The sequence below is a fragment of the Lissotriton helveticus genome, chromosome 11 (genome assembly GCF_964261635.1).
Source record: "Lissotriton helveticus chromosome 11, aLisHel1.1, whole genome shotgun sequence".
In the NCBI taxonomy this organism is placed as follows: domain Eukaryota; kingdom Metazoa; phylum Chordata; class Amphibia; order Caudata; family Salamandridae; genus Lissotriton; species Lissotriton helveticus.
In genome coordinates this window covers 1103617540-1103761718 of record NC_136072.1, presented here as the reverse complement: position 1 = coordinate 1103761718, position 144179 = coordinate 1103617540, and the positions used below count along the sequence as shown (strand labels likewise).

The 144179-nt window shown below is 47.0% G+C and overlaps 1 protein-coding gene across 1 annotated transcript; it reads right to left on the bottom strand.

The window, feature by feature from the left end:
• Positions 1-25832: 25832 nt before the first annotated feature.
• On the bottom strand, positions 25833-82648 carry CRKL (CRK like proto-oncogene, adaptor protein). Its single transcript, XM_078667786.1, has 3 exons — positions 81720-82648; positions 75887-76343; positions 25833-28426 (listed from the first exon to the last, which is right to left on the bottom strand). Exons 1-3 carry the CDS (start codon positions 82031-82033, stop codon positions 28292-28294), a joined length of 906 nt encoding a protein of 301 aa, XP_078523912.1. The 5' UTR covers positions 82034-82648; the 3' UTR covers positions 25833-28291.
• Positions 82649-144179: the final 61531 nt, after the last annotated feature.

Sequence of the window (144179 nt, the reverse complement as noted above, 5' to 3'; positions counted from 1 at the left end):
CGTTGTCAGTGTGCCCACTCAGGAGAAGGAGGAGTTCTGTCTTGGTGTATACAGCTATGGGGACCCGCCTTGACTTGAAATGCATTACCTGGAATGTGCGAGGGCTGAACTCCATGAGGAAACGGTATAAGGTGCATGCATACTTGGTGCGCAGGGGGGATACAGATAGCTTTTTTACAGGAGACCCACATTGTTCAATCTGAAGGTCAAGCGCTGTAGCGTAGATGGAGAGGACAGTTATTTTATACCACGTATTCTGCTTATGCGCGAGGTGCTCTGATTTGGGTGCGGGCAGGAGTTCCCTTTCAGCCTCTGAACACAGTGATTGACCCGGAAGGGAGGTTTGTGGCAGTGCAGGGTCGAATGGATGGGCGGGAGGTGGCCTTGTGTAGTGTGTATGCTCCGAATGTGGAACAACCGGCCTTTTTCTCGCGTCTGTCTGGGAAGCTGGCGGCCCTCTTGACTGGTCCGGTGTTTCTGGGAGGTGATTTCAACTCGGTCGCCGAGGTCGATCTAGATCGTTCTCACCCTCCGTTGGCCCAGTCGCCAGTGCATAGGATAGCGAAGGTGAGGAGGGACTGGCAGAGCACTTGGGGCCTAGTTGATGCGTGGCGGACACACCATCCAATGGACAGGGACTATTCGTTCTATTCCGTACCACATGATTTACATGTGCGAATTGATGGTTTCCTGTGCTCTCCGGAGGCCCAGGGGATGACCTATCACAGCGAATATCTGGCGAGGACGCTTTCGGATCACAACCCCTGCCTAATAGCAGTGCGGTGGACGATACAGCGTCAGGCGATCCCCATGTGGCGCCTGAACCCCCTGGCCTTGGAGGATCCTGTTTTTAGTGCTGAGGTCCGCACCGGTATTGAGCACTATTTTACTGAAAACGCGGATACGGCGTCTAGTAGGGCCCATGAATGGGACGCATTTAAAGTTGTGATGAGAGGGGTGTGCATCTCGGCTACGACGGGAGCCCGCAAGACGTTATTGCGGGATATCGAGAAGGAGGAAGACCGGCTGCGTCGAGCGGAGAGAGCGAGCCACACAGATGCGGCGGGCCAGGAGGCAGTCCGGGAGGCGCGTGAAGCGGTAGCCACCCAGGTGGAGCGGCTGCGTTGCCTTGACTATAGGGAGTACCTGGTTCGTGCCCACGCGGAAAGGGACAAAGTGGGCTCCTTGCTGGCTTGGTTGGCGAACCCGGCGGCCTGGGGCACCCCGATATTGTCTTTGAGCACGCCCACTGGGGACCTGGTGTATTCTCAGAAGGAGATAAATGACCAGTTCCTTTGTTACTACACTTCGCTCTATCGGAGTGCGATGCCAGACCTACCAGAGGAGATTCATGATTTCCTTTTGGCGGCGCGGCTCCCACGGTTGGAACCAGCACAAGGCGACAAGCTGGGGGAGGCTATCACCTTGGGTGAGATTCGGACTGCAATTAAACACATGGCGCGGCCTAAGACTCCGGGGGCCGACGGTCTTCCGGTAGAGTTTTATGCGAAATATGTCGAACTCTTGGCGCCAAGGTGACACGTGGTGTACAGGGAGGCGATCGTAATACCGCTGCTGAAGGATGGAGATGCCAGCCTACGCTCGGCGTACCGTCCGCTCTCTATGCTCACGGTAGATTATAAGATTCTCAGTAGGATCCTTGCGACGCGGCTCTTGGAACACATGACGGCACCGGTTCCCCAGATCAGGGGGGATTCATCCCCACTAGGAACACGGCGACATGCATACGCCGGCTGATCAGAGTTATGGAAGGAGGCTGTCAAGATGTCCCGAAAGCAGCTGTGCTTTCGGTTGATATTGAGAAGGCCTTTGATAGTGTGGAATGGCCTTATATGTTCCAGGTGTTAGGAGGGTTTGGTCTGGGTGAACGGTTTGTACAGTGGACCACGCTACTGTACAACTCAGCCACAGCTAGGGTCAGGACAGGACCAACTATATCAGCGGGGTACCAGGTGGGGCGGGGCACCCGACAAGGATGCTCTTTATCCCCACTATTGTTTGCGCTCGCGATCGAGCCGCTGGCTGCGCACGCCAGGTTGGGGAGATCGTATGAAGGTCTGGCGTTACGAGGAGAGGCCCATTACATTTCCCTGTATGCAGATGACCTGCTGATGTTCTTATCGGGAGGCAACGAGTCGCTACTAGGGGCTAGAGCGCTGCTTCAGCAATTTGGTCATTTGTCGGGCCTGCGAGTGAACTGGAATAAGACCTGCCTATTCCCATTGACCCCGGAGGGGCGGCAGCCCCTGGCGGGGGATGATTTGAGGTGGGAGCCCTGCTGCTTGCCCTATCTGGGCACCCGTATTTATCATACACAATCAGATCTCTTGGAGGGTAATGTGCACAAGGCGATAAGGGGCCTTAAGGGTAGTATGGAATTTTGGAGTACCCTCCCTCTGTCGGTTGCTGGCCGAGTGGCACTGCTGAAGATGGTGGCGCTGCCGCTAGCTTTACTTCTTCCGCACGTTGCCGGTGTGGATCCCGACTTCAGTTTTCCGAACGCTCAGGGCCCCGACCACGGGCTTTATTTGGGGTTCGGGCAGGCGAAGAGTCGCGCTAACCACTCTGATGCGTCCACGGGCCGAAGGGGGGTTGGCGGTGCCTGACTTCGAATGGTATTATTTGGCGGCACAACTTCAGTGGCTTACGCTGGCGGCGGCCAGGGAGTTCCGAGGCCCTGAGGGACCCTGTGGCAGAGTGATTCCTCGGTACGTTCTATCTTTCATAGTCCTTCAACAGAAGATCGACCTTACCCAGCTCACTCTCTGTGCTGGAATCGGAGTCAGAAACGGGTGGGTTGCCCCTGCCCGTATGCCCCGGAGATACCACTGGGCATGGGCACGGCCCTCCCTCACGGGGAAAGCTGGTCTGCACTGGCGGTCTGGGAGGAGCTCGGCCTACACATGGTGGGTGATCTGTATAGAGACGGTGTGTTGTTGTCTTATCAGGAATTGCGAGACGCGTTTGACTTACCTAGGGGCGACTATTTATTACACGCTGCGTTGGTGGTGGGGCTGCAGCGCCGCTGGAAGACGGGGCTGCAAGAACCCCCGACGTCGCTGGGATGTCAATATGTTACCATGGCGGCGGGTACGTTTAAGGCTGTTACTTGCCTCTATCAGCGCTTGTCGCGCGAACGGCTCCCGCCCCTGGATGCCCTGAAAGGTAAATGGGAGTCGCACATCGGCAGGGCCATACCGGAGACGACATGGCCCCAATTGTTAAGGCGGGCATGGAAAGGCACGCGTAATGCCAGGTTTCAGCTGGTACAGTTTAATACGCTGCATAGGGCATACTTAACTCCAGCCAAGATTCTACGGTACTTTGGTGTTTCTTGCTCTGCATGTCCGAGATGTAACGCAGACGGTGCTGATTTCCTGCACATGTTCTGGTCCTGTGTGAGTTGGGATCCTACTGGGAAGAGGTGGTGACGTGCCTAAACAATGTAACGGGGCGGATGTTAGAGACTGAGATGGCAACTTGCCTCCTGCTTTGGTTTCCACACACCCCCAACACGAAAGTCACCAGTAAGTTCTGTGACTTGGGGCTGATCATGGCGGAAAGGGAACTTACCATGCATTGGAAAGCTCGAACGGGACCTAGCTACCAGAGGTGGCGAGCGAGTTTCTTGACTTGGGCGGGCAGCGAGGGGACGCTTCGCCTGCAGATGGCTAGGCGCTCAGCTAATGACAAGGCGTTAGAAACAGCGAGAGCATGGGAGGCGCTGGTGGCCGAGTTGCTCGCTCCGCCAGATGACACCGAAGAGGAGGATGGAGAGGCGGATGCTGAGTCCGCTCGAGGGGTTCACATTACGGCACCAGACGGATAGCGAATGAGTCGAGTATGGATGTGGTGTATGGGTGACGGGGAGGAAAGCCTAGCTGAGGTCAATGGCTGGCAATGTTAGTAGATTTGATTGTGGGCGAAGGGCCCTGTCTGTTCTCGCGAAGGCGCTTTAATTTGATACAGCAACTGTTTTCTCTTGCTCCAATAGCTAAGCTACTGGATAGTCGGTTGAATTCTGTGGGATTAACTGACATGAGGCACACTGACGGGGGAGGGAGGCATAGGGGAGGGGAGTTTGGGGTTTAGAGGGGACGGAGGACTATTTGATAATTGTTTCTTATCCTACAGCAGCATGAGCCATCTGCGCAATGGCGGCCTCTGTAATGCAGCGCTCCATGGTTTGCTCTGCAAAAACTAATAAAAATCTTAAAAAAAAAAAAAAAAAGCTGAAATATAGATGGTGCTGCTGCGCTATCCTCTATTAATTCCCCTGTCAACAGCAGGCGAATTCTTTGCAAAAAACAAACATAATAATATAAAGTAAAATCAGGAATAGCACGACCCCCTCTCTCAACAGGAAGTGTCATCAATCGCATCGCCCGCCGTGGCTTCCCCGGGGTCCAGAGAAATTTTGAACATAAAGACTGTAATTGCTGCAAATGAGTAAGAGGAATCTCAAGAGGGATAGACCTAAATAAATATAATACTTTTGACAAAATACTCATTTTAATAATATTCCCTCTACCGATTATTGTTAATTGAAGACGCCCCCACCTATCCAATGACTGTTTAATATGTTGCAGTGTATCCAGCCAATTAACATCTACTATTTCTTTCATAGTTGTCTTAATTTTAATGCCTAAATACATAACTTCTGATACTGCTCTAGAATCCGACATTTGTATATTATCAGTGCATAAAACTGGAGTCTTTAAAACATTTAGCTTGTACCCTGTAATCGGGCCAAACTCTGAAGCTAACCGCTCAATCTCTTCCAGGGTCATCACTGGATCAACGGTGGTGACCGCGATGTCGTCTGCATATGCAAACAGTGAATGTGAGAAGTTTTGCACAACAAATGGTTTTATTTGTGGATTATTAGATAGCCTTTCAATGAAAGGATTTATATACATAGCAAACAACAGCGGAGAGCAGGGACACCCCTGTCTGGTGCCTCTTGTGATTTTTATATAATCCGATTTCCTCCCCATAGTAACTACTCTGGCTGTTGGTGAAGTATAGAATACCTGAATTGCCTTCAGAAAATTTTCACCAAATCCTGCTCGCCTCATGATCTCCCATAAATAATGCCACTCGACACGGTCAAACGCCTTCTCAGCGTCTAATAATATCAGTCCTAATTTCCTTTGTTCTGCTTGGGCAATATCAAATAAAGTTACAACTTTATTATTATGTGTGACCGTTCCTCTATTGGGTATAAATCCATGTTGGTTTGTCGAACCTAGTGGGGTGATGACCTTTGATATGCGGTTGGCTAAAATTTTGGAGTAGATTTTGCTGTCACAATTGAGCAAAGAGATGGGACGATAAGAGCCTGGTAACTTGGGGGGTTTGCCCTTCTTGTTAAAAACCACTATAACTAAGGGGCACGAGACAAGGCTGCCCGCTCTCGCCACTATTGTTCTCCTTAGTACTGGAGCCGTTGGCCACGGTCATTAGAACCACTCGGCTACTGCGAGGAATAGACTGGGGGGGCGACTGGGAGGACAAAGTGTCACTATACGCTGACGATATGTTAATATACCTAACTGACCCGGCAGAAGGAATTCCAGTATTGTTGGCACTATGTGAGCGACATGGTGTAGCTTCAGGCTATAAAATCAACTGGACGAAATCTGTGCTCTACATGCTGCATGGGACTCCACCGCACTTGAGCGGGGACTGTCCTCTGCTACTAGAGGCCGTCTCCTTCAGATACTTAGGAATCCAAATTACACGAGACCACGGGGCCTTTCAGGACATGAATCTGAAGCCGCTGCTCGACAGACTAAAAGCGGATGTCCGGCACTGGAAGACCCTTCCGCTAACATTGTTGGGCAGGGCGGCGCTTTTCAAGATGATGGCGCTGCCCCGTTTCCTCTACGTCTTGGAAAATACACCGGCAATGGTCCCACTTTCCTTTTTTAGACAGATATCAGGACAGCTGTCAGGCCTCTTGTGGGGGAACCGGCCGGCTAGGGTCGCACAGGCGAAATTGGTTAGAGACTGGTACAGTGGAGGAATTGCGCTCCCAAACTTAGAATTATACTATTGGGCGGCGCACCTCAAGGTGATTAACCAATGGATACATGCACCACAGAACGACCCGGCATATCTAGCGGACAGGCGGCAGCTAGGCACTAACACCCTTTTGGCCCCGCTCTACAACAAAGGATTAACAGCGAAATTGGTCGGCCCAACTAAGCACACTGTAACACTATGGCACAAAGCTCAAAGACGACTAAACTGGGAGGGTGTGATCACACGGCTTACACCCCTGTGGGACTCCAAATCCCTGGGCAATCTACGAAGCAGCAAGGGCTTTACCCAATGGGACAACATCGGGATCTCCACGGTGGGTGACATGTGGATGAGAGATGGGGTGATTCCGTTCGCGACCCTGAGGGAGCAGTACGAGCTGGGCATTACTGAAACGTACCGGTACATACAGATTAGACACACATTAATGGCTGCAATTACCCCGGGCACTAAGGTCCCAGAATCAGCTCCTTTAGAAGACCGAATCCTTACAGACTACATGGAGGCTAGCGCCACCTCCCTCACATATCGCAAACTGGTAAACAACCTGCCTGACCCATTACAGAAACTGAGAGGCAAATGGGAGGATGAGCTCGGGGAATTAGATGAGGCAAACTGGAATGCGGCAATGGCGTCGCCTAGAGAAGCTGGAATCTCGGCGAGATTCCGACTAATACAATTTAAAATACTACACTGGGTATATTACACACGTACCACCCTACATAAAATTCAGAGGGCAGATCACCCTTACTGTTTGAGAAATTGCGGGGAAGAAGGCACGCTGTTTCATACCCTATGGTCCTGTCCCAGCATGGTAGAGTACTGGAGGCGAGTAACACGCACTATCGCCCAAACTCTGCAGCTCCCCATCACACCTGACCCTAGAATCTGTCTACTGAATGTCTGGGGCCCGAACAACCTGACTCCACAGGGGCGGCAATGGGTAGTTATCGGAATGATGTTAGCAAAGCGGGACATAGCGCAGAAATGGGGGGCTTCGGAGGCACCGACCTTGGCGCAATGGTGCAGAAATATGGACATGCTCATGGTGATGGAGCATGCGGTGTACCAGCAAAGAGCCAACCCACGTAAATGGAACAAAATATGGCTGCCATGGAACACATATAGGGGGGAAATTTGTGATCCGCTACCTGAGGAGGAGGATATAGATAGTTCAGACGAGGAGGAGGATATAGAGTAGGTGTGGGAAGCGGGAGGGGGCTACACAAATAGCAGAAAGGTTCAGAGACTTCCGTGCCCTCCTGACGTGAATGATAAGTATGCAACCTGTGGGATACAAGGCCTTACTCGCTATGCTGCTACCATGGGGTATAGTAATTCATGTCTTGAGTGCTACTAAGTTACCAATCTATGAACCTAAAGTTGAATGTTATGTAATAAAAGGAAAAGTTGCAATAACGGTCGGATGTGGCTGAATGTTGACGCGGCACCGACAATGATATGATACTGTAAAATACCTTATCTTGATGCATCAATAAAAACAAATTAAAAAAAAAAAACACTATAACTGCTTCATCCCATGATTTGGGTGCCACCCTTCGCTGCGCAGTTCTGAAATTTTTCAACATTACCTCTTTTAACGGAGTAAAAAACACCTTATAAACTTCTCCCGGAATAAAATCAGGACCAGCAGCCTTCCCATTCGCTAAATTGTTTATCGCATTCTCCAACTCTTCCATTGTAATTGGGCTATCTAACCATTCCTGATCACTAGCCCCTAGTTGTATAACATTCTCTTGCCTTGGTATTAAAACACCTCCAACATCCCTTGTCTGCCCTGTATATAATTCAGTGTAGTATTGATGAAGAATAGCTAATATCTGCTCTGGAGCATGACAACTTCCCATTGTTATCTTTTAGTCCCAGTATGAACCTTGAGGTTTCCTGCATCCGTAGCCGTAAAGCAAGACATCTCCCTGTAGCCTCACCATATTCATGGCATTGACTCATATACCAAATATTTCCTAGCTATTTCAGAATTCCAAACCCCTGATATTTTGGCCCGGCATCGAGCGACCGTATCCTCAAAATCTAGGATATTCCCATGATTTGTTGTTTTTGAATTTCTTTCATTAAATTCTCCTCTGCACTAGTTAATGCGATATAAAGATTTCGCATTTCTGCCCTTAATTGTTTTGGGTGAAAATTGACAAAACTCAGGACTTCCCCTCTGAAGCAGACTCTGAATGACTCCCAAACATTATCAAGTGAAGAAGAATGTAGATTGAATATAAAAAATTCCGATATCCAGTTTATCATATGACTTTTAAATTGATCATCTAAAAATAATTTTCGATCAAAAGTAAAACCTCTCCTTGTATGTTCCATCTCTATATTAGTTATTTCGGTCAATATTGGAGCATGGTCCGATGAGATTCTGGGGAGAAGCTGCATATTTGCTCCGCTTAATAAGGAGAGGGGAATGAAAAAGTAATCTAGCCGGGCCATTTTTTATGGGGAAAAGAATAGAAAGTATAGCCAGGGCTAGTAGGATAAAGATTGCTCCACACATCAACCAGGGCGTGATCAGTTAAAAGATTATGAAGAGCTTTGAAAACCCTGGGTTTGCGTCCTTTATAATTCCATGGTCCTTCTATTATCTCTTGTGGTGTCAAATTAATATTAATATCACCACATATCACCAAGGGTGATGACCAGGATGCTAGTTCTAGGTTCAGCCCATCAAAGATCTCCGCCTCATCCAAATTGGATCCGTAAATTGAACACAGAGTAAATTGAAAGCTACCTATCTTTAGTTCAGTTATAACCCATCGTCCCCATTTATCACTTAAACATCGACAAGCTATACAATTGTGAGATTTAGTCAGTATCATAACCCCCCGGGTCATTGAAGTTTGCTGTGATGCAGAAATAAGTGTATATCCTAAATCCGATACTAAATGCCGGTTACCCCAAGCTAAGTGTGTCTCTTGGAGGTTGAATGTATCGAATTTCCGATGCTACCCTCTTTCTTTTATTTACATTATTCAGGTCGGATACATTGAAAGAACAAATTTTAAGTCCACGGGCCAACATGAAAAATTAACACTGAACAACAAATTAAAGAAAAGGAACCATAAGACCTTTTACCAAAGACCTTTAAGTTTTTACATTCTTTGCGCACTGTTTCCATTTTTATATTGTTTCCTGTAGCCCTGACCGTGAATTTTGTACCCCTGTTAACCCCACCACCAAACCCATCTCCACCCACCCATACCCCAAAAGAAACCATCCCCTTACCCTACCCCCACCCCTTACCAAGGCATTAGGACTTATGGTCCTGTAGATGTAAAGCTTCCCTAAGCCCCCTGCCACCTCTCATAGGGATATTACTTTCATAGAATCTCCCCAAAAAAAACAAGAAATATCAAAGCCATAATCATGCGATATTACAAATGGAAAAACAAACTAGAATATAGGGATTAACAAAAGAAGAGAACCAGTCCCGTACCAATTAACAGAGAATTTGCTAAATTGGTTATACCACCACTTCTAAATATCATGCTAAGCAACCATAGATTGCAGAAAATCTTTAGCAGCACCTTCATTTGTGAAAAAACGAGTGCGCTCTTTGTAAATAATTTTTAACTTAGCAGGATTCATTAAGTACGCTTGTGCACCCTTGTTCTGAAATTGGGTGACCAGCTGTCGGAGTTGCCAGCGACTTTCCATTGTGTATTTACAGAAGTCAGGGACACCATAAAATACAAAACCATCCCCAGCTCTTTTTCTTATTGGGCCTAGTGTTCAAATAAACATCCTCTCTAGCCAAGAAACGGTTAAAAGATATGAGAAACGGTCTGGGCTTGGGTTCCGCTTGACCTGGACGAAGTCGTATATTAAATGGGAACCTATGCGCCCTTTCAATTTCTCTATCCCAATCTCATTTAATCAAATCAGGAAAAGCGGTTTTAAGTAGCTCTACAATGAATTTTCGGGGATCTTGCCCCTCTTTCCCCTCAGGTATCTGCAGAAGTCTCAGGTTATTGCACCTGGATCGATTCTCATAATCTGCCATCTTTCACTGCATATCAGCCTTATTACTAGTCAACGCCTCTGTGACCACTTTCTGTTGAACAAGTTCATCTTCAATAGTCGATATTCTTGATTCAACTTCTGTAACTCTGGCAGTAAAGTCTGAGTGAGAATTCACTAATCGCCGTATCGAGTTGTGCAATTTCCTGCAAGAGTTCTGCATTTTTTGGCTCTCCTGCTGCGTTTTATCCATATGAGATAAAATTGTTTGATAAATGGTTGTCAAAGTTATATCCTCTTCAGCTATTTCGTTTACCCCATATCAAGAGGGTAAAACTGGCCCAGTCCTGTAGCATCTCTCTCCGTTGCTGATTCACCCATACCAAGCACTGTTGCTGGGCTATCTTCTGCAAAGTCAGCAGGATCCTCCATATCTATTTCTAAATCAGTTCCGCTATGTAAACTTTCATCTGCCATGCACATGTTTGGAGTATTGTTGTGCCAAATCCCCACTAGATGAGGCAGAGCCTTCAGAGAGGGAGTAAAAATCACCAGATTCCCCCTCATTCCCCAGCAATTGAGCCTGTGAGTGCCCAGACACCTGAGTTGGTTCTTTTTGAAGACTAGCCTCCTGTGCGCCGTGCAGAGTTACAAGGTTGCTCTTGTTAACAGACTCGTTACTTGGGCCGATAAAAGACTCTGCCCCTAAGGTGAGAGCAGACCCAGAAGCAGTTTCAAGTGTTGCTGTGGGTGAATTAATATGTTGCAACTCCTCAATACCGTCCATCCTATCCGCACCCTCAATTGTAGCAACTGTGTCAATCGTACCTGCCTTAGTTTGGTGAGTCAGCAAAACCACCAGAGTCTTTTTCCCTTTACGCTTTTCTTCCGCAGCGGAGAAAATCGCCGGTATCGTCCTGTAATCACCAGTGGAAGTGGCAGTTTTACTGTTCAAATTGTGATTGTCATGTTTTTTTTGTCCCCTGTCGAGCTTTTTACAGCTTGCTCCATTCTCTCCGAATCAGCCTCCGCAATCACTAACTCCGCATTCTTCGTTTTCCCGCGGGTTCCCTTTGGAGGCATCGTGAAGCCGTTACAGCCTTCCCGGTTAGACAGCCATGCGGAGCTCCCTAATCTCCACGAGTTGCTGGTAGGCGTGAAAGCGCCCACCCACCAAGTGCGACGGCACCTGAGGACTCTAGACACAAACGCCGAGAAAATTTCCAGCATCGGATGCCGTCCTTCTTCTTTGCTGCAGCGATAATCGTAGGTGAGGCTCAGGAGACAAATGTACACGACCCGGAGGAAGTTTAGTACTGTTAATGCAGGGAGTCAAAATCCGAGTGGATTCTAGAGCTTTAGCAGCGTCAGAGCACTTTCATGGCTTTTCCGATATTCTCCCTTAGAGAACTGGCAGGAGAGGTGAGCTTACGTGTCCAGCCGCGTGGACACCATCTTGCCTCTGATACTTTTGTCATCATAAAAACTTCCTTCAATCCACCCAGTATATTTTCCCTGCTGCTCACTTTACTCTTATACTCTTTTTTTTTTTTTTACTTTTCCCCTCTGGTACTTTCACATTCTATGTTCTTTTCCTCTCTATTGACTTCGCATTAAATAGCCAGAGCACTCTTGATGCCCTAGATTACGCATCCAAGATAATAGGCATGTTGTAACCCAATATAAAGATGGATACAAATATATTATATCTTTATTTATTATTGTTCATGCTGTCTGCTTATGTTTGTATATATGTGTTGCAAACTTGACTAGACAACATCAATTGGAAAAAGAAGAAAACATGAGAGAGAGAGAGAGAGAGAGAGAGAGAGAGAGAGAGAGAGAGAGAGAGAGAGAGAGAGAGAGAGTGTGTGTGTGTGTGTGTGTGTGTGTGTGTGTGTGTGTGTGTGTGTGTGTGTGTGGTGTTGTGTGTGTTGTGTGTGTGGTGTGTGTGGTGTGTGGTGTGTGGTGTGTGGTGTGTGGTGTGTGGTGTGTGGTGTGTGGTGTGTGGTGTGTGTGTGTGTGTGTGTGTGTGTGTGTGTGTGTGTGTGTGTGTGTGTGTGTGTGTGTGTGTGTGTGTGTGTGTGTGTGTGTGTGTGTGTGTGTGTGTGTGTGTGTGTGTGTGTGTGTGTGTGTGTGTGTGTGTGTGTGTGTGTGTGTGTGTGTGTGTGTGTGTGTGTGTGTGTGTGTGTGTGTGTGTGTGTGTGTGTGTGTGTGTGTGTGTGTGTGTGTGTGTGTGTGTGTGTGTGTGTGTGTGTGTGTGTGTGTGTGTGTGTGTGTGTGTGTGTGTGTGTGTGTGTGTGTGTGTGTGTGTGTGTGTGTGTGTGTGTGTGTGTGTGTGTGTGTGTGTGTGTGTGTGTGTGTGTGTGTGTGTGTGTGTGTGTGTGTGTGTGTGTGTGTGTGTGTGTGTGTGTGTGTGTGTGTGTGTGTGTGTGTGTGTGTGTGTGTGTGTGTGTGTGTGTGTGTGTGTGTGTGTGTGTGTTTTTTTTTTTTCTTTTCTTTGTGGGGGTTTTGTTTGTACATGTGTCTTATATATGTTAGTTTATATGCGTGTATTTACCAGCCCTGAAGAAGTCCCTCTTTGGGACGAAACGCGTCGGCTGTATGGTGCTTCACACTTTCTTTGAAATAAAGAAATCAAATCAAGAAACTTCAATCTATGTGACTTATTGGAATTGTAGATCAAACATTGATTTACCTCATGCTAAATGTTGTGGTGCACCTGTGCTGTTATGATTAATTGACTCAGTTCCTTAGGGAACAAGCATTGTTACAGTGGGTGCTATTCAGTGTGCACATGAACCCCCCATGAAATTAGTAGGGGCACCTATCATTACCTGGGGCTACTTGTTGTTAGGTGCTGTTCTTGAGAAGGTTCCACTGTTAGGTCTCCTTACCTGTATATTTAAAACAGATATTTCCTTTGTGCTTGGCTGGATGCACAAACACAGATGATTTCAAAGCGAGAGGTAACATTACTTAGCGCTTGGCAGAAATTGCTCGAATATCATAAACAATACATTCTTCTCCACGCTAGAATGCACACCAACTGATTAATGTAATTGAAAGTTCACAATGCACACCAATCTCAGGAAATAGATTCAAGCTGAACAAAGTAGTGTCACAAAAAAACATGATCGAAGAAAAAATTATCCAGGGGTCACTTGCAGTCTCAGCACTACTCATAAGTAAAATGATAAGCGCAACTGTAAATGTCCTCCTTGCAAGTTTAGATGTAAATAAGTTTAGATGTAAATATTGAACAGATGTGTCCTCCTTCAGGTTGTAGATATCCAACTGTAAAATTCTTCTTCAATAATAGATATCCAACTTTTAAATAGGGCATCCCACGCTCATCGCCAGTTTTGAAGAGGCAGGACTCAGGTAATTCAAAGAAGGTATTTATTAGGTATACAGGAACAGACCCCTGGGACACAGCAGCTCCTCTCTTCAACTGCCCAGCTCTCTCACCAGATAACTCCAGTAACAGAACAGACAGGTTGCGTGGAAGCCTGAGTGTCCAAGGCAATACATAAGTAAACATTAGTAAATGAAACACAAGGAAGAATATAACACCCCACTGGAAATGGTGGAAAGAGGTGGAGGAAACTCATCAATTGTCACCAGTGTTGGGTTTAGTGGCATGGGAAGGTCAGGGCTGACCTCCTTTGCCTCATGACTGATACCTCAGCTGCAACTGTTGCACCATTACGACCAGTGAGGAGCTTGAATCTTCTGATGGATGGCCTATAGCAGCGTTTCCCAAACTGTGGTCCGCTGGCCCCCAGTGGTCCGCGAGACATTCCCAAGGGGTTCACAGCACTCGAGTGCCTGTCGTAGTGAAAAATGAAACGCCCATGCGTCCTCACAGCACACAAGAGCTGTGAATGTTAGCGCAGGGGCAGCAAGACCACAACAATACAATCGGGAGGAGGGGGCAGAGAATGGGCAGTGGGCAGTCAGGGGGACAGGGCCACAGAGGGCACAGCGGCTGGGGAAATGAGCGGAACAGAAGGCAAAAGGGGCACACAAAAAAGGAAAAAACGAGTGGCGCAGAAGGGCACAAAAACTGGGGAAAACAAAGTGAAACAGAGGGCAGAAAGGCACCAAAAACGAGTAGAACAGATGGCAGATGAGCACAAAAAACAAATGATACAGAGGGAAGATGGCAGAAAGGCACAAAAAACGAGTGGAACAGAGGGCAGAAGGGCACAAAAAACGAGGGGAAAACAAAGTGGAACAGAGAGCAGAAAGGCACAGAAACCAAGGGGAAAACGAGTGGAAAAGAGGGCAGAAAGGCACAAAAAACTAGTGGAACAGGGCAGAAAGGCACATAAGTGGCACAGAGGGCAGAAAGGCACAAAAAACGAGTAGAACAGAGGGCAGAAAGGAACAAAACACGAGTGGAATGGAGGGCAGAAGGGCACAAAAAACAAGGGGAACAGAGGTCAGAAAGGCACAAAAAAACGAGGGAAAACGAGTGGAACAGAGGGCAGAAAGGCACAAAAAAACGAGTGGAACAGAGGGCAGGCAGAAAGGCACAAAAAACTAGGGAAAATCGAGTGGAACAGGGCAGAAAGGCACAAAAAACAAGGGGAAAAACGAGTGGAACAGAAGGCAAAAGGGGCACAAAAACAAGGGAAAAACGACTACCACAGAGGGCAGACGGGCACAAAAAAACAAATGGCAGAGGCAAAATACAAAAAATTAGGGGCAGCTAAGAACATAAGGCAGAACCAGCAGAGAGGCACGGTGGAAGCGAGGGGAACAGAAGGGAAAACCAGGCAGAGACACGGGGCAGCGAGGGGTACAGAAGGAAAGACCGGGCAGAGAGAGCACGGGGACAGCGAAGGGAACAGAGGGAAGAAAAAGGGGCTTAGACCATGTACAGGCAGCGGGGGAAGACAGATCACAGCAGTCAGACACAACAATGAAAATAAAGGCAATACAATAAAAGCATTAAAACGTTGAAAGGCACATGTGTATGGGTTACCGTTACTTGGCAGGCAGGTAAAAATAGATGCAGCCAGGATCAGCAGTAGGATTTTCTTGCTGCTGTACGATTGCTCACTTTCCGCAAGCCTTTGGGTACCACTAAATACACTGCTGTATGCATACATGTCCATGCCAATAGACCCAATTCAGGCTGTCTCCCTCTTGACATTGCCTCTGCTTCAAAAGGCGTTTTTAAAAAGAAATTTAAATTGTACAAATTGCTTGGGGGTCCCCGGCTTCCAGTAGTGATTCAGTGGGGGTCCTCGGGAGTCAAAAGTTTGGGAACCACTGGCCTATAGGACTGTCTACTATATTCCTTCTTATTCTACAGCCCTACCATCTGGAAAGTGTCCAGTTCTAATGTAATCGGCATGAAAGCTGAACAATGTGTTCCTTGAAAACTGGAGGTTCAAGATCCCTTGTTGAGCTTCAGACCTGCGAGTGCGAGCGGAATAAATTTAAACTGACAAGATCTGTGAGCTAGGATTGATGTATCCGATGCATCGCTATCTGGTTGGACTCCATCAAGCCCCCATGAAGAGTTCTGGTTAGGTCTTCTATGAACTGTTGAATAGAGTTCCAGAGTGACCTTTATATCTTCTAGAAGGGAAGATATGTTTCCAGCTTTCATAGTACCAGCAGAAGTGCCACACACTTTTCTGCCCACAGAATCTATGCAAATGAATGGAGTAAACCAGACAATAAATGTACACACTGATTAATGTCATGCTTACTCTGTATGTAACTCAGAGTTCCTCCTACCGTTTCAAGATGGCCACCTCCTCTATGTGCAATTCAGAGTTCCTCCTACCGTTTCAAGATAGCCACCTCCTCTAAGTGCAATTCAGCCTTTTAGCTACCAATTGGTCAATGCAGCTCCGATCACTCGAAGATGGCCGCCATTGCCTTGTCCATTTTTTTTCTAGCCTACCTATTTTCCTTTCCACACTCACTATTCTACCCTTCCAATATGGCCACCATTACTGAGTATCCCGCTTTCTCCCGACCTTGTGGGCAGTCACATGACCGTCCCAGAACTCTTTGAATAATCAGACTCCCAGCTCACGCATTCACTGAGTTCAGTCACCCAGAAGGATTCTCAGGTAAGCCCTGTAGCTGGCCAGTTAGTCATTGTGGAGACTATAATACTATGCTTGTGACATGGTTTATCTCTCCTCTGCGCACAGGTGATTGCACCGGTTTGTGAGTAATCGCACTATTGTTGTGCTACTCGTAATTCTTTTTGGGTAATTTCTTTTGGATCGCTTCTGAAATTTCATTTATCTAGTTAAGCCCCTCAGTGGCTGGCTAACTTACTTTACCTCACTTGCCTGCCCCTGCAGTAATTACACTGTTTTTGCGCTCTCATTTCCCACGGTTATCGCGCCTTCGTCATACCGGCATCCCTCCATGGGACTTGGTCCATTTTAAATTCAAATTTGTTTTGACATATGATAAGATGTACCCCCTCATGCTAGGATTGATACCAAATCGCTATTGGCAATTTAGTTCACTTTCTCACCAAGACACTCATGTGACAACTCTGTTTTGCACACGTACAAACGTATTATTTCTTCCTGGCACTACCTCGGTTGCCTGACTGCTTGCCTCATGCTATTATACTTGGTAAGCTACACTTTTTCTCACTAGAAATAGTTAGCCGCCTACCACTAACACTACTACAGTACCGGTTGACACTTACCGTGATCACACATAGCATCCACGCCGTCACACTTATAGGTCTTGTTCCATTTTGCACACTGAGATCCACTATTAACGTTTTTTTTCACCCAGCATGTGTATCTTGTTAACACCTAGCACACGACATCTGGATGGAAATTTTTTACCACCTACTCCTTCACTGGCACTATGTTTTAGAGACTGTTCAACCATCCCTATGATCTACTTACTATTTTCTTCTTGTCTTTTCTACCTCTTACTACTGTTTGACAGGCTTAATTTCGCTCAGGCATGTAAACTTTATGTCCTGATGAGGATCCCAGTATTGGTTTTACAGGATCGAAACATTGACCTTATATACACCGTAAATACAATTGAAATTATTGATGTTGCTACTTGTTGCATTGCTATATATAATTTACAAGCACATTTTTGTCCTGCCTGTGAATTTCTGTTCATTTGTTTTTTGTTGTACTGCTTTGCACGCAGGATTGTGTCCCACTTTATTCTTGTTTTTTTGTAATTTGAAACATTATTAAAACTGTACGGCTGGACAGCCCTAACACAGCACTGATTTCAGGCCTATATTTATAGTTCTTTTTGTGTATCTCCCTTGTCAAGGACTACTTTGTAATTATAACAAACCACTACTCAAGGGCCCTTACCATTACAATGGGGTTCTCCTACTTTAAACACACTTTCATAGTAACAGCAGAAGTGCCACACACTTTCATGCCCACAGAATTTAACGTATTACCTTTCCTTTTTAGGTCTCGCAGAGAGACCTAATGCCACCCATCCACAAAGCTGACTTTTACGCTGAGGATTTCCAACAGTTCACGTGAATCACGTGACCACAAGCTCCTCGTGCACGAGCTTGCATTCGATCATCAAAGGCAGCTCAGTCTCCCTCACACAAGCTTCTCCCAGCAGGCAGCCCACCCCCTCCCTACATCTGCCTACGTCCTGCAGAACTTGTTTTTAAATCCGTGCTTTTCAGCCACCCCTCTCCCCCCGCCACAACAATGCTGAGAGCTTGTTTCTCCCGCACTTGGCAACCACGCAAACATTCACAATTTTTGTTTCGCCTTGATTAATTAAGCAATATAATTATCAGGGACTGTGATGCAGCCTTTCGTCAACAAAGCTCCAGAGGGGCGAAACAATAAGAAGTCTGTCAGTATGAATGCATTCCACGCGCCACAGATGCACGAGGATATCCGAAACAATGAGAGAAGATGCTGCCTGCAACTGAGCACAAAGCATGCAGCTCTCAGCACACACATATTGCCAGAGACATACCGCCGGCTCCCTGGGACACAGATACCTCGTTAGATACCGGCCGGTCCGATAAGATTCATTTGCAGTCATGTGGTGCTACGTTTTGCCCGTTGCATTAATTTAGAGCCTGACTGACGTTTTTTGGATTGAAGAGGCGGCTGTAAATTCATCTACTTTCACCTCGCTTCTCACCCCATCCCCAGTACCCTTTTTTCTTTCTCTTCCGTTTTCTCTTCTCACCACACCTCATCAAGCATTCTTCCTATTTGTCTCTTTCACGTATTGCCTCTTCTCTTTAATTCCTTTCTTTAGTGTATCTGCGTTCCTTTTGATTCCCCTCTTCTCTGTTCCTCTCTGTTTTATTTCCATGACCTTTTCTCTAGTCACCCTCGTTTTGCCCTAGTCACCCTCGTTTTGCTTCATTTCCTTAAATTTTTTTTCTCTTTCCATCCACACGTCCCTAAACCTAACTCCCAGTCTCATTTCATTCCAGGAGGCGTTATCATATCTTCTCTCCTTTCATCTTTCTTCTGTCCACCCTCTTTTCATTCTTTCTTCCTCCCCAGCCCCCTTCTACACAACTCTTGCCTCGCAAACTCCTTCTACAACCTCAAGTGATTTCCTTGTGCACACAAGTGATCTGGTCTTTCCTGTGCTAGAGGGGTTTTCGTGTAGAAATCGACTGAAAGCCCAGTGTTGTTCACAATCACGTGTTGGACTCCAGTGCCCGAGGGCGTTTCATATGTAGACGCTATAGAAATCTATGAAGACGGTGTGCCGAGCTTTTGACAGCCCCATGTCACCGGGGCACCTCCAGCCATGTCTGCTATATTTTTCACCAACGCGAAGCAATTCTGGGACTTGGATTTCTCCTCACCCTCCCCAGCCAGCTTCCCCCAGGCCGTGTTCCCTCCCACCTTTCCTCCTCTGTCCCCCTCTCTCCCTACATCCAGCGCAGAATCCACGACTGTCACGTCAGTGCCTGCAACATTAGGCACTGGTAGTGTTTCTTACCCATTTGATGCACTTTAGTTATTGTTTGGAAACACTCAGGAAATCTTGGAGCGATGCCGACCTCTTACAGAAATGTTTGCAGGGAATGTTAGAAGACTACTGTAGTGCTATTCGCACATGCTGGGTAAACAAATGTAATGCACGTAGAGACTTGAGGCTTTGCCAGCCACAGGTATCCGTCCCCGTTAATAGTATTCCTCTCCTTATTTAACCGTCCTATCTAAGGTTCTACTCTAAGCTGTGTTGAGATGCGATCTCTAGGCAAGCCGGAAGGTCAAAGCGTGTTTACAGACATGGCACCACATGTACGGCAAAAAATTACACCTAACTGTCCTGCCGAGCACTTAGAAATACATCGCATTGTAGATAAAATAAGTGCGAGTTACCTCTTTAGTCTCCTTCACTATCGAGCGCATTGCCTACCATCTTCCAGAGGCTTCCTTTCATGTCGGAATATCCCAGGGTCTAGTAAATAGTTCCCAGTGCTGCCTTTGTGTTGTGTTGTTTCATTGCAAACAGCTGATGTGAATAACTCTCACCACCTTCTCACCTTATTACCGCAGTGATTAGCCTTTTGCATTCTTACAGAATAGCTCGTGCACCTCTGTGTCGTGGCTGGTGTGAAGGTGGTACATTCAGCTCAGAATCAGAGCTAGCACTGCAGTCTCTTATAGGGAGCGATGGGATGACGTAGTAACTCTGTTTATCATTATTTCACAAGGCTGCACTAGTCCCCTTGTGCACCTCTGTGTCACAGATGGTGTGAAGGTGGTACATTCAGCTCAGAATCAGAGCTCACACTGCAGTCTCTTGTGGGGAGCGATGTTTTTTTCTCTAAAAACCCCGGACTCAAAACAGCTCTCTGGCATCCCTCCCCTTCCCATCCACTGCCTCTCGCTCCTTTCTACCTTCTGTCTCTGCACCTCTTCTGTTATTTCTTAACCTACGCTTCCTCCCTCATTTCTTCTCCGCCCTCCACTCTCTCAATGCGTTTGCCTTCATCTGCCTCCGATGATGAGTGAGTCCTGTTATTCGTTCTCTCCCACTCACCGGCGTCACCCCAACAACTGGTTCAAATATGTTCTCTCAATGTTTCAAGCTTTATTACAAATGTCACAAAAAGATGTTTATATTGCACTTCTGTTCTTGTATTTTCGTCACAATAAAATACACTGAACATAATCTTCACAAAAGTTATTTACAAAAGTTTAAGCTATTGCCATTATAAATTACAATAACTTGTAAATAATTATTTGAAAAAAATAAAAGCCATTGTTATTTGTAATATCAATACATCTTAGTCACGTAAATACAATAAATATTGCATTTCAAATGTTATAGGTGTCACATTTGCGAAAGTTAAAACTATTGGCATTGTAAATGACAACTATTAATTTCGCTATTTTCAAAACCAACACAAATAAAAAAATTGTCATTTACAATACCAATAGCTCAAACTTTCCTAATGCGAGACCTATTGCATTGCAAAAGCTTGTTTATTTTGGGGGGAGGGGGTACGGGAGACAGAGTAAGGGGCTGTGGCATCTTGTTGCTAGGCAACAGAAATAGTCTAGTGTGGGATCCGTATTGAAAATTAAGAAATATTGCCCGATTTGGCAGCCTGTATGCCTTTTTTTTTGTAGACTTAATGGTGAAGCCTTGACATAGGTCCAGTCATGAATAAAACCACGAGTTTTGTTAAGCGCAAGCTACTCACCCGGGAACAGGTATCGAGGCGCTTGGGGGGCACACAGCAGACCCTGGAGGGTCACTGAGTTCCGTCAAATAGCTAGGTCTTGAGGTCCTTCAGGAGCGATTTAGTCTGTCAGCAGAGGGGAGTTCCATGCCTTGGCCGCGAGGAGGGAGAAGACTCGTCCTCCTGCTGTGGTTTTATTGATCTGAGGTACCATCAAGAGGGAGAGCTGGGTCGAGCAGAGAGAATGCTGGGGGCATGGCATGTGAGGCAGTCATTCAGGTTGGCGTGTCCAGTGTTACGGAGGGCCTTGTGTGGGTGGGTGAGAAGCTTGAAGGTGATTCTCTTCTCAACAGGGAGCCAGTGTAGGGCCTATAGGTCTTAGCGGATGTGGCAGTGGTGCCCTAGGTTAAGGACTAGTCTGGCGGCGTTCCGGATTTCATGGGTGAGGTTCTTGTTGATCCCAGCATAGAGTGCATTGCCATAGTCCAGTCTGCTATTGATGAGGACGTGTGATGGTTTTCGGGGGGGGGGGATCCAGTCGATGGTCTTTCGTAGAAGGCAGTGTGTGGTAGGTGGAGAGTGTAGGAGGAGGTGATGACGTGGACCTAGCAGTCCATTATAAGTTCGGAGTCCAGGATGAGTCTGAGGCTGTGTGTGTTGTCAGGGTGGGCAAGGGGGTCCCCGAGGGAAGGGGGCTACCATGTGTCGTTCCAGGCATCGGGGTGTGGGCCAATGAGTACATCGGTTTTGTCTGTGTTGAGTTATAGGCAGCTGTTCTTCATCCATCTGTCGACAGCTTTCATTCAGTCTTGAAAGGTGCATTTGGTGATGTTGAGTTTATTGAATAGGGAGAGGATGAGTTGGGTGTCGTCTGCGTACGATGTGATGTTGAGTCAGTGTGCTCGGACTACGGATGCGAGCGGGACATGTAGATGTTTAACAGGGTCGGGCTGATTGAGGATACTTGTGGAACTCTGCAGGTGGTTGGAGTGGGTTCTGAGAGAAATGGAGGGAGTCTGACTCGTTGCGCTCTGCAGGAGAGGATCCAGTCGAGGGCCTTTGTGCAGATTCCCGCATTGTGGTGTCTAAACTAGGGTTGAGTTGAGAAACATCGAAGGCCACTGAGAGGTTTAAGAGGATGAGGGCCAGTTTCTCCTTTGTCAAGGAGGGAGCGGATGTAGTCTGTTGCCGCAAGAAGTGTGGTTTAGGTGCGGTGGTTCTTCCTAACGCCTGTTTGGGAGGAGTCGAGGGTGTTTTCTTCTATGAAGGTGAGGTGTGTGTTGACTGCTTTTTTCATGAGTTTTGCTGGATAAGGGAGTACGGAGATCGGTCTCAAATAATTGAGGTCGGTGGGGTCCGCTGAGGGTGTTTTCAGGAGAGGGTTGAGCTCGCCATATTTCCAGTTGTCGGGGAAGGAGGCGGTCTCGAAGGAGAGGTTGATGATACGTTGGAGCTCAGGGGCGATATCAAGGCTCTGTGGTAGACGTGGTGGGGCAGGGGCCTGTGGGAGCCCCCAGAGTGGGTGGTCTTCATCAACTTCAGAGTGTTTTTGATGCTGAGGGCGGTCCATCTGTCGGGTGTAGGCTGCGTGGAGCTGGGTTCTCTCGTGGGGGCAGTTGACGCCAAAGTGGTCATAGTTGGTCTTGACTGTGATGGAACGCCTTGAGTCAGTCCTTGAGGTCCTGGGAGGGTGTGATGTCTTCAGACTCGTCATTCGGAGAACTCTTTGATGATGCTGAAGTTCATTGCTGTTGTGTGCGTTGGTGGAGATTCTGTCCTGGAGTGCTTTCTTCCTGGAGAGTCTGATGAGTGTGGTGGACAGCAGTAGCCGTTTTGAAGTTGTCAAGGTCTGTCAGGGTTTTGGAGTTCCTCCATAGTTTTTCGAGTCGTGTGCAGGTCCTACTGGAGTCTCGGAGTTCAGAGGAGAACCAGCAGGTTTTCTTGGTGTGAGGTTAGGAGGCATTCTGTGGGGGAGGGGAGGGGAGGCGCGATGGTGTTAGCACAGTCAGTGATCCAGTTGTGTAGGGTGCGGGCGGTGGTGGGGTCTGTGGGAGCAGAGCTGCTGAGGGCAGCATCAAGCTGGTCAGAGATTTTGTTCCAATACCCGCGGTGGAGCGGGCGTCTGCAGGGGATGTTGGATTTGAAGGTGAAGTGAACACCGCGGTGGTCCGTTCATAGGAGTTTGGAGGTGTGACTGAAGGCGTTGGACTTCCCAGCTGTGAAAACAGGGTTGAGGATGTGCCCAGCTGAGTGCGTTGGTTCTGGTACGATCTGCTCGAGTCCTAGGATGTGGAGGTTGTGCAGGAGGGAGGCGGAGTTTGGGTCCTGGCAGTTGTCAAGGTGAAAGTGGATGTCTCCCAGCAGCATGAAGTCGGTGGAAGTGATGGCATGCGGCATGAGGTCAGGGATTGAGTCGGCGAACGGAGAGCAGGGTCCGGGGGGGGGGGGGGGGGGGGGGGGGGGGGGGGGGTCTGTACATGATGGTGCCTCAGAGGGTGGAGGACAGGTTGGTCTGTATCTTGAATTGGAGGTATTCCATCAAGTCCGTGGGCCCGTCTGAGTAGGTGCTCAGATGAAGATTAACCTTGTAGGCGATGGCTCCCCTGGTGCCTTGGGGGTGAACCTTACAGGTGAACTTGTATCCTTTGGGGACAGCAATCGCAATGTCTGGTCCGGAGGCGGCGTTCGTCCAGGTTTAGGTGAGGAAGGCGATGTCCAGGGAGGTGCTGTCGAGGTCCCACATTTCCATGGTGGGTCTGTGGAGAGAGCGGACGCGAGGATGCAGAATCGCAGGGTTTGGTGTGCAATTGATTGTTGCTGGAGGAGCGGCGGGACCTGGGTCTCAGCAAAGGTGAAGGAATGGTGGCAGTGACAGCAGGTGAAGGGCCCTTGTGTGTTGTGAGGCGAGGCAAGCTTGCAGTTGCTCTTCTTGCAGACGTTTAGTTCGTAGAGAGCCGAGGGGTTGTATCTTTGAGACCTGGAAGCATAGGTAGCAATGGTTGGTGCAGTGTCTCAAAGACTACTTACGTGGTGGCTCTGGCAGTCTGAAAGTAGTCATTTAATTTGTTGGCAGCCTTGATGGGAACCACCTGAGAATGTAATGTTCTCAACAGGAGAGCTCCTCGCTGGTGATGTAGAGGTAAGTAACAACAGAAGTAGTTGTGCGATATGATCGACCATCCTGATAGGGATGGAGAATCCAATCATAATCATTACTGATCAAGATCTCCTAGACAATCATACTGAAGACTGAGATCTGGCAACATGTATATATGAAGGTGAAGGTCTAGTATGACAATCGAGATCTAGAGTACATCGGCAAAGGTGCAACTGGTACAGATGACCAGTTGCTACAAAAGGCAAATCTGGTGGGTTTAGTGGTGGAATTACTGGTAATCAAGCAGTAGAGGCTGCAGGAAAAAGGGGGGTGGTCCTGAAGGTGTGAGAGGAGGAGGAGGAGAAGGAGAACCTGCTATGAGAAGCCAGTATGGATGGAGAGTAGGCTCTGGAGTACTTTGAACTCGGATGGAAGCCTGAGAGATTTCATCCAAGAAAGCCACCCTGTCGTAATCGTCCGTGAAGTAGACAGTCTATAGGTCAATGTTGCACTCAATGTCGACAGTCTACTCCTCCACTGTGTGCCCTCTATGTCGAACCAATGCTAGACAACAAGTATGTGCTGCACCCCTTTGACATAGAACCGGAACACAGGGTCTCCTTTTGAATTTATTTGAGGGAGCCCTCAGAGGTGAGACGGGGCACTAGGAGAGGGAGCAGTATCTCCAACCACGGAATCCTGCTTTTTTCACTGCAGGCAAATTTTCCCTCTTAATGCATGCCTGGAGAGGGTCCTGCAATGAAAATAAGTCTTGGAATCATGTGAATCAAGCAAACAAAAGACATCCTATGCACATCTGTTTTAGTAATTTTCCTGCCACATTTTGGGCATTGCACAAAAAGGGCTGTCCTTCTGCGATAAAATAGAAACATTTCCTGACAGGAAAATATCAGAAAATACTCAGCCCTATAAGAAGTCGAGTGAACCACTTTAAAAACAGTTTGTGAAAATTCGAAGTGGAAAAGATTTTAAAATGCATTACTTCACTTAAAGATCCTGTTAGAAGCCAGAAAAAGAACTGGGCAAACAATCACCTGCAGGGCATGATGGGCCAATGGAGGTCAGGGTGGGCTTAAAAGCACAGTGTTCCATTCTCATTGTTTTAAAGATGCAGCCTATACAATTACATAGCCATATAATTAGTGGCCATTCACTTTAAAAAATAGCATAAAAAATAATTAAAGATATTTTGATCACTTTTGTAAGGTGTTTTATTAAATATTGATCTTTTAAGTAAATGAACAGAATTTGCAATATAGCCTTGTCTTTGGGCTGCAAAATTATTCATTTCAGTGACATGTACCTGCTGGCATTCCCCAAATAAGGCAAACAAAAAATATGCCTTTCAAAGAAGTGCTCCGGGGTCCTTGCACGTGGGCAGGACTATTTCATGCTTATGATTATCAGTCGCGATCCACTGACAGAAAAAGAGCTCCACAGCCAGTCTGGCCCGCACAGGCATACTCATGAGGTGAGTAGTCAATGGGAACAGTATCACTCAAAAGTGCACTTTTTTAAAGGAAACAAACTGAATGCCATATTCAGTTCGAGATAAACCACCTGCTTCTCAAGATACCAGATGCAGAACCTCCAGACTTGCAAATATGTTCAATGGAAGCACATGCTTTTCTTTCTAGATGTTTGGTCATGCAGGCTTCTGGAAGATTTATACGCCTATACTGCAGGTACTCCAAAGCCAAGGAGTTGAGCCAAAATATTGAAGACTGGTGTGCAGGATCTGACAGCCTGATTTGAGAGAACAAACCTGTACAGAGCCACCGACGATCATGAAAGTGGTTGTGAGGTGCAGGTCCTATTATCACTTTTCATTGAAAGATAGTGTAGCTGAATCTCCCAGATAAGGGCAAAGTTTGCTCTAGCCACACAACTGGTGCTACCTGAATTATGCGTTTTAAGATGGGATTGGATGTTTTCAGTGGCAAATATCAATCTTGAAGAGGAGAGTATGAAAGAGAAATTGACACATTTTATCCAAGAATATAAGTCATTTAATACTGTTAATTTCATAACAGAAAAATAAAAACGCAGAGCTATGATTTCCTCCATTCACCCACAATGTTAAAACGCTTACAGTTTTACGGTTGATTTGGCTATAGGATCAAAACAGTTTATGTGCGGCGATAACTGTGTAATGTATTGCCTTTGGTGTGATTCAGGCGTGACCTAAATCAGCTCACAATAAGCACAGACATTACCATTCACAATAGGAACAACTATCAAAATATTTTGATTAGTTGCCCAATGTACATTTAAGATTAAAATCGTGTTCAAATCCATGATTCAACAGTATAAGAGTTTAAAGCAAACAAATGGCACAGAAATCCCCTTCAGAAAATTAAACCTACGAACATCCCAAAACATTTTCCCTTTATTTCCACTACATGCATTGGCCACAAATTTAAACATTTGCAGCGCTCACTGTTTCATGTAAAGGCACTCAACAAAATGGCAGAATTAGGTGGGCAGAGTAAAACCGCATTGAATGAAAGGGCAGAATCTCAACAGTAAGAAGGGGAGTGTGGGGTCTCTCCCAATGCATGTTGGTGAACGGCATAAAATACTCAGAAAAGGACTAACATCCTTCAGTGGTAGCTTACAAACTGAACAGTGGAAATACAGAGAATCGTTCAGAAGTGTGTCAGGAGAACTAATGGAGGAGCATGATCTGCTAACTTGCCCAGACATCAACGGAGGACAAGAGGAGGAAGAGCAGGCAAAATAGCTAAACGTGGATGGTCTGAAAGATCACTACTTGCCCTTACCATGTGCAAAGACTGACTGCTCAAATCTGTGGTTTATGGCAATAATGCATTAATAGGACTTAAAACCATTAACAAAAAAAACTGCATAACTGTTCTTTTCAACAAAATCAAAGCCTTGAAAAGGGAAACATAACATGATCTATGTGGTTAAAATAGAGTGAAGGGACATATAAGTTAATGTCCAAAACCTGATATTATACAGATATTCAATTACAACAGTATTTTTACGTACTAAAGCCCAAAACCACCACACGTTTTTTTGGGCAGTCCTCAATTAGGCAGAATTAGATCACACTTTGCCAAATGTACACCATTTGCATAGATCTTTTTTGGAAGGTTGCTTACAACTGAAGAATCAAATTCTATGATCACAGAGCGAAGAACTTTTCGTACAAAATAAGTTCTTCCCAAGGCCAGTATCTGGAGTTTCTCAAAATAATACTTCAAAAAGGTAACAAAACTAACATGATTAGCAAGCTTTCAGTGGTGTGTAAAGCCAGGGGAGCTTTAACATCTTGGTTAGGGGGAATTAACAGCTTTCCAACATATTTGGTTTTGCATTAAAAAAAATCTATAGGTAAGAATTGTGTGCAATGAACCTGTACTTTGCAGGCTGTAGTCTTACTGGTACATCTAGGCGGAATCTGTACCATCTCAGCTAAATGGCATCATTTAGTGCAGTTTAATTGTTCACAATGGTTTCAGTAGTACTCAAACTCATTACTAAATGTTAATTGCAGCCTGATGAATTCAGCAGTCTTTCAAGGCATGCTTTGTACATGCAGCTACCACCTAAATTGTTACCAAGTACAGCACATTAACACATTGAGTAGCATACCTAAAGTAAAGCTATCTAGAATAATCACAGCCATACGGCGTGTCAGCACAAAAGACTTCGATTTAACAGTTAATAAGGCAAGCAGAAAATAGGCTAGTTTTCCCACAAGTTCATAATATGAACATAACTAAATCTAGTGATCAGTGTCCCTTTATAGCTGATTTTCTACAGTTACAGTGCTTGTAAGAGGTCAGATTTCATTCGAGTTCTCAGCATACAGAGCTGCAATTTTAGAAATACAGCACAACAGGCAATAAAGTACAATGGATCATTTAATAGACTTCTGTATAAATAAGCCTAATTGTAAAGGCGCTCTTTAAATACAGTCATTTATTCTCACAAACATTCTTCGAAGCTCCGATAAAAGCAGAACCCCTGTGTATAATAAGCAGTCACACGGAGCAGCTGATGATACACAAAGAGCCAATTGTCTTCCAAAACAATCATAACTGATAATCTTTATGTCCAACAACCCTTTAGACTGTTCACAATTGTCTATCCAAAGATGGACTTGAATTTGTTCGAGATGAGTTGCTTCGGGCTTGAATAGTTGATCAGAAGAGAGGGAGTTGGGGAGATTCTAGCTTCTTGCGCCTTCCACACAAACTTCAATCCAACAGTTCCATGGCAAGGGCGTGTTCTAAGAAGCAAATGCAGTTTGGGAGCCCTCAGCTAGTCAACTGAGCCCTGCAGACATGTTAATTTCGGACTGCCAAATTGCAAACAGCTGAAAAAATATGCAACACTAAAGATCAGTCAGGCAGTTACTGTGATCATATCTCTGGGATGCCATTAGAAAAGTTAAGCAGCTGGAAAGTCTCAAATCAATCAATATCCTCTGGATTTTGAGGGTCAGTTATTTTGACATGCGTAAAGGGGAAGAGCCCCTTTCGACCATTAACTTCTCCTTCCCACTGACCATTTATATTCATCCTTGTTACTTTTACTGTGTCGCCAACCTGTAAATAAAAAAACATTGCGTGAGAAAACACAACCTTAACAAATATTACAATACATTTGCAGTGGCCTAAATTTCTTTACAGGCAATTGAGCAATAACACTTGATATAAAATATGCACAACCAGGTCAAACTAGTTCACATGTTTATGTATGCAAAATCCAAGTATAGCAAGGGGCTTACAAGCGTTTGAATGTGTCCATAGTAGAAAATCCGATTTCTTTCAACGCAATATTACATTTCTAGTGAATCATTAAACTCATTTCCATGACACCCCGGAGGACACATGGGCATGGATGGAAACGTACAGGCTCCTGAGGGGCTGCCCCAGCGCCAATCACAGCGCCTTCGACGCAGGCGACAAAAGGTGCGGAAACCGTCGCAGTCCCAAACTGAGTTGGGAAGACAGGACGCACTGGAGGCAGTGTCTGCGTTGTCTAGCAGCCAGACTATGCAGTCGCCGGGGAGTACGGACACGGAGAAGGACAAAACAGAGTCGGACACTGAGACGTCGGGAGTGTTCGGATGCCTCAGGTCACCCCGGCCACAGCAGATGGACTCATGGATGAGTGATAGATCGAACTTCCAGGAGCTGGAGGGCAGCTGGGAGGGCTGTACACGGGCCATGTACTACACTGTAGTAGAGCGCTGTTCGTGTGTGGTGGATAGAGCGGGTATTTTGGGTAGCGGCCCCGGGGCGGGGAAACGCCTCATGCACAGTGCTTTGTTACATTATTGACTGGTGCACGGGTGGGGAAGTTAACTATGTTTTATTGGGGATCACAGCGGAGTAATGTGAGCGGTCACCCGTTGGCACTAGGCCCCGCCGTTGCCCTTAAGGCATGCCTGCAGTGGCTACTGCTGGGCTTATGAGGTGTGCATTGGAATGGTTTGGATGGGGACTAACTGTTTTATTTTAGGACCTGTTCTTGGTAGGGTGGGGGAGTTGGGGGCTGGGTTGGGTACTGGGGTTCACCGGTGTGTTCAATATTGTACATGGAGGGGAGTCGTGGTTGAATTGTGATGATGGGGGCAGTACCCGATTTGCGATGCATTACTTGGAATGTATGGGGGCTACATACGATGACAAGGCGCCACAAGGTTCATGCATATCTGGTCAGGAGGGGGGTGCACATAGCATTGCTCCAGGAAACGCACCGTACTAAGTCGGAGGGCCTAGCACTGCAGCGTAGATGGAGGGGACAGGTTTTTAGCACATCTTATTCGGCGTTTGCAAGGGGGCATTGATTTGGATCAGGGCCGGGGTCCCCTTTCAGATGCTTAAACATACAATAGATGGTCAGGGCAGATTTGCTGCGGTTGAAGGGCGCTTGTATGGCAGGGAGGTAACCTTATGTAGTATTTATGCCCCAAATGTGGATCAGGCGCGATTTCTGGACCGGATGTCCAGCATTCTGGCACATTTCCTGGCGGGCCCGATAATATTGGGAGGAGATTTTAACTCAATATCGGATACGGTCATAGACTGGATTCACCCCCCCCCTTGCCAGATTCCCCAGTTCATAAACTGTCCAAGTATAGGCTTGATTGGCAAGATAGGTGGCATTTGGTTGATGTGTGGAGGTCGCATCACCCGCAGGTTAGGGATTATTCCCATTTCTCAGCTCTACACGAGCTTCATGTTCGGCTAGATGCCATACTGTGCTCCCCATTGGTAGTGCCTTCCGTGACCCACTCTGAATATCTCACAAGGACCCTGTCCGACCACAGCCCATTGCTGAATACCTTGCATTGGACGAAAGAAAAAGCTGTAATTCCCACATGGCGATTGCGCCCCGAGACATTAGATGACCCAGTGTTCCGTAGGGAGGTGGAAGAGGGGATAACGCACTACTTTAATGAGAACGCAGGAACTGCTACTACTAGGGCGGTGGAATGGGACGCCTTTAAGGTGGAAGTGAGAGGGATATGCATAACCAAGTATGCTGGAGTAAGGAAAACCCTGCTGCAGGACTTTGAGAAAGAGGACCGACGAATGAGGTTAGCGGAACAGGCAAGGCCAGAGCACCCGGAGTACCAGAAGCACAAGTTGCTACTTGTGTAACGATATATCTGTAAGAGACATTAGTTAGTGATAGATTCCTTACCTTAGAATATCCCCAGGCGTCAGACTGGATCCGGAAAATTTTGCACAGCAATACCCCTGCGCACCGGCAGGCGTCGTCCGCGGCTCCGCGTCAGTCGTCGGCGTCGTTAGCGCCGGAATGACGGAGTACTTAGACGCCGCCCATGCGCACTGACGTCAGTTCTGATACACAGCTTTTCCGCGCCAGATACGCAGAGCCATGATAGAACCAACACTGGTGCCATGAAACTAGGGCCCTGAAAGGGGATGACCTTAACCCTAGATATCGTTTAGCAGAACGGGGAGGATGGATGGGTCGGTAAGGAATCTATCACTAACTAATGTCTCTTACAGATATATCGTTACACAAGTAGTAACTTGTGCATCTGAAAGACACGTTAGTGAAAGATTCCTTACCTTAGAATAGATACCCCAGCAATACCAACCCCGGTGGTGGGTCTGCAAACCAATAATCACACCAGAAAGTCCTGGAGGACGGAACGGCCAAAGAAGCCTTCCCTCCAGACTTGGCTGTCCAGGTAGTAGTGTCGTGCAAAAGTGTGCAGCGTGGCCCACGTGGCTGCCTGGCAAATGTCCTGCAAGGGCACTCCTCGGCCCAGGGCAGTGGTAGTCGCCGTGGCCCGAGTGGAATGAGCCCGCAATCCAACAGAGGGTTCCTTCTTAGCCAAGCAGTAGCATGCCTGGATACACAAGATGATCCACTGAGAGATGGTCCGCTTGTGCACTGCTTTTCGCTTCTTAGCGCCCACGTAACCAACAAAGAGTTGGTCATCCACCCAGAACTGAGGTGTGCGATCCAGATAGTAAGAGAGCGCCTGTTTTGGGTCCAGACGGTGGAGCCTCTCTTCCTCTTTCGAGGGATGCGGAGGCGGAAAGAAGGTGGGCAAGGTAATGGACTGCCCGATGTGGAAGGCCGTGACAACCTTGGGCAGGAAAGAGGGTCTCGTCCGCAACACAACCTTGTCCGGATGGACAGAGAGGAAAGGAGGTGTAGAAGAAAGAGCCTGGAGCTCACTCACACTCCTGGCAGAGGTGATGGCAACCAGGAAAGCAGTCTTCAAAGTAAGAAGACGGAGAGGAAAGTTATGGAGCGGCTTAAAGGGAGCACACATTGGGTAAGTAAGTACAAGATTCAAGTCCCACTGGGGCATCACCAAAAAAAGGAACAGGAGGGAACATGTGTGTGATGCCCTTCAAAAACCTATTTACAATGGGGGATTTGAACAAGGAAGGCTGATCAGGTAGCCTTAAGAAGGCGGAAAGGGCAGAAAGGTACCCCTTGATAGTGCCCAGAGCAGAGCCCTGCTGGGCAAGAGAAAGAAGAAAGAGGAGAACCTCAGAAAGGGGTGCAGAGAGTGGGTCCACAGCCTTTGCTGTGCACCATGCCACAAATCTGTTCCACCTGCAGGCATATACAGACTTCGTGGATCGACGCCTGGCTGCCAGAATGACATTACAGACTTCGGGAGGAAAGTCAAATGGCCTCAACTGTCGCCGCTCAATCTCCAAGCTTGTAGGTGGAGGCTGGACAGGTTCGGGTGGAGAACCGTCCCCTGCTGCTGCGACAGAAGGTCCTCCCGAAGAGGCAGACGAATCGGGGGATCGACTGACATGCTGAGTAGCTCGGGATACCAGTATCTTCGTGCCAAGTCCGGAGCCACAAGGATGACTTGGGCCCGGTCGCGCCGGATCTTCTTCAGCACTCTGGGCAGAAGTGGTATAGGCGGAAAGGCGTACAATAGACCGCAACTCCACTCGTGATGAAAAGCGTCTCCGAGCGAGTGCCGCCTTGGAAATTCCAACGCGCAGAACTGATGACATTGCGCGTTCTCTTCTGTGGCGAATAGATCTAACCAAGGCTCTCCCCACTGCTGAAAGAGGCCTTGCGCCACGTCAGAATGCAGACGCCATGCGGCCCTGGTGCGTGCAATTCAGAAGCATTGGAAGGGGGGGGGGGTTGATAGAGCCTAAATTAACGATGTCGTGTCATGGAACATTGGACATTAACATTAATTAGCAGAAGTGAAATGTAATTGAACCCACTGATACCTGATTAATGGGGGGAAGAATGTTTGTTAAATGTGATGATGAATATTTGATTACCGCAATGAAAATCAATAAAATGTTTACAATTTTTTTTTTTTAAATCAATGCGTAGTCTGCAATGGTTTACCCATAAAGTGTAGGGTGGTTAAAAAGACTTTTGGTATGCATATACAGAAGCCACTTCAGCTGTGTTGTGTGCACCGTGGTGCATAAAATTCCACTTGCAATCATGCAAGCTATTGTGCCTGTGATGCCTTTGCCTAATTGACTGCATGGTTAGGTCGAGGACTGTTGCACTGCGTAGCAGTGGGCGGAGCCCAAGATTTAATGTTTCTTAGAGGGGGCTTGGAACCCTCCCCTCTTCTCCATTGCCTGGCCTAGTAAATGCTGGCCAGCCATTGAAGGAGAGGGGCATCACTCGGTCCAAGCCCAGTCTTTTTCGGATTCGGGTGCGTTTTTTTTAAGCTTTTCTATCCTCTTCCCATTGGCTGGAATTTTACCTTCCAGCCAATGGGAAGAGGAGAGAACGAAAACACACCCCCCAATCACGAAAATGGCAGTGGTTTCTCCGAGGCATTTCTGCCTCCCCTCGGAGAAACGTGGTCGTGTGGAGCGCTCCTCTCTCGTCGCAGTTTCCTCAGCTGATACGAACGGCTGCCGCTTCCTCTGCTCTCCTCCAGCTGGTGCCGCCTGCCGAGAAAAATGAACTGCGCCACGGGCTTCCGACTCACAAGCACCACCGCCTGCAACGTCACGTTGCGTTTTGTGATGGACAAATACTCCTTTGTATGGCTGCTCTGCTCGGGCAGCAGTCCCAAGTTAATATTTCGGTGTTTTTTCGGTTTCTGTTCCCCAGGCTCTTACGCTGCCCGTTTGACGTCAGGCGGTAGCGTCAGGAAACCTTTAGTAATCGGCCACCGACAGAGAAGACCGCACCCAGGCGTCCGCGTTCACTTCCTGGTGTGCGCGAGCCCATTCCTCTGCGGCAATCATGGAAGGTGCACGGTGTAATCCAGGCCGCGGCACCTTCTCTTCAGTCATCCGGTCGCCGCAGCATATCCTGAGTGCCGCTCAACAGCAGCTGGAGGATCGAGCTGACGAGGAGCAGGCGGGATCCCTCAGCCGTGCAGCGAGGACTCCCAACAGAAAGCGGCGCCGGAGTTGTTTGGTGGAGAGCGCGGCGACAAGGAGCAGCTGCAGCACTTGCGGGGCGCTATCCCCAAAACCAGCCGCGCCTGCCCCCTCACACGCTTCCATAACTGCTAGGTACTGCTTTGTGTTTGTGATGCGACACAAACTTCCAGAAGTAAAGTGCAATTTCTCTTCGACGAATTCCAGGTATTTCAAGCAGGGCCAAGAGTATCTGAGATGGTACGGTACAGCTGCCTGTTTGCCCATGAGTGGGTTTTTTCTCCTGAACTTTTTCCTAGTTATTTAATTCTATCCAGGATATTAATCAATGTATTTTCTACAAGGCGTACCTCCAGTTCCCCACCACTCAATCATTAACTCAGACCTGCACTTTATCTCCTCATCCACACTCCTCTCTGCCCCCCCACCATCGCCTCCACCCCCACCACCATCGCCTCCACCCCCACCACCCTCACCTCCACCCATCATATCTCATCACAGCACCCGCTCTTTCATCCTCTTTCAGATTTCTCCTTTCGCCTCCACGTACTCCCTCGGCCCTCTCTCCTTAAAGTGCACGCATCCCTCCTCACCCCCGGTTTCTGGAGTTCCCCCGCTCTCTACTTGTCCCCAGTCTTCCTTCTCTCTGATCTCACTTCTCCGCACTCTTATCCTCTCCCTGCTCCCCTGGATGTAATCCTCTCTCCTGGTGTCGCTGCTGTTTCTTCTCCCTCTCACCCCTCTGTTCTTTCCCTCTCTCCAGTCCTATCTCCGTTCTTTCTCCTAAACTCGCCTCCACCCCTTTTATATATTCTGCTCTGTCTGTACCCTCGCCCCTTCCATCTCCCCTTCGCTTTCTCATGTCCCTCCGTTTGCCCTGTACCCATCCCTTAAGCCTTCCCTTCCCCCTCCCCTCTTCGCTGCTGCCCTCTGCTCCCCCTCTTCTGTCTGCCCTCTCTTTTCTGGTCTGACCTGTCCTGCTCCCCCTCTGCTCACTGCCCCCACCCCCCGCTTTTGCAGTTTCCCTGCTCCCTCTTTCGCCTACTTTTTCTTCTCCTGCACGCTCTCTCTCTATCTGTTCTTGTTCTACACACCTCTGTTATCTTTCCATTCCTGGACCTAGAACCCATTTCCGGCTCTCTACCCCAGCAGTTCTCGGCTCTTGCTTGCTCCCGCTGATCTACTGTTTATCAAAATGATAGTTTATCGGTTTATGAAACACTATAAACATAAAAAGCATATATTTTCAGTTTATCTTAAAAATCGACATTTACAATTTTGCATAATAATTAGCGACGCTTCTAAAATGAATGGCAATTTTACAGATAAGCCATCCAACTATTCTTTCTCCGACTGGTCTGGTCGCCTCTGCTCGTCTTAGTCACGTCTCAGTTCTTTCCCATCCCTCTGTCGCCTCTCGAATCACCCTCCTCCCGCCTGTCTGTTCCCTCTCCTCCGTCACTTGTCTGACCTTCCTAGACATGAACTGCCTCCCCTCCTTCTCGCTGTGCTCTTACCCTTCGCTGGTGCTGCTTTCCTCCACCTCTGCTTGCTCTCCCTCTTCGATCCGGCTTTCCTCCTGGGTTCTCTTCTACCCGCCACCCTACAGAGCCCCCCCGTGTGTGTGGTGGGTGTGTGTGTGGGGGGCTCTCTGTGTGTGTGTGGGGGGGTGGGGGGGGCTCTGTGTGTGTGTGTGTGTGTGTGTGTGTGGGGGGCTCTTTGTGTGTGGGGGGCTCTTTGTGTTTGGGGGGCTCTGTGTGTGTGTGGGGGGCTCTGTGCGTGGGGGCTCTGGGTGTGTGGGGAGGGCTCTGGGTGTGTGGAGAGGGCTCTGGGTGTGTGGGGAGGGCTCTGGGTGTGTGGGGAGGGCTCTGTGTGGCTCTGTGCGTGGCTCTGTGTGGCTCTGTGCGTGGCTCTGTGCGTGGCTCTGTGCGTGGCTCTGTGCGTGGCTCTGTGTGTGGCTCTGTGCGTGGCTCTGTGTGTGGCTCTGTGTGTGGCTCTGTGTGTGGCTCTGTGTGTGGCTCTGTGTGTGGCTCTGTGTGTGGCTCTGTGTGTGGCTCTGTGTGTGGCTCTGTGTGTGTGTGGCTCTGTGTGACTAGCTTTTTTTGTAGGTGGCTCTGTGTGGGTGGGTGGCTCTGTGAATGACTGGGTGGCTGTGTGGGTGGCTCTGTAAATGACTGTGGGTGGCTCTGTATGTGTGTGGCTCTGTGTGGGTGTAAATGCAATAGGTCCTGCATATGCGAGCGATTAAGCTAATGGCATTGTAAATGACAATGCCATTTATTTAACGATTAAGCTATTGGCAATGTAAATTGCAATGCTATTTATTAATGATTAAAAAAAAAAAAAAATTCATGAGCAAAGCCAATAGCTCTACCTTTAATAATGCCGAGACCATTGCATTGTAAATGCTTGTTTTTATTTAATTGTATGTTTGTAACTTTTATGGTTCTCCTCTGTGAAACTGAATAAAGTTTACTTGACTGCACAACTAGTTATGGTATCCTTGGTAACAGAAGACAGCCTGGTGCAATGTGATATGGCTCCATCAGTCTGTGGTAATTAGATGTGAAATTCACCGTGCGTTCCACAGCAACAGGCCAATGGCAAAGCAGTTATTGTCAATGAGAAGTGGAGCACATGTGTTCCATATAGCCTCGGACAGAACAGTACGATCCATAATCCCTTCCACTTGTGAATTTACCAAACATAGCTGCAACCATGAGCAACACTGCTACTAGAATGTTTGAGTGCTTCTCTCCATTGTCTTAGGTACTAGTTGTCTCAAAAGTCACCTGTAAACTGCATGGGTTTCAAGCAGCTGACTGCTCCACTCATCACCAGAAGAAAAATCTAATGTTCTACCACAAAGTAAAAGGTTGGGACTAGTCGCTGTAACTTCAACTTCTACTGCTGATTAAATGCAGCAAGCTACCAACACCACCAACCAGACACAGTGGTATGATATAAATAATGGTCTCAAGCCTAAGGCGCTCGACCTCGGACCTGGGGATCTGGGTTCGAGTCTCGGTAACGACACCAAAACCTCCTGTGATTCTGGGCAAATCACTTAATCTCCCCGTGCCTAAAAATGAATGTGTGTTCGTCCTCATGTAACGTAACTGGTGCTATGTAAAGCGCTCGGTTCGGGTCTAGTTCGCGCTATATAAAACTCTGCAAAAAAAATAAAAAATTTGAATTACCATTTTGAATCCATGATCTAACATTCTAAATGCAGCATGGAACACCAACTAAATAGACACCATTTGCATTTTGTTTGGCCCATTCCAGTTTTAGATATTCCTGCCACTTTGGCTTTGCAGTGAAAGCTATAGCCAGTCTAAAGAATATTACATACTACAACAGCATCAGCATTGCGAGTGGATGCTTATGTGCTACTTCAGCAGTTTACCCCCTAGGTCTTCGGCAGAACATCGATCGAGAATGGCAGTACCTTGAAAATGTAGTACTGTCAGGTTTTCAATGTAATGACAATTCTCCTGATTGAGCATTGGAATGGCTTGTTCTACCTCTTTCTCCACAATGGTACCTTCAATAATAGTCACAAACACTGAAAAGAGAAAGCTCATATCGTCCCAGGATAAAAAAAACGAACAGACTTTGTCAGCGCCTTTCAAGAAGGGTCTCAGGGTTTTTTTTTTTTTTTTTAAATGATGGAAAAAGAAGCCACATTTTACCAAGGCATGGAGCACAGTATCGTCCTGACAAAGGTGAATCTGTTATAGAGGACAGATAATTTATAATGTCTTGCCATTCCAACAGATGGTTCATCCATCTGGACTGCCAATCCGTGCGGACAGATATTTCTTAGGATAGCAGAATTTTGTCCTGGAGCGGCCTCAAACCAAACTCCCTACTGACTATGCGACAGCCAGCTACCATTCACATTTCCTAATTTGCCACAATTTTCGTCAGATGGCTCAACAATATGCAATTCCACTGACTGCATCACGTATTACTGTTTCAACCACATAGCATGCTCAGTAGGCCAGTGAGTGCACCAAAACATAAATACACCCATGTTGTTGAGTAGCCAGTGAATATATAGGAAGCCTCAGTAAAATGCATATCTATAGATGCGACACATGTTTATTACCAGTACCTATGGTAGTAATAAACTGAAAAGATGAGCAGTTACTATTGTGAAGGCCTTTCACTGTGCATGAAGACGTTGCAATGTTTTTAGTAACTTTTGATCTGACCTCAAACATTTTTGGGTTAAAATTTGCAGTTAGTGGAGTATGTAGTAAATTCATAATTCATAATTATGCACAAATAAAAAAAAGCGGCAGCATCGCACAATTCCAGTGCCTTGCCTATGGTGAGAAAAAGGCTAACTGCTGCTATTGTAAAATCCACTCAATCCTCCATATCGGAGATGCTTCACTGCCTAAGTGGGTAAGTAGTGGACTGCGTCGTATACAACATGCTGTTGCTTATGTGTGGCGAGCATGGATACCCGACGCAAGAACTTTCATCTGGAATGCAGGACGAAATGGTGATTCCCCCTTAAAAACAAGCATTGCAATGCAATAGGTCTGCATTTGTTAAAGTTAGAGCTGTTGGCGTAGAAAATCACAATGTTTTTTACTTTCGTTTTGCAGCAGAGTAATTATATTTGCATAGTGCTATTGCTATACAACAAAAGCGAAAGTAAAAAAACAGTCATTTTCAACACTAACAGCTCTAACTTTAACAAATGCGAGACCTATTGCACTGCAAATGCTTGTTAATCCTGCCCCTGGCAGACAAAATAAAGTTGGAGGGTCTGACCAGGCGATAGTTTTTTGTTATATTAAGACTGCACTCTTTCCACTCTGCTTGGAGGAGCACATGATGAAGCACGCCACCCCAGGGAGGGCTAGGGTTCCCGTCCTAAAGAAAGTTCTCCTTTTTTTCCTGTCATTAGCATTGATTGGCGGGGAGCTCTCCTACATCCAAAATATATTCATGGTGTCCGACACAGGCACATTGTTGTGTTTACCTAGATTCTTATTATGCATGGAACAATATTTGATTTCATTAAATCAAACACAAGAGCGTTTGGTACATTGCACATCCTCAACTCACATATTTGAAGGTGCTCGCATGTGTGTTAACCGCATGCGTGCGGCGGCTTTTTTCACGCTGTGCGGCTTGTTTTAAAAAGCCGCGTTACATGGCGAGCTGAGCTCGTCATGAGCATGCGAGCGGCGCAACTCATGACGAGCTCAGCTCGTCATGAGCGTGGAAGGGGTTAATGAAGGGAAAGGAGGCTCAGTGAAATAAAGTATTTGCATGAGATCACACAATGTAATCAAGTGGGAAAGCCAGGATGAATTTCAGGTTTTTTGTCACATTAAGCAGTTCAGCCACTAGGTGGCTATCTTGTTCTCTCCTTTTTAACATACAAATGTTTATGCTTTCTGTGAAATTCTTAGTGCAGGAGGCTAGAGCATTGGTTGCAGGCAGGAGCCACATGAAAGCTCGGCTTGTTTTGGGCTTGAGAGTCCATGGGGGCCTCGAGCTGAGGCAGAGTCGGGCCGCTGGCTCTAGTCCGGTTCGAGCCTTCAAGGGCTCGCCCACCACTAAGCTGCACGTTGGGTACTGAGCAGTATTTTAAGCAACTCCCCACTGACTTCATACGCTTTCCGATAATTGCCAAGAATCACACATGGGAAAGAGCTTGGTCCCTGGGGTCAGCTAAGAAAGCCGCAGGTGGTCTCAGAATCACTGGAGCTGAACCATCTCCCGAACAGATGGGGCAGACTGCTTGCCTGGCAGTGCCCTCCCACGTGTTTGTGTGCGAGTTGGCCGAGCTGTGCCAAACCAGTAGCTAAAGATTTCCCTTTTCATCATTCGTTTATTTTGTAAAGTGTGAACCAGCACCCAGGTGGCGCCAGAGGGTTTTACAGATGCGAGAGGTTCTGCCTCTTACACACAGTACTGTATACATAACATATGCACAAAGGGAATTATATAAAGGGGTGGAGACGACATCTTAAGTTCAGAACAGAAAAACAATATTTAGGGTTTATGACAAAGTGCAGCAGGAGGAGCAGGGTACAAATGAGCTTACATCTTATTAAAGTCAGAACCTTGTGCACAGATGTCTCGCGCGTGGACTCGCTTTGGGTGTCCTGTCACCGCAAATGGGCATCTCGCTTAGATTCGGGGCCAGTGGTGTCACGAGATGGGAGCCAGACTGTGGATATACGGCTCACGAGCTACAACAGGAGTGTCCAACCTTGACACACTGAGGAAGCTGTGGAAGAGGAGAGGGTGTGGGAGTGAAGTCTCACGTCCGGCATTGCACGCCTCGCCACTTGTCCTATAGGTAGGGAATTACGGAGGGTTACATTTATGGGCGGTCCTAGCTGAAGCCGGATCTCTTTCATGGGGTGCACACCCGCTTTGAGGCCCCGGCTCTTTCAGTCTTGCACCAGTCTCTTGAGGCATGTCCGAGCTGTCATATGGGAGACAGAGCGACCCCACTGGAGGATGGGGTCAGGAGGATGCTTCCAAGGCATGGCTAGACAGTGCAACCAAGAGCAGCCTTGAAAAACAAACCGGGTGAAAGTGGCGCCGAACAAACCCCTGCTGCTTTCATTTACTCACTTCCCCGTGAAATGGAAAAAAAATAAGCCCGCGAGAGGTGTGCGCGCGCCACAGCGAGCCCTGGTTTTGGTTTCAATTATAGCGCCAGTGTCTGGGCACGATAACTGAAACCACATGACGGCCTATTTGTGTCTTTTACGCGCACCAAGCGAGTAATAGACACCAATAGGCCGTGGGTGGAGCAATGTGCACACCTTTGGCCAATAGCGCGCAGTCTTTCATTAAAAGACGCATTCGAAGGCCAAAGGGGTAGCTGAAAAGGAAACGCACGAGCATAGATTCCCCGTTTTTCAATGACTAAAGGTCTCGTGCTGCACCAGCACTGCTGCGCAGTGCACCGTTAGGCACGAGACCTAAAAAAAGCCTTTCGCTTTCCTGTGCATGCAGCAGATCTCGACCCTGCACCTCACTACAACCTCATTGGTTTCATCTATCATTTCTGGATGCAATATACACTTCACCCATAGCCCTATCAAAACACAAAGCTAATCAATAACAGTGCTGCTACTTGGCAGTTAAGCCTTATGATATACTAGACAATATTAACTCAATGTTTAGGGGTGAGATTCAAAGAATTTACAGGCGTGGGACCTTATACAGGGTTACTTCAACACTATTACAATATAATTTGAGTGCAGAATATTTTCTAAAGAATTCACGCTGTCTATTGAAAATGAAACCATGTTTTCAAATGCTACTGGCATTTATCAAATAAACAAACTGATTAGTTCATTATACATTATATTTTTGTATTCTACGATTACATTATCTTGATGCATTTCAATAAACTAGTTCCCTACACCTGGAGGAGGAAATCAAATTTACACTGTTATTCTACCTTTCGATCACATACTGAACAGGTTTATGGCATAAACGTATATAGAAAGGAGAGCAACTGCAACTGGTAACTCGCCACTTATCCATCCTTATCGATCGAAGGGGGGGTGATAACGCGTAAAAATGAGACATTAGACACAGCATATCTTCTATTGTATTTGTTGTATTCTTATTTTTTTGTGTTCTGATGTCCTAATAAAAACTTATTTTTTTTTTTAAAGGAAAATCAGTGTAAACAGTTTCAATAAGATTATGGGAAACACAAATAAACATGTATTGGCTAAGCCACTTTCCCTCCAACCACTTTTCCCCCCCCCAACTCTGGAAGAAGGTTTACGTCTGCCATCAGGTGTAAATTTCCAACACTTCTCAGTACGGGAAAAGATTAAAGAGATCAACTGTAAATTTGTCAAGTCATGATTTTTATGTTGAAGGGGAAAAAAAGTGTTTCAGGAGCACACCGAAAACCTTGAATAGTGGAATGTCATATCAGCGTAATGAAATAAAAATAAATTGATAATTTATTGAAAATATGATACTATCATTATAAACAAGCGAAAGCATTCATAATGTAGTTTGACACATTCAGAGAAATTCTGAAATCAAATTAGTAACCAGTAGATGCATGGAGAAAGGCAGAACCTCACAGGGTATCTTATTTATGTGCCACTCAATTTACATTCTGTGATTCTTCCCCGTTTTCCCAGATATGTAATCTGCCAAAGATTATTTCTAAAGCGAAGGCCCTTTTAAAGTTATGGTGCTCAAAAAAAACTGTACTCCCCATTTTCTCCTTTTGAGTCATAAGACGTACGTTTCTGGACAGACTGACAATACTAAGAAATCTGACACCATAGGAGACTCGGGGCTGTCTGGACAAATCCTAAAACCACCACTTTTCTCACTCTTGCTGCTGAAGACTTGACATAGCATTCAGATATTCAAAACGAAACATTTGAGACACCAAGACTGCTTGTGCAAGGATTTCAAATGGGAGTTAAATTATAGCCTGCCAGTAAGACCCTTACAGGGTTAGCTTCCTATGAGGGCGGCTTGTGGTAAACTCGTTTGGTGGGGCTGATCCAGTAACCCCGCAACATCCAGCAAAATGTAATGAAAAGGCTCCTGTCAAATGAAAAATTAGTAAAAATCCATGACACCACATTATCCCGTTTTCTTCCTCAGTGCAAAAGACTTGCCAACTGTAATTACAACTGTGGTCAGGCATCATTCCTGAAGCAAGAGCAGTACTGGAAAAGCCCTGGTTACATTTAAACGTGCACTCCCTAGCCACAAAAAGTTCTGCACAGAAAAACTACAACAGACATCAGATCAAATAGCAAGCTTAAATTATAACACCCAAGTTGGAAATTTAGGGTTAACCTTGCAGAAATAGCCTAACATACAAAACTACAAATACTTTTAGAATAAGCTTTCTTTACTGCCACAATAACTTATTATGCACCACTAAACATTTTGTAGCCTAAGGTATATAACCAAACACTAACACTTTTTAGGTCGAACATTCGACACCTTGTATATACTTTAGTATATACTTATATACACTTCTATGTGTAGGTACTTTGTGAGCTCTGGAGACCAGCCCTAGGACTTGTCTGCTTCCCAATCAGTATGATGCTTGTCTAGTTACGAGTCACATTTAACACATACATTCTACTCGTTTGGTTGTACAATCACCTTCAACATCACGAGTGCTTAAAGTTGATTATGCTATTTTAGATATCCTAAAGATATGCAGTATGAGTATATATCTTTAAATGAAGTTTTAGTTCGTCAGAATATGGGACCATGGTTCATATTCTACTGCGCAATTTATTATTTCATAGTGGTTGATACAACTCAAGATTTTTTTTGCTTTGTCTGTTTTTGTTCATAATTGTGCATGTTTTTCAACATATCGGTACCTCATTTTTATATTCCATCCTTATAAAATGGCCGACACTTGACAAGACAAGTTTGATCGTAATTCTAAATCGGACAGTCGCTTCCATTAACATCTTTACAGTTTAGACTTTATAATATGGCTTTGAATTGATTATAAATATACAAAGAGTATTTGTCCGACTCTGCGGTGCATGTCCGCTTTTTGTCTTTACCTTCCCATTTCATCTATTCGTCAAGACTATAGCCTTCGACGGAGTCTGTCCGTTTTTTGTTTTTAACACCGCATGTTGATAATTTGCCAGACTAGACTTTCATGTACTTTACCTTCACAAAATGGCCGGCATTTTTAAAGACTCCAGCGATGTCAGTCTTTCTAATGCTAATCTTGCAGGTGTTTAAACTCAGGCGATCAAGGTATAAAAATGGGCGCTATTACCGGTTCTGGTTTGCACCTTCTCTCTGATACGAGCTCAGATGTTTATTGCTGGCTACGCTGCCGCTCATGGTTATGTGCGGCTCGATTTTTTAATCTTATTTGTGAGTTTATTTTTACTGGTTTTCTGGTTTTCTGGCAAATCAAAGTAATTCAAAGATTTTTTTCTGTTCTTTATTTGCAGATGATGTTACCTTAATCATCGTCTTAAGATAGTCTTATTTCTGTATACTTTTCATGGAATAGATATCGTAGCATAAATATAGTCTTTGAACCCACTATGTAGCCAATATTATTCAAAGATGGCGCTCGTGCACCGGCTCTTGGTTTCTAAACCTCAAAGTAGTGCATGCGGAACGGTTATTGAAAAACTGAGGGTGGGAATAGATATGTTTATTTTCTGCTGTTTAGCTGTTTATTGTTCTTTATGCTGCATTTTTTACATAAAAGCAGAGCTCATTAACGATAACACTTATTTTTTCCTATCAGAATGTTTGACGTTTAACAGTGGTAATCTACATTTGGGCTATCGAAATTACAATTTAAAGATGGCGCCTTCGCTTTACATTTTTTGCGTAGCACTCATTTTGTGCACATTTTTGTGTGTTTCTACATGCATCTTACTGATGCACCAGTTTTATGAAGCTTTTTTGCATAAAAGCAGAGCTTATCATCGGTTACACGTATTCTACTATTATCAGAATGTTTGTGATGCTCAACAGTTTTAATTTATATTTTTGGCCGTCCACTTGACAATTTAAAGTTGGCGCCTTCGCATTTTACCTTCTTGCCTAGTACTCATTGAGTTCACTTTTTTTATGTCTTTAAATGCATCTGACTGATGCATCTGTTTTAATATTCAATACTAAAGATGCTTCACTGAAGCAATATATTAGTTACTTTACTTCAATTATCTTTTGTAATGCTGTCACTGATACAGTTCTACCTCGCATAAACGCGACTCATTTTATTTACGTGTTTGGGTGAATAATGAATATTGCAGTTTGAGAGTACTCTGCCGATACAAGCATCTGTTCTAGTGACCTGGTTTTCCTTCACAACAATGGTTTCTCTTAAATTTATAAGCTAGACAGTAAATATTGGAGCTTCTAAGCTAGACAGTAAAATATTGCATTAGTTTCATACAAGGGATTTTTTTGGATCACCTTCATATAAGGGATATTTTTTTAATATATTTTTTTTCTCCGCTATAGATTTACTCTTCTAGACGCAAACGACCATTTAAGTTTTTAAAATCCTTGAACTATTGGACTTTCGAATATAACACAGAATTATCTAGAGGTATGTTAAAAATAAAATCTGTTGCGTTATTTATAATAGGCAATTTGTTTACAACAATAGGCCTTCAAGGCTCGCACACATTTTATAATGGTGCTGAAGGTGTAGCATGTGGCCAAATTCTTAATAGGCTATTGATTTATAGCAATATGGTTCCATGGTCCGCGTTTATTTTACAATGGTGCCTTTATATGCACATGCTTGAAATGCTTATACTTGCAGCATACATGTTACATTAAGTAATCTTTGCTAATGATTTGGTACCTAATGATCTATGATGTTATTAGGAGCTAGATATGATGGTTATTTTGATCAGGCCTAGATATAGACACTATGGTAATAAATGTTCTGTTAGCAGCTTGTCCGTTTTTTGAATTTCGTAAATATACAGATACAAGTATCACAAATTGAACATTGTTCTTTCCCAGACTCCCTGTATTGCTTTGAATAAAATTGATACAATTACTGTACTGTTTTTAATAAAATTGATATAACTTCATTGGTATATATTGCCACATGTTTAGAACAAATAGTTTGGTAATAGAAAGGTAATTTGTTGTGGCCAGCTCTTGAAAACGTAACTCTATATGATTGTAATTATCATATAATGTCTGTGATTTATCTATACGGAATTTTGCTGTATTTAATTATATTTAAGTAGGTTTTTCTTTAGCCCTGAAGAAGTCTCTTCGGAGGCGAAATGCGTTGGCTAAATGGCATAATGGATTTTGCGAATATTGGATTTTAACGATTGCACCCATTTTTCAATAAAGAAAATTCTAATTACAAAGAACAATTTGGAACTGACACTTCTTCAAATCATTATGGACAATTTGATCTCATCTGAACTAAGAAAGATATTTCAACTCTGTGTGCTGATTCCATTCTTTTTTTCCTTCTGTTTTTGGGATTTTTCCCAATAGGAAGTGTAGAGGGGGGCACTTTCTGGTTTCTAATCACCATCACCAAACTCTTTAGTCATTTGTGTTAGGTGCGGGGCTTTTGCTCAACCCTTTGTGTGTTTTCTCAAACTTAAAAAAGTGGGCAGCTCCAGAACTTTTAAAATTAAAAGTAAAGCGTGGGTGCGGCGATTATAGCAAAATTAAAGAAATAGATGTTTTTTTCTATTTCTTTACTTTTGCAGCAATCGCGGCACTGGCGCTTTACTCATGGTTAAAGGTAAAGCGCCGGTGCCGCAATTGCTGAAAAAGTAAAGAAACAGAAAAAAAATCTATTTCTTTACTTTTACAACAATCGCGGCACTCACACTTTACTTTTAAAATGAAAAGTAAAGCGCGGGTGCTGCGATTATGCCAAAGTGAAACAAAACATGCACACAAAGGGGAAAAAAAGTGCAGCGGCCGCGAAAGTGAAACAAAACAAGCATTCGAAAGGTGCGAAAGCTGGTGGCTGCTTGCGTACACGTGAGCGTAACCGGAAGCGCTGGGCCAGCAAAAGCGGGGGTAACACTTAAAATCTTACTACTAAATGTCTCTCAGAGCAACACATGCGCTGGCTCAGGCGAGACCCAAAAAGAACTGTCTGGATAACATCTGCCTTTCTGCCAAATTTGGTGTAAGTCTGTCCAGCGGTTCGGGCTGTAGGTGCGACTACACATCCTACAGGAATAAACAATGGGAAAACATTTAGCCCCCTTTTTCTGGACCCCTGCTTGACGGATCACCCCGAAACTTGCCATGCACAAGACGAACACTTTGTGAACATCTGTCATCCGGCACCAAAGATATAGACAAGTCAAAAAACACCTTTCTTATGGAAACTAGGTCCTAAGTATAACTACCTACTGACAACCGCCAGTAGGATATGCAATGTCTGTATATGTATTTTTAATAATATCGCAAGATCCTGCCACTCCTTCTGAAGAGATTCTGGCAGGAGTTATTGCATTGCAAATCTACCCCTGGGGTTTGTCAATCGGGATAACCATCACCTAAATTCTTCCTTACAAAAGTAATCCATGACATTTCTTCAAAAAAAAAAAAAATATATATAATAATAATAAGACTGCTTTAACACAATGCAAAAACCGACCCCCTCTCTCCCCCCCCCCCCCCCCGGTGCTGAGCCCTAATTAAAACGGGCGTGGTCATGACAGAACGGTTCCGTCATAAGCACAGCTCGACCGATGCTCATGACGGAACCGTTCCGTCATGAGCATGGAAGGGGTTAAATGTCTTGTTCATAGTTGTGGTGAGCATGGCCAGAGTTTGTCTTGCCCTCAAGATGTTCAGGACTAATGACCTAATTACTGAAAAGTGGCAATGGAGTGGCGGTGATGTATCGATATGGGGTTGTCGCTACTTGATAAGCTCTTGTTGTGTATCCATTGTTCTCCCCCTCTTTTGTCTCCTTTCCTGTTACTTCTTCCTATTCCTCTTCTGCGTTCCACCCCCTCACCCCAAAAAACACTTGCTTACAAAAAGTGCTTTCATGCAAATCAAATTTCATTTCTGAATTTACCAATACAGTGGTGTCGGCCGTGCTTTATCAGTAAATTTAACAAAATGCCACCAACGGATGCACATCTGTCATCACGCATATGTGTGCTTAGGAAGCTACACAGGCACATTTTTATTTTGGAGGACTGTGCACAACATTAGCACCCTTTTATAGCAAAGCCAATTAATTCCAAAGGAATGACCTATTGGATTTACCAATGCTCGTTATGAGCCGTTTTAAAACAAACGCTAGGTGAATCACTTTTGAAAACTGAGGGTTTTGTTTTTTCCGCTCTCTTTAATTAACTTACGTTTCGACAGCCCTACTGACAAAATGAAGCGTCTGCCATCAGGTTTCCACTCCAGGCACACAAAGTATAATTATACCATTCTCGAGGCTGGGCTCAGGGCACTGGGCATTTCCTAAATAATGGCAAACAATGAAGGTTTGCCACAACCGAGGCACACCCGCTCACTTCAGTCTAAGCCCCACCCGAGGGATAATCTCGAGCTATCTTTGCACAGTGAAGCTGCAGAAAGTCTAGTTCCAACACGAATCCAAGGCCTGAGGGAGGAGCAGAATGAGGCGCATTCCAAGGATGACTAACGCCAGAAAAATTAAAATACCTGCAGCCGCTTCACTTTTCTTTGAGCAATGCTTGTAAATGTATCACTTCATGTTGTACAGTTACAGCACTTACCCATGCACTGAAATAGGCTTACTGAATTAAAGTGGTAATTCCCCATACAGTAAAGCTGCATGAATGGTGAAACTCGCTCAGAACCATCTCCTCCAAGGCAACAGCTGCGCAGGCAACGATTAACTAAAGTTTGCCACGGATGGACCCAACCAGGATCTGGACACTTCAGACATCAGAACAGCTCCTTCCTTTAGCAAATCACGCAGAAACCGATAAGCCCATTCAGAGAACACTACTGGATAACATGACGGAAACCAAACACCCCACAAATAGTCCATTGGACTGTAATGCATCCAACTGTATCTCAGTGCCCACTCCACCACTTTAGCGCTATGATGCCCCCAGCTACGTTCCTGCTACGGAAGCGTTGTTACAAACATTTAGGGCCAGGTAAGGACCAGTTTGGGCTTGCAAGCAGGGGTACAGATTATCCTGAACAAAGCCCAGTTGTTTGTAAACGTCCTTGTTGCTGTTGCCATTAAAAACGATAAGACTTCACACCAAAAAATGGGGCGACTCCCTCAAAAAAAAAAGGGAATCGGTTGATAAAACTATTAGTAATCATTCTGGAGCACAAGGCAGGGAATAATTAGCAACAAAACAAAGGGCTGAAGAAACGTCACTAGGTGTAGGTACACTGTGCAGGAGGCCGACAGAGCAAGGGGTACTTGTAAAGGTGAGGATACCTCCTGCGGGGACCTCCCTACCATGTAGGCAACGCAAGGCATAGCTATCAGAGGGGCTGGACAGTACCAACTACACTCCAAAATAAAAACGAAACTTTAAAATTATCTATGATTAAGAACCGATTAAAACACCAACAGACTCAGGAGCCTGTAGACTTAGCAACAATGATCTGATATCAGAAAGACCATGGCAGTGCAAACAGTGTCCTTGCTTTGCTGTTTGACAGGGCATAGAAAACAGAGCAGCTCAGCAAAAGAAAAAACATGGAAAAAGAGTGCTACAGCCTGATCTTTCATTCACAACTATCCTCCATAACACTCACAACCCAATCTGCCGCCATTGCCTGCCTCACCTGCCCTTCTCTCTCTCAGATGATACCCTTTCCCATCATTACATTAAACATATCCTGATCTCTGATGGGCATGGATCCTCTTCTCCATGCTCCCTCGATCACCAAACCAACCTCTGAGCTTAATCCTGTAACAACTCTTGTTGCATCACCTAGAACATGTTACTGCTGATTACTAGCGTGTGAACAGCCACGTTTTTATTGACTTCCGAAAAGCCAGGAAGTCGGGGCATTTACTTATTGCCATTGGTAGGCTGTTCCATAGTGTAGCTGCTATCAATAGAAATCTTCTGCCTCCCAAAGCAGTATGCTTTGCTCTTGGAAGGAATTACCTTGCGTCTGTGGATCTGAGCTTTCTGCCTGGGGAATACCAAGCAAATTGTGCCCTAAAATAGCTTGGTCCCGAGATATGCAGTGCTTTAAAGCTTATGCATAAGGTCTTAAACTCCAGGCGTATTGCTATGGGTAGCCAATGCAACTTAACTAGTGCTTGAGCTACAGATTTATATTTGGGAATTCAAGAGAAGTCGAGCTGCAGCATTTTGCAGTGTTTGAAGTTTTTGTAGCGATTTTTCCCGGGTCCCGATAAAGCGGGCATTTCCATAATCTAATTTGGTCAGTATCAGAAAGGTGACAACTGTTTTTTTAAGTTCATTTGGTATATATGGACAGATCTTTAATAATTTTAATGTATAGAATACAGATAAAAGTGCTTTTACTTGTTGGTCAAAATGTTGTTTGTCTGCAAAGATAACTCCCAAGTTCCTTCCTTATGTACTGCAACCTCAGAATGAGGCTCTAATGCCTCTCTAGTCTTCCATAAACATCAGATTGCAAACACTGCTTTTGAGGCACCTCACTCTTTACCTTGGCCCTTTTCGCATGCCCATCAGCCAAAAACAGCAACATGTACATACTGTACCAAAGCACCCCAGACCTGCAACAGTAACCAACCACACCTCAAACTCACCAAACCCAGAAAACCCAAATAAATATCAGTCTTCTTGAACATGTAAAAGAGTATAGTGCAAACACCGCTGACTGCTCCATAACCCAAACGTGCCACCTATGTTACATTGCCACCTTCCCAACACATAGAACCTCCACCCTGAACGAAGACAGCTACAACTAATACTTGTACTTCTAATTCAAACAATCCCACTTGATCTGCAAAGAATTCAATCAAATCTGCATGATGATCAAGAAGCGGAAAAAATCTTCGATCTACCAACAAGTTCAAACAAGCATTTACAATGCAATGGGCCTTTGGAAAAGTTTGAGCTATTGGCATTGTAAATGTTAAATTTTTTATTTATTATTTGGTTTTGAATACAGATAAATAAATGTCATTGTCATTTACATTGTCATTAGCTTAATCTTTCGCAACTGTGAGACCTATTGTACCCTACGGACGAGCTCAGCAGACAGCAATTACTACTACACACACACACACACACACACACACACACAGAGAGCCACACACACACAGGGACGTCCTGGATCTTTTGTATCCCCATGATAGTGAGACATCTGGCAGCCTGGGCATGACCCCGCAAGCCTGATATTCCTCTCAGTTCAGGTGTCACGGTAACTAAATTCCTGACCCGGGAAACGTGGTGGGGGTGGTATTTCTAATCCCAGCATTGCCACTGCACTACAAAATGTGTGTTCTGGGCAAATTCATTTAGTACAATATGGCTGAAATTGAAAATATGTAGGTTTATGTAGCTCGGTCCCCAATACTCCATTGCATCATAAGCCACATCAAATAAACCGTTTTGTGTCAGCGCTATTTAAATATGTCACTTGTGCTAGCCAAATAATAGAAACAGATTTGCGTTTGTAGTATGTGTGTTGTTTGTGGCAATGTATGTTGGCGGCAGTGGTGTAGCAAGGACTTTGTGGGCCCTATTGCTAGCAAAGAAAATGCCCCCCTTTTCTTTGGTTGGGCAATAAAAGACAGCGTAAATGGGATGCCGTTGATTCATAAACTTTTTGAGCCCCGGTGCCACTTAACCTGCTGCACTACTGATAGCTTAGCTCCTGGTTTGCGGTATTTACATTTTTCAGTAGTATATTTCTCTGTGCTTAATGCTGGCATCTCGTTGCACCATGTGTTGTGTTTTGCTGAAGGAAGGCTTAAATACATACAATTTAACAACAACGTCAAATACCGCTGCCATCTTTACTACGTTCAAATACTGCTGACACACACACGTGCCTAAATGGGCAGCTCAATACCCCCAACAACTTGACATACCACCAAAACAAACCTGCTTCTAACGTTGAGAATAAATACAGGTTTGCTGTAAAGTGCTTTGACGCGTCTTAGAAATAGGCCCACGTTTTATTAAATATCATAAAAGAGATTGTGCAGAAGAAAAGGCTGTGTGAATTTTCAAATGGCCAGATAATGCAAATCTGTATGCATTGATTTGTTTGCTCCTTCGCTGGTTTGCGAGTATTCGAGAAATCGCGCGCGCAGCCAGTGCTGGGAAAGCCGGATAATGTAAACATAGCTGGGATTTATTAAGCCCCGCTGGGAATTAGCTGGGATAGAGGGCACGGTTGCACTTCCTCGGAACATGCTCCTGCTGTAGAAAATGCTCCAACCTGGCATCCGTACAGGCATCTGTCGTTTGCTCTAATGCCAGTTCATGGTATACATACACACATCTGCTTCCGTGCACAAAGGGATACAGAGCGCTTGACAAGTCAGTGTTAGCAGGGTTCGCCATGCCAGTTCTTTATGCAAAAACCCCTAATGCAAGCCATTAGAAGTGATACAATCAGCCCAGGCCCCATTAACCCATCAGTGTCCACCTGTGATAAAGATGGCCATTTGTTTTCTTAAAGCCCACTTAATGTCTGCTTAACTTAATTTGTCAGGAAATGTAGAACAAATTCCTCACAGCCTGAAATTTGGTAGTGGTTCAAAGTCAAAAGGCCAGGTCTGGTCTTATTCAGATGCTGTAATAAACAACCTTCACGTCGAATTCTCCCCCAAAGTAGATTCTGTTTGCCCGATAATGTCATTACCTGAAGTAGAACAAAACCATGTTTATTTGCTGTTTTATTATCTCAGGAACTTTTGCATATTAGGAGCTTGTGTGGCTTGCTTATGTGATTACAATGATACAGTCTGGAATCCAGCCAGGCTCTTTGCTTTGGGTAATAACAACCCAGAAAAGCGAGATTATGCCGATTATTATTTTCCAGAATCGTTGTGAAAATATAAAATTTAAAGTGTGCATTACCTGTATAACTTTACAAACCGCTTTTGTTTCCAGAGGCACATGCCCAGGTAATAGATAGAATCATAGATAGATAGATAATAGATAGATAGATATAGATAGATAGCAAGTGTCCTACTAAGCAGCAGAAGAACTGCATGCTAGGAGTTAATACTCCTAGATAACCTTTAAAGCAGATTTGATAACACATGGAAATATTTTTAAGATGCAAAGAAATATCATCGATGGAAAGGGGTTTGATTTCAGACAAAGGCATTTTGTTCTGCTTGGCACCGTAAGAAAAATGTATGCGTTATGCTAACGCAAATACAAATATCATCTATTCAGCGATAACCAGAACTGGTGTATTATATTGCTTCGCCGTATTTTCAGATTGGTTTATGGCTTTCCTAGTTCCCTGCTCATTTTGAAAATGACACGTTTTTCATTCCTTTTAGAGATGCTCTTTTCACAGAACGACCCTTTTATGAGATGCATTACATTTCACATTTTATTATTCCAAGGGAATATATCCAGGTAAAGCTTACAATGGAAGTGGCGCCTGTATGCAAATGACGTGCAGCATATTTCAGTAGGTTTCGATGGAATTGTGTCAAAAAAATTAATGTCAGCTCCGCGCAGCCTATGCCAGGCCTGCTGTGCCCATTAAAGGATGCTGCGGAGAAATGAAGACCTCAAACCCGGAGTCCCTGGGGGAATCCTGAGACAGGACAAGGGCGGGAAGGCAGTCTGTGACAGGAAGGATGCATGCTAACATATTTATGATTATTTATTTAAGTGCTGCACAGACTCAATGTTGTGTGACTGACATGCCAAGCACCGGCGGGTTATGATGCAGATCATATTTCAGCAGCACAGTCATCCTTTGCGTGAAGAAGAGTTTCCTGAAGGTAGGTGTGTCTAGGGGCTGGAGGGGGGCGGGGCGGATGGGAGAGAGGGGGCCACTGGGGTCGAAGAGTAAGCTTATCAATCCGCCTGTTCCTTTGGGGCTGGTGTTGTCTAAAGACACCAAACAGTTTAGGTTGCCAAATCAAAAGCACATTGGAAGAGACATGATCGAAATATGACTTTGTAAGGTGTGCCAAGGTACAATATTCAAGAAAAGAAGAGACGTCTTCAAGTACGTTCCAATAAATATTTATTCTGGCACATCAACTTATCACGGGACTGCATCTGTCTTCAGTGAAGCATAACTAGTTCAACTGTTAGTGCTTCAGCAAAGAACAGTACCACACGCGATTCACCTTCAAACATAAACATGTTTGGAGGTACGCATGCCGGTGGCATAGAACACAAAGAGAAGCGATCCAGAATGCAGAATGTGAACAGGACAATAAACAAGGAGGAAAGACTAACGTTACAATAAAGAGAGCCCTCTAGAGACTTGAAGTAGTGTGGAGCCTCTAGGCAGAAATCGCCTAGGCGTTCTCTTGTGATGCCTTAGTGTAGATTTTCAAGTACAACTCCTTTTGTTTAATATTCACATTTTGTGTTGGCTATGATCTAAAACACGTTTAGCTTGTGAAGGTACTTGGAAGTTAAACCCACAAACTGCCAGGGTTAGTGGGATGCTGCAAGGGCTAGTGTGCCGGTGCAGGGAACTCCCCGGACAGGGCTCCGCCTCTCACCCTACCTGCTTCTCGCCAGCCGGGAGCACCGCGACGTCCGCCGGTGAGGCCCGTGTGCCGTGCCCCGCCTCCTGCTCGGCTTTCAGGCTACGTTGCAGATGCAGGATCCGGTAGCAGAGCTTCTCGTTCTCGGCGTCCCGGGCTGCTGGCCGCTTCTTCCTGCCGTGTCAGGCGGCTGATCTCCCCGGTCAGCAGGCAGATCGCCTCCTCCTGCGCGGCCATGTGGGCTGCCATGTCCAGGGAGGCCTCCAGAGCAGCAGCCGGGAGCCCTGTCGGAGACGAGGGAGGCGGGGATCTACTGTGGGAGGGGAGAGGGAGGCGGGGATCTGCTGTGGGAGGGGAGAGGGAGGCGGGGAGAGCGGAGGCAGTGTTACATCGGCATCGGGACCGGCTGCGGCTCGGGAGGCGGGAAACATGTTTCAAATAAACAAATCTCAGCAAGTGACAGAGCATTCACTGTTTCAGGCAAAATAAACAAGCACAAGCACCTACGAGCACACGGACAGCGGGAGGGGGGGCGGGGGGCCATTGGCACATAATGTAGATCAAAGGGGCGGCTGATGAAAGAAGGGGGCGGGACTTAAAAAAAGGCACAGGAACGCCCCCGATTCGCGTCCGGACGGGCAAAGAGTGACGGACAGCAATGTCTGCCAATGGCTAGCCTCCATTTATGGAGCTAGCCAATAGTAGACTAAGGCGGGACATTGGCATATAATGTAGATCAACAGATTTCGCCTGCGCGAACGCTGCTGCGCAGCGGACGCCAGGCAAAACCTAAAAACAGAATCTGGTCATTACAAAACACCATATCAAATCTAGACACTGGAAACCAAAGTCATCTTGTCTCTTGGGTTATTACACACAGCAAGCTATACCTAAAACAATTTCCTGCAAGTCTGGAATCATGATCAAAGAAAACAAACGCAGGTCCTGTAGAGATCACCATCTAATCTTTTATTATCAAAACGTAATGCAACCACAATGGTCTTCTACAACACACAGATGCAAAACTCAACCTTAAAGCGCTCAACTTCCGATTCAACATCAAGCACATGGGCCAACCTCAAATGTTCCATATACCCAAAATAATAACAAATGCTAAAACAGCGCACGCTTCAACACTAAGACAATCACTTAAGATCAACCTCTAGGGGGCGGAGCTTGCCGGCGGCAATGGCGGACGCGTAATTACTCAGCTCCGCGTAGTGCCCCTTAAAAATCCTAAAATATCCTGCATCGGCCTACACCTGGACCCCGAAGCGTTGTTACCGCTGCCTGCTGCACCCCTGCCGCTAACGGTGACCTGCACAGCACTCGTACGCGCTGACTCGGAGCCAGGTGACGGAGAGGAACCCCGCGGCAGAGAAGGCCGCAGGCTGCGGCCTCGGGTGCTTTGCCCGCCAGACAGCGTGCGGCCTTGGGGGAGCGCCGGGGGTCGGTGAGGGCTGCGCCCCAGGCGCAAGGAGCGAAGAGTCCTGGACATTAGGAGGGGGAGGCTTACACCATCCGACCCCCCCTCCTCACACGCTACTTCATCTGGCTGTCTGCCGAGTGCGGTGGGCTCTGCCCCCCCCAGGCTCTGTTTAACAGCCGGTAGAGACATAAGACGCCTTGGTCCCGGCAGCTGGACTACGCGGAGGGGACCCACAGGAAGGAGACCTGGGGCAGGGGGGCCCTCGCATGACAACGGGGGCACAGTTAGGATACCTGCGGTGCTCGCCCCGGGGCGCCCCCACCCCCGGTGAGCTCAGGGGAAATATTAACACAGCGCGATGCTGGAGGCTGCGTTCCGATGGTCTAAAGACTGACCGGGCGTACCGTAAATAGCACCAAGACCAACGAAGACTGTAGCAGTACAACCTGAGTGCAGACAAGCTAAAGTTCCTGGATCACCGGAGAGGAAACGACGCCCCCCCCCCCCCCCGCAGGCCTGGTGGCACAACACGCCTAAGCAAAACAGACTCGACGCCTACGCAGCCAGACCACCCCTAGGACCCCTCTGCGGCTTTGTGAGTGAGTGGCAGCGCGCCGGATGCCCGTGGTACGGGGTAAAGCTCTAGGGACGACCTTGTGCTGAGTTTCTTGGGGGGCACGTTTCCCTTCTGGAGTGGATCCGATTTGACGCCATCTTGCTCTCTGGCCGCGGAGAGTGCACAACAAGACGCTGGCATGGGGAAAGGCGACAAGACCCAAAGTAAACTTCCATTTGAGCAGTGGCGTACCAAACCCACGGACCCCCAGGAGGCAGACCAAGCTGGCCTGGCGAGCGGAATGGGGACTACCGACTACTCGGACATCAAAAGCATGCTACTGGCCATGGAAAAAGGCCTACAAGACAGCATGGCGTCGGTCGGCTCCAAAATAGACTCACTCACCCACCGCATGGCGGTGGGTGTAGTCAAGCACGCGGCGCGCCTGGACATGTCCGAACGTCGCCTCACTGAAGTCGAGGAGGCGCAAACTGAAAACTGGACTCAGACCACAAGAAAATTGGGAAACTCATGCAAAGACGGAAGATTTGGAAGCGCGCTCGAGACAGTCTAACATGCGCATCACGGGAGTGCCTGAGACGACACAAACTGGTGTCACGGAAAAATTTGTGGAAAAGCTCCTCGTCACATTGTTGGGTGAGAACATATTTTTGCCTATGTTAATAGTGGAACGCACGCACCGCTCCCTTGGCCCACGACCCCGTCCTGGAGCGCCGCCGCGTCCGATTATCGCCAAACTCTTGAATTACAGGGACAGAGACGCTGCGCTCTGGCGGCCAGAGACAAGAAGACATTGCAGTTCGAGGGCTCGGAAATCTCCCTATATCCTGATTTCACCGGGAGGGTACAGGAGGCACGCAAACACTTCGCCCCATACAAGAAACAACTTCGGGAACTTGGGCTGGATTACGCCATGCTATACCCGGCATAGCTGCGAGTTAACCGGCAGGGGCATTCCCATTTCTTCACAGACCCTAAAGCACTTCAGCAGGCGCTAAAAGGATGGTCCAGGGCACAACGCACAGACTCCAACAGCCAGGTGGACTGCGAGGACCGACGAAGCCAGCTAGATGAACAAGAATAGGACACCCTTACACCCGGAGTGCGGAGATATCGGTCTCGGCGAGACCACACGACAGCAGGGTCTGGGCCTACCCAGATGGGGACATTGAACCTGACTGCTGCCCCTTCCTGGAGGCGCAGAGCCTGCAGGACACCGACGGAGCCTTGACACCTTGAAGGTCTTGTCTATTGGTGAGATCCAACTGAACCGTGAGTCTGGCAGCAAAGTGCCCAGTGGGGCTGACACTTGTTAGTTTGCCCAGACAGACGCTGGTGGTGCGCAGTGGGCGAGAGACAGCGGCTGAGTGGCATCCCATGGATGCAAATTAGATACGTTACAATTAATGTTGATAATTGCGTGTAAGCTGATGCAATGACATGGCGCAGCGGCGACTTAGAGTGAGGTTGTTGGCAGGCACCGACACCAACGCAATAGATAACTGCCTGGCAACCTTGGCCCCCGCGCGTAATGCACCTTGAATGCTCGAAAGGGGATTCTACAGTTGAGAACCTAGTTGGGGACAGGAGGGGAGGGGGACATTCATGCGAGGCCTTGTTGGGGTTGGTCTGCTGTGGGAGGGGGGATGTGGGGTTCTTGGGCAGGGGTAGTTCAGGGTATGAAGGGGGGACACGGTTTCTAACTCTGGACAAGCCAAAGACTTTGGGCACAGGAAAGACAATCACTCTTAACATGTACTTATCTAACCTTAATGACTGACACGGCTAACTCGAGCAACGATGTGCACGCAACCAAGCTCAGAACCCTAACTTGGAATGTGCGAGGTCTGAATGACCACCCTAAGGTCAGGCAGGTCCTTAGCTATCTGCAGCACCAACACAGATCTTGCTCTACTACAGGAGACCCACCTCCCCATGGCCAGCAAAATGCTACACTGCAGAGGGTTGAAAGATAATATAACGGCGTCTGGTTTTACATTGCATGCCAGGGGAGTGCTCATCTGGGTAAACCTGAAGTCTGGTCTCACCTTACACTTGCTGAGAGCAGGACCCAACATAGACGTAGTGGTCATCAACTCCTACGGCCCCAACTATGATTCCCCCGACTTTTTCCAAACACTAGCTGCCATCGCCAAACAATATGACACTGACCGTGTTCTGTGGGGTGGACTTTAACCTGGTCCATGACCCCGCGCTTGACAGATCGGCGGGCCCTCCCCGCCGTCCCTCGATGGGTGCCTAGCCCTGAGAAGCATCAACACAAGTCTGGGCCTTGAGGACGTGTGGCGGCGTAGACACCCAGAGCGAGGAGGGTATACCCACTACTCCGCATATTACGACATTCACACCAGAATAGATTACTGGCTGATATCAGCCTTCATGTTGGAGCGGGTTAGGGACTGCAGGATTCTTCCAAGAACCCTGTCAGATCACCTACCAGTGCTTTTGGTGCTGGACACTCCAGGTAAAGCCATCCCGCCCTTCACATGGAGATTCCCTCCTTACTCTCTCCTGGACCCGGTATTTAGGGGGGAACTGGCGGAGGCTATAGACGTGTTCTTGGAGACCAACGTGGGTTCTGTAGGCAGCTTCCAGGTAGTCTGGGAAACGTTCAAAGTATATATCAGAGGCATAGCAATGTCCAAGCACTCAGGAGTGCTTAGGTCCATTAGGCAGAGATTGACTGACCTTCAGCAACAGCTGGTCGCCCTAGAGGATAGACAGAGCAGACAGACTCACAGTACGGTAGGGGAAGAGATCAAGACACTCCTCTCAGAGTACCATGAGGAAGCAGACCGAGAAGTGAAGCATATGGGAAAGTACGCAACAGCGAGAACGTATGGGGAGGGCGAGAGACCCTGTTCAGTCCTAGCCAGGATTATTGGTGGGAAAAGTGGGCGGCAACAAATCTGAGATTAAATTGGAAACTGGGGAGGTGCTGACGGAGGAAGCAGACCTAGCACGAGTCTTTAAGGCCTTTTATGCAGAACTATACAGGTCCAAAAGTGAAGACCTTGAGGAAGACATCACTGACTACCTTGACCACATTAATATACCCTCGTTGACTAACACACACAGGGAATTCCTGATGCTCCCGATAGAGAAGGACGAAATCACGGAAGCACTGGCGGGTATGCGATCTGGTAGTGCACCGGGGACTGATGGCCTCACGGTGGGGTTCTACAAGGCCTTTCAAGACAAACTACTCCTGCACCTCTCTACGCTCTTCGATGATATCTGTGTAGAGGGCAGCATGCCACAATCTATGAGGGAGGCGCTACTGGTCGCGATACCTAAGCCAGGCAAGCCACGCGACGAGTGCAGCTCGTACAGGCCTCTTTCCCTGCTGAATGTAGACACTAAACTGTTTGCTAAAGTGCTGGCTAATCATTTGGCGCTTCTGGCGCCTCAACTGGTCGCCCAGGAGCAGGCCGGTTTCATCCCCAGCAGGAACCTGATCTATAACATCCGCACAGTCCTAGGCACGATGCAACACGTGCGGCAAGATAGGAAGGCACTAGCTGTGTTCCTAGATATGGAAAAGGCATTCGACTCAGTGGAATGGCCATTTATGCGTCTAGTGCTGCAGCGGATGGGCCTGGGGTTACCATTCCTCCAGACGATGGGGCACTGTTTAACAGCCCGCGAGCTAGGCTTCGACTGGGCAACTTGGTGACTGATGACTTTCCAGTCTGCAGAGGCACCAGACAGGGGTGCCCGCTCTCGCCCGTGCTATACGCCCTGGTCGCCGAACCATTGGCCTGCGCACTCCGTGAATACCATGGCAATGAAGGCATAGGCTTCCCTACATACAACATAGTGGTGTCCATGTACGCCGACGACACTATGCTGTACGTCAGAGACCCTGAAAACAATCTGACTTCCGTGTTGAGAGAGGTGGTTCGCTATGGCGCCTTATCAGGCCTGAAGGTAAACTGGTCGAAATCGCTAGCATTCCCTTTAACCCCCATCACGCAGAACATCGAAATGGAATATCCACTGCAATGGACTACCGACACAGTCAGGTACTTAGGAATACAACTCCATACTGATGCCGAGTTATTATTTAGAGCAAACTATGGCACGGCCTTCAGCAGGCTAGAGGACGACGTTGAAGCTTGGTGTAGGCTCCCACTCTCCCTACTAGGACGAATATCCATAATGAAGATGGTCGTATTGCCCAGATTCCTGTTCCTATTTATGACCCTCCCGATAGTACTCACCAAATCTTTTTTCAAGCAACTTACTCAACTCATGATAAAGCTAGCTTGGGCAGGGAAGCAACCCCGAGCCAAGTGGACTCTACTCACGTTACCCTACAGCATGGGGGGGCTTAGTGCCCCGGACTTAGAGCTTAACTATAGAGTGGCGCAGGCCTCGCACCTACATACCTGGCTTCACGGCGAGGGCAGTATTCCACACGTCCGAATGGAAAGGCTCTGTGCTAGCCCTCTCTCGCGCCCGTCCACGATTTTTCTGCCGGTTGACCGTAGAACCGGCATACTGGACTCAATAGCGCAACTAACCATGCATGGCATAACCTTCTACAACTACAGGATGGCGCCCTGCTATACATCCCAATATTGCCGATAGATTGGACCCGGTGGCTGTCTCCCATCAAAGAAAAAGGAGTTGTCCTTGCATTACACAAGATTGACATTAAAGTAGCAGGAGACCTGTTCCAGGATGGGGTAGCCAAAATTTGGGAACAAGTGGCATCTAACGGAGCGGACGCGTCACTGCTGACCCGCTTCCAATTCCACAGGGTGCGCCGCGCCCATACAGACTTGTTGGATGAGGATATGGCTGAGCCGCCTGAGGTGCCGGAACTCGCGTATGTCATCAAGGCTGAGACACCTCAGAAATTGCTGTCCAACCTATATAAGATTGCGCAGGCGCACAGGGAAAACACAAACACGAAGGCACGCCTGGCGTGGCAAAATGATCTACAGATAGTTATAGATGAGATGTGGCGATACTGCTGCACTAACACGAGGAAGTTATCCCTTAACGGCAGGCACCGACTAGTTCACTTCAAGTTCCTTAACAGGGTGTATCACACGTTGGCGCGGCTGCGCAGATACGGCCTGCGTGACACTGCGAACTGTGAGATGTGCCATGCTCCTGACACAGATTTCCTACACCTGGCATGGCACTGCCCGGACATATGGGAATTCTGGGACAAGGTCTTTAATGAGATAAGTGGAATAGTAGAAACAGAACTTACGCCTGACCTGGCGATGGCACTACTGGGATACACCAAGAAACTCCCCAGAGCCGTACGGCGATTAGTGGACATGGGACTGCTTATGGCTAAGAGGGTGGTGGCAAGTTGCTGGATGAGAGGCCCGACACCCACCCCCAGGTGCTGGGCACAGGACATTTTATACTGCTGCACGCAGTCTGAGAATTACAGTGAGCTGCTTCCGCCTACTGGCCGACCGAAAAACTTCTGGGGGCTTTACCAGGCTTACCTCACCAACAGGAGTGATACTCCTACCACAGGGAACGATCAGGGGCTCTAAACCATAACTGTGCAAGAGATTGATGCACTGGCGCACAGGGCTGCGACTGCGATACTCTGGGGGGGGGGGGCTTCCTCCTGGGGAAGAGGGGTTGCGTCTACCACTGGCATGTATACTTGCGGATGCGATATGATCGGCGCCTGCCCATCTAAGGGTTGTTGGCTAAATGGCTGTGTATTCACTTGAAAGGGGATTGTCGCACTGTTGCTCGTACAGCATATGTAATTCTTGTCAGACCGGGGGGGTGGGAGGGATCGTTGAGTTGCACTGATTTAATTGCTGTAAACCCAATAAACATTAAAAATAATACGATCAACCTCTAGATGCAGAAGATGCACACATCTACCATTAAGCAATAAGTTCGCTGCTCAAACAGGGAGGAGGCCAGGGGCATGCCAGATTCCCTTTAAAGAACTCACACATCTCAGAATTCTGCAACCCAGCATATTGCTCTGCAACAACCCTTTAATCATAACATTCCTTCAAATCCACGGCAAACACTTCAATGTCGAAACCTGGAGGCCAGAACTCAGACACAACAGTACACTGGGATCTCATTCAGAGTCCAAGGTAAGATGAACACCATCAAAGAACGATGACAATCTACAATTGCATAAGCATCAGTGACTTTCAGAAATCTGCCTCATAATGACAGTCCATGGATATGCGGGCTCAGACCCTTGCCTGTGAAACCTTCAAAATATCTTGCTGTGCACAAACATCTCTATATCTGCATTAAACATAATCAATGTCTTAAGAGGCAAGTTCCCAGCAGAGCTGAAGATGTGATACATACGACAAATAAGTGCAGTCCGCAACCCAACAGTTAAAAAGAACTAAAGGCCAATATCAAAAGGACAGCACTCAGGAAAGCCGATAGTAAGACCAACCTTCACTGATATCTTCAACTTTCATCAATAAAGTGAGTTGCCAACAGATCAAACAGGCTTCAACCCAGGGAAAAGTGCAGATTCTATTCCGACTTACATCAGGGATTATTTGAAAAGCGTCGGATAGAGCAGAGACACAGCATAACTTTTAATGGAACTAGTTGCATTTGTTTTAAAAACTATGCATCATCACTCCCTCCTGGAGACTGAAAAACAGCATAATAGGGAAACATCTTTTGACTTGCTCTCTTCCTACCTTACTGACAGATCAATCTATTGCTGTGTTTCCATCCGCTTACCAGTCTAACAAAATCTGGTGTACAAAGATCAATCTGGTGCACATCAAAGGTCAATCATTTCTCCACACCTCAATACTGAACGCAAACCACACCAAAAAAAAGGTTATATCCTTTAATCTCACATACTGCAACATGGAGCCGAGACAACGCAAAACGAGGAAAATTCAAGCAACCTTCACAACTCAAGACTAGATGAAAGTCTCGGAGTTCTAAACCAATGGATAACAAATTATTTCATCTCAATGCTTTCAAAGCAGAGAGAGGGTCATATATGGAGAACAGAAAAATGGCCCAGGGCACTTGGGTACCACTAACAGAGTAAGAAACTATAGTGGATTCCACGCTGCTGATGGCTCAGTTAGTAAACCAACTGAGCCTTTAGTAGCATATGGAGGCTGAAGACCATTCCACACAATCTGGGATTCCAGAAGAATACACAGGCAACTACCTCCCTCATTACATCAAGTCTGGATTATGAAAATGGATTGTACTGTGGCTTCCCACTTTCAGCTCTTCAAGTACTAAAAAGAAAGCAGACACCGACCCAGATGTGTCTCCATACTTGAATACGGTTGGTTTGTAATGTAACCCGCCTTTTGTGTACCACAGTGACCATCGTTTCGTTTGCTATGGCATAATGCAACAAGAAGCTGCATACATGACCGATTAAATGCATGTGCACACCCGTCTTCATGTACGTCATGAGCCTGTTTAATAAAAAGAGTTTGAAAAAAAGTTAAAAAAATATCAGACAATTCAAAGTTTGAAGTCATGACGATATCTCCCCCAACTTAAAAGTTGATCACCCCCATCCTATCTTAAGACCCTACTTTCAAGATTCTCTGTTTTACATATACCACCATCAACAGCAAGGGCTCAAGCTTCTCGCAAGTAAAGGCTAGTTGAAAAAGAACACTGCAATCCAGGGCACCACTACAACTAATCATCCATACTACAAAACAAAGCATACAAAGGGTATATTTCTCTCCTTTCCGGCTGCTGTACACTAGAACTCTGTCAGCGAAGAGAAGAACCAGACAACCACAATAATTAAGGAAAAGGCGAAGATGTTCTTTGCTGATGAAGCCACAAGAATGTGGCTGGGCCAGAGATTAAGACAGGGAGCGCACCTTCTCTGTACAGATTAGAATATTCAACACATCCCCCGCTTTCACTAAAAATCACACATGAAACTTAAGAGGCTGAACAACACTAGTCACAAAGTCACCCACAAAAAGATCACTCAAGGAGCCGTCCCTGTGTGACAGAAATGTACTCTAAATGGTACACTCAGACAATACGACCAAACTGACTGCAACAAAATTAAAGATCTAATGAATGAGGCCACAAGGGGGAAAAGTTCAAGGTATGTCACATCATCTTGGCTATCCCATCTCAAAATGTTTACTATAAACCATCCTACAAGACATCTTAGAATGTAGCAGGAATTCCCACTATGGAATCTAGTACTGAAAGTTGCAATTACAAGGGCAATACCCACTACAATTCCACTGATATACAAAATAAACTCGAAAAGCAACTGTAAAAATCAATCATCGAAACCGTTGTGAGAGCGGTAAATTACTGTACCATTAACATGGTCATACCAAGCTGATTAAATCAGACATTACGAGCTATTTTCCCATGACCCACCATCTCAGCTCACTGCTGCATCATTATCAGGTGATAGCCATATGTATGCATCTGAGGGCATGCACATATCTATATGCATGCAAGAAAGACAACAGCATTACCCTGGACTATCACTGGCATTAACACAGGACCACAACCTCATTTGTGAACACCTGCATGACTGACCGATTACTACAAACTATACAGACTTCCATCTGCTGGTTAACTACAAAGCACAAAAAAATGTCGCTAGCCCAAAAGAGTTTTTGCTTTGATAAATATGACCACTGGTCAATAGGAAATGCTCCCAGACGATTAATTAAATCTTAAGGGGACCATTCTACCTGGCACAAACAAGTACCTGCCAACTATACAAACAAGCATTGGAAATGCAATAGGTCTCGCATTTGTTTGAGTTAGAGCTATTGGCATTGTAAATGGCAATGTGTTTTACCTATGTGTTATGGAGTGCCTGTATGTGGTCTAAAGTGGAAATATGTGGGTTGGATTGGAATTTTTTGTTGTGTAATTGTGTGGCATGGAATTGTGGAGTGGAATTACGTGGCATAGTGTGCAGTGGAATTACATGGATAGTAATTATGTTGTATTGAGTGTACTGGAATTATGTGGCATGGGGTGTAATTATGTGGAATGGTATTTTGTGTTGTGGAGTATGATGGGATATTCATTTTTTTAATGCCCTTCCCTGGGTGATAAGCGCGCTATACAAATGCTGATTGATTTTAATGTTTTTCCCGAACTCAAATCCACTGATGAACCAGAAAATCTGGACCTCGACAGAAAATCTGTTTTCAGTGGTATTAAACATGGTGCGCTAGTGTAAAAAACGTGATAGGTAGCAAGTCTCAGGCCGACTAGAAATGCACTGTTTAATCCCTTATTCAAGATCAGTGTTTACGGCTGTATGGAAAACAATCAAAACAAGGTATTGCAGTAGTTAACAATAAAGCCTTCAGACTAGCTCCTGCTCTGCACTCGTCAATAAAAGTCACTCTTAACCAAAGTCTTAACCAATGTGTTGGCGGATTAAAGTTAATCAATAACCATTGAATAGCAACATACATTTCAGACACATGATAATGTTCCCCATCATGGATTATGCATGGCAGGAAAATAAACAAAATTAGTCAACTTGTCAGCTTCTAACTTGCATGTCTCCAGGTATCGGAAACAAACTAAAAGATAGATTAAAAAATATATTTCTTTAATGCTGGTTGCGTGTTTCCAGCTTTTGCCGAGATTCCAGAGCTGAGAAATTCTCTAGCAGTCGCTAGGCACGGGGAGGCAGGGGCGGGTGCAGGCGCCATAGGCTAAAAGGGTAGGGCGGTTGGATATTAAGCGCCAAATGGGAGAGAATGAAGAAGAAAGAGAAAAACAAGCATTTACAATGCCTTTCGAAAAGTTAGAGCTATTGGCATAGTAAATGACAAAATTTGTATTTATGTGTTGGTTTTGAAAACAGATAAATAAATGGCAGTGTCATTTACATTGCCATTAGCTTAATCTCTCGCAAATGTCCTCGGCTCTGGCAGGGCAGGGAGAGGCTGCAGGAGGTTCCTGACGAGAAAGGAGCATTACGTGAACCCACCCACTCGCCCTAGCTCCTAGAAAGAAAAAAAACAAGAGATTTGCATAGATCTAACAGCTAAAAAAAAAATTCAATAATTATGAACAAATATGGAGGAGAAAAACCTTGAAGTTTCTGGCTTTAAAGAGAACGTTTCCCCAGGACCACAAATACACCGCACACCCCCTTCCCTACTTGTAGAGCGCACTTCTAACAGGAGCATTCACCCCAGAATCAAAGCACTGGCAGGGACCCACTGCAGCTGCCAAGCAGCATTTACAAGATCATCAGAGGTGTCTGCCGAGCTGCCAATCACATACATCCGATAGTGCAGCCCTCAATCACACTGCGATACAAAAGGGGATGATGGACGGAGCGTTTGAACAAATCAAACACTCACCCCCAGTCAACTGATCTGGGTTTAATCCATCACCATTCTTTAGTTCACTCAGCCACCCCAGTTCAGACATGGCTATATGCAAATCAGTCACAGGGTCAGACTGATTGCATGTAGCCATGTCTGAACTGGGGTGGCTGAGTCTGGCTGATGAGGATTATGAATCCGAAACCGGTCCCAGGATGCTTGTTTCCGGTCTAGGGAAGACATGGCTTGGCAGTTCGGGCTGGACTGTTCCAACAAGGCACAGGGTCAGACTGATTTGCATGTAGCCATGTCTGAACTGGGGTGGCTGAGTGAACTAAAGAATGGTGATGGATTAAACCCAGATCAGTTGACTGGGGGTGAGTGTTTGTATTGTCAACGCTCCGTCCATCATCCCCTTTGGTTTTTCTTTGTTCGCCCTAAGTGTGGCAGGGTATGCTCAGACGTGAGTCCCTTTTTCACTTGGCCACTGGATTCAAGATAGCCTGGCTGATGAGGATTATGAATCCGAAACCGGTCCCAGGATGCTTGTTTCCGGTCTAGGGAAGACATGGCTTGGCAGTTCGGGCTGGACTGTTCCAACAAGGCACAGGGTCAGACTGATTTGCATGTAGCCATGTCTGAACTGGGGTGGCCGAGTGAACTAAAGACACCCAGCTGATCCTTTCACTGACCAACGACCCCGCCGCCGCCAGAGCCAACCTACACGAAGGGATGAAAGACGTGGCCGAGTGGATGACGACCAGCCGCCTGAAACTGAACACAGACAAGACGGAAGTCCTCATCCTGGGCTCCTCACCCTCCACCTGGGACGACTCCTGGTGGCCCCCCGCCCTGGGCAACGCACCCAAACCGACAGACCACGCACGCAACCTGGGCTTCATCCTGGACTCCTCCCTCTCCATGACCAGACAAGTCAACGCCGTCTCCTCGTCCTGTTTCAACATCCTGCGCATGCTACGTAAGATCTTCCGGTGGATCCCCACCGAGACCAGGAAGACGGTCACCCAGGCCCTCGTCACCAGCCGTCTGGACTACGGCAACGCCCTCTACGCCGGAACCACCGCCAAGCTCCAGAAGAGACTCCAGCGTATCCAGAACGCCTCGGCGAGACTCATCCTCGACGTCCCCAGACGAAGCCACATCTCCAGACACCTGAGAGACCTGCACTGGCTCCCGATCAACAAGAGAATCACCTTCCGGCTCCTCACCCACGCACACAAAGCCCTGCACAACCAAGGCCCGACTTACCTCAACAGCCGCCTCAACTTCTACGCTCCCAAACGCCATCTCCGCTCGACCAGTCACGCCCTCGCCGCCGTCCCCCCGCATCCGAAGAGCGACAACAGGAGGAAGGTCCTTCTCCCACCTGGCCGCCAAGACCTGGAACTCCCTCCCGACCGACCTACGCTTGACCCAAGACCACCTCTCCTTCAGGAAGAAGCTCAAGACCTGGCTGTTCGAGCAGTAGCGGACCCCCCCCACCCCCCAGCGCCTTGAGACCCTCCGGGTGAGTAGTGCGCGGTATAAATGCCTATGATTGATTGATTGATTGAAAGAATGGTGATGGATTAAACCCAGATCAGTTGACTGGGGGTGAGTGTTTGTATTGTCAACGCTCCGTCCATCATCCCCTTTGGTTTTTCTTTGTTCGCCCTAAGTGTGGAAGGGTATGCTCAGACGTGAGTCCCTTGTTCACTTGGCCACTGGATTCAAGATAGCGTGGCTGATGAGGATTATGAATCCAAAACCGGTCCCAGGATGCTTGTTTCCGGTCTAGGGAAGACATGGCTTGGCAGTTCGGGCTGGACTGTTCCAACAAGGCACAGGGTCAGACTGATTTGCATGTAGCCATGTCTGAACTGGGGTGGCTGAGTGAACTAAAGAATGGTGATGGATTAAACCCAGATCAGTTGACTGGGGGTGAGTGTCCGTCCATCATCCCCTTTGGTTTTTCTCAATCACACTGCAGCTCTTCTCCTCACTTGTACCCACTCATGTGTGGAGACAGAAGGGGCCACTAGAGAGTCACTGGGAGACAGACAGCAGAGTACGAAGGCATGGACATGAGGAACACACACTGGGAGACAGGAGGGAGTGACAGATGTAGGGGAAATGGAAACGGAGGAAGAGGCAAACACAGGCAGTTACAGACACTGGGAGACACAGACACTAAGACACAGAGACAGAGGCGGACCACAGAACCTGCTGACACTGGGAGAGAAAGACCATGGGAGATGTGGACACATGGGAGGTAGACACAAGAAATCACACACTGGGAGACACAGACACTAAGAGACACAGAGACAGAGGCGGACCACAGAACCTGCTGACACTGGGAGAGAAAGACCATGGGAGATGTGGACACATGGGAGGTAGACACAAGAACTCACAGACACTGGGAGACGCAGACACTAAGAGACACTGAGACAGATACAGATGTGGACCACAGAGCCTGCAGACTGTGGGAGAGGCAGACCATGGAAGATGCGAACACATGGGAGATGCACATGGAAGAGACAAGCCCATGGGAGAGACAAGCACATGGAGACACAGAGGTGGGCCACAGAACCCGTAGACACTGGGAGAGACAGACTTTGGGTGATGCAGGCACATAGGAGATGTACACTGGAGACCAGACACATGGGAATCATAACGCAGAGACACAGAATATGGGAGACACATACACTAAGAGCGAGACAGAGATGGACCACAGAACCTGCAAACACTGGGAGAGACAATCCGTGGGAGATGCATATGGGATATGACGGCACGTGGGAGAGAAAGACATATGGGTATCACAGACACTGGGAGACACAGACACTAAGACACAGTGATGGACCACAGAACCCGCAGATACTGGGAGAGAGAGTCACATGGGAGAGGCAGATACATGGGTATCACAGACACCGGGAGACACAGAGACTAAGACAGAGAGACACATTGATGGACCACAGATCGCGCAGACACTGGAAGAGCCAGACCTTGGGAGATACAAATGGTAGATACCAGGACATGGTAGAGAGAGATACATGGAAGAGAGAGACACATGGGCGAGGCAGATACATGGGAATCACAGACACTGTGTCACAGAGACAAGCAATACAGGGAGACTCACACATATGGAAGAGGCAAACAGAGTGACTCAGACACCGAGAGAAAGAGACACTAAGAAACAGAGAAAAAGAGATGGGCCACAGACACTGGGTGATACACACAGACACTTGGTGATACAGACTTTGAGATGCAACAAAGGGAGAATCAAACAAATGGGAGACGCAGACGACTCAGACACTGAAAGGCACAGACACTAAGAGACAGACAGACAACAGAACCTGCGGACACTAGAAGAGACCTTGACCTTGGGAGATGGCAACACAGGTAGAAACAGACAGAGGACACAGTCACACAGACAAGAGCTACACACACAGAGAGACTAAGACACAGACAGCAGACAAAGATATGGACCACAGAAGCCACAGACACTGGGAGAGAGAGACAGAGAAACCCCAGCAGTCGTGAACACCGGGACACACGCTGCTGCACACTTTTTTTTTTTTTTTTAACAGAGTCTTATATAGCACAAACTGGACCCGCATCGGGTATTAGAGTGCTTTACATAGCACCAGTTCAATTACTTGAGGACACATTCATTTTTGATAGGCAAGGGATATTAAGTGATTTGCCCAGAATCAGAGGATGTTCAGCGTCATTGCCGAGACTCGAACCCAGTTCCCCAGATTCAAGGTCGACTACCCTAGCTGTTAGGCCAACTCCTCTCTCCCCTAACACCTTGAGCGACGGACGCTGAGAGACTGAACCATGGACACTAAGACAATGGGGTTCAGAGACATTTGGGCGACGCGAACAATGGAAGACACAGGGAGAGCAATGGACCCTGCGAGATGCAGATAGGATGACAATAGATCGTTACGGACATCGGGGAGATGTGCACACTGAGGGAGGGGGGTAGGGCGAGCTTAATGGAGGAGCAAACATATGGGGTGACACCGAAAGATAATGGGGTGTCTGGGACACTGGGAGACAGAACCGGACACAAGGGAGTCTGTGACACCGAGACAGAGCCGGACACAAGGGAGTCTCAGACACTGGGAGACAGAGGCAGGCACTGGGGAGTCTGGGACACTGGGAAAGGATGAGTCGTCACAGAAACTGACACCCTGGAGTCCTGGTCTCTGGGTGACTCTGGGAAGACACTGACATGAACCCAGAGTCGCAGTACCATAAGAAGACGCGCGAAGCCGAGGGCACAGTGTCTAAGCTGAGCGCACACTGCTAACAAACAAACCCCTCACGTAGCAGGTTCCGTTTGCACACATATAAACGCAGACACAAATGAATGGCAAAAACGGTTGCTGACCTATCTATCGACAGGTCCTGGCCTATCTATCACCAGTTCCTGACCTGTGACCAAGGTTGTGACAGTGAACGAATGAACGGGCACAGCTGCTAACTCCACCTGCTTCTAACAGCTGTACTTGGGTCCGTGAGCGAGAGGGCCAGAACAAAGCCCAAAGTCACAGTGTGTCAGTGATGAAGCTGCTAACAACTGAAATGCAGGGAGAAGTGAGAGAAACCTAGAGGCAATTTGATTTTGAGCTCCCGCAACGTTAAAATCAAAACTACAAATCCCATAATGCATGTTGTTGGCCGAAAAGCCCGACATGGAACCTCACGTGCATTGAAGTGAGACACATCCACACACCGACACTCAAGGGGGTGAAGACTGTAAAGTAAAATATATATTCTGCCTTGACTGTTATGACGCTTTGGGGGCTCAATGTATAGGACATGAAAGATGGATTTGAAAAGCAGCCTTAAATGCGTCCGATATCCCATTCCCCGTGGGAAATGCTGATCACTCTTTCACACATAACATAACATAACACCTTGTCTTTGTCGAAGGAGCCTGCGAATGCACGAGCCTCGCGCACGTTCGGCTCGCAAACAACGTGACAGGTAGTGCCAAACGGTACCTTGATAACAATTTGCACAAGTGTCCCTATAGGAAATTATTTACACAAAATTCAATTCGTTTCCAATTTGCCACCATAGTGGTCAGTAATTAACCTAAAGCAAGGAGGACAGATTTAAACTGTTCTTTATTCCAAGTATTCTAAGTTTTTACCTTTTAAACGTTTTTCTTTTATCATATACAAGACTAAAAATATGGCAACAAAAATACTACAATATTAGGCGAAGTTCTTAGTAGTATACGGCAACTTTTGTTAAACACATGGAAAAAATAAATATCATGTGAACAATGGTATTTATCACAGTACAGTCATTTAGTGATCAAATGATGATATAGATAATAAACAAAACGATGCCAAGCGTCGACGTTTCGGTCCTTCGTTGGTTAAACAATCCATAGGACCATCTTCAGGACCATACGCTGCACATATAAATCCAGGACCTCCAGCCGGAAGTCAAAAGGTCAAGCGCTGTATTAACCTAACGTCTACAGAAGCCGTAATTAACTCCAGTAGTCTCGTCTCATTACAAGAGGCACTCGGGCGTTAATCTAGAGAAGCACACGTCACTTAATAACGTAAAGCAAGCACCACTGTTGCCAGTCGATTCGTATCCGCGTTACCTTGGGCATACCTTATTAGTGGGAACCCAAGTCCCATCAGCAGATTCAGCACTTAGAACCTGAGCAGCTACTACTGAGGGTATGCCCAGTTTGGAATATCAGGCCACCCTCGTATACACAATTTCAAAGTGCTGATGTTATTGCCCAAGTTGCGACACTGTGAACTATGCAAAATTACATTTATAAACCAACAAGAAATGTTTAAAAAACCAAAGTTCCTATAGGAAAAAGTAGAGGCCCGCAGAACAAATGTGAGGGACGCCTTACCAATTTATTGAGAGAAGGTGAACTTGAACCTGCCCAGGGACAGGCAGCGCGCGGCGCTGGCCGACAGCTAGAGCACTCGGTAATATACAGCACCAGCAAGCAAATCCTGCGGCGATTCCGGTCCGTCGTCAGTGTTACTGGCAGAAGCGGAAGTGGTACATTCTGAATTCATCTTTTGAAGCGAGAGTGAAAGGAGCTTTAGAGGGCGCAGATAAGTATTTAAAAGAAAGAGCCCGGCGGTAAACTGTACACAAACTTTATTTTATTGTATTTTATAAATATAACGGTTGTTTTGTTAACATTTGCCAGAATGTACTGCTGGTGGTGAGAAACTATTATAGTGCAGGAGCTTTTGGGGCACCATAATCTTCATGGAGGGTTGATTGAGAAAACCTTCAATGAAAGCCGCCCAACTGAAGGATCCCAGGCTGAGTCTATGTTACATTTCTAACATGTTGACTGTAAGTGTTTTCATTTAGTTTTGCATCGGAGATTTAAGGTAAAGGCAGGGATTTGGCCTATTCTGGAAGAAGTACAAATTAAGGAAATTTATGGCTACAAAGAACAAACAAGTCAGGTCCCGGGCTGGCCAGCCAATCACAGCGCGGCCCGGGGAATGACGTCACGGGGGTGTCCCGGGCCGGCAGCCAATCACAGCGCGGCCCAGGTCAAAGGGGCGGGACTTAAAAAAAGACCGAGAAACGCCCCCGAATCGCGTTTTCACGGGGAAAGCGTGATTGACAGCCTCTGTCTCCCAATGGCTAGCCTCCATTTATGGAGCTAGTCAATGGGAGACAGAGGCGGGACCAAAGCCCCATATCTAGGACATAATATTTCGCCCTGGGCGGAGCAACTGCTACACAGTTGCAACGGCCAGGGCGAAACTTAACAAGCAAGTCTCCATTTTCAACCGCACTGCGATAATATGAGTAACTCTATTGGTCAACCCGTTTTTTTAATGCATTTTGCGGCACTGCGACTGTTGCAACACTGAATTGATAGTACACGAGTGCAGCCTGAATACAAGAAATGTATCTGCAAATACCCACCCTGCTTAAGAATTGTTATCGTTTTAGAGGACAGTTTGCACAATTCTGCGTGGCTTTCAATGGGATGTTTAAGTTGAGATGCAATATCGAGCAATGGCTCTTTAACACTGCTCATTTACAAGCATCGGCAATTCAAGAATAGGTTGGCAATACACACGTGTCTCTGCCGGGCTACTGTAGTCATGACATACGGACAGCAGCATTTCTCAGCTGTTTAACAATACTGATCCTATGTGAGAGTAGGCATGTCTCGCCCGAGTTGTAATACTGATTAACGATTCACCATGTTGCCAGAAATAAAAGAGAAAAGTCACAAGCAGAGAGAGAGAGATTACTCCGTAGATGAGCAGCCTCGTTTCTGGGCTGCCCTCCTGCAGGGAAGAGTTATAGAGGCAGGAAGGCACAATTAACAGAGGATAGGAAGGAATTTGAAAAGATAGAAAAAAGACGGATGTACGTTGTTACAACGCATGCTTTCACCATGCATGCAGTAACAACGCAAGTTTTAAAACGCATTCCATTACAACGCATTATACTGGGGGGTGCTGGATAGTGAATAGTTTAATTTACTATTCTAACACCAGTCCCCGTGGACACTAGGGAAGGTGTTGGATAGTAAATTAAAACTATTCCCCATCTTAGAGCGCCCCCCAGTGTAATGCGTTGTAATGGTTTTCGTTTTAAAGTCTGCGTTGTAATAGCACTGCGTGCTAAAAGTTGCGTTATAAAGGTTGTTCCCCAAAAAAGACTAATGTCAGTATTTGGCCAACAGTGCGCTGGGCTCACACTTACCAGGCCACGTTTTATATGCTTTAATGGACAGTGCTGTTATAGAACATGTTTGTGCATGGGTGGGAGTGGGACCCAAAAAGAGGCAGCAAAACCACAGAGGAGAGCAGGAAGACTGACTACAAAGCACCGGTAGGAGATAAGTAAGTGAACTCGAAAAGTGGTTTGGTATAGAAACACATTTATCCCTTAAAAGGGCTCTTACAAATGTAAATAGTCTATTAAAAACGAAAGACTCAGCAGCAGAGAGCACCCTGTTCGCACCAGCTCCGATCGGACCACAGCTGCTGGTCTTTTCCAGCTACGGCTGATGAAGAAAATGTATTGGGGCAGAGTGAAAGCCACAGCAATTAATATAAATTGCTCTCCATTCCAAATAAAGCCTGGGAGCTGCCTTAAAGTTGTTGCTTTTCTGCTTAGATTAACTTCATCAACACTAAACATTTCTGAGCACTATGCAACATTAAGATTTCAAAGTGAATGTCATCTCTGGTCACATTGGTGAACAGCAGTACACGCAAACCGCTCTTCAGGTCGTGAACAGTAGCAAACCTTTAACCGCAGCGGACATTCCACTGGGATGCTGCTGAATCTGAGGTGTGCGCAGATCGGACTGCCCCCGGCCGTCCTTCGCACATGCCCACCATGACGTCGCTTGGAAAAGGTTAAAAGAAACAAAGTGTCCGTACTGGATAACAAGCAGAGTGTGAAGAAAACCAGCAGCGAAAGACACTGTTTACCACAAAATAAAAAGCTCACGACTGAAGTGGCACCATGCAGCAACAACAGGGGAAGGAAGGAAGGAGCGAGAGGGAAGATGCAATAATAAAACGGCACTGCAGCAGAGCATGCACACACAATGTAACACGAGCAGGAAAGAAATAACATATTAAAAATAAAAAGTCCCCGAAGAACAAATAAACAAGCAAGGTGTAAAAAATGCAGTAATTAGTCCCTGCTCTGTGGGAGGAAACCAACCACCAAAAGGGACAAAGGAATGATTGACCACTAGGAAGCAAGGATTTTTAAAGTACACTGAAAAACAAATGAAAAGCCGAGGTGGTACAACTTACCCAACAAGAGACCCCAAGGGTGGGAAGGTAGGGAACACAATTTATTTCAGTTATCCGTCTCTTGTATCCTAACATGTATATAGGACTTTCTACTCCTACGTAGAGTTTTAAAGCACTTGCCTACAAGGGCAGAGTGCAAAAGGGTGTAAGGATGAAGTTGCAAAGTGTTGTATTAGTTTTGATAACGTGTACAACTCTACACTACTGATCCTTGACATCCCCCGCCGCAGCCACATCACACCCCACCTCAGAGACCTACACTGACTCGTCGTCAACAAGAGGATAACCTTCAAACTCCTCATCCACGCACACAAGGCCATCTAAAAGGCTGGCCCAGCGTACCTCAATAAACGACTCACCTTCTACGCCCCTACCCGCAAGCTCCATTCCGCCGACCTCGCCAGAGTGCCGCGCATCCGAAGAACAACCGCCGGCGGCAGATCCTTCCCCCACCTCGCCGCGAAGACCTGGAACACCCTCCCCACCAACCTACGGCAGACACAAGATCTCCTGGCCTTCAGACATCTTCTCAAAACTTGGCTCTTTGATCAGTAGCACCACCTCCCCCAACCCCCCAGCACCTTGAGACCCTCACGGGTATGTAGCGCGCTTAACAAATGTCCTGATTGATTAAAGTGTTTCAAGTTTGAGCATGGTGACCATTAAGGTGTGGTATATTTAGTTTTTGTTTACTCAAAAAAAAACGGAAAAAAAGATAGCTCATGTTGCATTACATATTCAAGGCATCCTCACACATGGCTGTGTTTGAATGATGTCTGCAGGTATCTTAATGAGTTTACGGTAGATATCCCATCATGGTCAGCATCATTTTACCAGGCTCACAAAATCTTGCTACATGGAAAACTCATGATAGGAGAGATTCTTACCTCCAACGCTAAAGCAGTCTTGTCATAGGCACACGGTACTCGTTTCTGAACTGCTATGGCATAAACAGGTCCATTCAGCATGGATGGCAATGGGTTGGTAACAGCGCCAGGGGTACCCGGTAACGATGGTAAAGGACTGGTGGTTTGGGGCTGAGCATAAGCATGGGCAGGCTCGGGAATGCCATAGCTGTTTGAATTCCTGTGTCCAGTTCTGGACGATTTGGGGAGCTTCTCTACGTACGGAACAGGAATCATGCCAACACGGCCATCCTTATTTCGTGCACGCCACCACTGGTCTTCAGGTCTTTCTAATATCACCAACACTTCGCCCTTTTTGAAAGGTAGGTCCTCATCGTCATTCCCAAGGAAATCATACAGTGTCCGCACATACTCTACATTTTCTTCAGAGGCTGGCAAGCTCGAGCCCGATCCAATTCCCACCGTTGGGTTTGGAAACCTAAAAAAGAGAAAAGCATTTATTTTTAAGAAAACAATAAAATGGCATTGTTTGACGCTTCAAAATTAAACAGAGGACGTTAAATGAGTTACTCTGGAATTTCTTTAATTGGAAAAACTGAACCATGTGGTAGCACCATTTTCAATGAAGAGGGAACGTATGCATTTCACGACATGTTTGGTGGTCCTATGGGTGGTGAGAGGGGTATGGGCATGCCTATGAACACATACCTATGTGAACAAAATGCCTCAAATAAGCACGGTTTAAGGTTTCGCTTGACCCTTCAGTACAGCTTATACTGCACTTTAATTAATATTGAGCATGGGGATGGCGCAGACAAGAAGCAGCAGACGTAGAGCCATGCATGGGCCGATAGTCGAGTAAACTTCCAGTAGCAGAAGAAAATTTGCATTTAAAAAAATATATAAGAAGGTGGCGAAAAAACTACTCCCAAAACAAATCAATGCCTGGAACCGGGTTTGCAAATAATGCCAATAAGTCGGCATCAATGGTGCTGGGCCAGCATTTTTCAGTAGGCATGGCGTCAGTCAGTACCCACTGCACAATCAATATTTCAAAACACAAGCGCAACCCATATGTCCCTGTGAACTGGGTATTTGCTATATAGCTTTTAACTACTGCTCACAAGGAACTCATTCTTAAGAAATTTCCCTTGAGCGAGTGTATGTTCTTGCAAGTAATCAATCCTAAAATGGAGATAAATATAGGATAACAAAATCTATTCTGAACATGTAGTTTCATTCAATATTCACAAAATCAGAACAGTAGTAGCCCACAAGGTTTAACTGGTTTCACTCACTTCAGCCGAAGTGAGTTACATTTATTCATTTATAAACAGTATTTTTTGCTAAAGTAATTTTTTTATAAAAAAAGAAAAGTACGCACACCATGTGTGTGTGTGTATATATATATATATATATATATATAGAGTACAGAACATTTTTCATATATTTGTGACAGATGTCACCCCAGTGAAGTGACCATAACCAACGTGTTATTTAAAAAAATGTGACTTAAGGCCAATAATGTCTGGATGTGGATCGGTTTTAGAACCAGTAGGTGAATACATAAATGCCTTTAAGGATTTTGTTCCTATCCTCAACACGTATGTTAGGGACAGCACATACATGATCAACCTCATTGAAGGAGCAGAATACAATCCTGTTAAAGATATTCTAGTCACCATAGAAATAGAATCACTGTAAACAAACATTCCAAAAAATGACAGCATTGAAAAAATGAAAAAAGAAAAAAAAAAAAAAAAAAAAGAGTGCTTGACTCACACCCTGCTCCTTGCCATGTACCCACGGCAAGTATTACTGATCTTCTCAAAATTGCATTAACTGCTATTTTTCTTTCAACACTACAATGTTCAGGCATGTCCATGGGAGCAATTTTTGCGCCAAATCTAGCTAATCTGTATGTTGGAGATCATCTAGAACGTACCTATATAAATACAAAAGATAACCCATTCCATGGGAACATCAAATGTTGGAAGCGTTATATTGACAATATCTTCCTGATCTGGAAAGGAACTGAAGACAGACTGAAGCGTTTTATCACATATCTACACAGCTGTCAATCGGCTTCAACTTTTACCAACAACATTGATAAACCAAACACTGCCTTTTTTTGATCTGGAGGTCAAGCATAAAGAAAATTCACTGATTGTGGGTCTATACACGAAACCCACAGAAAAAAACACACTGCTTCAATACAAAAGTTTCCACCCTCGAGCACTAAAGGATGGACTGCCATATGGCCAATTTTTGAGATTACGTTGAAGTTGTAGTGAAAAGGAAGATTTCTTCCGTGAAGGGAATATACTGAGTTTCAAAATAAGAGAAATGTTATCCCAAAAGATTGGTCAAAACATCTATGAAGAAGGTGTGGTACAGGCCAAGAGAAAATATTAAAACCCAAACAGAAGACACCTGTAACAAAAACATCTGTTACTATCTTTTGCCCACACAGTACACATATTGTCCAAACTATCAAGCGGCATTGGCCCATATTAAAAAGCCATTCAGATTTTCAAAGAGCAACCCATGTTCTCTTACAGAAAAGCTAGAAATATTAGAGACCATCTAGTACATTCGAACACTAGCATATGCGCACAAAGCAGCACTATTACAAACCTATGGGGATTACCATCCATGACAGGTCACTACAAATGTGGTGGTTGTACAGCTTGCCAAGTCACCACTAACACCAAAGATTTTGTACAGGGAGACATTAAGATGAGACTGTCTCGTTCAGAGCAGATATAGATCCCAGCTAGCACTGAATTGCAACACTGAGGCTTGCTGAACTGGTGAGTGTACTAACACCCTCAAGTATCCATATACTCCTTGAGTAGTAGTTGGGTTATTGAAAGAATTTTCCTTAAACTTTTAGGTATCAATCTAAGGATCTAAATAATTCAACTCTGACTCGCTCATCCCCCGACACCACTGCAAATTGATTTACTATTGTAGTCAGCTGATTAGGTGAGTGGACTACACATTCATTACCTTTATACTCCATGAGTAGGATTACTGAAAGCAATTTCTTAAATTCGTAGGTATCACTTCTACCATGGAGATAATAGATTACAGGTTGCCACAAGAATACTGATCACTCTTGGACACACACCTTCATACCAACTGATATTCAGGTCCTTTCTTGCCTATTAGCAAGACGTCAACATTGAGCCTACGCCGGACACATTAAACGTTCGTCTTGAGGTAAAATCTTTAGGCGCAATCAGGTCCTTATAGCCCCCGCACACCACGCAAGTCTCAAAATAATATCCATATCCTGCAAAGTCCCCAGGAAATTTTTGTCCTTTAGAGACCCTATTATACTCAACTGGGTCGAAACATCGTTGACAATAAATAAGGCTCATCTTTAAACACTAGAAAACTAATCTGGAAATTGAACCAGTATCAAAAGGCGTCCTTTCATTCCAATAACCCTTTGTAAATGAAGGCAATTTTAAAAAAAAAACGGTTACGATCACTTCACTGGGGTCACATCTGTCACAAATAAGAAAAATGTTCTGTATATATATATATATATATATATACACACACACATATACATATATATATATATATATATATATATATATACACATATATATATATATATACACACACACACACACGGTGTGCGTACTTTTCTTATTTTTATAAAAATTGACTAAAACTTCCTTTGCAAAAAATCCTGTTTATAAATGTTTATAAATGAATAAATATGTTACTCGGTTTAACTGGCTTCACCCACTTCAGCTGAAACGTGTGGGCTACTACTGTTCTGATTTTGTGAATATTAAATCAAACTACATGTTCAGAATAGATTTTGTTTACCTATACTTACTCTTCCTTTTAGGATTGAATCCTTGCGAGAACAAACACTTGAGCAAGTGAAACTTCTTAAGAAGGAGTTCCTTGTGAACAATTGTTGAAAGCTATACAGTCAGTACCCGGGAGGAGAGAACTACAGTACGGTTGGTGAACTCCAGATAGTGTGTGGTTACCTAATGAAAAATCCCTCCAATACGCACCTCTTCCTTTGCTAAGGCCTGTAGCGACATCCATTATGATGACCAGCATCAACAGGTTTCCCCTGAGATGTAACTAGTGGGGGCCGCGCCTTAGTGCTCGAGGGTGTGTAAACACAGGAAACCTGTGCCTGAAAGATTCCATAAAGAGCAGCATCCCTGGGACTGGTCTCCACAGCGTCGCAGTCATATCCCAAAGCATCCGGCTGTACCCAGACTGCATTGCCGCTTCCTAGTTTGTGTCCCCGGTGCACTGCGGGCTTGGCACTCAACGCTTTCTACTCCTATCCATTGACCTCTTTGTGTCCAAGACTATTTTTCATCGCATTTACTCGCTTGAAAAATGTAATTTATAATAACAAATGCGGTTCCTATTCTCTCTTTTTAGAACTCTCGCTCGATTGTGCGCCATGAACACGGAGAGGAAGACATTTAGTTTCTCAAGCAAGTTATTACGATGATTATTTTTTAAAAATGGGAAGAAACCATTAAATAGATATTGACGGGTAGCGTATAGTAAATCGGGTAATGTATTGCAATTGCTCTTGGACCAGTGAAGCCCACACGAAGCGATATCAACAAGGTGAAAGCAAGGTTAAAATAACAGTTAAAAAAGGTTTCATCTTAAAGTCTGCATCATGGTTCGAAAGGAATGCCAGCTAGTAGACACCGTCCATTTTAGATGTGTTAGAACCTAAAGCACCTTGAAACCTAGAACCGTCTATGTGGAGCTATCCCCCAGGTTAGATAGACGCCCACTGCACTGGTGTCTAGCATTCATGCATCTCTTCCAGTGACAAGTTTATGTAAGAACAGCTCTGTAGGGTTAGCTTGTTCCTTTGAGTGCAGTTTAAATTGTAAAAAAAAAAAAAAAAACTCTGGCTGGCTCTGAGCTCTTGACATAAAGACATCGGCCGTGGCCTGACGAATCGTCGAAGGACACGTCCCTGCGTTCGGGAGACTACCTACACACCCTTCGGGTCTACTACGGATCAGTAAAACATGGCTTATCACCTGACTCGAAGTAACTACGTATGGGATAGTGCTGTTTGCCTTCTGAGACTGCTGCAATGGTTCAGTCTATGGCAATATCTTCCAAGCGCTGCGTATACAGCAAATTAGGAACAAATGCTCACCTCTTGAAAAGTGATAGATTCCCAAGGCTGCACCGAACTTGTAAATCCAAGTTCTTTTGCGAATCCTCTAACCTAAGCAATGGAGGGCGTGAGATCCTCCTTGCGATGGCCAGGCTATCTAATGGGGCCATGGTAACAGGCTCACTCTCCTAGGACACACCAGCCTGGATGTTCTGTTTTTACCAAACAGCGTTACCCTTACCATTTCCCTGTTGTCATCTGGCTGAATCTTTACAGACTCAAAAGGCTAAGAGAAAAGTCGCTTCCAACTATTAGTGTCATGCTCCATCTCGTTCTGTACTCGAGACCTCTCCCTTACCTAAAAGCTTACTGAATTGAATGGACACCCCCACAGACCACGTAAACCTACCTTTTATCTAAGGCTACAAGATGACAGCCACCGAGAACACAGCTCCTGCCCTGGACTGTCTTACACAATGCATTCTGGGAGCAGTAGTCCTGGGCCCGTTCTCCTGACCCAAACGCTCAGTGGTTGAACACTGTGTCGTTGGTGACAAGGGGTCATCTGATAACGCCTCGCCAGGGGGTAGTACGTGCTATTTAAATACCATTACGATCAAGACTGGCTGCCCTGATGCGGACCCCGCCAACATGTCAGCCCTTTCCAGCACCCAAACGCTGCCTGCCCACACCCCCTCCCAGCCCGGGTGTTACCTGGCGGCCGGCTCGGTCAGCGTGGTGGTGTCCAGGTAGTGGATCTTGTAGAACTCGAGCAGCGCCGGCAGGTTGTCGAACTCCTGGTCGCCGATCTTGAAGCGCCTCGAAGGCAGCAGCGAGTTGATGATGTAGTGGGAGACGCGCGAGTTCTCGGACACGGACAGCACGTAGTCTCCGGGGCACGTGGACGAGTCCCGCACCAGGAAGACGCCGTGCCGCTGCCCCTGCAGCCGCGCCTGCGCCTCGTTGCGGGACACCGGCCCGAAGTACCAGCTCGAGCGGTCCGACGAGTCGAAGCGGGCCGAGGACATGGCTCGGCGGAGGTGGGCCCTGGGGCTGCGAAGGCGGTGTCACCGCGGGCCCGGGACTCGCGCGCGGTCCTCCTGACAGGGAACGCTGAGGCCTCCTCAGCCAAGGCGGGTGCGGCCCCCCATCCTCAGAGTACGGATAAGGGTCCGGAAAGACCGGTGTAGTAGCTGGCTTGCGAGAGCTCCTTAACTGGGAGTCGGCGAGTCTGCTTACCGCACTGACAGAGCAGGTCGTTCGCCTCCAACTACTACTACTACCGTTACCACAGTAAAAAAAAAAAAAAAAAATGGCGGCCGCGCGGTTAAAAAAAAATCTACTCATACACCATTTGGTACATCCGAGGGGCGCGCGCCTCACCACTTCCCTGCCTCCACCCAGGTCTGGCTCACCCAATAGAAAGCGCGCGCTCCCTCGACTTTTACACTTGTGGTCCAGTAAGAAGGGGGGGGGGCGCTGGCGCTCTTCTACGCCTCTTGCTTAGACAGACTCTAGGGCGCGCGTGCTCTCAAAGGAGGTGTGGTTAAAGCAAGGGAAGTGGAGGGGCGTGGTGGGCGCCGACAACGAGCTGTAGCTGCTGAACCAGTCGCGTTGTAACCTGTGAATTTCACCCCCCCCCTATTGGAACATTCTCTGTGAGACTATTCGTCGCCGAAAGGGTGCACCCTTTTCCGCCTATAGGAAGGGCGAGAACTTTTTGATTGGTTGCCTCGGGGTGCACGTTTTATCACGGATACTCCCTGCAGCACTATTGGCTAGATCGTCTGACGCAAATGAACGTCGAGATTGAACCCATTGTAAGCAGTCCCTGTCAGATGAAAAGTTGGTCTTCCTTGCCTGTCAAAGGAACGTGGCATTTAAGGCACAATATTATAGATATTTGACGACTTATTTTTTACCGACTATTTTACATATGTAATACATGTATAAACTATCTTGTGTTTGTTTTGGAAAGTGGTTGAAGATGTGTATATTTTCAAACACACATGGCTCATCTGAATTAGGACAGTGACTCTAATTTGTTTATAGTGTCACAGGTTCCTGCCAAATTGACATCGCCTTGGTACATAGTATGTCGAAGTATGAAATAACACGCCGTTATTGAGATGTCATGTGGCAGTAATATTGGTGACATGGAATTAAGTGGGACAGGTCCCTCCGGGCATCAGACCTGCAGTAATTAAAATTGGCATTAACACAGGTCATTATGGGGCCTTATGTAGATGTCTTAAAACGGGTCCTTAATTTTCCAGGGAAATCACTGACTGATTTCTGAACGATGACTGTAAGCTAATTCATGTCAGTGATACAAGTTCCTGTTTGCATTTCATGTTTTATTTAATCTTGCATTCCCTAACATTGATTACTTCTTCGAGGATGTAAATCTGTAGTGTTTTTAATTACCACTAATATTTTTCTTTAATAGTGCATTGCAGTGAGCTGTTTAACTTCTAGGTGTCTGGATAAATTAGTGTTTTGGCTCAGTGTTCATGACCACGATGGGGGGCGCTGGAGTTGAGGCTGATGGCAGTGCGAGTTTTTCACAGCGACTATCAATGGGTCAAAAAAGTGGTCAGACTAAATGCAAATACAATTCTTGGCCTCTCTGTAGACTGCATATAAATATGTAAGAAGAACAACGGTGTGAGTGCCACATAGGGAGAGGACAGTGGTGTGAAGGTGAAAACGGAAGTGATTGAGACCCTTTCCACATATCTTTATAATGTTCATGGTCTCATATTTTCAGAACTGAAACATTTGACATTCTAATTATTTACAATACAATATTAGTTTTTACTCATTTATCGGATGTTGCTAATAAGCACTGGCGATGCCAATAGGTTTGACTTGTTTTAGGTGCACGCCTGTCACTGCATGACATGCCTGGATACAATAACAGAAATCTCACAGAGAGATGCACCAAAATACTGGTTGGTAGGTACACTATAGGAAGCGGATGATTTTAGTTTGCAAGTTTTAAGACACTCCCTTAATTACATTGGACACAACTCCTAGAAAGGATTCTTAGCTATGCTTTTTATGGTCACAGCCCTTTTAGAGATTCCTCCCCCTGCCCCATGTTTTTCATTTCACTTAAAGCTCTGATTGGGGACCACCATAGATCCAGGGAGCAATAACTTATTTTTTATTTGTAGTGGCCATTCTTCACAGTAGCAATCCCAAAGAAATAGTGCTAAAAAGATGGAAACCCTCACCCACATTATGTAGGATGCTTCATCATCGGGTCCCTCCTGGCTGAAGCCTATTGAGTGTTTAATAGTAAATATACTGAAAGGCAATGGCTTATAATCTATAGTTAAATAACTATAAAGAAAATAATTGTTTTTGGAAAGTTGTCACTGATCTAGACAATGAGGATCAACCATCACAAGAAAACAGAATAACCCTGGACATTTGGGAAAACTACCTTTTGCTACTCTATTATGACAATCTCTTATGGAGATGGAAGTCTTCTCTCAGAGCAAAGAAAATGACTCTAAAGAAGTTTGTGAGAATATTTTAAACCCAAATAGTACTACTATATTTGTAAAAGTTCAAAGATCGAGTGGAGCCCCCAGTGTAAATGGTATACAATCATCTGTGTTTAAATAAGATAAAAACACGCTTTGCTCTTTTGCATGAAAGGAGAGACTCCTTAAAAGAAATATTTCCTTGAAATGGATCAGTTAGTGACAGCAAAGGAACTGATGAATATTATGTAGTCTATCAACTATTTAAACATGACGTCTGCACCATTAGATGTGCCCTGGTTTAATGCTATCACAAATGCACTTTAAGAGACCATACCTGATCATATCAGTCAAAACATGTGAAATAGGTAAGATAATAGGGGCACTGTGTTATTTAATTAATTAATAACTTTTCAGTCTCAAGGTGATTTTGCATGAACATACTTGCACTTTAAAATGGACAAAAGCAGGAAAATTAACAGACTTTATACAAACCAATAAAGCTATTACATTGGAGCTGATTGGTATGAATATTCCAACATGCAAGCATCAGATTTTTATATTTTTATCCATGGTATTTCTAAATGAGAATTGTTCAAAATTATAATTCATGCTAGATAGAAGTTGCTGACGTTTAATGAATTTGTAATTTTTTATTGGTCTAGCTGTATAAAATATCATGGTTTTAATGAACTGAAGTAAAAGACTTTGACTTGTTGTTCAGATAAAGACTTTTGTGAGTCGTGGCAGACCCCCTTGTTCAGGGCCTAGCACAGTCCTTTGTGGACTCTTGGCGGGGGTCAGTCTTACACCCACTTTATAGGAATATGAGCAGTAGATCAAATCCATCCCGTTATCTCCAAATCACATTACTAGATGTCGAAGGGGAAGCCTATGCAAATATTTTATTACAAGAACGCAAGGCTTGGGCATCCAGTAAGATCATCATCCCTTCCTTTCAAACTGGGTTTAGGCAAAAGTGCAGTACTAAAGATAATATTGTATTACTTTCTTATCTACCTCACCAAGCCATTAGTCCCCAATGACCCCCATTATATGTCTGTTTTTTATTACATGGCTTCCTTAGATACAATCAGCATATATTGTGAAGGGAGCTGGTAACCTAGGGTATTTCATTGGCTTTGCTTCAAGCAATAATTTACATATATTGTTATACTTGGGTCCAGGTAAAGGTTGGAAAAGGGCACACACACTTAAAACAGATTTTCACTAAAAGGGGACTGAAGCAGGGTTGTGTCATTGTTCCTTTACTATTTAGCCTTTTCACTGCGGACATCGGCCCAACTCTCAGGAAGGCAAGAGAGTTTCCTCCTCAGATCAAGAACACTCATATATACATTTTACAGTATGCAGTTGACACAGTCCCTTCCAATGGCAGTAATCCTCCTTGTGCACAACAGATTCCTCTGGCAGTGTGCACCACGCAGTTCCAGGATCTCCTGTCCCACGACCTCACAAATGTATCTCTACCCTGCCGCAGTATGGCACCAGTAAATACACTGTAGTGTGCCTTTGAAGTTAGTGGTGGTTCACAGGGTTTCCCTTTGAACCACAGATGTCTCCCCTAAATTTCAGTCTCGTCTGCCATTAGGCAATGGAATGCAGATCTTAATCTTTAGTGCGGACCTGATCTGGCTTCCCAGAGTGCAAAAAAACGATGGATTTAGACCCAGATCCTTGTACTGGGGTGAATGTATGACATTGTTCTACATTCTGTCCATCAACTGTGTTTTTTGCAATTTTCACCCCGAGTGTGCTGGGTATGCTCAGACGTGAGTCCCAGGCTCTCCACACCACTGGAGTCAAGCTATCCAGGCTGAAGAAGGCTGATAGCCAGAAACCGGTCCTTGGCTGCTTGATTCCGGTCTGGGAAAGACATGGCTTGGTAGTTCGGACTGGACTGTTCCCATGAGGCACAGGGTCAGAGCTGATTTGCATATAGCCAGTGTCTAACCCAGGGTGGTGTGGAGTGCAAAAAAACGATGGATTTAGACCCAGATCCTTGTACTGGGGTGAATGTATGACATTGTTCTACATTCTGTCCATCAACTGTGTTTTTTGCAATTTTCACCACGAGTGTGCTGGGTATGCTCAGACGTGAGTCCCAGGCTCTCCACACCACTGGAGTCAAGCTATCCAGGCTGAAGAAGGCTGATAGCCAGAAACCGGTCCTTGGCTGCTTGATTCCGGTCTGGGAAAGACATGGCTTGGTAGTTCGGACTGGACTGTTCCCATGAGGCACAGGGTCAGAGCTGATTTGCATATAGCCAGTGTCTAACCCAGGGTGGTGTGGAGTGCAAAAAAACGATGGATTTAGACCCAGATCCTTGTACTGGGGTGAATGTATGACATTGTTCTACATTCTGTCCATCAACTGTGTTTTTTGCAATTTTCACCCCGAGTGTGCTGGGTATGCTCAGACGTGAGTCCCAGGCTCTCCACACCACTGGAGTCAAGCTATCCAGGCTGAAGAAGGCTGATAGCCAGAAACCGGTCCTTGGCTGCTTGATTCCGGTCTGGGAAAGACATGGCTTGGTAGTTCGGACTGGACTGTTACCATGAGGCACAGGGTCAGAGCTGATTTGCATATAGCCAGTGTCTAACCCAGGGTGGTGTGGAGTGCAAAAAAACGATGGATTTAGACCCAGATCCTTGTACTGGGGTGAATGTATGACATTGTTCTACATTCTGTCCATCAACTGTGTTTTTTGCAATTTTCACCCCGAGTGTGCTGGGTATGCTCAGACGTGAGTCCCAGGCTCTCCACACCACTGGAGTCAAGCTATCCAGGCTCAAGAAGGCTGATAGCCAGAAACCGGTCCTTGGCTGCTTGATTCCGGTCTGGGAAAGACATGGCTTGGTAGTTCGGACTGGACTGTTCCCATGAGGCACAGGGTCAGAGCTGATTTGCATATAGCCAGTGTCTAACCCAGGGTGGTGTGGAGTGCAAAAAAACGATGGTTTAGACCCAGATCCTTGTACTGGGGTGAATGTATGACATTGTTCTACATTCTGTCCATCAACTGTGTTTTTTGCAATTTTCACCCCGAGTGTGCTGGGTATGCTCAGACGTGAGTCCCAGGCTCTCCACACCACTGGCGTCAAGCTATCCAGGCTGAAGAAGGCTGATAGCCAGAAACCGGTCCTTGGCTGCTTGATTCCGGTCTGGGAAAGACATGGCTTGGTAGTTCGGACTGGACTGTTCCCATGAGGCACAGGGTCAGAGCTGATTTGCATATAGCCAGTGTCTAACCCAGGGTGATGTGGAGTGCAAAAAAACGATGGATTTAGACCCAGATCCTTGTACTGGGGTGAATGTATGACATTGTTCTACATTCTGTCCATCAACTGTGTTTTTTGCAATTTTCACCCCGAGTGTGCTGGGTATGCTCAGACGTGAGTCCCAGGCTCTCCACACCACTGGAGTCAAGCTATCCAGGCTGAAGAAGGCTGATAGCCAGAAACCGGTCCTTGGCTGCTTGATTCCGGTCTGGGAAAGACATGGCTTGGTAGTTCGGACTGGACTGTTCCCATGAGGCACAGGGTCAGAGCTGATTTGCATATAGCCAGTGTCTAACCCAGGGTGGTGTGGAGTGCAAAAAAACGATGAATTTAGACCCAGATCCTTGTACTGGGGTGAATGTATGACATTGTTCTACATTCTGTCCATCAACTGTGTTTTTTGCAATTTTCACCCCGAGTGTGCTGGGTATGCTCAGACGTGAGTCCCAGGCTCTCCACACCACTGGAGTCAAGCTATCCAGGCTGAAGAAGGCTGATAGCCAGAAACCGGTCCTTGGCTGCTTGATTCCGGTCTGGGAAAGACATGGCTTGGTAGTTCGGACTGGACTGTTCCCATGAGGCACAGGGTCAGAGCTGATTTGCATATAGCCAGTGTCTAACCCAGGGTGGTGTGAAGTGCAAAAAAACGATGGATTTAGACCCAGATCCTTGTACTGGGGTGAATGTATGACATTGTTCTACATTCTGTCCATCAACTGTGTTTTTTGCTGGCTTCCCAGAGGCCAGGTGCAAAACCTCTCCCTTCCATCTATCCATCCAGGCCTCCAAATAGCAGAGGTCTGTCATTCCAGTTGCATGCCCAACGTTTATAGCTATCACTGGGGAATGCACATATGTGCTCCCATAGCCTCCAGTATACACTGGAGTCAAACTAAAAGGCACATAAAGAGTTATAGACCAGAGAACTGCCATTTTTTGGCGGTGTTCACACTTCCGCCTTCAGGTATTTATTTACTCATCATTGTGGTCACTTTCAGATTTTTGGTTCTTTCACTTGGTTTTAACACAATGTTCACTTTCATCGCTCGGCTTTAGGATGCTGGTTTGGGTGTTTGATTCACGCAGATTTGATTGTCACGGGTGCAGTAGAGTCATACTAATTACTGATACTTTTAAACATGGATTTGTGGAAGCAGTTCTCTTAGCCACTCTATTTTAATATGATTTTTTGAGCCAAAATGTCAGTTGAATTATGCAATGTGGCAGTTACTGTATATATTTACATAACAATCATTCATTTACATGTTACAGAATCCCCTGATGAAGGGCTTATGTTAAAAGCCCGAAATGCATTGGGACTCATGAAGTTTGTTTTTGCATGCTGAATACAAGCTGTACCATTCATTTACTTTTGGATTTGATCAGCGAGGACTTTGAATAAAAGCAGATTTCAAATCGCTCCAGGTTTTGAAGAACTCATTTGGAACCTTTGGACTCAACGAAAATAGTTTTTGATTACTGTTGTGATATTGTACTACATGGAATACTTTGGTGATGTCTTTGTGATTGAGTTTGTACACTAGAATGTGACTCCACAGTAGTGCACTGGGTTAACCTGGATACACTTCCAGGTATTCTCCTTTCACTTTCTAGAAGTGGCATTTCTAACCTATTAATGACAAAATCACCTTTGCCACATGAGAGGGTTTGTCATTGCGAATCCAATGATATGAACAATTATCAGGCTGTTCCACTGCAAGCCACTACTGCAGCTTGAAGTAATTTCAACCATGCCCCCATGTTAACCAATGGTAAGAGCAAGTCTCATAGGTAGTGAAAACACACATGGGCATTCCCCTCTACTTGGGTAGGGCACACACGTGTACCTGCCCTGCTTTTCACCTACTACTTGCTTCACCCCTCAGGGCTTACCCTCGGGGTGCTCTAGTGGTAGTGAAAGGTCTTCTCAGGATTGGCCAGGGGTTTAGAAAGGCCAACCTGAGCAAAAGTGCAATTGCGCATATCCGGACCTGCAGTGGCAGGCTTGACACATGTTTCAAACATCATAGGCGCAAGTGCTCGATCATAGGCCTGTGATGGCAGGCTTGAGACATGTTTAAAAATATCATACAAGCACCACTACCTAGCGTGTAGGAAGGGCGCACAATCTTTCTCACTGCATTTACAGTGGGAAAGTGCCCAGAGCCCTAAGGCAACTAAAAGAGATTCAACAAAACCCGTTGGTGTCCCTTGGGAAGAGCCGACCTCCTAGGTATGGAAAACCCACAAAGAGTTCTTCACTACCTGGTCATGGAACGCCCATATGTACCTGCCTTGCCTTTCGCCTACCACTTGCTGTGCCTCTCCGGGCTTACCTTAGGGGTGCTCTAGTGGTAGTGAAAGGTCCCCTCAGGATTGACTAGTGGTTTAGAAAGGCCAACCGGAGCATAAGTGCAATTGCGTCCCAACAGGCCTGCAATGGCAGGACTGATACATGTTTGACAGGCTATTCTGGTGGGTAGCATAATCAGTGCTACGTCCCACACATAGCCAGTGCAATACCTGCCCTTGGTCTGTGGTGTACCTTTTTACAGGGCACTCATAGTTACCACACCTAAACCAATCAAGTAAGCACCATTTCCTAGCATGTGCAGGAAGGGTGCGCGTACTTTCATGCTGCAGAATCATCAAAAGACCAGGAGGTAAAAAAAAAGTTTTAGGGATACCCCCCAAGAAGGGCCAGGTATAACACTATCCATCTTAAATGAATGGGAAAAAAAGAAGTGAAAAACCAAGACAGAGTTAATAATGTACCATTTAGTTTGAAAACTTAAAAGCTGGGCTGAAAATAACAATCTTTACTTGAAACCTATCCCTGATGTGAAAACTTCAGCTTCTTAACTGATAGACCAAGGCTTTTTTAGGGCAAACTGATTACATGAGATACACTCTTCTAAAGCATGAATACTGTTTCCTTTGGCTTCTTACTTACAACCAGTCCTTAGTTTCATCACTTTCATGTCCCGATTCCTCTCCAACTTCACACCCGGTTCTCATAATTTCCTTAGAACTATGTATTTCAAGCATTAACAAGTTTGGCTTGCATTTCAAGATCAGACTACAATTGTTTATGAATCTTTCTGCAGTGAGAACAAAATAAAAAAAACCAATTGCTTTCTGTGCACAATTCATCTATGCAACAAACTTTTGCGATGTAACAGTTCTATCTGCCTTGCAGAGCTAGCACTCCAGAGGAGGTAAAAGGCTACAACAAACAGCCAATAGCATGAGGTGAGAAAGCTTTACTATTCTGGGTGAAGCTAAAGCACACTAAATGTATAATTTAAAGAATTGGTAACAATGGGTCATGCAGCCAGCTGTGATGTCAAACCAGACCTAGAAAGGAATCAGCTAGCAGCATGTGAGTTACGGATAGCAACAAAATATTTACATTTTCTCCACCACTTTAATTCCTACCTGTTTTTTTCCCTTCACCCACACTCACTAGCTGTGAAACCTTCCACTCGCTCCTTTGCTTTCATCTTTACCTACACCATTCCTCCTGTCGTTTTCTTCCACACTTCACGTTTTATGGCATCTGCTTCTGTTCACATTCTCAATGCAGGCCTCAAAGCACTCTCAAGTGATTCTTGCCTGCTCTAAAATTCTATCTTGCTTCTCTCAAAACCCTCTCCCATCGCTTTCTCTGGTCTTCCCAGCTATACTTCACCCCTTCACTTCATTCCTCTTTCTCAATTTCAATAAAGCCAGAGACATTTTAATCATAATATAGCAACAACACTCCTAAAGTTTCCTAAAAATGATCCATTATATTTCTCATCAAGAACCTGAGTGTCTCTGTAGTAGCTAGCTTTAAGAGTTTATTAACCCAGTCATCAACGTTACTATGACGTCCACACTTCAGTTTATGTACAATTATCTTTTAGCAACTGCAGTAGTATTTTGAACCCACAAAGCAGTACAATGACTGATTGTTACCTTCAATACAACAGTATTAAAGATTAAGGACCTGATTTAGAGTTTGGTGGATGGGCTACTCCTTCCGAGATGTGTTCTTTTGTGCAAGCAGCAAGGCTAGCTCTGTGTAATTGGATGCATGAAGTGTTGTGTTTGACTCACAAGTTCTTGACATTATGCTTATCATATTTTAGTCCTAGGATTACGAAGGTAGCCAGTAAAATCTGGGAATTGTAGTCCTAGTTCACCACAACGGATGATTTAGAATACAATAGTTTGTAGAATTACTATTGTGTCTCTGTTGACATGGATGCATATGGTAACTTTATACTCTTTTTTTTATGTCTTTACCTTAGAAAAAGATAAGATAGATCTGGCCTGCTCGGGCCAGAAAGGGATGAGATAAATGGAAAAAATTATGTCTGCAGCAAGAGTGCCACAGGTTATTCCACACAGGAGAATTACGCACCAGGCCTACACCTCGGTCCCTTATAATACTGTGCCTGTAGGAACCAGTGAGGAAGGGACAGGGCGACCTTCTCCTACATCACACAACACCTGGAAAGGACACCTGCCAGCTGCAGGGGCCAGCAGGGCAAAGGAGACAAAAGAAGGATACAGATAGCAAGTACACTTACAGAAAGTCCTCCATTGCCCACAGGGATTACTAGGGGAACCCTGCATGTATATTTGGTAAACTAAGAAAACAAACCAGGTGTAGCATTAAGTGCAAAGCCATAGAAACGGTGAATTTACCAGACTGTATTGAACAAGATCCATAACAAGGTACCATTTAGATTTGGTGTGCTTGTTTATTTAGGTGCCTTCCTAGGGTACTACCTTTACACCTTACAGTTGCCCAATGCACTCTAATTGAGCAAAGATGCAAACCTCAAAAGCTTGATTCAGACAGCCTCAATAAACAGAGTATCAAACACTATATAATTTGTCCCTATTATCAAGCAGTCAGTATCTAGTAAGGTCTTAGCACCCTCTCAGGTACACCCTAGTTTTCCACATGTCACAAAGTCACCACAAATAATTGTCCCCACCTCGCTCGCTCCATCCTAACGATCAGCTCACATATTACCAACTCTTCCACACCCCCTGAGGGGGAGGGAGGGAGTCAGCCCACAGAACCACCAAACAAATCAGCGCCCACGTGTCACTGCTGGAACAAGGATCACAGAGAGGCACAGCATTGAAGATATCTCTACCACCCCAACCACACTCTCAATCTCAGTTTTCACCCACTCAGATAATCTTATCGTGCCCATGACCCATTTGACACAATAACCTCTTCCCAAAATGTTGCCAATCTCTACTCCACACGACAAGCCAAAAACCATGTCCATCCAAACTTTCCCGCCAACTTACTCTGACGAACACCATTCCAACAGCATTACCTAGGCCAACCCCCTTCCCAGCCCTCTATCACAAACCAAGACAACCTATTACCACAACTCTATAGAATCCAGACTAGATGAAATCACATAAAACCTACACCAACTCAAGACTGACATACGAAGCCTAATAAATAAATCAGTGATGGCCTACACCAGATGCCCCAAAAGGACTCCAGGAAATAATAGACTCCGTCCCCAACCACCCACGACTACCGTTCTCGCTACCCCATCTCATGAGATGGCGATCTATACCGTAGCTCAACTCCCCCACAAGGCTCATCAGACTAAAGGATCCACTATCATACAGTGACATTCACTCCCTTCTCCACACAACATGACAATATAGACAATCTGGCTCGTATTCAAACAATCACTTCAAACCCACACATAGATCCTAGGTATAATGCTAGAGATGTAAATAAGTCCAACCATATGCTAGTCCTCATCACACAGACAAACTCAGCTGACACCAAACCTCACCGGAAATCCATGCTTCTCAATTGCAGATCGGCTATGAAACATGAGGCGTATATCGCTGACCTCATCCTTGCTCAAAAGCTCGACCCATTATTCCTAACAGAAACATAGGTAAATGACTCCTCTACTCCAATCCTTGACTTACTAGTCCAACCTACCTATGACATTATAAGATCAGACCGGCCACTCAAACCGGGTGGAGGCATTTCCTGCATATACCGCAGTAACCTCGCAGTGAATCAGTCCCTAACCACCAAGCTATCCTCTTGGGCCTACCTATGCCTAAACATTACAAGTAACAACAGACCACTATGCAAACTGCACCTGATATACCACCCACTAGGTGATAACTTATCATTCATCAAAAAATTATGGAAACCATCACTACCAAGGTAGGGCTTCACTGCACCCAGATCTTCCTCAGTGATTTCATCCTACACTGGACTGACCCGAATGAGCCATCAGTTAACAGCCTTAAAACCTTCCTAGCATGCCTCAACCTGAACCAAATCTGCAACAGCCCTATTCACAACCTAGTGCTACCTTGGATCTAGTCATTTCTAGTGTGAAATCCATTCAACTTGAATCTATCATCCCATGCAACTGGATCGACCATCACAGCATCACCTTCATCATCAATGAATCAGTGGGGGCACATAAACATCAACCTAAAAATCCCAGGCATTGGAAAAGGAATACTATGGACATACACCCCAAAGATCTGACATCCTTCAGCAATAACATCTTGCCTCCTCCGGTGGTCATGTCAGATGTCCATGACCTGACAAACCACTACAACAACTCCATGACGACCATTCTTGACACAATTGCTCCATTACAACTAAAACGACTAATGACTCCAAACCATGGTACAACGAGAGCCTAACTGAAGAATCAAGCAATCTGAGACTAGCAAGATTGAAAGTGATCTCCAAACGGCGATTGAGCACCTCCCGATGATACCACCAAATAGCTCCCTTCTTGCCTGCCTCTGATCGCTTGAACCACGGACTCACATGTATCACCCTCAAAAACAACGCGTTGTGGAACATATTCAAACCCTTTGATGAAAATGACATTCTTAATATCTTAACAACACTCAAACCTCCAAACCACTTTTTTGACCCTCTACCATTTAACCTCTTCAAGGAGATTAAAACATCTTTACTTCCTCTCTGGACCAAGATAGTGAATGCTTCACTACTTCAGGGGTTATACCAGCCTGCCTAAAATTAGGACACGTAACCCCCAATCTAACAAAATCCCTCAGCAGATAATTCGAACCCAAATAATTTCCGACCATTCTCCACCATTCCTTCTCTGGAGAAAAAGGGCCACACCCAACTTATTGACCCATACCAATTTGGCTTCCATCAGGGAGACAGCACGGAAACAGTCCTAACACATATAGTTGCCGACATGCTTAAAATCTAGATCAGAATAAATCTTGCCTCCTTATCCTCCTGGACTTCTCCTCAGCCTTAGATACGGTCAAACATGGCAGCCTACTTGACCTACTGGAATGCAGAATGGGGTTATCGGGTCATTCTAAACTGGTTTTCCTTGTTTCTGTACATCAGAACACAAAGAATCAAGGTTAACCAAACCCTGGGGGGCGTGGCCAGCAGCATGGCCGATTAGACGTGCCTGCACGGAGCTCCGGCCGAGCCGACCACTTATCCGTCTCTACATATCCCCCAAGACTAAGGAACAGCACCACACGGGAGCCCTGACACCCGAGTACATGCCACGGGCTGCTGCGGTGGCTACCCGACGCGGAACTCGCCTGTGAGGAAGACAGCTCCGGAATCTGCCAGCACCCGTAATGGCGCCCGCGGCGCGAGACGGAGAGAAGCGCGCCTGACAACCCGGCGTCCCCTGGCGCGGCTGCCCCTGCCGGACGGCGGCTCCACGGCCTGACTGGCCGTTTGATCAGCCCGCTTGGTCTTCCCCGGGAGGCAGAAGCCGGACCGCGGTGCTCGCCGGCCGCCTGACCCCAAGATGGCGGCGGCGTGATCACTGAAGACTGGTGAGGACGTCCTGCCCCCTGCGGCCCCCATCCGAGACGAGCTGAGACCGGGCCCTGCTACGGAGACGGCGAGGTGGACGAGCCGGGTGAAGGTGGCGGGACCGAGGTCTGGGCAGCGCCAACAGCGGGGCACATCATCAGCCACGGCGGCCGCCTTTACCAACATGGCGGCCGCGAGGTAGGAGCACCCGGGGGTGAGACAGCCCATTGGAAAGCCGCAACGGAACGTCGTGGCCTGACCGGCCTCGCGGTGCTGGGAGCCCCGACGACTGCAGGGGGGCGGTAGCGGCTGGGAGGCGCCTAGCAGCACGCCATACGACACGCTGCACCGCGCATGCCAGCACCTGGGGCCTGAGAAGTTGAGACTCCCGGTGGGGGCTGCCTGAAGACTCCTGAGGTGGGGTGCCCCCCCCCCCCATACTGGGAAGTGCGCGAGCCCTCACCAAGCGGCGGTGGAAGCACTGAAATAAACCGCCCAAGGGACGTAGTCAAGCGGAGGCCCTCTGCAAATCTCGGCTGACCCCGACGCAAGACCGAGCCCCACTGCTCCACGGAGGTAGAGGGCATATCGAGGAGACCCCTCCACAGGGCTGTGCAACCATGGGAAAGAGAGACATGATCCCCAAGGCCACGAAACAGGGCCCTATGGACAACTTTGCGGCCCCGCGTCCTCTGGGGGAACAACAGTCCGTACAGCCGGGCGCCCGCGATGACACGGCCATGTTGCTGGAGGCCATACAGGCATCTAGGACGGACATCCAAGCGTCACGGATGGCTCTGGAAACCAAAATTGGAGAGGTAGGGTCCGAGGTGACGCTACTGCGACAGGACTTCAGGAACCTGACTGAAAGGGTCACGGCGGCCGAAGCGAAATTGACTGAGAACGAGGAATCGATCACGTCTCTTAAGAAAGATATGGCGGAGCTGCAGGCCTCTCACCGTCAATTACTCTGGAAGGTGGACGATGCCGAGAATAGGTCAAGGCGGAATAACCTACGCTTTGTGGGCTTTAGGGAAGGAATTGAGGAAAAGAGTATGGCCACCTTCCTTCTCAACTGGCTGAAAACCACCTTCCCGGCGGCACGGTTCTCCCCGTGCTTCATCATCGAGAGGGCACATAGGGCACTTCTGGCCAGACCACCAGAGGGTGCCAGACCGAGACCAGTGATAGCGCGGTTTCTGAACTTTGCTGATCATGATCTGATCCTCCGTGAAGCCAGAAAGATGGGAGAGATCCGCTTTGAAAATACTACCATAATGATCTTCCCGGACTACAGCCAGGAAGTCTCGAAACAGCGCCGCTCTTTTGACGCCGTGAAAGCAAAACTGAGGTCCCTAAAGATTCCGTACATGCTCCTCTTCCCGGCCAAACTCAAGGTCATCTATCAGGACAAATCCGTTTTCTTTTCACACCCGGAAGATGCGTGGCAGTGGCTCGAGGATCGCCCCATCCTCAACAGCAGAGAGGCAGCGGGCCGTGAGGCACAAGACAGGTTGCTGCGTGAACGGCCGAGATGGGAGAGACCGAAACCTCAGAGACGGAAGACACAAAAGACTCAGCAGGCGACACCGGCTACACCATATAGGCCACGAGGCATCCACGACAGGGGAAGGGGCAGGTCGACGTCCCCGGGCGGCGACTCGGTGGCGGGCTCGAGGTTCAGCTGCCTAAGAAATGGAATCCGTTCTGAAGGAGAAGATATGGAGGAGACGGTGGGCCGCGCATCCGGCGGAGAGGAGGAGGACAGCAGAAGTGACTCACTGCACCCGCTGGCCATAGAAATACAGCAACTGGAGCAAGAATCTGCAGGTCAAGAGACTCATATGGACACACAGGACTCACTATCTTGAACAGTGGTGCACCGAAATTGGGAAGAAACGGCGGCTCGGCGGAGCAGTGCAAGCAAGTTGACACACCCCCTCTACTGTTCTTTGTGTTTTTAGTGCTGGTTATTGGTTAGTGTGGGTGGGTTGTGTGGGAGGGCGACAGGCCTACTCCTGTGGATAGTTCAATCCCTTATGGGGCTGCGACTGGAAGGGGAGGGAGGTGGGGAGGGGGGGGAGGGGATGTGCGGGGCTACTTGTTACCTCATGTTGGGGTTGTTGAGGGGGACGGGGGGGAGGGGGGAGTTTAGCAGAAAACAGCAGGGTTCTGCCAACACCTACCTGAGGTCTATCCTACTCGAAGGTCCCGCTCAGGGGGGACGCTACGTTGCAAGATGGCAAGTACACTAGATATCCCACACGGCACTGCCTCAGGGATCACGGTGCTGACATGGAATGTGAACGGCTTAGGGTCCAAAATTAAGAGGGGTTTGGTTACAGCCTACCTCAAGCGACTGGCACCTGATGTTATCCTTCTCCAGGAGACCCACCTAAAGGGGAATCACTGTGCGTTCATAGCAAGGGGGCGGTACACGGTCCTGGCGCATGCAGGCCACACAGCGGGCTCCAGGGGGGTTGCGATCCTTATAAACAAAGCAGTGCCGTTTGCAATTACACGCAACTGGCTTGACCCGCAGGGCACATATGTGGGGGTTCAGGGGATGTGGAATAGACGTAGATACACGATCCTGTCAGTGTACGCCCCGCCCAAGTTGCAGCCACGCACACTAAAGGCAGTCTCCGCCATCTTACTGGACACGGCCGATACCACACAAGTGGTGGGGGGGGACTTTAATGAGGTAATGTGCACCAGGCAAGATAGATCAGGGACAATGCGCACAGGGGGTCACATAACAGCATTAGCGCGACTCATGAACACCATAGGCCTCACTGATGTATGGAGGTGGCTTCATCCCACACACGAAGCATACTCATTCTACTCCGGGGCACACAAGGTCTTCTCCAGGTTGGACTATGTTTTTGTATCCCGGACAGAGATTGCAACGGGAGACCTAGCGGAATACAAGGCGAGAGGGATCTCCGATCACTCCCCGCTATTTGTCCACCTGGGGCGGGGGAAGGGAGTCAGGGAGCCACAATGGAGATTAGCGGCATGGGACATTCACACGCCGGAAATACTCCGGGGCATACGGGCGGACATTAGGGTCTACATAGCTGAGAATGAGGGTTCTGTGGAATCCGGCGCTACCCTTTGGGAGGCGATGAAACCAGTGCTCCGTGATCGCATCCAGAGTAGGCTGGGGGAGGCCAGGCGTGCGCAACAGGGCAAGGTGGCGAGGGAGGAGGCGAATGTCCTGGCCTTGGAAATGGAGTACCTCCAGCAGAAAGAAGAGGTGCGCCTTAGACGGCTGCTTGACGCGCAGAGACAGTATAGGGAGTTGGCCACAGACGAAGCACGCACCCAGGCTCTGGCGACACTACACAGGCTCTACGATGTGGGCGACAAGTCAGGTAAACTCTTGGCTTGGCTGAGTAGGAGGGAGCGAACGTCGCGCTGGGTGGACCAGGTCCGGTTGACCGGAGACAGGAGGGTAACCACTGATGAGGGCATAGCGGATGCCTTCGCATCCTATTATGAGGACTTCTACAGGGCCAGGGACCTGGGTGACATGGCGGTGCCTACTCTGTCCACAGAAGCGAGTGCGACCTTAGAGGCGGACTTAACCCTTGAGGAGCTATCGGAGGCCATAGCGGCGATGAAGCCGGGGAAGGTTCTGGGGCCGAATGGCTTCCCGGCGGAATTCTTTAAACGAACTGCAGACTTGTTGCAGCGCCACATGAAAGCCCTCTTTACCGAATCATACCTGGCGGGGGCCCTCCCTCCGGACCTGGACCTGGCCATCATTGTGCCAATCTACAAAGAGGGGAAGCCTAGAGATGACTGCTCATCCTACCGCCCGATCTCACTGCTTAACATTGAGACAAAAATCCTGGCCACAGTTCTGGCCCGTCGCCTGCGACAAGTCATCCCTGAGTTAGTGCATATGGACCAATCTGGCTTTCTCCCGGATAGGGCGACTAAACTGAACCTCCGTCGCACCCAAAATTGGCTGCAGGAGGTCTCCAAGAGGAGTGAACCCCACTGGTTCCTCTCCCTGGATGCGGAGAAGGCATTCGACGCAGTCCACTGGCCTTTCCTGATGGCGACCTTACGAAGGTTTGGATTTGGGCCCAAGTACTTGAAATGGGTTCAGCTCCTCTACTCGGACCCGAGAGCGAGAGTACGAGTCAATGGGAGGCTGTCCCGTGAGTTCCCTATAGAGAGGGGCACACGTCAGGGCTGTCCACTCTCCCCCCTCCTATTCACCCTCACCATCGAGATCCTCGCGATACGAATCAGACAGAACCCGACGATCAAAGGGTTCATGTGGGGGGACTCGGTTGCCACGCAGGAAAAAATATCCCTGTATGCCGACGACGTACTACTGTTCGTGACGGACCCAGCCGCGACTATCCCGGCACTGTTCAGAGAGCTCGCCGACTTTGGGGCGCGAGCGGGACACAAGATAAACTGGCACAAATCGATCCTCTACGATCCACAAGGCCTGGAGAGGGGAGCCTGCCTGCCAGAGTCACTTCTGCACACTAACGACGGCTTCCTGTACCTGGGAGTCTATATAACGTTAGATAGGAAGCGCTCTTTCACTACCAATTTATCCCGCATTATGCTGGAGGCCACAGCTGAGATGGACAGGTGGAGACAGCTCCCGCTCACCTTGCTGGGGCGTGCCGCGCTATATAAGATGATTATCCTCCCTAAGTTTCTCTATGCGCTCCAGAATGAGTACTATCCACTGCCGAATAAGACCCTTGACACGATCCACGCTGACCTGCGAGCCTTCCTGTGGCTGGGGAAACAACCGAGAGTTGCACTCTCCACCCTGCAGCGACATCAATACAATGGGGGGATTTCGCTCCCCAACCTCGAGGCCTACTACTGGGCGGAACATCTAGCCCCAATTAACGAATGGCTGCACGCTGCAGCCGACCACCCTACATACGCCTTGGAAAGGTCCAAATGGTCAAGTAAAACTATACTACATTATCTGTATGGGGAAGCGATGGGACAGCAGTTTCTCCCTGCCACCAGGATCACGTTAACGGCCTGGAATAGGGCATCCAGAAGAATGGGCTGGGACAAAAGGACCACTAGACAGACGCCTCTCTGGTGCTGCAAATGGCTGGGAGAGCTCCGTAAACTGAAAGGGTTTAGAAGGTGGGACGACATTGGCATCTCCACAGTGGGGGATGTGATAGCACGGGGAGACCTGAAAACATTCCAGGCTCTCAAAGACGAATTTGGCCTGCACAACACCCAATACTACAGATACGCTCAATTGAAACACGCATGGAGGGCACAAAACATTACACTTTCTGACCTTCCTGAATATGCTCCATTAGAGGGTAGGCTGCTCCAAGAACAGATAGGGAGGGGGGCGGTGTCCCTCACTTATAAAACCTTGACCAACAACACGCTAGGGGATCTGCAGGGGTTACGAGCTAAATGGTAGGCAGATGTGGGGGCCATGGAGGATATAGACTGGGAGCTCGCCCTCATGCATCCCCGGGAGGTGGCAATCAAGTCGAGGCTCCCTCTCATTCAATTTAAGGTGCTGCACAGATCATACTTTGACAGGGTGAGGCTATTTAGGATGGGTAGAGCACCTGACACGTCATGCCTTAGGTGCCGCCAGCAGAATGCGGACTTCTTCCACGTGCTCTGGGGGTGCGCAGTCATACAGGACTACTGGGAGGAGGTGTTCCTGGAACTGGGGGAGGTGCTCGGGGCGGACCTTCCACGAGACCCTAAATTGGCACTGTTGGGTACGACCACGGAAGTAGACCTTCCCCGCCCCTCGATCATCTTTCTGGTGTTAGCACTAGTGGTGGCAAAACGGGATATCGCACGGCGCTGGGGGGCGTCGGAAAAGCCTGACTTAGAGGAATGGAGGCGTGGATTGGATCTATACATGGCGGCGGAGAGAGTGACGTACAAAGCCAGGGGCTGCCCCAAAAAATTCCGGAGGGTGTGGGCCAAGTGGAGGCTATACCACGGGTTGGAATAAGACATTGTGGACTGGTATTGTGCAGCCTGTGGAACCTTGGTCGGGATAGCCTAAACGGTGGGATTGTGTGCTTGGTCACTATATACTGAACTGCCCAGTTCCTATGCTGGGGACGGCCAGGAACACCTGAGCGGGGGGAGTGGAGACCGGGAGGGAGACGTTAGGGGGGTGGGGGTGGAGACCTGCTGTGTTACGGGACGTTTCTAGTTTATTGTTTTCTTTTCTGTGATTGTTTCGAAAGCAAAGGTTCTAATAAGGAATACTATGTCTCACAACATCAGAAAAGTTGCGTGGCTGTCGGCTAGAGTGGAATGTTGACGCTCTACCGTGTGCTGATCCTTTGTATGTGTGATCCTTCTGATGCAACAATAAAAGAATAAAAAAAAAAAAAAAGGTTAACCAAACCCTGTCTAATAACATTCCGTCACTTAAGGAGTCCCACTGTGGTCCATCCTATCACCTCCTCTCTTCAACCTCTTCATGAAGCCTCTAACAGAAATTCTGAAATTCTCCACAGTCAAATAGCACATGTATGCAATGACACCCAACTGTACCTAAAAATCACCTCCCCTGAAAATATACGTCTACTCAACACAACTTTACAAAAAAAAAACTGCTGACCAGAAACCACCTCAAACTAAAGTCGCTCAAAACCGAATTCCTCTTAATTGCCTCACCAAAAGGATCCTTTGACAGTAAAGATGGGATGAAACATTTAACAGCCTTCCATTGCTTTCCACGCATTATAGATTCCACAAGATCACAGGGAATAACACTCAACAAGAATCTCAACGTGCAGGAACACATCAGCACAGCCTCCAAAGGAGCCAACCTTCAAATCAACATACTGAGAAAAATAAAACCCTTCCTCTCTTTCGACGACCTCAAAACAGCTATGCAAACTCTAGTAATCCCCAGGTTAGAATATGGAAGTGCTACCTTATGTGATCTGCCTAGATATTTAGCTGTGCCTAGAAAAATTACCAGAAATTGGCAATCGAGTTTAAAAGACTGAATACATTCATAGACTTTGGATCCTAAACGTTCGGACTTTTTCAGTATCACGAGAACTGATGATATCGTATGTATTGGTGATATTACATTAGTGTGCTCAAGGTAGACTTTGATTGCTTTTTACTCTCCTTAGGAGGGTATGTACAAGATTGAAGTGGTAACCAATCTTTCCACCTTTGAGAGCACCGCTTAGATTATAACAAGTTGTGTACTCCACCCGAGATAAGAGTTGAGCACCCAGCAGTATACCTGGTTACCAATTGTGAATTTACTTTATGTGATCTGCCTAGATCCAAGCTAGCTCCAATAAGGGCGTCCCTTAATTCTGCTGCAAGGCTCTTCACTGGATCTAAGAGAAACAACCACATTACTCCCAATCTGAAGGCACTAAACTGGCTCCCATATGAGGCAAGGATACAGCTGAAAACTGCTTGCTTGACACATAAAGTACTACACTTCAACATGTCGAAGTACCTAGCTGATGAACTGGATCTGTCCAGCGGCTGCAGATCCTCTAGGAGCACTAGCACCTTATTGTTACAACCTCAGAAATTTCGGGAAAAGAAAACCTACAACCGAGCCTTCTCCGGAATGGCCCCTAGAATTTGGAACTCCCTTCCCCCTGGAATCCGATTGAACCTGCCAATCACATCATTCAAAAATGAAGTCAAACTGTTTTTGATTAACAAAATATATATACACATAAGCCTGACAATACATGCCATAATTGTATATGAATAACTACAGACCATCTGAATGAATGTTTGAAGATATCTTCACAGATGATGAATTTATAGCATCATTGAAATTCACAGAACCAGATGGTGGCTTCTTGTAGTGATACACATAAAGCTGACAGCTCCCACCTACAGAAACAGCATGTTAGCAAAGTGTGCCGTACTTCACCTGGGAGCTGCAAATTTGTTCCATTTGTGGTGTGGGCAGTGGCATTTTTGCCTGTGGCGCCAAGAACCATCTCACCACTCCTGCTTGCCTACACTACAGCAACCTATTGGACAGTGGCTTGATACACTTTTCATGCCTCATTCTACAGTTTTAGTCGCAGCACTGGAAATGGATGTGACTGGAGGAAGGCAGTCTCTCAACACGGCCAGTCGTGGGAGTAACCTTCTTCATGTAAGAAGATATTTGACTAATTCTACCATATATTACATTTTTTGGGCCCAATTCACAAAATAAATTTGTAGTACGTGATGTAGTACTCATTAACTCCAAAATGCTATTCACAAACCTACATGCGGAAACCTCTGCCTCTGTCACTACTATCTTTTATGTGCACTCCCACAGAAAGCAATGGAGGCAGAGACTTAACATAGCACCCATAGGAACTAAATAACTTTAATTGTTTCAACATAATATGTATATAATTGTTTTAGTGTTACAAAGTTAGATTAAGTTAATTTAATATTTCTTAATTTTAAAAAATCATATAAAAACAATTTAATAAAAGCTTTGAACTTTTAATAACCTTTTACATTATTTAAATTGAATAAAAAACCATTTAATTAAATGTACAAACTTAAATATTAAAATGCAGTAGGGTAGGCTTGATTAAAAAGATATTTATAAATCAAATTAATATAGTTTAGCTATTAATTGTTTGACTTGATTAAATTATGTGATGTAATACTTTACTAGTTGTAAGTTAATATTTTTTTAAAAAACCTTAGAAATTCACTGGAAAAAAACATAGGTCAAAGTAATGTTACAGTTAGTTATTTGTCAGTGACAACATTAACATTTTGACCTAAAAGAACACAGCAATTCATAACTTGCGCCCCACCATGCACTGCGTAGTACCTCACATATGACATCGCTCATGACATGTTCTATGACATAATTTATGACAGCACTGAAGACATCTCAAATGACATCATTGATATGTCTAAATGCCCTTCATGAGCTAACCCAATTTCTCACACATATATCATTCTCACAAGACAGTTTTTCTGAAATGTGACTAAACTCCCACAGATCAGCATCAAGACCCTTTTACTGTCTTCAAACCTGGGGGGCGCTCCCCTGGGGGGCCACCATTCCTAGGGCGGCACATATGGCTCAACACTAACTTGTAAATGAAGATGGCCCGGAAGCTTAACTTGGCACGTTCCCAGAATGTCTTCATTTAGCTTAACTTGCATTTATTTTTCGTTTAAGGTTTCCTTATTATTTAATATGCAGGTAAGTGAAAGTAGAAAAACAAGACACAGAATATTTTGTTCCTTTTAGCCTTTTCGCGGCCAGGTCAAAAACAGATCTAAAAAGAACAAAATATTCTTCAAGTGTTTTGTTTTTCAGTTCATTGCAAATAAATTAATGCAGAACCCTTAAATGAAAACAAATTCAAGTTAAGCTAATCAGATGAGAATACATTATTTTATATTATGAAATTTCATTTGGGAAATGTGACCACTGCAGATGTGAGGAGCAGTGCCTTGTGCATTAATAGTGCTACAAGGTCCCCTCCTGGAGCAGAAAGCACTGTGGATATGAAAGTCATTTTAAAATTGTATTATACACAGTATACGGTAGACCGCTGAAAAATGATTTGGTGTTTTAAGATAAAACAAGTGATTTCAACATACATATTTTAAGTAATAGGTAAACTAAACCTAGTGCAACCATTTGTCTATTAAAGGTATACTTTCTAGAACTCAGTGTATAACAACCTGACATTAAGCATCAAAAACTCATTGTTCCCATGAAGCTTCATATAACTCCAACATTTAAAGCCAAAACTGGCTTCCAAGCAGCCTTTACATTTGTTGATTAATTGCACACATTTACATTCTTTCAGGTAGCAGGCACCCTGATGAGAATGCCTGTTTTGTCATTACCTCTGTGTCCCTCCCTGAGCTTCACAGCATAGTAAAACTCCTCCTAACCCAACCCCCTTTCCCATCACTATTACGCAGAGGCAATTCAAGGGCCACAATAATTGTTCAGGGATGGTTGTTTTTTAACCTAAAAATATGGGAACTGCTTTTGTAAAATTGAAAAAGCATGGGGCACGGCGGTCCCCATGGACCCCGTCCACTTCGACCTCTGTTTACATGCGCATGTCCTTCAAGGTGAGTCGAGTGGGCGACAGGGAGGAGGTCAGCAGGGTCATATTCAGACGGAGCGCTCTCACTGTCCGGACCATTTGGGCCTCAGAGTAGTGGTCCAAGAGAAAGAGGAAAGCAGTGAGATCCTTGGATATCATCAAAGAGATAGCCCAAAAGAAGTGGTGCTATATGGAAGTGGGGGAGGGTCATTTTTTAGATTACAAATGATAGAGGCAGCTTCGAATGTATGACGATACAACGAATTCCGTTGCAACGCATGCCTTTACCACGCATGCGTTACAACGGAATTCGTTTACCACTCATAACATTTTCCTCGATTGGTGGCGTGGTGACGTCATACGTCGTTAAGAGAAAACGGAAGGTTTTTTCCGATTTCTCTTAAACGACGTGACTTCAGGTGAGTTTTTTTTGGGGGGGGGAAACCCCCCCAAACCCCCCTTTTTTTTACTTTTTTCCTTTACCACATATACCTTTACTACAAACCTCGTAGTAAAGGCATGCGTGGTTAACGATTTCGTGGAAACGGCTTCGTTGTAATGGCCGTTTCCCGGCAGCTTCCTCATAGAATTGCCTAGAAAAAGTTAGGGATTTGTTTCAGGGATTTTTAGTGCAGCAGGTGCAGTTTCATTGGGACCCAGGCTCACAATACCCCAATTATGGGGCCTAGTGTTTTTGGTCAGTTTCTGTTTTGGTTTGATATATTTGTACTTTTGTAAGTCTCACATATTGCGTAGATTATGAGCTACATAAAAATACCCCTGAAATGATCTCCTAAGCTCTGTCCTCAGAGCCCACCCCTGCCTCTCTCTCTCTCTCTCTATTCTTGCCATACATTTTTGGAGGGGGGCACGACTTCAAAGCATTTTGCTTAGGGGAGGTTCAGAACAAAATGTTTGAAGACCTCTGCCTTTGACTGAGGTAAATCTTCCTAATTATACTTAAATAACACATTGCCAAACTTGATCCTGTGGTGTCCTTCACCCAATCTTCTTCCAAAAGCAAGCCTCTGGTTGCATAAACTGCCCCCATCATGTATGTATGTAAAAAGTATTTATATTCTGCTATAAAAAACCCTCTTCCATCCTTCCTATCACTCCTCCCTCTGACTCATACCAAACCTCTCTGAATAGTATGAATTCCCAAACATCCTTCCCAAACTTTCACCTCTCTTTTTTAGCCAAGCCACCCTCTTCAGAAGCACACATGACCAGTACAACAAAAACAACGCATTACTTTTCAAATCCTTTCCTATCTTTCTATCCCTGCTTCAAACTCTCCTAAACACCCAATAAATCAAGAGCACAAATCTAACTCAACTAATGCACAGGCAAGAAAAAAGTGTACTAACCTACTAACTAATAATCTTGTGATAAAAGCTCTTCGGTGCCTCATCAGGGGTCGCAAGAGAGATATAAATACATTTACAATTACAGTTAACGTGGTCACCAAATTCAGAAGTGGAGCTAGATAAATGTGTATGGCAATCCAAAGGCTTGCGATCTGTAAAAACCTCAAAGGAAGTTCACCAGTAATTAATTTTAAATTTAAGAACAGCCCAGATACAGGCCAAAGCTTCGTGCTGTATCGTGCTATTCTTAATTTCGAAGCAAAACCAAAGGGGATGATGGACGGAGTGTTGAACATTGCAAGCACTCACCCCCAGTCAACTGATCTGGGTTTAATCCATCATCATTCTTTAGCTCACTCCGCCACCCCAGTTCAGACATGGCCATATGCAAATCAATCTGACCCTGTGCCTCATCGGAACAGTCCAGCCCGGTTTTGCTTCATTCTTAGTTTCAGCATCTGTGAGCTTCCAGGAAGCAAACACACCTGTGGTCTCGTTGCCATCAACTAACGGGCTTAATGATGTGATGGTGGAGTGGGATGCATTTAAAGTGGTACAGAGAGGGATGTGTATGATGACCCCACATGGAGTGAAGATGGTTCTGAGGGAGGAGGTATTTGGGATGGAAGACAGGATAAAGGCAGTGCACGGCACCTAGGTAGCAAATCAGTATCTATGACACACACTAATATTCTTTAGAAAAGAATATGTGGATGCCCATACCTGCTAATCAAAGACCGAGTATAATGAATACATTAAAATTCAACACGAGCAGGGGAATGAAGTGGGAAACTTGTTAGCCTGGTTATTGAAAGCAGACAATTTAATCTGCAAACCTCAAATCGTAATATTGGTGTAACTCATCAACAATAATATAATCATGTACTCTTGAGGTACAACCTCAAATGTGCAACCTTTTACATTCAATCTGTTCTGTAGCGCCCTAAAGAAGGTGGTACCTTAATTTGCTCTTGCACCGAAAAGTGGGTCAGAGCCACTACAACCTGAATGTGAACCAGAAGAACACACTATATTTGTTATTGTGTAATAATCCCGAAATTAATTAATTATCCTGTCTAATCTACTATAAAAGTTGTGTACTTTCGGTATGTGATCTTGTATACAAAAGTGATGGCAGGAGAGTACATGTCACGCAAATACACACTAAATGCACATGATGTCAGGCTGGATGGCCAGTACTTTAGTTTTCAATGTTCTCCTTTTTTAGTTCACCTTTTTTTCTCTTTTTTATTTTATTTTTTTGTAAGAGGATACCACAGGTTCCTAAGCAGCGGTAACAGGACGCTTGCTTGTCGCTCATTTCTTCTATGTACTGCCTGGCCACTTCCTCTAGAACAGGCAACAATCATAGAATGCAGTTGTCCACAGTGTATCATTGTTTAATAATTCAAGATGGCTAGCATGTTGGTTTCATTCATGGCGGCCATGCTGGTAACGAGTGCAAAACAGGCATGTCCTGACTGCAATACCAGTGCAGAGCAGACACCTAATCTTAGGTTTACTTTTATTACTGCAAGGATAAAGCCTCCTCCACTTGTATTCTTTGAATTTATCGTGCAAAATGTTATGCAGTTTATGTGTTTTATTGTGGCTTAGTCAGCAGGTGATTGGAAGATTGAGTCGGTGGATGGATGAACAGATGGATGCATGAGTGCAAAAATGAGTGACAGCGCATGGATGATGACTTATGAGTGACTAAACCCATCAATGACACTTGCATTCCTGTGTCAAACCTGCCGGAACTGCCGAGGCTTGTTTTTCTTTCAGCATGCCACGAGTGCTTGTATTTTCTAGCTCTCTTCACCCTCTTATATGTGCTGCCTCTCCCCTAAAACCCACACATGCAGTGTTGCTCCCTCACCCACGCCTCAAGCTTATTTTTACCCCTCTCCCTGTTGCTCCCTCTCTCATGCACATCTGTTGGGTTGAGACCCCCAAACCACCCTTTTAATTTTTTCGGCGGGCCCAGCTGCTGACAGCCTGCTCCGCCTTGGCGAAAGTGCTTTCGTGCAAATCGAATTTCATTTCCTAATTTTCCAAACCAAGTGGGGTCCGCCTTAATTAATTGATCAGTACAACTTTTATGCGCGTGCCCACGAAATAAAATAGGTGTGTAATTTTGTTTCATTTCAGACAATGACGCACAATGCTGTGCATCATTGTGCGAAATAAAAAAAATTACACAACAATGTAATAATTTCGTAGGCACGCGCATAAAAGTTCAAGCCAAACAGCTCTGGCAAAGCAGCTCCAAAAGGTGTGGCCTGTTGGCTTTGCCAGTGCTTCTAATGAACCTTTTTTAAAGCAAGCGTTAACTGAATCCCTTCGGAACGTGATGTTTCTCTTTTTCCGTCCATTTTAGTTCATCTGCTTACGTTTCGACAGCCCAACTGACGAAACCAAGACCCTGTCACGGGCTGCCACTCAAGGTACAACATTGCAGAAAGTAGGACCATACCATTCTCGAGGCTGGGCTCAGGGCAGGGTGAGTTTCCTAAATAATGGCAAACAATGAAGGTTTGCCACAACCGAGGCACACCCACTCGCTTCAGTCCAAGCCCCACCCGAGGGATCATCTCGAGCTATCTTTGCACAGTGAAGCTGCAGAAAGTCTAGTTCCAACACGAATCCAAGGCCTGAGGGAGGAGCAGAATGAGGCGCATTCCAAGGATGACGAACGCCAGAAAAATTAAAATACCTGCAGCCGCTTCACTTCTCTATGAGCAATGCGTGTAAATGTATCACTTCATGTTGTACAGTTACAGCACTTACCCATGCACTGAAATAGGCTTACTGAATTAAAGTGGTAATTCCCCATACAGTAAAGCTGCATGAATGGTGAAACTCGCTCAGAACCATCTCCTCCAAGGCAACAGCTGCGCAGGCAACGATTAACTAAAGTTTGCCACGGATGGACCCAACCAGGATCTGGACACTTCAGACATCAGAACAGCTCCTTCCTTTAGCAAATCACGCAGAAACCGATAAAGTTCAAGTTCAAGTTCAAAAATTTGTATAGCGCACTACTCACCCAGAGGGTCTCAAGGCGCTTGAGGGAGGGGGGAGGGGAGGGAGGGTACATTACTTATCAAATATCCAAGTTTTTAGTTGCTTTCTGAAGGAGAGGTGGTTCTGTGTAAGGCGGAGGTGGGTGGGGAGAGAATTCCAAGTTTTGGCCGCTAAGAAGGAGAAGGATCTACCCCCCATGGTTGATCTGTGGATGCGCGGAATTGCGGCGAGGGCTTGATTGGACGATCGTAGTTGTCGGGTGGGGGTGTAAAAGGACAGGCGCGTGTTGAGGCATTCGGGTCCTAGGTCGTAGAGGGTTTTGTGTGCGTGGGTGAGGAGACGGAACGTTATTCTCTTGTTGACGGGGAGCCAGTGGAGGTCTTTCAGGTGACCGGAAATGTGATCTTGGCGAGGGATGTCTAGTATGATTCTGGCTGAGGCGTTTTGGATGCGTTGGAGTTTTTTCTGTAGTTTAGCTGTGGTTCCGGCGTAAAGGGTGTTTCCGTAATCCAGTCGGCTTGTGACTAGTGCGTGGGTGATCGTTTTTCTTGTTTCGGTGGGAATCCAATGGAAGATTTTTTTGAGCATGCGTAGGATGTTGAAGCATGATGATGAGACGGCGTTGACTTGTCTGGTCATCGAGAGGGAGGAGTCCAGGATGAAGCCCAGGTTACGTGCGTGGTCAGTTGGTATGGGTGCGGTTCCCAGGGCCGGTGGCCACCATGAGTCGTCCCAAGCAGAGGGGGATGATCCTAAGATGAGGACTTCCGTTTTGTCCGAGTTCAGTTTTAGACGGCTGTTCTTCATCCACTTGGCTACATCTTTTATTCCTTCGTGTAAGTTGGTTTTGGCGGTGTTTGGGTCTTTGGTGAGGGAGAGGATCAGCTGGGTGTCGTCTGCGTAGGAGATGATGTTGAGGTTGTGTTGGCGCGCGATGGATGCGAGGGGACTCATGTATACGTTGAAGAGGGTGGGACTGAGTGATGATCCTTGTGGTACGCCGCAGATGACTTCGGTGGCCTCTGATCTAAAAGGGGGAGGAGGACTCTCTGGGTTCTTCCGGCGAGGAACGAGCTGATCCAGTCCAATGCTTTCCCTTGTATTCCGACGTTGCTGAGGCGTTGTATGAGGGTGCTATGACAGACTGTGTCGAAGGCTGCGGAGAGGTCAAGTAGGATGAGGGCAACTGTTTCTCCGTTGTCCAGTAGTGTTCGAATGTCGTCTGTTGCTGCGATGAGGGCGGTCTCGGTGCTGTGTTTGGCTCGGAAGCCGGACTGTGAGGGGTCGAGGGATTTGTTGGATTCGAGGAAGGAGGCGAGCTGATTGTTGACGGCTTTCTCGATGACTTTAGCAGGGAATGGGAGGAGCGAGATGGGGCGGTAGTTCTTAAGTTCAGTGGGGTCTGCTGTGGGTTTCTTCAGAAGGGCGCTGAGATCGGCATGTTTCCAGCTTTCCGTGAAGGTAGCGGAGTTGAGGGAGCAGTTGATGACGTCTCGGAGATGGGGTGCGATGATGGAGTCTGCTTTGTTGAAGATGTGGTGGGGACATGGGTCGGTTGGTGATCCTGAGTGGATGGAGTTCATCAGGCGGATGGTGTCTTCGGTGGTGATTGGGTTCCAGGCGCAAAGGTTGATGGAGGGGGGTTTTGGTTCGGAGGTGGGTGGAGCGGATTGGTCTCCGGACTGGTTTTCAAAGCTGTTATGTATGTCGGCGATTTTGTTGTGGAAGAAAGAGGCTAGGGAGTCGCAGAGGACTTGGGAGGGAGTGATGTCGTTGGTGCCGGCGGTGGGGTGAAATAAACCCATTCAGAGAACACTACTGGATAACATGATGGGAACCAAACACCCACAAATAGTCCATTGGACTGTAATGCATCCAAGTGTATCTCAGTGCCCACTCCACCACTTTAGCGCTATGATGCCCCCAGCTACGTTTGTGCTACGGAAGCGCCGTTGCAAACATTTAGGGCCAGGTAAGGACCTGTTTTTTGTGCTTGTACATTGGGTGCCAGATCCTCCTGAAACTTCCTTGCTGTTGTTGCCCTTAAACGAAAAGACTTAACAAGAAGAAGCATTGGCAAAACCAGTAGGTTTCGCCTGTGCGAGGAACTATGGGCCAGATATACGACCCTACCAAATTGCGAATCGTAAATTGTGTCATTTTGCAACTCGCAAACAGGAATGTACAACAGTGTCTCAGACACGGTTTCGATTCGTAATGGGGTCGCTAATTGCGTGCCTCATTAATATTCATGAGGCAAGAGCAATTAGTGACCCTAATAGGAATGGCTAGCACTCCCAGGGATGGTGGCCTGCTGGGGTCAGAAGACCACGTCTGTTACTTTTTTTTAAACAAAGCAGTTCTTTTTTTTTAAATGCAGCCTGTTTTCCTTAAAGGAAAATGGGATGCATTTAAAAAAGAAAAATGAAACGTTAGTGTTTCGTTTTTGCAGAGTATTCAGTGGTCCTTGGGACCACTGCCTGCTCTTAAAAAATACTTTCAATGCTAGTCACAAAGGGGAAGGGGTCCCCTGGGTACCCCTTCCCGTTTGCTAGTGGGTTACCACCCATTTGAAATGGGTAATAAACTGCGAGTATTTTGCGGCCGCAAAACAATCTTACATTGAAGTGTGAGTTGCTATTAGGAAGGGACGCCTTTGGCATGCCCCTTCCTAATAGCAAGTAGCAAACCCTATTTTGCGAGTGGGTAATAGGTTACCGACTCGCAAAATAGGGAAGACCTATTTTGCGGAAGCAAACGGGCAGATTTCCCGTTTGCAAGAGCAAAAAATGATCGTATATTTGGCCCCTATGGTCTTTCCCAATGTTGTTTAGTCATGCTGTACAGTTAGGCTGAAAGTTAAAAAAAAAAGTGCTATGACATGGTAAATGCTTTTGTTTCGGCCACATTATTCAGCTGCAAAACATTGACAAAACCAGAAAGTTCTCACATATGCAAGAGTTATGTGGCTTTGTCAATATTTTTATCACGTAGCGAGACGGAGTGGCAACTAAAGTAGAACAGGCCGAGGTTTAAATGGCACACTGACAACAAATGTAGACCTCCATGGTAATTAGGGTGTAGAGCAGTGTAGCTCAAGCTTCATTGATTGTTTAAATATCACTAGGAATCCCGCTTAAACACCCCGCACACCCTGAAGAAAACCTGGGACGTGTTGTCAATCAGGTGATACAATTTACCAATTGGTCTGTGTTGGACCCGGTCCTTTGGGCAGGTCTACCCCGTGACTTTTTGCTTTTTCCTAGCCTGTTGTTGGAACCTGGATTGGTGATTGTCGGCCTCTGCGCACTTTTTCACTGTGGTACAGTGTAAAGTGCGTGTGCTTTCTGTGTATGGATGGTGAGTGACCTGCCCTCCCATAGGAATGAATGGGGAATATGTATGCCCATGGTAGATTCCTGATGCATGGGGAGTGCAGGGTCGAGTTTAATATGTATGAACTCGTGAGAATGAATGCTGCAAAATGATGTATGCAGCCTGACTGTGTCTAGTCCAGAAGTACCACTTTTGGAAGTTGGCATAATTGTGTAAGCTGGTGCTAGCGTGTGATTGGCTGGTGAGTCTGCCCAGGCATGCCTGGGCCTGTTGGTAGATGGACTGTCTGGTTTGAGTAGAACAGGGTCTGCAGGGTCCGCAAGGCCCCGAAGGAGGGCGTAGATGAAAGGCCCCCCATCTGCTGTTAGGGAGGAGTGGAAAGAGCTCTGGTGGTGCCAGGCTGTGTCTGTCGGCCCACCCTGGATGACTCTCCCTCCCGATGGCCCCCTGTCACCTCTGACCTGAGGCTGACAGGGGAGGGAAACCAGATACTCCCAGAGCTTAGGGCTCGCCTTGCACGAAAGCTTCAAAGGCTTCAAAGCTTTTTCTGTGGATAAGAAGGGGCTCTGCCCCTTCCAAAATGTTCTTGTCCTGGCTCTTGTGGCTGACTCGGATCTACCAGGGGTGGGCGCTGCCCAGCCCCTGGACACCTGGATACCTGGATTCCTGGACTCCTGGGGGACCCTTCTGCCTGCCTGGGCTGAAGGGGGGACTTGGCTTTGCCCCTGGGGAAGTTCTGGGACCCTGGCAGCATGGAGAAGCTGCCTTTTCCTGGGGAGAGCGCTGGAGTTGATTTCTAGCGCCTGGAGGCGCTGGGCTTCCCCCTGAGCGCCTGGGAGCGCTCTGCCTGCTGTCTAGAGCTCTGGGGCGCTTAATTTCCCCCACGCGCTTGAGAGCGCCTGTTCTGGACTTTCCAGCGCTTAGGAGCGCTTTTCCTGCTTGGTTATAGCGCTGGATGCGCTGAGGATTCCTGCCTGCATTGATTAAATTATCTACGAGTGCCCACGAAGGGGCCGCGACGGGATTGGCCCGTGGATCGTCGTGTCATCGGCGAGGCCGCGCTGCCATTGGTTGGCGGCCTCGCGTCACGAGGGGCTCGTCGCAGGAGCCGCGACGGGATTGGCTGGGCCGCCGTGAGGCCGGGGCACGAGAGATGAGGCGGAGGAGAAGCATGGCGGCGGGTCGGCCGGGCTCCCGTGGTCTGAGGGAACCCGGCGGCCTCTGAAGAGGCGTGTGGTCGGCTTCTGGGGCTCCCGTGTGCAGAGGGAGCCCCGAGTGAAGGAGGAGCAGCAGGCGGAGACTTGCGGCGGGGGCGCGAGGCACATTGGCGGTGCCTGCCCCACCGCGAACGAAGGAGAGCCCGGGGGCCCGAGGCGCATTGTCGGCGCCTGCCCCAGGAAGACGGAGGAGCCGCCCCGTGAGCCCCGGTGAGTCTGGGCTGAGGGCGGGCCGAGTGGGGCTGTGCCTGGGAGGTACCCCTTCGTCAGAGCGGCCCCGTATGGCAGCGGGCCGCTCCAACGGTGTGTAGAGCCCGGGAAGGCTCGAGGGGCCAGTCTTTGTGGTGAGCTCGCGCCTAGTGCCAGTAGGAAGCCGTGAAGGCTTCCTGGGCGGCCCCAGTTGGCAGTGGGTCGCCCCAACGCGCTTGGGCCTAGAGAGGCTCAGAGGGGCCGCATTATGTTTACGAGCCCGTTTGGCTCCCGAGAGGGCCATATTCGAGAGGGGGGCTTCGGGGCATATTTTCGGTGCTCGTCCCCTCCTGCCCCTGAGTGTTAGGGCTAGAGTCCGGTGAGACTCATGGGGGCATCTGTGTTTTAAGAGCCTGTGTGGCTCCAACGGTTGGCATCATTGCTTTAGGGCCTCTGTGGCTCCAACGTCTGGGGCATGTGCTATGCCCAGAGCCTGTGTGGCTCCAGCAGTGGCGCAGTTGGCGCCTAAGGGCCAGTGAGGGCCCTGGCGCAGTTTTATTGTTCTCCAGGTGCCCAGCACTTAGTGGGCACCTGCTACGTTTAGGCTTTTTGGTACTTTGAGACTGGCGCTGCATGGCAGCACACCCTGACACTGAGACTCAGGGCGTCTGAGCCCCAACAAGGCCGTTGGCCTAGGGACTGCCACAGGTAGTGGCTCATGTGATAGTATCTGCCTAATGGGAGCTTTGCGCATTGTGATGTGGTGCTAGGAAATGTAATGCTTTTAGTATGATTACGCACCTTGATCTTACACCTCTGAATGTTTTTAGACATCATGTGATTCTTGCGCTATTGCTTTACTTTGACACCCCTGAATGTTTCATGCATTATGTGTCTTTCTCTTCTTGCGCTACACCTCTGAATGTTTAGTCATCATGTGTCTTCTTGCGCTGCACCCCTGACTGTATTTTAATTGCATCATGTGCTCTGTCCTGAACACCGCTGAAGGTGTAGGTCTATACATCATGTGTTTTCTTTCTTTACTACTCCTCTGAATGTATATTCATGCATCATGGGTAGTGTGTTTTGAGCTATACCCCTAAGTGGATTTCATCCTTAGGTGGTTGTTCTTTCTAGTACAGGTGGTCCTAGTGAGGTCCTGGTCCCCTGCGTGACAGTCTCCCAAGGAGTGTAGGGTTGCGTAGGTGGTACTTACCTGTTCCCAGTAGTTACTGGGTGTGATCTATAACTGTTACTTTGTGTTACAGTGAAGTTTATATACTCTTATTCTAATTTCTGACAGGTATTTCTATATCTGCAAAGTGTTGATTCAGACAGTGGCCCATGTGGCCCTGTCTTGTAAATAATCCCTTGTGAATATTGCCGTGCCCGTTGGCACAATGTACATGTGTAATTTCTATCTGATATGTTTTGACAATACAAAAGTTATTTTAATATAACCTTGTGTGGAGTCTCTTTTGTGGTGTACCTCGTATGTTGTTGCTGTTGTGCGCTGACGCAAATGCTTTACACATCGCCTCCGAGTTTAGCCTAGACTGCCTGCGCCATGCTACCTAGAGGGCGAGCAGGGGTTATCTTGGCGTGTGACTTCCTTGCCCTGACTGGAATGGTGGTTTCTGCCTGGCTTTGGCATAAGCCTTAGCCTACCAGAAATAGCCGGTTTCCAACATTGGTGTTTCAGCGGTGCGGATTTGGATTTGCATTTGCCCAGTGCCATAGCGACAACTGGCTACATTACAAAAACTCTGCGTTTTTCAGATAGTCACATAGTTGGGATTATTGTTTCTGATTTTGTTTTTCCTCAAAAGTGTCATTTTCAGATGGTGTTCCTGCGCTTTATGTTAAGTGGCAGATGAGAGAAAATGACAGGGCGGGACGCCAGTAGATAGGGGAGGTTCCCATAGGTTAGGAATCCCTTGCTGGGTCCAGTGTCCAATCCCTATTCCTGTCCCTGTGTGGGTAGATGGAAGAGAGGGAGGGTGGAGGAGAAATTGCTTGCTCAGGAGGGTGGTTATTCCCTGAGTGTAGTGTGTGTGTCTGGATTCCCCAGTATGGTAGGATCCAGTGGTGGCAGCTTAAATGTGTCCAGTGCGTGAATTCCCATTCCCATTTCCCAGAGTATGGTGCCTGGTGCGCTCAGTAAGAGGGTGACAGGTTGAGAGTCAGAGGCAGTGAGGAACTGTCTCACCAGTCTGGAGGGGGAGTGTGTGGATGTGTGGTGTCTTGAACTGGAGGAGTTCGTGTGAGTTTTTTTTAAAGGAGCTTGCACGTGAGGTGTACCTCTGGTGGTGTGCAGGACGTCCTGCAGAGGCATTGGACAAGAAGGTGGATGTCTGGCGGTGTGCTGGATGTCGTGCAGAGACATTAGAAAGTGATTCTAAAAGTAGTGGCTTGTGTATCTGATGATCCTGTGTAGGTGAAGAGGTTCATGTGTAGCCCAGCTATGTCCCATTAGGATGATAGGGGTGTAGGGGCTCACGTCCTGTCTCAGTGGAGGCGGAGTGAGTGTGGGACGGTGTGTCCCACGTTGGCCCGAAACCCTGTCTCGGGGCCTGGAGGGTTCCCTAAGGGAGCGCCAGGTCAGGGGGCCTAGGCTGTACTTACAAGTCATTTGAAGAGGATCTTCATGTGTCAAGAGGACGGGGAGTTTCTGTAACCAGAACTCCGGCGGTCCTAGTGTTGGGCTGTACCGCTCCTAAGTGGAGGGTGCAGAAGTCCTGGTTCGCTGGGCATTTGACCGTCTAGAGTGCTTGACCATTTGTGGGGCCTCTGGAGGTTATTCCCCGAGGAGGGGGAGGCCAGGTTCAGGTTTAGCCTGACCTGGAGGGAAGGGCATCTGTAGTCAGTGTCCTGACCGGTTGTTGGCTTCCAGGGGTACCGCTCCCAGGTGGGAGGGTGCAGAACTCTGGAGGGGGGTGCAGAGGGACGGTGTCCTTGCTTCTGACCCCGATGGGAGGAAAGTGTGTTGCTGATACGCCGCTGGCGTGTGCTCTGTCTAGCCTGGAACATACTGAGAATCACCCTGTGATAGGGAGTACTGGAGGAGAGTGTGTCGCTGCTACGCCGCTGGCGTGTGCTCTGTCTAGCCTGAGACATACTGTGCCTGTGATAGGGAGTACTGGAGGAGAGTGTGTCACTGCTACGCCGCTGGCGTGTGCTCTGTCTAGCCTGAGACATACTGTGCCTGTGATAGTGGAACTGGAAGGGGGTGCAGAAGGACGGTGTACTTCTGACCCCGGTGCAACTTAAGGGTGTAAATCCTAGGTTGGGAGATTAGGAAACTTCTAGGTCAAGAGGAGTCTCTACTAAAGTGGATCAACTGAAGAGACTGAGGAGGCGGCCCTTGCTGTGTGTTCGGGGGCCCACCTGCAGTTTGTTGTTTCCACTAAGGTAGACGAAAGGGGGCTTTGCTGTGTGCTGTGTCCCCCCCACCTGCTTGAAGAGGGACTGTGCTGTGTGCTTTGTACCTCAGAAGTGGAATCGTTTCCAGGTGATAGACCAGTGACGGAGTGAGGTCCTGATCTGGTAGGAGAGTTGTGTTCTGGTGAGTGCTTCGCTGTGAGGGTTATTCCTTCACCATGACTGGAAGCAAGGGTCCCTACTTGGTCTAAGGTACTTACCTCTGCCAACATGAGACCCCCAGTTCTAACATTGATGGAGTAGAGGTAGGGTGGGGCATGCTTGCCCGTGACCTCTAGTCAGCCGAGGGTGTGGTCCCTAGGTTGTAGGATCAGTGGTAGTGTAGCTACCCTGAGAGAGAGAGTGGAGATTGGCTATTGTGTGCCAGGGGCTTCTGCCCCCACTCTGTGGATTGGTTAGGACCTGTGATCTTTGGATGGCCTAGGGCCTGGTCCTGGCTGTGGATGACTAGTGTGTACCAGTGGGGTATCCTAGTTGTGTCAGAGAGCTTTTGTTGAGGGAAATCCCTGTGGGTTCCGAGTGGCGAAAAACTGTAAGGTGGCCCTGCCCTGCAGGCCCGTCTCCGTGGTTTTGTCGCCCAAAGCATTGAAGACCATCAGTGTATTGATTGGTCTACCCTGCGTTTTGGCTGGAAGGGGGATGTGTTGGACCCGGTCCTTTGGGCAGGTCTACCCCGTGACTTTTTGCTTTTTCCTAGCCTGTTGTTGGAACCTGGATTGGTGATTGTCGGCCTCTGCGCACTTTTTCACTGTGGTACAGTGTAAAGTGCGTGTGCTTTCTGTGTATGGATGGTGAGTGACCTGCCCTCCCATAGGAATGAATGGGGAATATGTATGCCCATGGTAGATTCCTGATGCATGGGGAGTGCAGGGTCGAGTTTAATATGTATGAACTCGTGAGAATGAATGCTGCAAAATGATGTATGCAGCCTGACTGTGTCTAGTCCAGAAGTACCACTTTTGGAAGTTGGCATAATTGTGTAAGCTGGTGCTAGCGTGTGATTGGCTGGTGAGTCTGCCCAGGCATGCCTGGGCCTGTTGGTAGATGGACTGTCTGGTTTGAGTAGAACAGGGTCTGCAGGGTCCGCAAGGCCCCGAAGGAGGGCGTAGATGAAAGGCCCCCCATCTGCTGTTAGGGAGGAGTGGAAAGAGCTCTGGTGGTGCCAGGCTGTGTCTGTCGGCCCACCCTGGATGACTCTCCCTCCCGATGGCCCCCTGTCACCTCTGACCTGAGGCTGACAGGGGAGGGAAACCAGATACTCCCAGAGCTTAGGGCTCGCCTTGCACGAAAGCTTCAAAGGCTTCAAAGCTTTTTCTGTGGATAAGAAGGGGCTCTGCCCCTTCCAAAATGTTCTTGTCCTGGCTCTTGTGGCTGACTCGGATCTACCAGGGGTGGGCGCTGCCCAGCCCCTGGACACCTGGATACCTGGATTCCTGGACTCCTGGGGGACCCTTCTGCCTGCCTGGGCTGAAGGGGGGACTTGGCTTTGCCCCTGGGGAAGTTCTGGGACCCTGGCAGCATGGAGAAGCTGCCTTTTCCTGGGGAGAGCGCTGGAGTTGATTTCTAGCGCCTGGAGGCGCTGGGCTTCCCCCTGAGCGCCTGGGAGCGCTCTGCCTGCTGTCTAGAGCTCTGGGGCGCTTAATTTCCCCCACGCGCTTGAGAGCGCCTGTTCTGGACTTTCCAGCGCTTAGGAGCGCTTTTCCTGCTTGGTTATAGCGCTGGATGCGCTGAGGATTCCTGCCTGCATTGATTAAATTATCTACGAGTGCCCACGAAGGGGCCGCGACGGGATTGGCCCGTGGATCGTCGTGTCATCGGCGAGGCCGCGCTGCCATTGGTTGGCGGCCTCGCGTCACGAGGGGCTCGTCGCAGGAGCCGCGACGGGATTGGCTGGGCCGCCGTGAGGCCGGGGCACGAGAGATGAGGCGGAGGAGAAGCATGGCGGCGGGTCGGCCGGGCTCCCGTGGTCTGAGGGAACCCGGCGGCCTCTGAAGAGGCGTGTGGTCGGCTTCTGGGGCTCCCGTGTGCAGAGGGAGCCCCGAGTGAAGGAGGAGCAGCAGGCGGAGACTTGCGGCGGGGGCGCGAGGCACATTGGCGGTGCCTGCCCCACCGCGAACGAAGGAGAGCCCGGGGGCCCGAGGCGCATTGTCGGCGCCTGCCCCAGGAAGACGGAGGAGCCGCCCCGTGAGCCCCGGTGAGTCTGGGCTGAGGGCGGGCCGAGTGGGGCTGTGCCTGGGAGGTACCCCTTCGTCAGAGCGGCCCCGTATGGCAGCGGGCCGCTCCAACGGTGTGTAGAGCCCGGGAAGGCTCGAGGGGCCAGTCTTTGTGGTGAGCTCGCGCCTAGTGCCAGTAGGAAGCCGTGAAGGCTTCCTGGGCGGCCCCAGTTGGCAGTGGGTCGCCCCAACGCGCTTGGGCCTAGAGAGGCTCAGAGGGGCCGCATTATGTTTACGAGCCCGTTTGGCTCCCGAGAGGGCCATATTCGAGAGGGGGGCTTCGGGGCATATTTTCGGTGCTCGTCCCCTCCTGCCCCTGAGTGTTAGGGCTAGAGTCCGGTGAGACTCATGGGGGCATCTGTGTTTTAAGAGCCTGTGTGGCTCCAACGGTTGGCATCATTGCTTTAGGGCCTCTGTGGCTCCAACGTCTGGGGCATGTGCTATGCCCAGAGCCTGTGTGGCTCCAGCAGTGGCGCAGTTGGCGCCTAAGGGCCAGTGAGGGCCCTGGCGCAGTTTTATTGTTCTCCAGGTGCCCAGCACTTAGTGGGCACCTGCTACGTTTAGGCTTTTTGGTACTTTGAGACTGGCGCTGCATGGCAGCACACCCTGACACTGAGACTCAGGGCGTCTGAGCCCCAACAAGGCCGTTGGCCTAGGGACTGCCACAGGTAGTGGCTCATGTGATAGTATCTGCCTAATGGGAGCTTTGCGCATTGTGATGTGGTGCTAGGAAATGTAATGCTTTTAGTATGATTACGCACCTTGATCTTACACCTCTGAATGTTTTTAGACATCATGTGATTCTTGCGCTATTGCTTTACTTTGACACCCCTGAATGTTTCATGCATTATGTGTCTTTCTCTTCTTGCGCTACACCTCTGAATGTTTAGTCATCATGTGTCTTCTTGCGCTGCACCCCTGACTGTATTTTAATTGCATCATGTGCTCTGTCCTGAACACCGCTGAAGGTGTAGGTCTATACATCATGTGTTTTCTTTCTTTACTACTCCTCTGAATGTATATTCATGCATCATGGGTAGTGTGTTTTGAGCTATACCCCTAAGTGGATTTCATCCTTAGGTGGTTGTTCTTTCTAGTACAGGTGGTCCTAGTGAGGTCCTGGTCCCCTGCGTGACAGTCTCCCAAGGAGTGTAGGGTTGCGTAGGTGGTACTTACCTGTTCCCAGTAGTTACTGGGTGTGATCTATAACTGTTACTTTGTGTTACAGTGAAGTTTATATACTCTTATTCTAATTTCTGACAGGTATTTCTATATCTGCAAAGTGTTGATTCAGACAGTGGCCCATGTGGCCCTGTCTTGTAAATAATCCCTTGTGAATATTGCCGTGCCCGTTGGCACAATGTACATGTGTAATTTCTATCTGATATGTTTTGACAATACAAAAGTTATTTTAATATAACCTTGTGTGGAGTCTCTTTTGTGGTGTACCTCGTATGTTGTTGCTGTTGTGCGCTGACGCAAATGCTTTACACATCGCCTCCGAGTTTAGCCTAGACTGCCTGCGCCATGCTACCTAGAGGGCGAGCAGGGGTTATCTTGGCGTGTGACTTCCTTGCCCTGACTGGAATGGTGGTTTCTGCCTGGCTTTGGCATAAGCCTTAGCCTACCAGAAATAGCCGGTTTCCAACAGTCTGGGCTGCGGATCAATTGGGCTACGTCAATTATGGCGCCCAGGACAGAGGCCACCACCTGGCCTGCAATACTCTACCCGTTGCAATGGCAAACGGAGCCAGTTCGATACCTAGGTATCTAATATCATACGGACACCCTGAGCATCCTTCGAGAGAATTATGGCACTTACCTGGAATCACTTAATGATAAGGTGGATCGTTGGATATCCCTGCCCTTATCTCTGGCTGGGAGGAACGCCCTGATGAAAACTGTGATTTTACTGAAACCGTTGTATACATTTCAAAATATTCCTATTCCATTAAATAGAACATGTTCTGACCAACTTAACACCATTATGATCAAATTAGCATGGGCTGGGAAACAACCTAGAGTGAGTTGGAGTAGGCTGTGCATCCCATACGACAGGAGTGGGTTCGCAGCGACTCATTTTCAAATGCACTACCTGGTGGCGCAAATACACTTTATACATCATTGGATACATAACAGTCGCCATGCACCTCATGTTCTTGAGAGGGGACAGAAGCATCTGATCCTACTGCAGGCGGGACTACACTCTGGGCTTCCTAGACCCTTGCGAGAGACGCCCACAGTCCGTTGCTCCGACTGGGCATTGATACGCCTGGCAACCTTGTGCCCAATCCCTCACCTCACATACAGATAGATCATTATAGTTTAATCAGACTTTATCTGACCTCCACCCGATGGACCTCCTTGAGCAGACATCTCATTCATACCATGGTGGCTTGTTCCACAATCACACATTCAAAACATACTCTGAATATTTGGGTGATGAGTCTGGCACATTCATGAATGTTTTAGCTCATAATAAGATTTCTCATGAGTCTAGACAGTAATTCTCCACTTTTTCCTTGGAGTCTGTTGAATTGCCTGTACTAACTCTTACTTTCCAACCCCTGTCCAGACAGGCTAATTACCAGGCTCTAAGCATTGCCATGGAACAGATAAAGGAAGCACCTTCCCTGGCACAGGGGCAGTGGTTGCAAGACCTTGTTGTTGACGTGACTGATTTAATGTGGCGGTATTGTTGTCAACACACTAAAACAGTATCTTCTAATGGTAGACTTCGATTTATCCTTTATGAATTTCTGCAAAGAATGTACCTTACCCCTATGATGTTGGCCAAGATAAATCACTTTGATGACACTAGGTGTCGCATTGTGGTGCTAGGGCAACATGGTTCTTCCACCTTGCAAGGATCTGTTCGACGATTGCTGAGTTTTGGCAGCAAATAATGAATACTGTTGCTGATATGTTGGATCTCTGTTTCCAACAGACTACTGATATGATATTACTGGAATATGTTAAAGACATTCCAAAAGCCCTCCGTAAGCTAACCGCCAATGCAATACTCTTGGGTAAACAACAAGTGGCCATGGTGGGGTGCGGACGAAGGGCCCCTTGTTTCCAAGACTGGCTAAAGGATATGACTATGTGAAGAGTGGGCTGGTAACCATGCAGATACACTACCATTAACTGCAACGACCAAGGGATTGCTGGGTGCTGTTCCGATATTATTTGTCCACGTTGGATGTAGGTTGACAACTGTCTCCCTGCGGTTTACCTTTGTTTGAACTTCTGATTTAGTACATCCTGATGTTGATCAGTGGATTATACTGATGGGGTGGGCACCGAGCCATTGATTGCAAATTGGGTGGTGTGGAGTGTCTTTATGTGCTTTAATGGGAAATGCTTTGTCATTGATCTGATAATGTGCTTCCTCAATTGAATTGTTAGATGGTGCATGTGCTACTGTATGTTCACCTCTCCTCGTAGTGCTCTCTACTTTTCTAGCATTAATTAAATAAACGGTTTAAAAAAGACATGTCACACACTGGTCTCCCCCGCATAAATATTAGTGTGCCTATCTTTGTGTGAGTCTGTGTGAGTATGCATGACTAGGTTTGTATGTGGGGGGTATGTATGTGACACATTGGTAAGTATGTGACACATGTGTGGGTTTCTGCGAATGTGTGGATATTTGTGAGATATGTTGTGAGTATGTGTGTCTGATCTGCATGTGTGTTATTTATGTGGAAATGTTATGTATGCGAGTTCCACACAGTAATACAGGCACTGCATTTATATAGCGCTACAGAAGGGGGGCTTAGTGGCCAAAGATGGTGGACACGTGAGCCTGTCACTCCAAGCCGGCCCATATAATAGCCTTTTCATATTTGAGCCCAGAGTGGAAAGCATAATTAATAAGAAGTGCTCTGGACAAGGGGGCAACCTGTGCTGTGGGAGGCTGCGACCAGGGGGGTGACAAGCAATGGATTGTTGACCCAGACCATTCAATGACCTCAGCTGGAGATTCCAATATGGCGGCCCCGGAATGCATAGATGTGCTATAACCGGGCGCGGGATGCTGTGGAGATCTGGAAACAGCCTTCCATAGCAAGCGAATGGAAGATCGAGAAGATAGAGGCGGGTGGCCCATACAGCTGCACCATGGGTACTGGGAAATGTGAGGGGACCTTCCTGCGGAATTGAAGAACTGCAGCGGCTCTTGAGGCCTAGAAGGTGTGGTGACCTGCCCAGGTGGAAAGAGGTGGATGAGAAGCGGATCCGCCCAAGGTGCTGAAGGGCTGCAGGCTGAGGGCAGCCGAATGCAGCTCCAGACAGGGACAAGAGCAGCAGAAGGTGCAGAGCATCGTCACACTGGCCACGACCTTCGCACCAGCCGCGACCCAGCTCTGACTGTGTGCGGTGATCGGAAGCCACCGAGCAGAGGCCCAGGGGGTGGCAGTAAGCAGAGCACGCGTGCGGGGAGACTCCATTGGTTGCAGGAGGCCCCCTGGGGAGGTGTGCACTCGGAGCCTAGATCGAGGCCTTCGGACCCACAAAGGGCTGGAAGTTAGACTAAGGGAGGAGACCTCCTAGTGTAGCCCACCCAAGGAACAGTCTGGAATTCTGGCTCATTGAGAGGGCTGATGGCAGATTAGAGGCCAGAGTGGGAGCGCTGAGGCACTAGTGACAATAATGGGCTGCAATTTTCCACCAGGGGGCTGCGAGTAGGTGGAGGCTCTAGACCTGATACACAGGTCTCGGTCCCGCCAAAGGGCACAGGCGATGTACTGCCACGCTGCTGCCGGGGGCTTATAGACCTGATTAAATATTGTAGACACCGAAAAGAAAGGACCACAGCATGCAGACCTGCAATAGAAAACAAGAGAAAATTAAACAGCCCCACGGTGGGGCGAGGAGCGAGCCTGGGAGCGCGGGCACAAAGAGGGCGCTTCCCGCGCTCCCCAGGCTCTTAAACCCCTTCGTCGTCGCGGCCCCGCCCCCTCGCCCCGGAAGCGCACAACTACTTCCTGTGCGAGGGCGGGGGCAAGCGACCCCGAAGGACAAAGCGGGGTGTGGGGGGGCCGGGCCCCGCCATGCCTGCGTGGGGGCCGATTGGCCCCCCCTTTCCTGGACAGAGCCTGATTCTCGTCAAACTAGGGGCCCGGCGCCACTGGAGGTCGATGCGGCACTGTCTTCGCAGGAGGCATAATTGCTCAAGCACTGCCGGATTCCTCTGGGTAAGGAGGTTGCACCTGGAGGGTGTACTGCTGAGTGTTATTGTTATTGTTACTTTAGTTTGTATAGCGCCAACTCACCCACAGGTCTCAAGACGCTTTAGACCAAGGAAACACAACAATTCTAGCACCAGAAAGGAATATAGTTAAATAGGGCCAAGGCCTTCCCTAAACAAAAGTGTTTTCAGCTGCTTTCTAAAATGTAGAAGGTTGGCCTCTTTACGAAGAAGATCTGGCAACTTGTTCCACAACTGTGGTATCTGTATGGAAAAGGATCTTCCGCCCTTTGTTGTAATTTTAAACCGAGGGCAGGCCAGCAACTGAGCATCAGAAGATCTAAGCGATCGTTTAGGATTGTAAGGCATCAAACGATCCTTTATATAGACAGGTGCCTGTCCATATATTGCTTTATGTGCTATACACAAGCTCTTAAACTCCACCCTCTGTTTTACGGGAAGCCAGTGAAGCTTGAGCAATAAGGGGGAGGCATGAGTTCTTCTGGGAAGTTTAAAAATTAAACGCGCCGCGTCGTTCATCACAACCTGCAATCTATTGATCAGATTGTTTGGCAAGCCTAAATAAAGGACATTACCATAATCCAGTCGTGATATAATTGTGTCTGACACTACCGAACGAAGCATCGACTGGGAAAGAAGAGGAACTAGCCTACGCAACTGCATAATTAGGCCAATACAAGTTCCAACGACCGTAGAAATCTGGGCAGACATTGACAATTCTTGGTCAATTTTTATGCCAAGACTTTTAACATTTGCTGCTGGTGTTGGAGTAGAGCCAAGTTCTTGCGGCCAGTACAGGTCGCCCCAAGGAGATGTACCAGTAGACACCACCAGAACTTCTGTCTTTTCGGGGTTAATTTTCAGTAGGTTAGCAGTCATCCAACTGACTGTGTACCTAAGGACCTCTTGCACGTGGGCCTGAGCCACAGTAGAGTTCTCAATACTAAATAACAGCTGAGTGTCGTCTGCGTAATTAAACACACGACAACCCATGTGCACTAAGGACTCGATCAAAGGTTGTAGGTAAAGATTAAAAAGCAGTGGAGATAGTGCCGAGCCCTGCGGTTCTCCGCACTCCACCATACCTACATCGGAGATACCATCTCCCTGCTGGATCCTCTGTCTCCTCCCTGTGAGGAAGGATTCTAGCCACTTGTGTGCCGAGCCCTCTATTCCAAATCTGGCCAGTCTGTCCAGGAGCAGGTCATGGCTGACAGTATCAAATGCCGCTGACAGAACTAAAAGTATCAGGGCACTTGGTTTCCTGCTGTCAGCCATGCCTCTAAGCTCATCCAGCACCGAGGCATCACTAACTCGGTGCTGTGGTGTGCCCTAAAGCCTGCCTGATGCCCATGGAGAAGATTGTGAGACTCCAGAAAAGAAGAAAGGTCTTGCAGCACATGTTGTTCCAAAATTTTGGATACAAATGGTAATTGGGAGATCGGTCGGTAATTTTTTTAATTAGTTGGATCCGCTCCCGTTTTTTTATCAAAGGTCTAACCCGAGCCTCCTTAAGACTAGATGGAAGATAACCCTTCGACAATGACATATTGAGATAAGAGACAATATGATTTTCCAGGATAGGGCGAGCTACCCGGAAGACCCTGGGGGGACAGAGGTCAGCTGATTTGATGCTATTCATCAGTTGCTCAAGCTTTGTACAATCAATCTCAGGAAAGCTTGAGATGGTACAGTGTTGAGGGATTTCAGCATTCTGCGCCGGAATAAACTCACTTACTGTATTGTTTTTAATCTCAGAGAGAATATTTTCCACCTTCTCTAAGAAGTACTGTTGGAAGATGTTGCAGTCGATCTTTGTGTCAGTATTGACCGTTTTTTTTGTCAATTCTGTCAAGATGTTAAAGGTTTCCTTCTGAACACTGAGTGTCACTGGGATCCATATATTTGGCAGTTGATGGTGAGAGTGGATACCACATGTCCTTCACATACAATCCCCTTAACCCCTGTGGAGATGGGCAAGACACGAACTAGAACAAATGGGGTCCCCCCTTGACCTGAAGGACCCCATTCAGGAGCAAATGCAAGAGGGCCGGGACCCTGAAAGTGCCAATTCAGCTGCAGCTGACTAAGATTCTTGAGGCTATCGCCGACATGAAGGCTATGATACATCAGGATATTAGCACCGTGTCAGTGGACTGGGGCTGCTATGAGCGGAACACTACAAATTTACAGAGAGAGTCAAAGTGGTAGAATCCTCAATTGCTGACCTCCGACCTGAACAGCAAAGACTGACACATCAAGTCACGGTGCTCTTTGACAGGGTCCGCAGTCTTGAATGCAGGGCGGAAGACGCTGAAGGCCGCAATAGGAGAAATAACATTCGGGTGATAGGCCTACCCGAGGGGATGGGGGGTAAAGACTTGATTAGATACCTTGAGCTTTGGCTCAATACAGTGGTCACCCTGGAACATTTGTCCGCCTTCTACACCCTGGAACGAGCACATCGAGTGCAGACGTGTCCACCGGCACCAGTCCGCCCCTCACACCCAGTGGTGGCAAAACTACTCCACTATAAAGACAGAGATATATTACTCCAAAGGGAGAGAACTGAAGGCCAGTTGATAGCAGACAACAGCAGGGTCTCAATATTCCCAGATTGCACAGTTGAAGAAAAGGCAGAAACGAGCCTCCTTTCTGGAAGTTAAGAAAGCTCTGCATGAGGAAGGCTTGCAGTCAGTAGCGGCCCTTGGTGAGAGTGCTGCTGAGCGCTGACTTGGGGTGGGGGAGGGGCAGTGTGGGGGGTAGTAAACTGCAGAATGCAGCCGTACAGAGGTAAGTACACAAACAAATAAATAAAACAAATGTTGTTGCGTGCGCTCCATCGCACTAATATTCCCTGCCCGACTTCAGATAATACTGGAAGGTACTACACATTTCTGTGATGTTCCCAAGGCCATTTGGGAGTGGCTCAAAGCCTATAGGTCAGGGCACACACCTTCAAGGGTGGCGTCTAATGCTACGCCCCAGGAATAAGGGCGTCTGCCCTCCAAGCAGTGGCTGGGATCATGAAGACGGCGGAGACCACCTCGAGGTGGCTCCCCCTCTGCAAAAAGGACTGGCGAATTGGAATCGGATTCCTTGCAGGCAGAAAGCACCCTTTTGCTGGAAATCACCCCAAGAACAGCGTACGTTCTCCTCTGAAAGGAATCCACTGCACAAGTTTGGGCCTTCACCATAGTCTAGATTATCTGGACATTGTGCTATGCAGACCATCTGGATGCCAATATTACTCTGGGCAGGCACAGACAAGGTGGAGAATTTCTGCCAGTAGGCTGTGGCCTACTCCCTCCCGGACGGTCTTGCCCCAGACTGGCAGAGACTCTTCGATGACAGTGGTGGTCTATTCACAGTCTGGGCAGGTGGCCGTTGCCAGGCTGTTCTTGAGATGGGGGGTTTGTGTTCAAAAGTGTTTTTCCTTGTTTTGTTTGCAGGGTGGACTCTGCATCTCTTAGCTATGAGATTGTGACCTGGTGGGGGTAGTGGGGGGGACTTCGTGAGGCTTGATTTGCTATGGCGATGACACAATGCATGGTAAAATTCATGCCTTGGAATATTAGCGGGATGGGCTTGGCTATTAAGCAACATAGCATAAACAGATATTTGCAGAGGCAAGTAGTGCAGATATCTATGTTGCAGGAGACGCATCTCATACTGGGTGAGGTAGAGAAGTTGCGCTGTAGATATAGGGGACAGTTATTCGCCACCTCCTTCTCAGCATACACAAGAGGGGTGCTGATATGGATACGGGTGGGTGTGCCCTTCAAACCCTTACATACATCCATAGACAAGGAGGGCAGATATATGCTGTTGACCGGGAGACTGCTGTGCCGGGACATCACTCTCTGCAGCATTTACGCCCCAAATCACGGCCAAATACTCTTTTTGCATGGACTCTCGGCCTCGATGGCCTGAACGACGATAGGCGACTGGCTCATTGGAGGCGACTTTAATTGTGTGGCAGACGTTGCCCTGGACTGCTCTTTTCCACTGCTGCCTTTGGCCCAGACTCACCGTATAGTGTGGGGTTCCATGACTGGATGGGGCTCTGGGACCTGACAGACATTTGGCGAACACACCACACAGATGTTAGGGACTACTCATTCTATTCCCCCATATACCAACTGCATACACGCTTTGATGCCTTTCTGTGTTCTCGTGGGCTTCGCCACTCTGTCGTGCACACTGAGTACTTTTTCCGACCACAGCCCATTGCTCCTAGATGTTAAACCCCTGGGGGAACGACCCTTGATCCCTTTGTGGAAACTCAATCTGTTGAACCTAGAGGATACTTGTTTCCGGGAATCTCTAGAAGACACCATAGATAATTACTTTGCTGATAACACTTAGTCAGCATCCACAGGGCTAGTGGAGTGGGAAACCTTTAAGGCTGTGGTATGGGGGCATTGCTTGGGATAATCGATTGGTATACAGCGCAAACTCAACCGGGAACTGGGTGAGCTTGAGGATTGGCTGTGTTGTCTTGGCAATGCGCATGGCACAGATGCTGCAGACCCACTGTTTAGGAGTTATGTGCATTTTATCATACGCCACTTGAACGGCTACGCTGTCATGACTTATAAGGGGTATCTTATGAGAGAACGGGAAGAGGAAGAGCACCCTGGGACTGTACCCGGAAGGTAGAACTCCAAAGACGAAGCGCGGGCCAGGCAAACATTTTGATGAGATTAGGCAGACCCATTATGCATGCACAGTCCCGCTATTGCAGGGACTTTATGCTAAACCACACACAATGGTTGCTATAGCGGTACACCACATACTTACCGTAAACAAGAACTGGAGGAAGCAGTCGCCTCCAGTAGAAAGCATTGCTTGATCACATCCTCAGAAGAAAACAACAGGATGTGCTGCATTGGGTATGGGGTTATGAACTACAGGATGTGCGAGTGGCCTGGAGGGTAGGGATGAGGCCAAGGGAGTTTGCTTGGAAATTCTGGGGGAGGAGCTATTGCTCATGCATTAATGACTATGACGGGGAGGTCTGACGGGGAGGTCTGACGAGGAGGTAATGCTGGCCCAATAAAGCCAACTAATGATAGGTAATGGACAGGCTCTGGGCCCACTGTAAGTTAACAGAATGTCATGCAACGACAGCGCATGCGCATCCCTGTCTCAGACGTGACCTAAAAACGAGTAGCCACACCTTACACCTTTCACTCAGTATTCTATTTTTGGGGAAAACCACTTCGCAGCATTAAGTAATGAAAGGCACCTCATAGAACTAGCACGCGGCCACGTATTAACCAGATGTGCTTTATCTGATTCAGTGGGGTGTATATTTGGTCTATGAATATAATAGGAAAAAGCTTTTTTATTTTTTATGTGACTCTTGCTACTGCAGTTTCCATACATTTGCAAATGACGATCGCCTGATCTGTCCGTCTTCAACCCACTGAGCTATCTTGCTGCCTAGCCTTTGCTTATGTCAAACAAGCCTGTGCTGCACGCGGGCTCTGTGGAACTCCAATGGCCCTTTGCAGAAGTGTTCCACTCTGACCCTTGCTCACTGGCACACTCTCGTGACAATGGAAAGGATGCTGCGTCATGTTCAGTCACGCAACCACGTGGGTCTTCTTTGGGCATTTCGGTCCGCCTTTTAGAGGACTCAGCCTGTTAGGAAATCCCCGTTCCCTAACATGCCTGCCCTTTACTAAGGAGGGGACATTGTCAACTGAGTCATTTTGTCAGAACAGTCTTCCTCGTGTCCCTCTCCACCCATTCCTCCTTCTCTCTCTAACCCCTTCTCTCTCTCTCGCTCTTCTTTCTCTCTCCCGCTTCTCTCTCTCGCGCTCTTCTTTCTCTCTCCCCATCTCTCTCTCCCGCTCTTCTCTCCTCCCTCCCACTTCTCTCTCTCTTGCTCTTCTATCTCTCTACCCCACTTCTCTCTCTCTCTCTTGCTCTTCTATCTCTCTACCCCACTTCTCTCTCTCTCTCTTGCTCTTCTATCTCTCTACCCCACTTCTCTCTCTCTCTCTTGCTCTTCTTTCTCTCTACCCCTCCTCTCTCTCTCGCTCTTCTCTTTTTACTCCCTTCTTTCTCTTTCGCTCTTCTCTCCTCCCTCGCACTTCTCTCTCTCGCTCTTCTCTCTCTCGCTCTTCTTTCTCGCTATCCCTTCTCTCTCTCGCTATCCCTTCTCTCTCTCTCTCTCTCTCTTATTTCTCTCTCCCCTTCTCTCTCTCGCTCTTCTTTCTCTCTACCACTTCTCTCTCTCTCGTTCTTCATTCTTTACCCCTCTCTCTCTCTCTCTCGCTCTTCTCTCTGCCCTCCCCCTTCTCTCTCGCTCTTCTCTCTTTACCCCCTTCTCCCTCGTTCGCTCTTCTCTCCTCCCTCCCCCTTCTCTCTCTCGCTCTTCTTTCTCTCTATCCCCTCTCTCTCTCTCTCTCTCTCTCTCTCTCTCTCTCTCTCGCTCTTCTTTCTCTCTATCCCCTCTCTCTCTCTCTCTCTCTCTCTCCCCTTTCTCTCTCCCCATTCTCTTTCTCACTCTTCTTTCTCTCTACCCCTTCTCTCTCTCGCTCTTCTCTCTTCCCTCCCACTTCTCTCTCTCTCTCGCTCTCCATTTTTTACCCCACTTATCTGTCTCTCGCTCTTCTCCTCACTCCCCTTCTCTCTCTTGCTCTTGCTCTGTTTTCACCCCTTCTTTCTCTCTCGCTCTTCTATCCTCCCTCCCACTTCTCTCTCTCACTCTTCTATCACTTAACCCCACTTATCTCTCTCACCCGCTTCTCTCTCCCTATCCTCTTCTCTCTCTCGCTCTTCTCTCTCTCTGCCTCCTTCTCTCTCTCTTGCTCTTCATTCTTAACCGCACTTCTCTTTCTCTCGCTCTTCTCTCTTCCCTCCCCCTTCTCTCTCTCGCTCTTCTATCTCTCTACCTCCCTTCCCTCTCTCTCGCTCTTCTCTCTTTACCCCCTTCTCTCTCATACGCTGTTCTCTCCTCCCTCCCCCTTCTCTCTCTCTCGCTCTTCATTCTTTATCCCACTTCTCTCTCTCTCGCTCTTCTCTCCTCCCTCCCCTTCTCTCTCTCACTCTTCTACCCCACTTCTCTCTCTCTTGCTCTTCTACCTCTCTACCTCCCTTCTCTTTCTCTCGCTCTTCTCTCTTTACCCCTTCTCTTTCTTTCGATGTTCTCTCCTCCCTCCCACTTCTCTCTCTCTCTCTTCATTCTTTACCCCACTTCTCTCTCTCGCTCTTCTCTTCTCCCTCCCGTCCCCCTTTCTCTCTCTCGCTCTTCTCTCTTTTCACCCATTCTCTCTCCCTCGCTCTTCTCTCTTTTCACCCATGCTCTCTCTCGCCCTCTTCTCTCACCCCCCCCCCCCCCTTATCTCTCTTGCTCTTCTCTCCTGGAGAAAGTTGCAGAGGTGCAAGCAGTAGCCTCCTGTCTTAGAAAAACATATAACTCCAACCCAGTGGTCTAAGGGCTAGATGTAGGTAAATGGTATTTACCGATTCGTAAATACCGAATTTTACCGATTCGGTATTTACAAATCGGTAAATGCTATGTAGGTAAATATTCGGTAAAAATTACCGAATCGTTAAGATTCTGTAATTACCGAATCGGTATTTACCGATTCGGTAATTGCCATTGATTCCTATGGGCCTTGAGGCCCATAGGAATCAATGGCAATTACCGAATCGGTAAATACCGATTCAATAAAATTACCGAATAGTCAAGGGTGGCAGGGTGACACTTTGACACCCTGTTGCACCCCTAATTAGTGCTTGTGTGCCCTTAGGGCATGTATGTGTGCCACATGGCACAGGTGTACATGCACAGATTTGCATATACACAGGTATTCGTTATTTACCACCAACTAATAGTTGGTGGTAAATAACGAATCCTTAAGGCCCTGTGGCACTGTTGACAGTGCCACCTACATCTCAAATTACAGATTCGGTAAATTTACAGATTCGGTAATTTACCGAATCGGTAAATTTACCAAATCGGTAATTTTTAAAGCCCCTACATCTCAAACTCCAAATACAGGTCGGTAACGGCCGAAATCGGCCGTTACCGACCGGTATTTGCCTACCCACATCTGGCCCTAAGTGCCTTAAAAAAAGTAAGGGAATTGTGATGTTGTGCACAGTGGGGGTGGGACAAGTAAGCGGAGGGGTGGGGTCAAAGGCGTGGCTAAACAAACAAAATATTCTGTAACTGTTTTCGGTCTTTCATCTTCAAGTATGTACTTTTAAAACAACACACCGCTTAAATGTAAAATAAATGCAAGTTAAGTTAATCAGTTGGAAATACAAAGTCCTACTTTAGGAAAACTCTATTAGTTAATGCACTGCAGGGGTCTGTGTCTGTAACCAGACAGCTATGGAATCGAATCCTGGTTGGAGCAGTGGAGAATATTTAGGGTCTAACATAGGCCCCTGAAGGCGCTGTGGCACAGGGGCCTGTGTTACGCCCCTTCAAAAAGCACACACTTCACAGCTCAGATGGTAAAGCCTTTCCAATACCACTCAAAGGAATAAAACTGTGCTATCAGGAAGCGTCAAGTGATCCCATTTATCAAAGCCAATACTGGCTTCCAAGCACCCTTTACACTTGTAGATCAACCAGTTGTGCAAATGTACATTTCTTTCAGGCAAGCAGGCACCCTGGCAAGAAGGCTTGTTTAGCTGTCTGCTTGCCTTCGGCTTCACAGCAAAGGAGACTCCCTGCAGCTGAAGCATTTCAGCTCTGGGAATTAACTGTCCAGGGAGGGTTGTCTTTTCAAGCAGGGGAACTGTTTCCCCTAAATTAAAAAAGTATGGGTACGATGTGCCCCTCCATTTCCGCCCACTTCGACCACTGCTCCTACCAACCTGGTGGAAAAACAAACATTGGCAAAGCCAATAAATCATACCTATGTCAGAGCTATTGACTTTGCCAATATATTTTAGCCTTGTTGTAGAACAATGTGGCTGCTCTGCAGCATGACTAAAAGTAATAAAAAAGCATCATAGAGTGAATTTAAAAAACGCTACGACTGGAAAAGCTAAAGAAGCGTTATTACACAGCCAGTGCTGGCCCCTTCGTAGCACTTTTTTCTTATGGCAGATGGGTGGGGGCAACACATTTGGGGTGGGAGGGAAGAGGCAACATGTACAATGGGAAGCTAGGGGTGGGAGGGAAGAGGCAATACAGAAAGTGGAAGGGTGGGGAATAGAAAGAAAGTAGTAGCACGGACAGTGGAGGGGGCAGGAGGGTGGTAGGGAAAAAGAAAAGCAACACGGACAACTGAAGGGTGGGAATGAGCTGGAAGAAGCCACATGGACAGGGGGCTGGGGTGCGAGGGAAGAAGCAACACAAAGCAACAAAACGGAAAGAAGAAAATAAAATGAAGCAACACAAAAGATGGTACGTCAATCACAGGGCCAGCAGCGGAAGGACCCTAATTAAGATGAAGCTATGTGTACTTGGTCCATGAAGAGGATCTGAAGCCGGTACGTGCTGCCCAATTAGGAGGCAAAAAATAAGAATGACAATAAAGCCAATGAATGGTAATCAATGGGTGGGCTCTAAGCCCCTTGTTTGTATACAATATATCTCACAAGCAAGAGTGAATGCAGCACATGCTGTTGCAGGGTAGACCTAAAAATGGGCAGTCCATGCCTGCAGGTGACCCAGGTTCTAATCTCTGCTCCCCCTTTAAAAACACCATGTAAACCATCCTATCAAAATTTAGTGGTAATTTAGAGGCACTGGCCAAATGTAAAACAGGCTGGTGCCTCTGACAGGCCTGACGTAGAGTCAGTCAGATTCTGCCTGACAATGTGTCTTGACTATGCCGTGGTGCTTTTAACCATTCAGAGGTACCAGGCAGTTGGAAATGTATCTGCTTGTTTTTCTATGATGTTCACCACCAAAAGGGAAACTAGAACAGGCACAAGCCTGGTACCAGCATCCTTTCCCCATCAGACTCTGACTTCCATTCTTTCCTTCAGAAAGGCTATCATAACTTTTCTTTCTACTAGTCACCATGTACTGCTGTAGATTCTTGCTTGTCTTATCTCTTGGGGTTCCGTCTAGAACCAACAAACATTACTGTGTACGTACAGATTTTCTAACTAAATACATATTTGTATCTTCATAGATCGATTCTATCCCAAGAAGTGAGGCGAGGTTCCTGTAACAGGGTAGCCAAGTGGGTGAAACTTCCTGGCAGCAGACCAGTTGTACTAGGAAGGCAACTCTTGTCTGACCCTGTGATGGCCCCTGCAGCCTAGGCCTTGCCCTGCTGTTCTTCAGCCTCAATACCTGTGATTCTGCTGGGGTGACTGGAGGAGTAGAAGTCATGCGCTTGACTCCCTTTTCCTGCGCCACTTCTTTGGTCTCATTCTTATCCTTGAGTTTTCATAGTTCAGTTTCCACTTTATTGTAGTTTTTGTTTGGGTACCAAACAGGTAGGGAAATGGGTCATCAAGCTGGTTTTAACAAGGGATTCCACTAACTTCCTGTTGAAGTTCTATGGTTTATCACTGGATTCTCAAGGTTATCATTGAGATATATTTTTTATTGCATATATGATTTGGGTGCTTTTTACTGTTTGGTCTCTCTTCTTACTGTGTATATACTTGAGATACTATTAAAGCAGTGTTTAAAAAAAACTCCCTGATGTCTCCCAGAGAGGCTGCCATCAGACTTAGATACCGCCTTGTTCAGCTCCATATCCTCCACCGCTCATATCTGACTGGAATTAATCTAGCAAGGATTGGAACTAGGCCTGACGATCTCTGCTTCAAGGGATGCAGGCAGTCAGCCAACTTTTACCATATGGTATGGGACTGCCCAATGGTGCAAAGCCGATGGGACAGAATTACAACACATATGCATTCTGCCCTGGGAAAGACAATTACCTTGACGCCACGACTGGGCTTGCTAAACATCTGGGAGGCGACGGATCTTACAGAGACGGAACAACAATTTGTAACGCTGGGATTCACGCTATTCAAAAGAGAAATCGGCGGGGGGGGTGGGGGGGGGGAGTGAGGCCACCTGAGGTAGCGGTATGGAGGAGGGAGCTCGATATATGTATGATAGCTGTGAAAGAAGAGTTTATCACAAGAGGATGCCCAAAGAAATGGAACAGGAAATGGTCCAAATGGAATTTGTACAGAGGAGAGATATGTGTGTCACCGGTGGTGGAGTTAGAATTGCGGAGAACTGGGGATGGAGAGCAGAATATGTAAATTATATGTCTGATTGAATTTCTTGTCAATGCGATACTAACTGTACTTGGCATTACGGTATTATTTGCGCAAAAGTGAATTGTCCGTCATTTTCTTTAATAAAAATATATATAAAAAAAACTCCCAATCATGGTCGGACAATCACATCTTTGCTGCAGATGTGTTGATTGTTTTGGACTGTACCCCAACAAAACCTCACATAAAATGATTGTGGTAGGGAACATAGAATCCAAAATATTGACGGGTCACAATACCTTTTTATATATATATATTACCTACTGGCGGTCGCCAATAGGTAGTTATGGTTAGGACCTATTATCCATAGGAAATCCGCAACATTCTATTTGGAATTACTTTGGCGCCGGTTGACGAATCTTCGCGAAATTTTCAAAACTGGTGGGACGCTCCGGTCCGCTCCTATCCTGAAAGTCTCGGGGTGATTCGTAAACCGGGAGACAAGAAAAAAGGGGGTCCCAAAACGTGTTTTCCCAATGCAATTTCCCATAGGAACCTTTACTCGCAGCTACAGCCCGAACTGCGGAACGGAATTACACCAAATTTGGCAAAAAGGTAGCCCTTAGTTCAGAGTCGTGCCTTTTGGTTAAATGGTGTAAATCCGTTCAGTAGTGCCTGAGAAAATAAAAATTTTAATCACATATATATCTATGGCCGCGGAGGATCCGCGCACCCTAAGCGCACCCTGCCGAGCACGAGCTGTATGCTAATTGGCTGTCAACACTCCAAACCAGGAAGTGTTGGCAGCCATCTTGTGCCTCGGTAGAACCGAGGCATAGGAAAACAGAAGGAAAAACGCGCAAACGCAAAACATAAAAAGGGGGCAGGGTAGAAACACCCTGACCCCTAGGCCTGCTCACGGCGTCCCACAAGGGCCCTCAAGGCTCAAAACATATTTTTTTTAAACGGCAAGATCCGCACAGCGTGCGTGGATTCTGCCGATTGAAAAAAAAACCAGAAGCGCGGGCTCCCGCGCATCGATGCTAATTAGCCCCCGGGAGCCAAGTCCCAGGGCCATGTTCAAAATAAAGTGGGGGGGGGGCATTGCTCCCCCACACTGCCCGGGGACCGCCACCCCCTGGGGCAAAGCATGAATAATTGCGGGGGCACACTGCCCCCCAGGGCTTAATAGTATAATGTTGGGGGGCCTATAAGGCCCCCCGAGCCCCAGGGACCGTCACCCCCCGGGGCTCGACTTAATTGAGATTGCTGGGGGGCACACTGCCCCCCCGCAGCCCCAGGGACCGCCACCCCTTGGGGCTTAATATTATAATGTTGGGGGGTCTCTAAGGCCCCACTGAGCCCCGGGGACCGCCACCCGATTTAATTGAGATTACGGGGGGCCCACAACCCCCCCACAGCCCCAGGGACCGCCGCCCCCGGGGCTTTTTAAAAAGAAGAAAATACCCTGTGTGGGGTGGCTCAAGCCCCCCTCCAGCCCCGTGGACCGCCACCCCCGGGGCTTTGAAAAAGGTGGGAGGGGGGCTGCGCGGCTCCCCTCCTGGAGCCCTCGAGGGCCCTTGGGACCGCCACCCCCCCAGGGCCGGCTCCTGCAGTATCCTGGGGTGCCCACCCCCGGGGCTCTGTAGTTTGCTAAGGCAAGGTGGGAACCTCTCGGCTCCCGCCCTGCCATAGCAAACTTGGTTTGAATTTTGAAAGAGAGCAGGGAAACCTGCTCTCTCTTTCAAAATTCAAACCCATTTGCTTTTCCACATGGGGAGCTGCATGTTAGCAGCTCCCCATGTGGAAAAGCATTGCCGGCTCCAGAGGGACGCGGGGAGCCGGTGGGACCGTGGGGGATTGGTGCCCCCCCACAGAGAGGGCCAGCCCCGGGGTATGGGGTCCCCGTGGCTACAAGTGGCCCGGAAGGGGGGCTACGCGGCCCCCCTCCCGAAAAATTAAAATAAAATAGATGGGCCGGCCCGGGGGATGGGGTCCCCGGGGCCATAAGTGGCCAGAGGAAAGGGGCAACCCAGCCCCTCACCAAAAAAAGTAAAAGTATTATAAAAAGGCCATGCCCTGGGGGATGGGGTGCCCGGGGCTGATTAAGGCCTTGGGAGGGGGGCCACGCGGCCCCCTTCCAAATTTATACATTTAAAAAAAAAATAATAATTAGGGGGCAGGCCCTGGGGATGGGGTCCCCAGGGCCAAAAAATGAGAAAAAGAAGGGAGGCTACGCAGCCCCCCTTCTTAAAAAAAAATAAAAAGACCGGAATTGCTCCAGAAGCCACACCCCCTCCTTTCAGCACGCTGCAAACGCGTCCCCTGGTACGATTGCAGATGGGGAAAGAATATCCCTTGAATACTGGGGTCCCTGTGGGCCAACTAGTCCACCAGGAACATCAAGTATGTGCCAGGGGGCTGCGTTGCAGAGAGGTGTTTTGAGGCCTCTCCCCTTTTTACACCTCTCTGCAACGCAGCTCTGTGTTGCTTAATGGAGGTAGCTGTTGGGCTAGTTGCACCCCAGGGACTCTCAGTATTCAAGGGGAGTTAAACCCCCAACTTAAAACGCGCCACGGGGCGTGTTTGCATAGTGGTGAAGGGAGGGGCGGGGCCTGAGTTGACATGTGTGCAAACTCACCCTGTGGCGCGGTTTAAGTTGGGGAATTAATTCATCTTCAATCCTGAGGGTCCCTGGGGGCCAATTAGCCCACCAGGTACCTCCAGTAAGCGCCACAGAGCTGCGTTGCAGAGATTTGTAAAAAGGGACGTGGTCTCTGAACACCTCTCTGCAACGCAGCTCTCTGGCGCATACTGGAGGTACCTGGTGGGCTAGTTGGCCCCCAGGATTGAGGAGGATTTAATTCTGTGACTCAAACCGCACCTCAGGGCGTGTTTGCAGACATGTCACCTCAGGCCACGCCCCCTTCGTTCACCACTGTGCAAACGCGCCCCATGGTGCGTTTTAAGTTGGGGGATTTACTCTTTTTCAATATTGAGGGTCCCTGAGGGCCATCTAGCCCAACAGGTATCTACAGTATGCGCCAGGGAGCTGCGTTGGAGACAGGTGTTCAGAGGCAACGCCCCTTTTTACACCTCTCTGCAACTCAGCTCTGTGGTGCTTACTGGAGGTACGTAGTGGGCTCTTTGACCCTAGGAATCCTTAGGATTCAAGGGGACTTCATTTCTGAACTTAGAACGGCCACAGGGCGCATTTACACAATGGTAAAGGGAGGGGCCGGGGTTTGAGGTGACGTGTGCAAACACGCCCTGGGGTGCGTTTTACGTTGGGAAAATAATTCCCCTTCAATCCTGATGGACCCTGGGGGCCAACTAGCCCACCAGGTGCTTCCTGTAAGTGCAACTGCACTGCGTTGAAGAGAGGTGGTGCAGGCTGTGCCCCTTTTTACACCTCTCTGCAATGGTGTTTACTGGACGTACCTAGTGGGCTAATTTGCCCCGAGGACCCTCGGGATTCAAGGGGAGTTAATCTCCCAACTTAAAACGGCCACAGGGTGTGTTTACACAGTGGGGAAGGGAGGGGACGGGGCCTGAGGTGATGTGTGCAAACACGCCCTATGGCGCGTTTTAACTTGGGGAAATAATTCCCATTCAATACTGAGGGCCCATGGGGGCAACTAGTCCACCAGGTACCTACAGTAAGCTCTACTGCGCTGCATTCCAGAGAGGTGGTCCAGTCCGTGCCCATTTTTTCTGCAACACAGATCCGTGGTGCTAAATAGAGATACCTGATGTGCTGGCTGTACCCCAGGGACACTCAGGATTCAAGGGGATTTATCCCCCAAATTAAAACCGACACAGGGCGTGTTTGCACACGTCAGCTCAGCTCCCCCCTCCCTTCACCAGTGTGCAAACGCACCCTGTGGTGCGTTTTAAGAGGTAGTTTTAATCCCCCTGCCATAATATATACTAGGGGTTTACAGAGGAGGTAATGCTAATAACAGGGGTTCCCCAACACATAGTGTTCCCTAGTGTATGTAGGTGTTTTAACTGTATTCTAAGTGTCTTTTAGCTTAGCAGTGGCTCTAGGACTGGTTAGTCAGAGTCAGTTACTACCAGTATCCATCTGAAAAAGTTGAGGGTACAGGATGATTTTGCAACAAAGGCCTCTTTCTGCTCCTCTGTTTGTACTTTCTGCACGTCTTCCTTCTTCCTGCACTTTTCTTCGTCTTTGTGGACTTCTGTTGCTTCTTCCTGCATTTCTTTTTCTTCATTCTGTGTGTTTTTTCTTCTTTCTTCAGATGTTCTACCTCTGTAGGCATAGTTAGAAACTAGCATTTAAAAAAGCTTTGAAATTCACTTAAAAAAACAATGATTTCAGTTATGTTAAAGTTAGAAATTAGCATTTAAAAAACCTTTGAAATTCACTGAAAAAGCCATAGGTTTCAGGCACGTTATAGTTAGGAATTAGCATTTAAAAAACCTTAGAAATTCAGTGAAAACCCATTAGGGCGTTATAGTTAGCTGGACATGTCACTCGTACAAAACCATAGAAATTCCCCCGTTATAGTAAGTTCAGCTAACTATATCTCGCGCGCCCGCAATGCACTGCTGGTGACGTCACATATTACATTACTCATGACATGGTCAGTGACATCACTCACGACATCACTGATGACATCTCAAATTACATCACTGATGACATCATCCTTGTGATAGAGTGGCAGACCTCCTCTCACCCTAATATAACCTTTAATACACATATTCAAAAATAGAAACACATTTTTTTGTTTAAAAGGACATACCAATACCAGTTACAACAACCTATTCAGTAATTCCAAGATCTACATACACATCCACTCATTCACCAACAGTCCTACATGTCCTCACTCATATGTACTCATACACCTATACATCCTGTTACACACCGCCACTCATTAATAGAGTTACTCACACACATAGTCACTCATGCTAATAAAGAATCAAACATTCATTTACTTGCTCATAGAAAAAGGAAGGTGCACTCCAATAAAGTCAGTTGCACGGAAAGATTTTTTGAAAGTTCTTCTCTTTATTCGTATTCATTCATTTTCTTTAAAAAGGGCACAGCCAATGCGTTTCGTTCCCCTAGCACCACGGGAACTTCGTCAGGGCTGCAATAGTCGTAATATACACAAACATAAATATACATATATATAAAACATAAATATACAATACAAAAAAATTTATATTTTACACTAAACCTTACACAACATATATATAGACCCAAAGCAAGAAATTACATGCATATACACAAGACATACATATAAATTACATTTTGGATTATTAAAACCAAGAAACAGGAGAAAATTTTCATATAACAAAGATAATAATAGCAAAGATATCCGAAAGAACATATTAGTTCCTCAATATTACAAAGTACAAAGACAACATTTTAGCTAAAAAAACATGCACTGTTGCAATAATGTAATTGCTGTGCACAGATAGATGGATCTAGTTGAGAGTAGAGCAAAAAGAAACAGAAGAAAGGAAAAAGAACAAGAGATAAGGACCGAGTCATGATGCATGTATAGAAAGGAAATATAATTATCCAATGGCATCTCACCTTAAGCAGAAAGCACCTAAAAAGTAGTGATCTAAGTCAGGTGAACAAGAGTCCTCACTAAAAAGCGTCACCAGGGTTGAATCATCCCAGGTATTCACGTTCTAATGGGCGGTTCTACTTTGAAGCTCTAGGCGGCACTGTCGAGTAACTAATATATATATCCTTTACATTTGTAGATAAAATTTACTTATATTGAGGTACTTTATCCACGAACCCAGCTGTCCTTAATTGAATACGGGGCACGCAAAGAGGTGAGAAGGGATTAAATCTGGGTGACTATTGCCTGTTCGTCTTGTCAATCTAATGTTGAGATTTGTTTGGTTTGGGGCATGTCAATAAAATGTCCCACTTTTAATACCCATTTTTTTCTCAACAGTTTATACATGAAATTGGATCATTATTGGTGTTTTGGAAATTAGTTGTTTCCGCCAGGTATGATCTCTATAATATCTGGTTCTAAGTTTTGACTAGAAACTAGGTGGGATTTTACCGAGATTTAAAGTGATAATTATTTTAGGCACCTTTAACATGGCTGGTGCTATACAGTAACGGGGCATTCTGTTGCTTTGTTTGGTGACCCCTTGACCATGAATCTCTTCTTTGAACTGTATAGAGCTTACCATTAGCTGTCAAGGAGGGTAGACCTTGTGAATGTTTTGATTTGGTGAAAATCTTGTGATTGGCTCTGTAATTATTTTTGAAACTTAGGGGGACCCCCCAAACAGGAAGATACTAGCTATTGACCTATAAATAGGAAACTTCTTTTGGAAACATCATTAGTGCTGACTCTGTGACTAGCTCGAGGTACATATATATATTTGGACTCTATTGACCCGTATTCAATCAATGTTTTCTTTACGCCAACCTCATGTTTTACCATAATAATTCTTAATAGGAATTCTCTATTTTCTCTTGTAAATGATAGTATTGGCAATTTTTCTATCTGGAGGATGTGTTTTTTGTTGATAAGAATTTTTTGGACATTTTCCTAATATTAGAGCGTGAATACCTGGGATGATTCAACCCTGGTGACGCTTTTTAGTGAAGACTCTTGTTCACCTGACTTAGATCACTACTTTTTAGGTGCATTCTGCGTAAGGTGAGATGTCATTGGATAATTCTATTTCCTTTCTATACATACATCATGACTCGGTCCTTATCTCTTGTTCTTTTTCCTTTCTTCTGTTTCTTTTTGCTCTTCTCTCAACTAGATCCATCTATCTGTGCACAGCAATTACATTATTGCAACAGTTTATGTTTTTTAGCTAAAATGTTGTCTTTGTACTTTGTAATATTGAGGAATTAATATGTTCTTTCGGATATCTTTGCTATTATTATCTTTGTTATATGAAAAACTTCTCCTGTTTTGTATATGTGTATAATTTCTTGCTTTGGGTCTATATATATGTTGTGTAAGGTTTAGTGTAAAATATATTTTTTTTGTATTGTATATTTATGTTTTATATATATTTATATTTATGTTTGTGTGTATTACAATTATTGCAGCCCTGACGAAGTTCCCGTGGCACTAGGGGAACGAAACACGTTGGCTGTGCCCTTGTTTAAGAAAATGAATGAATACAAATAAAGAGAAGAACTTTCAAAAAATCTTTCCATGCAACTGACTTTATTGGAGTGCACCTTCCTTTTTCTATGAACATTTTGTTTCCTGTACATCCTCTGGCAGCAGATGTCGGGAGTAGTTGCACCAACATATAATTGAAACAGAC

Bases quoted from the DNA above. Each gene is read 5' to 3' on its own strand.
- CRKL (XM_078667786.1), bottom strand. From the start codon at position 82,033: ATGTCCTCGGCCCGCTTCGACTCGTCGGACCGCTCGAGCTGGTACTTC. The intron at 76,344-81,719 runs GTAACACCCGGG...TCTCTTTTTTAG, and splicing joins CTGACCGAGCCGGCCGCCAG to GTTTCCAAACCCAACGGTGG. The intron at 28,427-75,886 runs GTAAGAATCTCT...TTTTATTTACAG, and splicing joins AGACTGCTTTAGCGTTGGAG to GTTGGCGACACAGTAAAAGT.